Source organism: Pongo pygmaeus, chromosome 19 (assembly GCF_028885625.2).
Source record: "Pongo pygmaeus isolate AG05252 chromosome 19, NHGRI_mPonPyg2-v2.0_pri, whole genome shotgun sequence".
Taxonomy (NCBI): domain Eukaryota; kingdom Metazoa; phylum Chordata; class Mammalia; order Primates; family Hominidae; genus Pongo; species Pongo pygmaeus.
The window spans coordinates 2913952-3058130 of NC_072392.2; the positions used below are offsets into that span (position 1 = coordinate 2913952).

At 40.6% G+C, this 144179-nt stretch overlaps 7 protein-coding genes across 7 annotated transcripts in view; 4 read left to right on the plus strand and 3 right to left on the minus strand.

Annotated features, from left to right (window-relative positions):
* The first annotated feature begins 414 nt into the window (after window positions 1-414).
* On the plus strand, window positions 415-1445 carry LOC129018070 (olfactory receptor 1E3-like). Its single transcript, XM_054459257.1, is given in 2 exon segments — window positions 415-1039; window positions 1042-1445. Coding segments are annotated over 2 exon segments (1029 nt in total).
* Window positions 1446-10869: 9424 nt separating this feature from the next.
* Window positions 10870-11825, minus strand: LOC129018071 (olfactory receptor 1G1). The gene is given in 2 exon segments (XM_054459258.1): window positions 10870-11105; window positions 11108-11825. Coding segments are annotated over 2 exon segments (939 nt in total). The 5' UTR covers window positions 11811-11825.
* A 7043-nt stretch (window positions 11826-18868) lies between these two features.
* On the minus strand, window positions 18869-47085 carry LOC129018078 (uncharacterized). The gene is made up of 3 exons (XM_054459267.1): window positions 46885-47085; window positions 43428-43482; window positions 18869-19093 (listed from the first exon to the last, which is right to left on the minus strand). The coding sequence occupies exons 1-3, from the start codon at window positions 47026-47028 to the stop codon at window positions 18966-18968; spliced, it is 327 nt and encodes a 108-aa protein (XP_054315242.1). The 5' UTR covers window positions 47029-47085; the 3' UTR covers window positions 18869-18965.
* A 30415-nt stretch (window positions 47086-77500) lies between these two features.
* Window positions 77501-78429, plus strand: LOC129018074 (olfactory receptor 1A2-like). Its single transcript, XM_054459261.1, is given in 2 exon segments — window positions 77501-78098; window positions 78101-78429. Coding segments are annotated over 2 exon segments (927 nt in total).
* Window positions 78430-99959: 21530 nt separating this feature from the next.
* On the plus strand, window positions 99960-100889 carry LOC129018075 (olfactory receptor 1A1). The gene has a single exon (XM_054459262.2). It carries the CDS (start codon window positions 99960-99962, stop codon window positions 100887-100889), a length of 930 nt encoding a protein of 309 aa, XP_054315237.2.
* Window positions 100890-131281: 30392 nt separating this feature from the next.
* On the plus strand, window positions 131282-135644 carry LOC129018077 (olfactory receptor 1D2). Its single transcript, XM_054459266.2, has 2 exons — window positions 131282-131472; window positions 134654-135644. The coding sequence occupies exons 1-2, from the start codon at window positions 131282-131284 to the stop codon at window positions 135642-135644; spliced, it is 1182 nt and encodes a 393-aa protein (XP_054315241.2).
* An 8458-nt stretch (window positions 135645-144102) lies between these two features.
* LOC129018076 (olfactory receptor 3A2) overlaps window positions 144103-144179 on the minus strand; it is a 1502-nt gene continuing 1425 nt past the window's right edge. The window contains exon 2 of the mRNA XM_054459265.2: window positions 144103-144179. This exon is cut by the window's right edge and continues 189 nt beyond it. The gene's annotated coding sequence lies outside the window, so the exon portion shown is untranslated.

A 144179-nucleotide genomic window follows, 5' to 3' on the forward strand; every position in this document is an offset into this window, starting at 1 on the left:
TTGGGACTCACTGGCATATTTGGGAAATGTGTAAGGACAGTACTCTGAGAAGCACCAATATTCAAAGATAATGGAACAGGAGCAGTTGTCTGAGAAGAGTGTGAAGTATTGCAAGGTAGGGAGGGGAGAGTGTCACCTGGCCAAGTGAGGGGAGGGTATCATGGAGTAGGAAGTGATCATTAGTGTTAAATGTGAAAGGTTATTGGATTTAGAGATGGGGATTTAGAGTGATTGGTGGCTTCGACTGGGCAATTTCAGTAGATGATGGGGTTCAGAGGCCAGTCTGCCACCTGTGCCTAAATTCTCATTCATGGTCTCTTTGAAAATAGGCCACACATTATAGAGATATGTTTATTGGTTACCTGTAGGTGTTAAGGTGCATTGTGTTCTTCTTAAGGATAATAGAGTCACAGGATGATGAAGAAGAACCAAACCATGATCTCAGAGTTCCTTCTCCTGGGCCTTCCCATCCAACCAGAGCAGCAGAATCTGTTCTATGCCTTGTTCCCGGCCATGTGTCTTACCACCCTCCTGGGGAACCTCCTCATCATTGTCCTCATTCGACTGGACTCCTATCTCCACACGCCCATGTATTTGTTTCTCAGCAACTTGTCCTTCTCTGACCTCTGCTTTTCCTCAGTCACAATGCCCAAATTGCTGCAGAACATGCGGAGCCAAAACCCATCCATCTCCTATGCAGACTGCCTGGCTCAGATGTACTTGCATCTGTTTTTTGGAGTTCTGGAGAGCTTCCTCCCTGTGGTCACGGCTTACGACCGCTATGTGGCTATTTGCTTTCCTCTGCACTACACCACTATCATGAGCCCCAAGTGTTGCCTTGCTCTGCTGACACTCTCCTGGCTGCTGACCACCGCCCATGCCACGTTGCACACCTTGCTCATGGCCAGGCTGTCCTTTTGTGCTGACAGTGTGATTCCTCACTTCTTCTGTGATACATCTACCTTGTTGAAGCTGGCCTGCTCCGACACACAAGTCAATGGGTGGGTGATATTTTTCATGGGAGGGCTCATCCTTGTCATTCATTCCTACTCCTCATCATGTCCTATGCAAGAATCATCTCCACCATCCTCAGGGTCCCTTCCGCTGGGGGCATCCAGAAGGCTTTCTCCACCTGTGGTTCCCACCTCTCTGTGGTGTCTCTCTTCTTTGGGACAATTATTGGTCTCTACTTGTGCCCATTGACAAATCATAACACTCTGAAGGACACTGTCATGGCTGTGATGTACACTGTGGTGACCCCCATGCTGAACCCCTTCATCTACAGCTTGAGGAACAGAGACATGAGGGGGAACCCTGGGCAGAGTCTTCAGCACAAAGAAAATTTCTTTGTCTTTAAAATAGTAATAGTTGGCATTTTACCATTATTGAATTTAGTAGGTATAGTAAGGTTGATAATGAAATATCACTCTAAATCAGTGGCTTAAACATTTTTTTAAGACCACTAAACCTTTAGTTTAAACAAAACTGTATGCTAAAGGCTAATAGGAAAAATATGACAACAGAGCTGTGTTTGGAGTGGAGCTGGGGGCAGGAAGCCAGGTGCTAAGTATGCTTCTTCCTCCCTTCCCAGGTGGAATTGAAGCTTGAAAATAAATGTTAAATATCTTTGTGCCAACACCTATTATCCATATTAGTTGGGAATTAACTTTTTTTTTTTTCTTTTATTGAGACGGAGTCTCGCTCTGTCCCCCCAGGCTGGAGTACAGTGGCATGATCTCGGCTCACTGCAACCTCCATTTCAGGGTTCAAGCAATTTTCCCACCTCAGCCTCCTAAGGAGCTGGAGTACAGGTGCGTGCCATCACGCCCGGCTTATTTTTGTATTTTTGTAGAGACGGGGTTTCACATGTTGGCCAGGGTGGTCTCAAACCCCTGACCTCAAGGGATCCACCCGCCTTGGCCTCCCAAAGTGCTAGGATTACAGGTGCGAGACACCACTCCAGGCATTGGGAGTTAACTTCTTAAATAGCACTGTAATCTTTGTGTTTATCCTGCTCAAGAATTTTCAATGACATTCTCAAATGGAGAAAGGAAAAACCCCAATATTTTCTGTCTTATGGAGCACATGTACTCCTAGAGTTCTGTGCTTCCAATACCTTACTCTTTGCTGTTGAATAAAAGCATTTCTTATTTCCTTCTCTGCATACATATCCTCACATCATTCTATCCTTTAGTTTTTACGTAATTTTCCAGACCTCCCAGAACAACCTGTCTGTAAAAGAGATAATAAATAGTAAAACCTCATTGGGTGGTTTTCTCTGCCTAAGGCACTTTCACAACCTACTCACATACCAACACTATGAAGTTGGTCCCATGATTATCTCAATTTTATGAATAAAGAGACGGAGGCTGGGCATGGTGGCTTACGGCTGTAATCCCAGCACTTTGAGAGGCTGCAGTGGGTGGGTTACCTGAGGTCAGGAGTTCAAGACAAGCCTGGCCAACATAGCAAAATCCTATCTCTACTAAAAATACAAAAATTAGCTGGGCGTGGTGGCACGCACCTGTAATCCCAGCTACTTGGGAGGCTGAGGCAGGAGAATCGCTTGAACCTGGGAGACAGAGGTTACAGTGAGCCAAGATCGTGCCACTGCACTCCAACATGGGCAACAGAGTGAAACTTTGTCTCAAAAAAAAAATAATAATCATCATAATTTGCTGTCCAATATCACACAAAACATCAGTGATATAGTTAAGATTTGAACCCAGGGAGTTTGAGTTTAGAGATCATGACTACACTGTACTGTGTCTTGGGGCTGTAGAGTCTTTACTCCTCTCTGTTTCATTCGGTTCCAATCACTTCTCAGTTAATCATGACCATTTCCTTCATATCTTCCTCATAGTTCTCATTGTGAGCTTGAATTATGATTTTCTTCAGATACAACCAGAAAGTGGAGAGCAGAGTTTGTAAAACCATGTTTTCATGGCGCCAAGCAGGTCACACAGATCGTTGTAAAGCCGGCCAGATTTGAGAAAAATCAGTTGCAGAAACATGTCAAAAATTGTTATTTTACTAATATGTGGATTATGCCTCTATCATAACAGAAACATATATGCTATTGGAGATGATATTTTAAACTTGATATTGAACAAAGTCTAATTAAAACATAATCATTATATACTTGTAGTTTGTCATTCTTTCATTGGGAACAAAATGTTTTTCTTCTGCACTTTGATGCCAATATGAAGTCCTTTGTTTCTTCACAGATTGTTTGGTAGAGAACTGAGGCTTGTGTCCACTAAGTAGGAGGGATATTTAGATCTTTTTTGTTTAATAATAGATAAGAGTTGTTGAATGCACTGTGAACATGGATCAAATCTTTGCAATAACATTGTTATATATTTTTTTATTTATATATTTTATATATATATTTATTATACTTTAAGTTCTAGGGTACATGTGCACAATGTGCAGGTTTGTTACATATGTATACATGTGCCATGTTGGTGTGCTGCACCCATTAACTCATCATTTACATTAGGTATATCTCCTAATGTTATCCCTCCCCCCACCCCACAACAGGCCCTGGTGTGTGATGTTCCCCTTCCTGTGTCCAAGTGTTCTCATTGTTCAATTCCCACCTATGAGTGACAACATGTGGTGTTTGGTTTTTTGTCCTTGTGATAGTTTGCTGAGAATGATGATTATATTTAATTTAAATATTACAAGTTTAAAATTTTATATTATACATTTCTTTTTTTTTTTTTGAGAAGGAGTTTTGTTCTTTGCTGCCCAGGCTGGGGTGCAGTGGCGTGATCATGGCTCACTGCAACTTCTGCCTCCTGGGTTCAAGGGATTCTCTTGCCTCAGCCTCCCGAATAGCTGGGATTACAGGCGCCCGCCACCACGCCCATCTAATTTTTGTATTTTTAGTAGAGACAGGGTTTCACCATGTTGGCCAGGCTGGTCTCAAACTCCTGACCTCAGGTGATCCACCTGCCTCAGCCTCCCGAAGTGCTGGGATTACAGGTGTGAGCCACTGTGCCTGGCCTACTTACACATTTTCATACAGATAGGTTAATGTAACATGTTTGAAATGTTATTCTGATTCTTTATACTGGCAACTGAATGAACTTTGAATGCTACATATGAAAATATTTTTATTTTTGTAAAAATTTATAATAAAAAGAAATATTCCTTATTTAATTTCAGTAAAAATTTTATATTAATTTTATTCTGCTTTCAATACATAATTTTTGCCAATTTAGAAAAAGCATTTGAAAAATAACTTTAGGTTTGCAATTTTTTCCATTTACTTTTATGTTTTAAATGAAATTTCATACTTAAACATAATTATATTTTGCTTTTTAATGTTTAATCTTTAAAAAATTTCATTGTGTAACTTTTAAAAAAAATTTAAGTCCTGGGATACATGTGCAGAACCTGCAGATTTGTTACATAAGTATACATGTGCTATGGTGGTTTGCTGCACCTATCAACCCGTCATCTAGGTTTTAATTATTAGTATTATTTCCTGGAGAAGCTTCACAGTGTGATGCAATCCTGTTTGTCTATTTTTGCTTTTGTTGCCTGTGCCTTAGAAGACATATTAAAAAAATCATTGCCCAGACCAAAATAATGGAGATTTTCCCCTATGTTTTCTTCTAGTAGTTTTACAGTTTTAGGTCTTATATTGAAGTCTTTAATCAATTTTGTGTTGATTTTTGTTTATAGTTAAAATAAGGGTCGAATTTCATTCTTCTGTATGTAGATATCCAGTTTCCTCAGCACCATTTATTGAATAGAACATCTTTTCCCATAGTGTATTCTTGACACCATTGTAAAAAATCAGTTAGCCATAAATGTATGAGTTTATATCTGCACTTTCTATCCTGTTCCATTGGTTGATGTACCCATTTTTATGCCTGTACCATGCTGTTCTGATAATTGTTTTATTATATATTTTGAAATCGGAGAGTGTGATGCCTCCAGGTTTGTTCTTTTTGCTCAATATTGTTTTGGTTATTTGGGGTCTTTTGTGGTTCCATATGAATTTTAGAATTATTTTCTATTGTGAAAAATGACATTGTAATTTTGATAAGGATTGCATGAAATCTGTAGATCAATTTGGGCATTTCATAATAATTCTAATCCAAGAACACAGAATATCTTTCTATTTATTTGTGTTTTCTTCAATTTCATTCAACAGTATTTAGTAGTTTTCATCATACAGGTCTTTAGTTAAATTTATGCCTAAATATTTATTTATTTTTGTTGCTGTTGTAAATCAGATCACTTTCTTAATTTCATTGTCATACAGTTTATTATTCATGTATGGAAACATTACTGATTTTTGTATGTTAATTTTGAATCCTGCAAGTTTATTGAATTTCTTTATCAGTTATAATAGTTTTCTGGTGGAGTCTTTAGGGTCATCTATATATAAGATCATGTTGTCAGCAAACAGAAACAATTTTACTTCTTTTCATATTAGGATGCCTTTTCTTTCTTTCTCTTGCCTAACTGCTCTGGATAGAATTTCCAGTACTGTGTTGAAAAGAAGTGTTGAGGGTGGGCATCCTTGTTTTGTCCCTGATCTTAGAGGAAAAACTTTCAACTTTTCACTGTTGAATATGATGTTAGCTGTGGGTTTGTCACAGTCATCCCTCAGTTTACTTGGGGAGTTGATTCCACGACCCCCTGCACATCCCCAAATCTATGGATGCTCAAGTCCTGGAGTTTGTCTGTGGAACCTGTGGATACAAAAAGCCAGCCCTTTTTATATGTGGGTTCCATATCCCACAAATACTATATTTTTGACCCATGGTTGAATCCATGAATGTGGAATCTGCAAATATGGAGGGGTGATTATCGCTTCTATTGTGTTGAGGTACATTCCCTCTATACCTAAAGTTTTGAGAATTTTTTTTTTAACCACAAAAGGGTGTTGAGTTTTGTCAAATGACTTTTCTTAAGATTATATGGTTTTTGACCCTCATTCTGTTAATGCTTATCTCATTTATTGATTTGCATATGTTGAGCCATCCTTGCTACTCAGGGGTAAATCCTACTTGATCAAGGTGAATAATTTTTTAATGTGTTGGTTTACTAGTATTAGGTTGAAAATTTTTGCATCTACATTCATCAGAGATATTGGCTTGTAATTTTCTTTTCTTGTATTGTCCTTGTCTGGTTTTGGAGCAGGGTAATGCTGGCTTGGTAAAATAAGTTTGAAAGTATTGCCTCCACTTTGATTTTTTGGAAGAGTTTGAGAAGGATTGGTATTAGTTCTTTAAATGTTTGGTAGAATTCAGCAGTGTTGCCATGGAGTCCTGGGCTTCTTTTTGATGGGAGACTTTTTATTACTGAATCAATCTCCTTACTTGTTATTGGTCTTGTTCAGAATTTCTGTTTCTTCATGATACATTATTCAGTCTTGGTAGGTTGTGTGTGTCTAGAAATTTGTCCACTTCTAGATTATCCATTTCATTTGTGTATAATTTTTTGTACTAGTTTCTTATGATCCTTTGTATTTCTGTGGTATCATTTGTAATGTCTCCACTTTCATTTCTCATTTTACTTATTTGAGTCTTCTTTCTTTATTCCTAGTCTAGGAAAGGCTTTGGTGGCTTTGTTTATTCAATAAAACAACTTTTAGTTTCATTGGTTTTCATTGTTTCTCGTCTCTATTTTATTTCTGCTCTGATCTTTATTTCCTCTCTTTGACTAACTTGAGCTTAGTCTGCTAGATTATTTGAGTTTTGTTAATTGATATAAACATTTGTTACTATACAATTCCTCCTTATACGATGCAGAAAAGTACTGATAAGTTTTTGTATGTTGTAGTTCCATTTTCATTTGTCTCTATTTCCTTTTTGACTTCTTCAGTGACCCATTGGTTGTTTAGGAGTATGTTATTCAATTTCTACATATTCGTGAAATTTTTAGGATTTCTCCCGTTACCGATTTCTGGTTTCATACTATTGTGATCAGAAAAGATACCTGATTGACTTCAGTAGTCTTAATTTTGTTAAGACTTTTTTGTAGTCTAACATACAAGATAATCTATCCTGGAGAATGGTCTGTGTGCACTTGAGAAGTACATGGATTCCATTGATGTCAGATTAAATGTTCTGTACATGTTTGTTAGGTGCATTTGGTTTAAAGTGTAATTTAAGTCCAGTGTTTGCTTATTGATTTTCTTTCTAGATGATCTTTTACATTTTCATAGCAATTTGGCAAATTAAGGAAATTAAAGAAAATTAGCTTTAAAACTACCTGTAATTATTGCTGGATATATTTTTTAAGAATGTAGGCTAGGAGAGTAAATCACACAAAAATATGCCTATAAAAATCATATTTATATATTCAAAAATTTGATTTAATCCATAAACTTGACAGTAGAGTAATCTTTGATCAAACTATGGTGTAAGAGTGTATAGGTGCGGTGGCTCACGCCTATAATCCCAGCACTTTGGGAGGCCAAGGCAGGTGTATAACCTGAGATCAGGAGTACCAAGACCAGCCTGTCCAACATGGTGAAACCCCATCTCTACTAAAAATACAACAACAACAAAAATTTAGCCGGGCGTTGTGGTGTGCACTTATAGTCTCAGCTATTCGGGAGGCTGAGACAGGAGAATTGCTTGAACCCGGGAGGTGGAGGTTGCAGTGAGCCAGCATCACGCCACTGCACTCCAGCCCAGGTGACAGAGTGAGACTGTCTCAAAAAAAAAAAAAAAAAGTGTATAGGCACACCTCAAATACTATATGATGACAAACATGTAAACTGTGTTTTTACATGGACATTCTTGTACAAAAAATACATATAAAAGAGTAACAAATAATTAAAAAGGTAGAACTAAAAGTATGGATGCATGTTAATTTAAACAGTGAAAGCAGCATGTCTGTCAATGAATTAGGAGAGAATATGGGATGATGTAAAAACCTTTGTATTTTAAATTAAGTAGGCAGATTTTTACTGTTAAGTACCTAGTATGTATTATTTGAAAGGTAGGTTGCAATCTTTCTTGCAAATGAATCTCTGTAGGTAGGTAATTCCTCATTAAATGCCACAATGTCCCCAAAAGTGTAATTTCAGCACAGCGTCCCTTCCCGGTTCACAGTGCAGGCAATAAGTCATTCCTTATTCGCAGTTCCGAGGATTGAATTCACTTTATCTGCCGCTGCTCAGCTTTCATTATTTTATTTATTTTATTATTATTATTATTATTATTATACTTTAGGTTTTATGGTACATGTGCGCAGTGTGCAGGTAAGTTACATATGTATACATGTGCCATGCTGGTGCGCTGCACCCACTAACTTGTCATCTAGCATTAGGTATATCTCCCAATGCTATCCCTCCCCCCTCCCCCCTCCCCCCACCCCACAACACTTCAGCTTTCATTTTAACAAGGGCTAATGCAGGACAGTTCTCTGGGTGGCCTTGAATGAACCAGTTTTCCCCCTTTTCTTGCTTATAGTTTTCCAGAATAACTGTAGAATATGCTGGGAATGCGACATCCTGAGATAGGGAAGAGCTGGATGCAACATCCCAGGTTCTGATCCACTTGCCCTAGAAATAGGATGTTCTAGAAAACCAAACACCGCATGTTCTCACTCATAAGTGGAAGCTGAACAATGACAACACATTGGCACAGGGAGGGGAACATCACACACCGGGACTTGTCATGGGGGGTAGGGCACAAGGGGAGGGAGAGCATTAGGACAAACACCTAATGCATGCTGGGCTTAAAACCTAGATGACAGGTTGATAGGTGCGGCAAACCACCATGGCACATGTGTACCTATGTAACAAACCTGCACGTTCTGCACATGTATCCCAGAACCTAAAGCAAAAGCAAAAAAAAAGAAAAAAGAAATAAATAGGATAGGATGTTCTTCAGCTATTTAGCCAAGTGGATCCTGTGACCCCCAGGGTGTAAGGCCCAAGGTGGGCTGCATCCATAGGGTCTCTCAGCTGTAGTGTAAGTGGAGTACCTGCAGGTGAGACTCATTCTCCCTGTGCAGTTTTTCTGAGCCTTGGGGGACCAGCTCGAAGTGAATCCTAGGTGTCTGTTGTTCCTTGCTGCCTATCTTTGAATAATAAACCTGCTTGATGTCACTTGTTGTCTGTGTGGGTGTTCCATTTCACTCGACTCGGATAAGTTGGTAACCGGTGCACAGTGAACCTGCTTCACAGCTTCCACCGCAATGGCTGACACTGATTGAAAATACCCTATGTACTAGGAGTTAACCCTGTATGTGTATTTATGCACAATTCATTTAATTATCATAGAGAATGCTTTACATATATTATCATATGTAAACTTACAACACAATGAGGTAGGTTTTTTTTTTCCCAAACATTAAATCATTTCCTAGGATCACACAGCTTAAAAGTGGCAAAGCCGAGGTTTGAACTTGATTCCACAGAGTCCATGCTGCTTACCACTTTGCTCTACTACCTTTTATTATCAGACGATCGTGTCTGGGCTTCAGATAAGGTAAATAGGGAGCTGGTGAGCTAGAATTGCTATTATCTACAGCAATTACCACCTATGGCACAGCAGACTGCAGTCAGATACCTAAAGGTAAACAGACAACAAGAATGAAAAATAGCACCCAGTGATGACATTTTATTTTCCTATAGAAACATATTGGTTGTTGCTGTAACGTACTGTACAGAGTTTTGCCACAACGTCTACTGACAAAGCTTTCCAAGTCGTTTTTGGCAACCATGCACAATAATCAATTTATTCTGAAACCGCTGGCCTGAGTTGACCTTGGGAGAAATACAGAAGAGTGTGGTTAACTGTGGACAACATTAGTTATGAACTGGTGGCGCTGGGCTTGCATGCTACGGTAAATAGCTGGAACTTTATTCTGCAGGCCGTTTCTAGGGTAAATAGCTGTAACTTTATTCTGCAGGCAGTTTCTAGTGTAAATAGCTGGAACTTTATTCTGCAGGCAGTTTCAAGCCACTGGACATTTCTCATAGTGATATAATGGTACCCTATGAAGATTAATCTGATTATGGTGTACAGAGTTGATGGAATGTGGGTAGACTGAGAACTGAAGACCAACGAGGAGGAGGCTTTAATCATTCAGGTAGGAGAGCATAAAGTGTCCATAAAAATCATTCTTCTCCCCTAACTTTAAATTGTAACCATTTCATTGGGTTTCAGCACCTATGAATGGTACCAGGCATTATGCCACGTGGTAAGCATTGGGGCTGCAGAGATAAAATGAGTGTGGAAAAAATTGCCCTGAAGAGGAACTTGAGGTTTTCACATGAAGTCTAAGGTGGCAGGAGGATTACGGGTCTTGGAGGCCTGGTAAGACATTGCAGTGAGTCTGTCTGAAGATGCCATCTCCATCAAGCCCTTCCTAGACCCAGTTCCTCATCACTGAGCATGGGAGCGTCACAGATATGGGCAGTGCCTGTGGCAGAAACACTGTGGGTAGGGATCCGAGTGATCAGGATCACAGTGATGCTGGGGGGAAGGTCGTCCTTCCCTGAATTTTATTCTTGGCCCTATACAACAGCCCAGCCAGATATTCCCTTATTTCAGTCATGAGCTGTCCCATGTTGTTTAAAAAGCATTAACTAATAATATTATTAAATGATCAATATTATTAAATATAGTAAATATAAGGCATGGCATTATATTATACATCTGGATGGCTGTGGTTTTAGAACATAATTGTAAGAACTTCACCTGTGACATTGTCCTGATGATGGGTTATGATACAGTCCTGTAGCTTAGACATGAATATTTCAGGTTCAGATCATAGGTACTGGAACAGAGGTCTCTAGATTCTCTCCATCTTTCATTCTTCACTGCTTAGTGTGGTGAACGCAGGTGCGTGGAGACCCCCATATTGGATGTCAAGTCACCACCACTAAGGGGAATGAATTTTCCGAACCCAGATTAACTTTCTCAGGGAAGACTTTATTTCTTGGTTCCTCAAACTATAGATAAAGGGATTCAATGTTGGAGTTACCACTGTGTACATCACTGATGCAACTGTGTCCTTCTGGGCCGAGAGGGTTGAGGGAGGACTGACATAAACACAAAAAGAAGTCCCAAAGAAGAGAGAGACCACGGAGAGATGAGAGCTGCAGGTGGAAAAGGCGAACGCTTCCCCTGAGCTGATGGGATCTTCAGGATGGTCGAGAAAACGTTCATGTAAGAGATAATCAGGCAAAGCACACATACCAGTCCTGCGACACCCCCAGTGATGAAGATCACCAGCTCATTGGTGAAGGGATCTGTGCAGGAAAGACTCAGGAGGGGATTGATGTCACAGAAGAAGTGTGGGATCTCACGGTTTGTGCAGAAGGACAGGCTGTTCATCAGAAGTGTGTGTAGAAGGGAGTGGAGGGCATTCATGATCCAGGATGCAGACACGAGGAAGACACAGAGCCCAGGGCTCATGATCAGAATGTAATGAAGTGGGTGGCATATGGCCACGTAGCGGTCATAGGCCATGACCGCCAAGAGGAATGCCTCCAGCATCACAAACAACATGAAAAAATACAACTGTAGTAGACACCCTGAGTAGGAGATGGCCTGACTCTGGATCCGTATGTTTGCCAGCATCTTAGGGACTGTGGTGGACACAAAGCAGGCATCTGCAAGGGAGAGGTTGGCTAGAAAGAAGTACATGGGGGTATGGAGTTGAGTGTCAGTAATGATGACTAGAATGATGAGGAGGTTGCCGGCCACCGTGACCAAGTACATGAACAGGAAGGACCCAAAGAGGGCCTTCTGCTCCTCCAGCTGCTCAGAGAACCCCAGGAGGAAAAATTCTGAGATGCTGGTCAGATTTTTCCCCTCCATTTGTCTGTAGGAAGAAAGTTGGGTTAATTGGGTGACGTTGGTAAGCCCTGGATTGTGAACTCTGAAAATCATGCAATATTGCAGTGTTGATCTTCTAGTGTGAGGTTGGATCATAGGAAATCTCCACTATTTGACTCTTTGGGACCTGCAAAAATGGCCATTTCGTAGGGTTTGACTAAATATTTGCAAATTCCTGTGCTTGGTGCTATGAGAAACCACAGATTTGTTTGTAATGCAATAAGAGGCTTTTACATTTATTCCATAAGCATTAATCCAATATGTGTATTCTGGGGCTGGGCTGGAGGGGCTTGCTGGCTTTGCTCTTGTAGTGTTCATGTAGAAACTATGACATTTATACAACCCAAGATTTTACAGGTCAAATGAGCCCATTGTACCAATAATTAAAAAGACAACTCCTGGAAAGGGGTTTTGGAATTGGGAAAAGCACGGCTAACATGGAAATCATTATCACTGTTATCTACACAGCAGGTCTGGCCAGAAACCTGAGCGTCATTATTGACCCACGTTTCTTCCCCGCCTGCTTACATCCAAACACCACCAAAGCCTGGCAATTTTACCTTCTCAATATGGCTACAATTTACTGACATCTCTCTGTTTACTGGTCACCATCAGTCCCAGCTGCAGCTCATGTCGCTCAGGGCACTGTGATTTCTCACTTGGATTTGGGCAGTTGATCTCCATGCGCCCAGGTATGCCCACCTGCCACCTGCTCTTGTAAGTACACAGAGAATGGGCTTGCTAAAAATCAAATTCAACTTTTGTCTTTCCACCTGAAAAATCCTTCACACACTCTTCATTACTCCCAGGATAAACTCTCAACTTCTTAACATGGCTGAATGTCCTTGATCTTACTGTCATTTATTACAGATGTCTCCAATTCCTCATGAAACTCCCTCCTTCACTCCACACTTTATGCACCAATCATAGTTTCAATTATTTTAAAGGCCCAGATACTCCCTCACCTTTGGGCTTTCTCAGGCTGAAACAGTTTTTCCTATCCCATTTATCAGACGAGCTAAGCTTCAGGTCTCACCTTAGATGTCACCTCTTCTGGGAAGTCTCTCCCAACTCATCCTCTCACCAGAAACTCAGGTTCATGACCTTCCTAATGTAGTGCCTTCCCTATCACAGCACGTGTCACCCTGGATTGTGAGTGTCTGTTTATATGAGTGCCCCTCATTCTGCTGTGAGCGTCACTGGGAGTAGGCAGAGATGGTGCCTAATTGCTCAGCTTTGAAATCTAGCATGAGCCTTGAGCCTGGTACAACACAGGTGCTCAGTATGAATCTATCATGTAAACACATAAACCCCAGAGAATGGAAAGAGTGGAAAGAATGGAAAGGGAGAGGGTTTGAGCAGAGGTAATATCAGGCATAAGAATTAGCCTGAAACTTTATTATTATTTTTTTTGAGGTGGAGTCTCACTCTGTCACCCAGGCTGGAGTGCAGTAGCATATCTCAGCTCACTGCAGCCTCTGCCTCCTGGGCTCAAGTGATTCCCCTGTCTTAGCCTCCTGAGTAGCTGGGATTACAGGCCCCTGCTACCACACCTGGCTTTTTTTTTTTTTTTTTGTATTTTTAGTAGAGATGGGGTTTCACCACATTGGCCAGGCTGGACTTGAACTCCTGACCTCAGGTGATCCACCTGCCTCGGCCTCCCAAAGTGCTGAGATTACAGGTGTGAGCCACCACACCCAGCCAACCTTTTGTTAGTAGGTTCAGTGGTAGCTTTGAGTTAATGGAGTCCTGGCCACGGGAATATGTAGGAAACACTACAGTTATAGAGACACAAATGTTCCAAACAAATGCATTTTTTCTAGGTGAAATTCTTGGGATGGAGCAGTGTTTCAGCTGAGTGATTAACCCATGGAATCAGTTCTCCTGTGCCACTTTTTTTTACCTTCAGAGTTTAATATAACCTATGAATTTGTGAGCCTTAGTTACATACACTAAAATTACTACTTACTAGGCAATAGTGGCATCGTATGTCTTACTCTCTGACCATGGATATTTCTTATTTATTTTTGAGACAGAGTCTCGCTCTGTCGCCCAGGCTGGAGTGCCGTGGCAGAATCTTGGCTCACTGCAACTTCCACCTCCTGGGTTCAAGCAATTCTCCTGCTTCAGCCTCCCAAGTAGCTGGGACTACAGGCACGTACCATCACACCTGGCTATTTTTTTTTTTTTAATATTTTTAGTAAAGATGGGGTTTCTCCTTGTTGGCCAGGCTAGTTTCAAACTCCTGACCTCAGGTGATCTGCCCACCTCAGCCTCCCAAAGTGCTGGGATTACAGGCGTGAGCCACCGTGCCTGGCCTGAACATGGCTATGTCTTACCGAACTACCTTCCACTAGTATGTGGATGCCCCAGGGACTGTGGTATATGCTGCTTCTCTCCTCAATACAATTCATCAAAGGAGAAAACAGAAAACCCAGAAGCAGAGCACAGTATTCCTCAGACTTTGCTTTACTAACGGTGGCACTGCCAGTCAAAAGGAAGAAGAGATTGAACAAACAATGCTGGGACAAGCTGGTTAAGTCTCGGGAAAATTAATTTAAATTCCAACCTAATAGCACTTACCTGAATAAGTTTCAGATGGTTAAAGCATTATCCCTGCAGATATAACTCTAAAGCAACCAGGAAAAAATGTAGCACAATAAAGATTTACTCTCAGGACAAGGGTGGACTTTCTAAGTAAAAAACAGTGAAGAAAACAAGGAAAGGAAAGGAATAATTGGTTTGATCAAATTAAATTAAAAATTTCTTTTAAAGAAAAAGATCACATGCAAAGTAAAAAAACAAAGTAGGAAGGTATTTTCTGCATTTATTAAGGAAAGAATTAATATTCTTAAAAGTGTCATGTTCCATTAATGAGAAAAGGATATCTTTCCCTCATTCATAGAAAAATGAAGAATCCCTTGACCCTTAAGTCACATCCAGCAAGTGGCAGAGCCTGGATGCAGCCTCCACTGTTTAATCCCAAGCTTCTTGTTCTTCTCACCTGCCCACGTGGTCTTCTTTAATCATTTTATCTGCTAGCCGCTGAAATCTCCAAGGTCTCCCCCTTGCGTGTTCTTGGCCAAACTGTGGTCATAGTAGGTGATGTTTCCCTTACTCCCTACCAAGAGTCCCCATTACCACTCAAGGCATGTGTTCATTAGCCTCTGCCTTCCTCATCCTCCCAAGACAGAGCTCTAGGTGAAGTGGGTGGATTTGTGGGGCTCAGTGTTTTTTTTTTTTTTTTAAAGACAGAGTCTCACTCTGTTATCCAGGCTGGCATGCAGTGGCACAATCTTGCCTTTTTAATCTGCCTAAGTCAATGAAAGGCTCTGCCTCCTGGGTTCAAGCGATTCTCCTGCCCTAGCCTCCTAAGTAGCTGGGATTATAGGCACATGCCATCACACCTGGCTAATTTTTTTTATTTTTAGTAGAGATGGGGTTTTGCCATGCTGGCCAGGCTGGTCTCAAACTCCTGGACTCAAATGATCCACCTGCCTCGGCCTCCCAAATTGCTGGGATTACAAGTGTGAGGCACCGCGCCCGGCCTCAGTGCATATTTACAGGTGCATCTACAAGGCTCTCCCGACACCCTGGTGAGTATGATCACCCCTGCAGCCCTGACTTTAACAGCTGTTGCTTTTTGTAGTGCCTGGAACTGATTCCCACCTCTCCTTCATGTAGGACAAGCCTTTCATTGACTTAGGCAGATTAAAAAGGCCTTAGAATCCTCACCCTCCTTCATCGTGGGGCTCTTGGCTGTTTCTAGTTTAGCAGAGATGGAAACCTCAGCCTGTTTCCCCTCCATTTTTTTCTCTTAGTCCCCATGTCACTGACCAGAGACCTTATTTCCTTCTTTCTCCTTTTGCTACAGCTTAGTCTCAACTTTTAGACCCCCGCGTGCCCAGTGAACGGCCAGCCCTTTGTCCACATACAAAACCCTTTCAATGCATCATCCTTCTTTCTTTTCACGTGGAGTCAGTAGGCATTTTCTTAGGCTTGTTAGGAACTCTAACTCCAACAACTCAAAATAAAATCATTCTTACATTTTATATTAGCTATGTGCTGTTTTAGAAGACATTTTTTCTGTGGTTGATGGATTACAATTCTTGTTGAACTTAGTTTAGATGCCTTTGGACCCAGGTTCAAGTTTGAAGGTGGAAATAAAGTGTAGAGAACTTATGCTCCCCACTGATGAAGAAAGAAACATTCAAGGAGGAAAGAAGTGAAAGTTATAAGGTTAAAAAACAAACCAGAGGGAATAAGGATGTGGTGGGGGACCGGAGTGATCAGGACACAACTCAAGTCCCTATTCTTATTTTGGTCACAAATAACACTTTAACTCCACCTTCCAAAACAACATGCAATATATTGTCTAGTATGTTCATTAAAACTTTCTGGAAGAATTAAACAGGAAACCAATAACAGTGATTACTTGTTAGAGGCACGGAACTGGGTAGATGAAAGGCAAGAGGGGAGAAAGATGTTCATATCTACCTTTCAGCACTTTTTGTAGTCTGACTATGAGAATGTACTACTTATTGAAAAATAAATTACTTCAGAAAATCTTACCCCAAAGGCACGCCTCAAGCTCATAAAATGTATAAAATGGAAGAAAATGCAGTCTAATGCATCTTCTCTTTGATGAAGATTCCACAAATAGCAGAGGAACTGTATGGTTGAAGGCTCATCCTTCTAATGCGTCAGTGTTCTGTGTGGGCAAGAGTGTGCATGTGGTGTGTACATGGGGGTGTGACTGCATCCGTGTCTCCTGCAGAGAAAGGGCTCATCAGGGGATTGTTTGGACAGAGGACTCTGTTGCCTCCTGCTCTCCGATTTCACAATCACTCTGATTGTCTGTAAGGTCCTGAGGATCTGGGTCTTTGGCCTTTTTGGCTATGAAAGCAGCATCATGTCATTATTATGGTTACAGGGCTGATTCTGAGAGACGGGCTCTCAATGCACCAAAGGCTGGAATGGGCCGAGGAGAAGGGGCAAGAAAAAAAGAAGCCAGGCCGGGCGCGGTGGCTCACTCTTGTAATCCCAGCACTTTGGGAGGCCGAAGCAGGTGGATCACGAGGTCAGGAGATCGAGACCATCCTGGCCAACATGGTGAAACCCCATCTCTACTAAAAATACAAAAATTAGCTGGGCGTGGTGGCGTGTGCCTGTAATTCCAGCTACTTGGGAGGCTAAGGTAGGAGAATCGCTTGAACCTGGGAGGCGGAGGTTGTAGTGAGCCGAGATCGTGCCATTGCACTCCAGCCTGGGCGACAGAGTGAGACTCTGTCTCAAAAAAAAAAAAGAAGCTCCTCTCGTCCTCACCTGATGGTTCTCGCCAGTTCCCAGGCTGTTACTGTCAGAATTCTCTCTGCTTCACCTACATCTCTCCCCCTGAAGACGGGGACAGGAACGTGACAAAAACTCCTTTTAAAGGCACCAAAAGGAAAACCGCTTCAGACTCTGGGTGAGTTGAATGATGACTCTTGACATCACTACCTCTGCTTCAATTCCTCCTTTTGTCTCACAGGATTAGAGAACCTCTTATTGTTGTCCATTCTGAGAGTAAGGGACAAAAGCTCCAGGTCAAGATATCAGGATTATGCCAGCACATGCTATCTTGGGAAGCTGCATTCACAGAACCCCACACAGAGCCTGATAATCACATCCTTTCCCTTTTCTACTTATTTCAAAATTTGCTCTAATGTCTGTTCACTTTCCTTATTCACGGAGACCATGAGAAACGAGTCCTTATAATTTCATCAGCACCTGGAATTAGGGTTCTGCTATATTTAGTGACAGGTTGGGTCAATTTCAAAACATGTTAAATTGGAGGTAATTAATTCTGGGAGATGCCCCAAACCCAAGAGGATTAGGAATCCAGCGCTGTATCCCTGTGGTGATCAGGTCTAAGAGAGGATAAGGCACTGGGAACCGGCCCACGACACCTCTGGAGTCTCAGAAGAATTTTGCTATTCCAAGTTCACCAGCAAAGAGTGGATTTTTGTTTTCTGGAGCTTTTCAGGGTAGTTCAGATAGAGGCCTGCAGGACCATGAAAAAGGCCAGATGGTGTAAACTATTGTTGGCTCCAAAGTCATATGAATGATTTTAGCTATTATGTTTATTTAAAAATTCTGGAAGAATAAACAGGAAAACAATAACAGTGATTACTTGTTAGAGGTATGGAATTTGATGAGAGACAGGAGAGAAAAACGATTGCCATGTGTACCTTTTAGCACATTTTGGAGTTTGAATATGTGAACGTACTACTTATTGAAAAATAAATTAATTAGGAAGTCTTACCCCAAAAGCAAACCATGGGCTCATAAAATGTATAAACCAGAAGAAAATGCAGTATAATTCATGCTCTCTTTGATGAAGATTCCATAAATAGCAGAGACACTTGTATGTTTGGAGCCACATCCTTCTAATGTCTTAATGCTGTGTGTGAGCAAGAGTGTGTACGCGCCTGTGTTAGTGCAGGAAAATACGCTTATGCCATCTTTTCTTCTTCCAGACATGAGAACCCGAGAAGCAAGGCTTAGACTATGTTGGTGCAGGCTCACTTGCCCTATTTTTATCTTCTCTGGACTGGAGAGAGCAGAGATAAGAAGCTGAACATTCCTAAGCATGGCAGGTGCCAGAAACCTGAACACCATTCTTGCGGATGTGGCAGCAACAGCTCCATGGGGCAGGTGGAAAGTGAAATGACACCCAGAAAATGGAGTCTCTGTTTTCTCCTGTAGAAATGGCCCCGTGAGTCTTCCTAACCCAGTTGATCTATCCAGGGAACCTAGAGAATAAAGAAGCATAGAATTTGGATAACTTGGGCATATGGGTTATTGTTGATATCTCTTTGGGACAGTGGCCAATGTCTTGTATGTTCTAGAGGTATAATTATGATATACCTTTAAATCAGCAATATAATAGTTAAAATATATTATTCCATTGGATTGAACAAAAGAACAACTACCTAACTTTATGCTAAAAAAATCTAGTTTTTTTTTTCTACCTTTGGCAAAACGAAAGGAATAAGCTGCTTGTTTAAGAAGAAAGTAGAAATACATGAAATCCATATTCTGTCTTCCAGACACATGACATGGCTTAGCATGTGTGGTATTTGATGTTCAATCCATTCACCAAAGTGGAATGGCTACTGGTGCAGCTGAATGAACAAAAGTTGGGAAGAGAGCAATGCCGGTCTTGGAGTTGGAAAAGTCATCTGTGTTAGTCCTTCTTCCTATCTCACTTCTTTTCTTAAAACCTGGAGAGGTGGAACATAAAGGGAGCCCAAATCCAACTCATGTGTTCTTAGTTTGACCAGATGAGCATTTGCAAGGACCCCCTTTTATCTTTTAGAGAACGAATAAGATCTAGTATTTGATAGCACAATACCATCACTATAGTCAATAATAATTCAATCGTACATTAAAAATAACTAAGTATAATTGGATTGTTTGTAACACAGAGGATAAATACTTGAGGTGATGGATACACCACTTACCCTGATGTGATTATTACACACTGTATGCCTGTATCAAAATATCTCATGTACCGCATAAATATACACACCTGCTACGTACCCACATTTTGAAAAATGTAAAAAATAATGAAAAATTATGACATTGATTTGGTTGCTTTGTAATGTAGGTAGATGTTATATATATAGCATCTAGCAAAAGGCAGTTGGAACAGTAAATGAGATTATGCAAATACAGAGCTTCTACATTTTACATGAGGTGGTGTGATATTAACTGTAAATGGACTGTGAGAAGCTAAGCATGTATATTGAAATCCTACAACCACGAATGAAAACATAAGATAAAGGGGAATAACTTAAAAAGCAATAAATAAATAGGAATTATAAAAAGGACCATTACCATGGCTGGAGCATCCCCTCTGCTTGTTAAAGTTCTAGCCTTGTTTCCTGCTGGTGCACACATCCTGACTTTGTTAGGTATCTCTCCTCATTATTCTATATTCCCTCTAAAGGCCAGCTGTGGAGTCAGAGGAAGAGCATTCAGCATGAGGAAAACTGGGCTCAAATACAAGATCTGATTTTTTCTAATTGAAAGACATGGGCTAAATCACTTCATCTTTGAGAGATGTGACTTCATCTGGAAGGAGGGCTATTGCCATCTGTGCCACAGGACTATTTTGAAAATTAAAAGAGACAATAATATATGTGATAGACGAAATGCACACATCCACATACATACGTACATTTCATATGTAATGAAATGGCTACTTTCTCTGAACCTATGTGGCACATTAACTTCTTTTGTAGCACTTACCACTTCTCCTTGTTTCATTTTTTTCAAAAGCAAGTATTTGAGTGCTCAATAGTGCAGGACAATACACTGTGCTATATCCCTTGACTGATATAAAAGGGAGAGAGACACATAGTTTGACTTGGAGGGACATCAAGTCTTGACTGTACAAGTGTCTTCCTTCCCCAACTGGAATCCTCATTCTCCATACTGGCTCCCTTTCTTGAAGTTTAGTCATTCTGCAAGCCTCTTTGTTGAAAACTTGACTTATCAGCTCCCCTCTGATCCATGTTCTGTTAATTTTGCTCCAAAGCTTTATATCTTCATTCTACTATTTAATTCAATACATCCACAAGAGTCACAGGAACACTAAAAACATACCCAAAATGGAACTATTTTTTCTTAAATTGCTCTTTTGTTCACTACATTAACGGCATCTTTTTCCTTTTAGTGACTCAAACTCAAAATCTTGTAGACATTTTATTGCGATCATAATAATTCATTCTATGTTTTCTATTTCCACATTACCTTTGCATCTAGATCGTAGATGCAAAGAAGGATACCTTCTTATATAGTATCTATCCTCTTTGGTACTTATTATTTCACTATGGGCAATAAACACCTAATTTCATTTGATGTTACTGAGTTTATCCATAACAGCAAAATTAGTCTTGTATTCATTTTGTATCTTCACTCTCTCTTCCCTAGATTGCTTTAAGAGCTGTCTAATTAAACTCCTGGTCTCATCACTCTCCCCTTCTCCCTTACTGCTCTCTTATCTATCCATTCTTGATTAAAGAGAAGCTCTCTTCATTGTTTCATTCAGAGCTTTTATCTATGTATCTGTGTAACTATCAATCATAATTTCATAAACACCCCTGGACTCACCACTTAATCTGAATATTAGGACTGTAGTAATAACCTACATCTAACTGTGTGATAACCCTTGTTCTATTCCTCCATCTCCCCTCTTGAATTTTGTCTCATCCTCAACCCTATGGTCTTTCTTTCCTTTGCTTTTGATTTTATTTTTATTATTCATTAATGACAATCTTAGCAAGATTTTACGATTTGTATTATCTTTAGATATAGTCTAGTTTAAACTATGAAGAAAGCACAAAAATATTTCCCCAGGTCAGTTTCTTTATTATAAGTTCTGGGGTACATGTGCAGAACATGCAGGTTTGTTACGTAGGTATACACGTGCCATGGTAGTTTGCTGAACCCATCATCTACATTAGGTATTTCTCCTAATGCTATCCCTCCAATAGCCCCCCACCCCCTGACAGGCCCCAGTGTGTGATGTTCCCTTCCCTATGTCCATGGGTTCTCATTGTTCAACTCCCACTTATGAGTCAGAACATACAGTGTTTGGTTTTCTGTTCCTGTGTTAGTTTGCTGAGAATAATCGTTTCCAGCTTCATCCATGTCCCTGCAAAGGAAAGGAACTCATCCTTTTTTTATGGCTGCATAGTATTCCATGGTGTATATGTGCCACATTTTCTTTATCCAGTCTATCATTGATGGGCATTTGGGTTGGTTTCAAGTCTTTGCTATTGTGAACAGTGCCGCAGTAAACATACGTGTGCATGTGTCTTTATAGTAGAATGATTTATAATCCTTTGGGTATATACCCAGTAATGGGATTGCTGGGTCAAATGGTATTTCTGGTTCTAGATCCTTGAGGAGTCACCACACTGTCTTCCACAATGGTTGAACTAATTTACACTCCCAACAGTGTAAAAGCATTCCTATTTCTACACATCCTCTCCAGCATCTGTTGTTTCCTGACTTTTTAGTGATCACCATTCTAACTGGTGTGAGACAGTATCTCATTGTAGTTTTGATTTGCATTTCTCTAATGACCAGTGATGATGAGGTTTTTTTCATATGTTTGTTGGCTGCATAAATGTCTTCTTTTGAGAAGTGTCTATTCATATCCTTTGCCCACTTTTTGATGGGGTTTTTTTTTCCTGTAAATTTAAATTCTTTGTAGATTCTGGATATTAGCCCTTTGTCAAATGGATAGATTGCAAAAATTTTCTCCCATTCTGTAGGTTGCCTGTTTACTCTGATGATAGTTTCTTTTGCTGGGCAGAAGCTCTTTAGTTTAATTAGATTCCACTTGTCAATTTTGGCTTTTGTTGCCATTGCTTTTGGTGTTTTAGTCATGAAGTCTTTGCCCATACCTATGTCCTGGATGATATTGCCTAGGTTTCCTTCTAGGGTTTTTATGGGTTTAGGTCTTATGTTTAAGTCTAATCCATCTTGAGTTAATTTTTGTATAAGGTGTAAGGAAGGGGTCCAGTTTCATTTTTCTGCATACGGCTAGCCAGTTTTCCCAACACCATTTATTAAATAGGGAATCCTTTCCCCATTGCTTGTTTTTGTCAGGTTTGTCAAAGATCAGATGGTTGTAGATGTGTAGTGTTATTTCTGAGGTCTCTGTTCTGTTCCATTGGGCTATGTGTCTGTTTTGGTACCAGTACCATGCTGTTTTGGTTATTGTAGCCTTGTAGTATAGTTTGAAGTCAAGTAGCATGATGCCTCCAGCTTTTTTTTTTTTTTTTTTTTTTTGCTTAGGATTGTCTTGGCTATACGGGCTCTTTTTTTGGTTCCATATGAAATTTAAAGAAGCGTTTTCTAATTCTGTGAAGAATGTCAATAGCAGTTTGATGGGAATAGCATTGAATCTATAAATTACTTTGGTCAGTATGTCCATTTTCATGTTATTGATTCTTCCTATAAATGAGGATGGAATGTTTTTCCATTTTTTGTGTCTTCTCTTATTTTCTTGAACAGTGGTTTTTAGTTTCCCTTGAAGAGGTCCTTCACGTCCCTTGTAAGCTGTATTCCTAGGTATTTTATTCTCTTTGTAGCAATTGTGAATGGGAACTCATTCATGATTTGGCTCTTGGCTTGTCTATTGTTGGTGTATAGGAATGCCTGTGATTTTTGCACATTGATTTTGTATCCTGAGATTTTGCTGAAGCTGTTTATCAGCTTAAGGAGTTTTTGGGCTGAGACTATGGGGTTTTCTAAATATAGAATCATGTCGTCTGCAAACAGATTCTCTTCCTATTTGAATACCCTTTACTTCTTTCTTTTGCCTGATTGCCCTGGCCAGAACTTCCAATACTGTGTTGAATAGGAGTGGCAAGAGAGGGCATTCTTGTCTTGTGCCAGTTTTCAAAGGGACTGCTTCCAGCTTTTGCCCATTCAGTATGATATTGGCTATGGGTTTGTCATACATGGCTCTTATTATTTTGAGATATATTCCATTAATATCTAGTTTATTGAGAATTTTTAACGTGACGTGATGTTGAATTTTATTGAAGCCCTTTTCTGCATCTGTTAAGATAAGCACGTGGTTTTTGTCATTGGTTCTGTTTATCTGATGGATTACATTTATTGATTTGCATATGTTGAAACAGCCTTGCATCCCAGGGATGAAGCCGACTTGATTGTGGTGGATAAGCTTTTTGATGAGCAGCTGGATTCAGTTTGCCAGAATTTTATTGAGGATTTTTGCATCAATGTTCATCAGGGATGTTGGTCTGAAGTTTTCTTTTTTTGTTGTGTCTCTGCCAGGTTTTAGTATCGGGATGATGCTGGCCTCATAAAATGAGTTAGGGAGGAGTCCCTCCTTTTCAATTGTTTGGAATAGTTTCAGAAGGAATGGTAGCAACTCCTCTTTTTCCTCTGGTAGAATTCGGCTGTGAATCTATCTGGTCCTGGGCAGTTTTGGGTTGGTAGGCTATTCGTTACTGCCTCAATTTCAGTAGTTGTTATTTGTCTATTCAGGGATTCCACTTCTTCCTGGTTTAGTCTTGGGAGGGTGTATGCATTCACAAATTTATCCATTTCTTCTAGATTTTCTAGTTTATTTGTGTAGACGTGTTTATAGCATTCTTTGATGGTAGTTTGTATTTCTGGGAGGGGGAGTCAGTGGTGATATCCCTTATATCATTTTTATTTTGTCTGTTTGATTCTTCTCTCTCTTTTTCTTTATTAGTCTAGCTAGTGGTCTATGTATTTTGTTAACTTTTTTTTTTTTTAAAAACCAGCTCCTGGATTCACTGATGTTTTGAAAGTTTTCTCATGTCTCTACCTCCTTCAGTTCCACTCTGATCTTAGTCATTTCTTGTCCTCTGCTAGCTTTTGGATTCATTTGCTCTTTCTTCTCTAATTCTTTTAATTGTGATGTTAGGGTGTTGAACTGAGATCTTTCCAGCCTTCTGATGTGGGCATTTAGTGCTATAAATTTCCCTTTTAACACTGCTTTAGCTGTGTCCCAGAGATTCTGGTACATTGTCTCTTTGTTTTCATTGGTTTCAAAAAACTTCTTAATTTCTGCCTTAGTTTTGTTATTTACCCAGGAGTCATTCAGGAGCAGGTTGTTCAATTTCTATGTAGTTGTGTGGTTTTGAGTGAGTTTCTTAATCCTTAGTTCTAATTTGATTGCACTATGGTCTGACAGACTGTTATGATTTCATTTCTTTTTCATTTCTGAGGAGTGTTTTACTTCCAATTATGTGGTCGATTTTAGAAAAAGTGCCCTGTGGCACTGAGAAGAAAGTATATTCTGTTGATTTGGGGTGGAGAGTTCCATAGATGTCTATTCAGTCCACTTGATCCAGGGCTGAATTCAAGTCCTGAATATCCTCGTTAATTTTCTGTCTTGATTATCTAATATTGACAGTGGGGTGTTAGACTCTCACACAATAATAGTGGGAGACTTCAAGTGTCTTTGTAGGTCTCTAAGAACCTGTTTTATGAATCTCAGTGCTCCCATATTGGGTGCATATATATTTAGGATCGTTAGCTCTTCTTGTTGCATTCATTCCTTTACCATTTTGTAATACCCTTGTCTTTTTTGATGTTTGTTGGTTTAAAGTCCATTTTGTTAGAGACTAGGATTGCAACTCCTGCTTTTTTTGCTTTCCATTTGCTTGGTAAATTTTCCTCTCTCCCTTTTTCTTTGAGCTTATATGTGTCGTTGCACGTTAGATGGGTCTCCTGAATACAGCACACCGATGGGTTTTGACTCTTTACGCAATTTGCTACTCTGTGTCTTTTAATTGGGGCATTTAGCTCATTTACATTTAAAGTTAATATTGTTATGTGTGAATGTGATCCTGTCATCATGATGCTAGCTGGTTATTTTGCACACTGGTTGATGCAGTTTCTTCATAGTGTCATTGGTCCTTATATTTTGGTGTGTTTTTGCAGTGGCTGGTACCGGTTTTTCCTTTCCATATTTAGTGCTTCCTTCAGGAGCTCTTGTAACACAGGCCTGGTGGTGACAAAATCTCTCAGCATTTGCTTGTCTGTAAAGGATTTTATTTCTCCTTTGCTTATGAAGCTTAGTTTGGCTGGATATGAAATTCTGGGTTGAAAACTTATTTTAAGAATGTTGAATATTGGTCCCCACTCTATTCTGGCTTAAGGTTTCTGCTGAGAGATCCACTGTTAGTCTGATGGGCTTCCCTTTGTAGGCGACCTGACTTTTCTTTCTGGCTGCCATTAACATTTTTTCCCTCATTTTGACCTTGGAGAATCTGATGATAGGGTGTCCTGGGGTTAATCTTCTTGTGAAATATCCTATGATGTTCTCTGTATTTCCTGAATTTGAATGTTGGCCTGTCTTGCTAGCATGGGGAAGTTTTCCTGGATAATAACCTGAAGTGTGTTTTCCAACTTGTTTCCATTCTCCCCATCTCTTTCAGATAACTCGTATCAATCGTAGGTTCAATCTTTTTACATAGTCCCACATTTCTTGGAGGTTTTGTTTGTTCCTTTTCATTCTTTTTCCTCCAATCTTGTCTGCTTGTCTTATTTCAAGATAGTCTTCAAGCTCAAATTCTTTTCTCTGCCTGGTCTGTTTGGTTATTGGTACTTGTGGTTGCACTGTGAAGTCCTTGTGTTGTTGATACTGTGGTTGCATTGTGAAGTCCTCCCTTGCCTGGAGTTGCTGAAATTCCTGCAGGGAGCCAAGCCACGAGGAGGAATGGGTCAGGGTCCAGCCTAAACAGGCAGAGTCTGGCCATGATCCGCCACAGCTGCCGTGCTGCACTGTAGGAAATTTATCCTGGATCTAAACTGTCCAGTTTCCCTGGCACTGGCAGGGGAAAAACAGCCGACTGGAGCTGCAGTGATGGCTGCCACCCCTCTCCTGGGAGCTCAGTCTTGTTTTTTTGTTTTTTTTTTTGAGACAGAGTCTCGTGGTGTTGCCCGGGCTGGAGTGCAGTGGCATGATCTCGGCTCACTGCAACTTCTGCCTCCCAGATTCAGATGATTCTCCTGCCTCAGCCTCCTGAGTAGCTGGGATTACAGGCACCCGCCATCCGGTCCAGCTAATTTTTTTTTTTTGTATTTTGGTAGAGACAGAATTTCACCATGTTGGCCAGGCTGGTCTTGAACTCCTGACCTCTGGTGATCTGCCTGCCTCGGCCTCCCAAAGTGCTGGGATTATAGGCGTGAGCCACCGTGCCTGGCAGGGAGCTCAGTCTTCTTAGGCAGCCACCAGCTGCAGTGATGACGGCAGCCCCTCCTCCCCCCAGAACTCAGTAGGCTTAAGCAATCTCCAGCTGAGTGGCCGCTGAGAGTCTGCACAGCTCTGTGCTTGGGACCCAAGGACCTGGTGGCATGGGCTCCTGAAGGGGATCGCCTGATCTGTGGGTTGCACGGATCCGGGGAAAAAGTGTGGCTCCCCGGGCAGGGTAGCATTTCACTGACCACCTCCCTTGGCTGGGGGTGGGAGCTCCCTTGTCCTGTGTGGCTCCCAGGTGGGCCATCACACCACCCTGCTTTTCCTCACTATTCATGGGTCACGCCAACCACCTAATCAGTCCCAGCGAGAGAACCTGGATACCTCAGCTGCCATTTTCATTCTTCTCAGAGGACGCCTCTGACTGCAGCTGTTTCTAGTCAGCCATCTTCGCCCTCTCCTCTGTATTTTCTTATACATTTTAGAATAATCTTTTTATATATAAAACAAAAAAAATCCTGCTGGAATTTTGATAGGAATTTAAACCTAAATCTCAATTTAAGGAGAACTGGCAACTTTACTATGTTAAATTTCACAATTTGTGAACATGTTCCGTCTCTCCATTTATCTAGGTCTTCTTGATTTCTTTCAGCAGTGTTTTGTAGTTTTCAACATAAAAATCCTGTACATGTCAAAAATTAGCTGGGTTTGGTGGTGCGCACCTGTAGTTCCAGCTACTTGGGAGGCTGAGGCAGGAGAATCGCTTGAACCCAGGGGGCAGAGGTTGCAGTGAGCCAAGATCCCGCCATTGCACTCCAGCCTGGTGACAGAGTGAGACTCCATCTCAAAAAAACAAAAACAAAAAACCAGTCCTGTACATGTGTTTTTGTTTTAAGATTTACATCTGTTTTATTTTCCTGAGTGATTGTAAATGCTTTTGTATTTTTAAGTTTGGCGTCTGCATGCTTATTGCTACTATACAGATATACAGCTGATTTTTGTATGTTTATTGCGCATTTTGTGACCTTTCTGAATTCACATAAGCATTTTTTAGATTTTGTTTTGTTTTAGCTTTTTAAAGGCATTTCTTGGAATTTTCTATGTCCTCTGAATGTCATCTGAAAATGGTGACAATTTCATTTCTTTATTTCTGTTTGTATGCCTTTTATTTCCTTATCTTATTGCACTGGACATAACTTCCAGTTCTTTATTGAATAAGAGTAATGACAGTGAACATTTTTGATTTGTCCCCCGTCTTTCCTCATAACCTAAATATTAGCCATAGGATTTTGTAGATGCTTTTTATCAAGTTGAGGAAATTCCTCTTCATTCCTCTCCTTCTGAGGTTTTGTTTATTTTTAAAAATTTATGAAAGGATGTTAAATATTGTCAAATGTGTTTACTGTATCAATTAGTGGGATCATGTAATTCTTTAGGCTGTTAGCATGCTAGATTGGATTGAATGCCTTTCAACTATTGAACCAACCATGCATACCTGGGATAAACCCCATTTGATCATGGTGTATAATTTCTTTTATATATTGCTGCATTTTATCTGATATTATGAATTTTTGCATTTATATTCATAAGGATATTGGTCTGCAGTTCTCTATGTCTGTACTCTTTATCTGGTTTTGGCATCAGGGTAATCTCTTCTCTCCTTTTCTATTTTTGGAAGAGATTGTGTAGAATTTGTGTTAATTTCTCTTTAAACATTTGATGGAGTTTTCCAGTGAAACCATCTGGACCTATATATTTCTTTTGAGGTGTTATAAAATTATTATTTCAATTACCGTAATAGCTGTAAGTCTACTCAAATGATCTATTTCACATTGGATGAGTTGTGGTAGTTTGTTGAGGAATTCGTTCATTTTATCTTCATTGTCAAAATTATGTGTGTAGAATTCCTAATAGTATCCTCTTATCTCTTGTATATCTGCAGGGTCTGTAGTGATATACCTTATTTCAGTTCTTATATTTGTCTTCTCTGTTTTTTCTTTGTCAATCTTGCTAGAGATTTGTTATTGATCTTTACCAAGAACCGGGTCTTCGCTTCACTGATTTTTCTCTGTTGTTTTTATATGTTCAATTTCATTGATTTTTGATCCTATCATTATTATTTCTTTCCTTGTGTTTGGTTTGAATTTATTTTGCTCTTTTCTAGGCTTCTTAAATGGGAACTTAGATTATTGATGAGACTTTCCTCCTTTCTAATGTATGTATTCAGTGCTATACATTTTCTTCTTATCATTGTTCTAGCTTTGTTCCACAAATTCTGATATATTTTCATTTTAATTCAGCTCAAGGTTGTTTTTTAAAATTACACTTGCAACTTCCCCATGGATTATTAATAAATGTGTTGTTTAGTTTTTGAGTGTCTGGAGATTTTCCTCATCTTTGTTATTGATTTCTAGGCTGATTTGTTAAGTTTATCTTATACCCCAGTATATGATCTATCGTGGTATATATTCGGGAGCACTTGAAAATAATGTTAGTTCCGCTGTTATTGAAGGGGGTGGTCTATAAATGTCAAATAGATACTGTTGGTTACTGCTGTTGTAGAGTTATCCCATATCCTTACTGATCTTCTGTCTAGTTATTCTATCATTGTTGAGAGAGGGGTTTTGAAATCTTCAACTATAATTGTGAACGTTTGTCTATGTCTCCTTCAGTTTTCAGTTTTTTTCTCACATATTTTGCATTTCAATTGTATGATGAATACGTTTTCAGGATTGCTATGTCTTCCTGGTGGATTGAACCTTTTATTATAATATCCCTCTCTGTCACTGGTAATTTCCTTTACTCTGAAATCCACTTATATGAAATATATATAGCCACATCTCTTTCTTTTCATTAATGTTTATATGTCTTTCTCCATTCTTTTCCTTTCAACCTAAGCTGTAATATTTGAGGTGAGTTTCTTGTGGACAATATAGAGTTGGGTAATGTTTATTTTGAATCTACCCTGCCAACTTCTGTCTTTTAATTGGTGCATTTAGACCATTTACATGTAATATAATTAATGATTTCTTTTTCCTGCCTTCTTGTGAGTTGCTTTAACATTTGATTTATCTATTGTGTTTTTGAGTATATCCCTTTGTATAGTTTTTTAGTGGCTGCTGTAGGCATTACACTAAACACACATACATAATTTATCACATTTTACTGTTTTCATCATTTTACCAGTTCAAGTGAAGTGTGGAAACCTTACCTCCCTTTAATGAATCCACTAAAATAAAACCAACTGCCCCCGACCATTTCGTGCTCCTCATGCAGTAGACCAACAGAAAAAGATATGAGCCATTTTTTTTAACTGATAATTGATATTGATTACCATGAAGATTTATGGCTGCTACTACACAATTAAAAATAATACATCTTAAACTTAGGGGGTTTACTTGGATATGCCATGAACTTTCATATTAATTCCATAAATAGTAATAAATGCTAATAAGCATTTTAGTCATCATAACACAAAAAAAGCAGAATAACTAAAACCTCTGATTGTTGAAGGTCTAATTCATTCTATCAGGCATCAACACAGACCTGCCAAGTGATGGCCTAGATGAGGGAAATCTAAAATAGGTAGCAGAGAGTTGAGCTAATTATCTGCAGTTACAGCTTTGGGACAACCAACAGTAGTATGAACTGTATCTTGTTTTGATTACACTTTTATGAAATCTTTCCAACTCCTAACTGGCCACCACCTTAAAGGGAATTCTGAGTTATGGGGCATATACCCACCCTATTTGGGAAGGAATCAGGCTGAATTCATTTTAACAACACAGAGGCTCCGTATCATAGGATGAGAGCTGGATACAATGGGGAACTGCAAATGGATGTGAGTAGCACAGGCATGGATTGCATTGAACACAAACCTCATGCACCTCCCCAGTTTCACTTGATGATCTCCTTCTTTCTGAAGGCATCCCCTGCCTCCTGGACCAAGTCACTACCACTGACAGCCTTACCCCTCTTGTGGGAGATGGAGTGTGCTACTCAGCACAAGGAAGCAAAGATATGTGTGGTCCACCACTCTTTGTCAAATTCCTCAAGATGGCTGGAATTCCAGTTTTTGACCCAGACCTGCATGGGCTATAGGCAGATACACACACACAACACTCACAGTCAGCCACAACTTAAGGAAGAAAGCTAGAAATAAATACACATGGCTGGGCATGGCAGCTCACGCCTATAATCCCAGCACTTTGCGAGGCCGAGGTGTGTGGATCACTGGAGGTCAGGAGTTCGAGACCAGTCTGGCCAACATGGTGAAACCCCGTCTCTACTAAAAATATAAAAATTAGCCGGGCTTGGTGGCAGGCACCTATAATCTCAGCTACTTGGGAGGCTGAGGCAGGAGAATCGCTTGAACCTGGAAGGCAGAGGTTGCACTCCAGCCTGGGCAATAAGAGTGAGACTCCATCTCAAAAAGAAAAATAACTACACACTAGTTACCATAATATATAACTTACATTTATTTATTATATCTTCTCATTACAAATTGTTTGTAAATCTTTTTACTAAGAGAACATAGATCACTCCTATATTGCTGAGAGCTTTGTTTTAATAGCTGCAACTATTTTTGATTCATAACCTTGAGACAATAAGTATTTGTATAATTTCCTATTTTTGTAGGAAAACATATACTTGTTCACTTAAAGTTGTAAAGTCTTTGCCATCTAATATTGACTTCATTGCTAATATTGTTATTAGCCCACTTTCCATGACCTCATTAAGTTTCAATAAACTAGCATATAAAAGGCTACACAGGCTTTTAGAATTAAAAGCATTGCAAATGTCATGCCTCCTTGTGAAAAATTATTAATAAGTTAAATGAGCAAATAAGGAGCTCTTAACAGATTAAGCACGAAGCAAAATCTTGATTTTCCTTTATAACACCAAACTTGCAGTGGGCATTCAGGGAGAGGAGTGCTGATAAGGGATATGGGGGATTCAGAAATTAGACAGTTGAGGTAGAAATTTCTGTCAAGCCCCTCACTGGAGGGGATGGAGAACACCTTGAGTTTCTCAGCAGAAGTCACTGGCCCTGTGAGAAGGAGACCCTGCCCTTGAGAAGTCTAACCACCGCAGCCTTCATGTCCGTGTTCCGCAGGCTGTAAATAAAGGGGTTCAGCAGGGGAGTCACCACTGTGTACATGACAGCAGCCGCTGTATCCTCCTCTACTGAGTTGGAGGAAGAGGATGAGCGGCACAGATAAACCCTGATCACTGTCCCGAAGAACAAAGCAACAACAACGAGGTGAGAGCCACAGGTAGAGAAGGCCTTGCGCCTTCCCTGGGCAGAGGGGGCCCTGAGGATGGCTGAAACAATGTGGATATAAGAGACCAGGATGAGCATAAAAGGGATTAAAATGACTGCTCCCCCTAGGAAGAGGAGCACAAGCTCATTGACCTGGGTGTCAGAGCAAGACACCTTCATCAGCGGTCCCAAATCACAGAAGAAGTCAGGAATGATCTTAGAGCAGAAGGAAAGCCGGAATATGAGGAAGGTGTGAGTCATGGCAACAAGACTCGTGAGGGTCCAGCAGGCAGTCACCAGGAGGGCACAGCGGTGGAGGCTCATGATCATCATATAGTGAAGCGGGTGGCAAATGGCCACGTAGCGGTCATAGGCCATTGTAGCCAGGAGAAAGATGTCCATGTCCCCAAAAGTCAAGAAGAAGTAGAGCTGTGTCAAGCACCCTGCGTAGGAAATGGACCTGCTCTGGGTCTGGATGTTCACCAGGGCCTTGGGCACAGTGGTGGAGGTGAAAAAGATGTCTGCACATGACAAGCTGGCAAGGAAGAAGTACATGGGGGTGTGGAGGTGTGTGTCGGTGCCAATGGCCAGGACAATGAGCAGGTTCCCAGCCACAGTGACCACATACATCCACAGAAACAGCAGGAAGAGGATGTGTTGCTGCTGTGGCTGGTCTGAGAGTCCCCAGAGGAGGAACTCAAAGGTGCTAGTCTGATTCCCTCCTTCCAGGAGCTCAGAGGTTGGAGAAAAAAAATCTTGAATGAGCCCCATTACAATTCTGTAAAAATGTTTTACTTTAGACTGGTAAGCGTGCTATTCTCTGAGCTTTAAGGAAGAAGAAGAAAGAAAGTATACTTTTATTGGCCATCTACTATGTGCACTGTAAATTTTTATTGAAATACACTATGCTAGAAAGTGTGGGAGATACAATGTAAGGTAATTAAAATACATTTCTCGTTTGTTTTTCTGCACTCTTTTCCATCCCAAATTTCTTTAGTTGTACTTTCCTTTAGCTGTACTCTCTGAGAAGTTAAGACGCTTTCATTCATTCATTTTACTGACTCTGGACCTGGCACAATGCTAGGTAAATGGGACAGTGATAACCCTTAACCTCAGGGAATTTTCGATCTAATGGGCTAGACATAACTGCCTCTATTAAAATCTTATACGAGTTGGATTCATAGTTTTCCAGCCATTCACCTGCTTTCAAACCACTCTCAGACCCCAAGACTGCACCTGTTCTGATTAATCAAGCCCAAAACTCAATATTCTCTGAAGATGCAATTTCATATTATCTATTCTTCTGGAAACCAATTCAACAATCAACTATTTAGTAAAGACCCACTATATACAGATTACTTTTTGAGGTGTCAGTGAAACTCCAAAGAAAAAATCATATTCTCGTCTCCAGAATCTCAAACAGAACAGGATTTGTCCTGAAAAAGAAGCTGAAGGCCAAAAGTCAACAATCAGGTAACTCACTCCAGGGTACGACTGGAGAAGCAGCCAGGGCTGTTCTGATGGAAGAGGGCTTCATATGGACAGAAACATCAGCAATAGACCAGGTGTGCTGGCTCAGGTCTGAAATATCAGCACTTTGGGAGGCCTGGGTGGGCAGATCACTTAAGGTCAGGAGTTCGAGAGCCTGGACAACATGGTGAAACCCCATCTCTACTAAAAATACAAAAAAAAAATTAGCCAGGTGTGGTGGCGGGTGCCTGTAGTCCCAGCTACTCGGAAGGCTGAGGAAGGAGAATCGCTTGAACCAGTGGGGGCAGAGGTTGGTAGTGAGCCGAGATCGCCCCACTCATGCCAGCCTGGGCCACAGAGTGAGAAAAACGAAGGAAAAGGAATGAAGGAAGAAAGAAATCAGCAACAGGGAGTAAAGGTCCCCTAATGAGTACGGCCACTGTTTGGGGGTGACTTTTCTCTCCATCTCTTGGCTGGTAAAATTCCACACATTTCCACACAAATGCCAGCTACTACTTAACATTTCACAGCCCTTCTAGAAGAAAAAGGTTGTTCCTGAACCAAGCTTCCACAATATTTTGACTACACATTTCTTTTTTTTTCGTCAGCACTTGAACATTTTTGTGCCCCTGTATTGATAAATTCTTTAACATGCTATGTCTTCCTCACAGTAGCTGTAATAGTGTCTTGAATATAGAAAAATTAAATGATTAGAGTTTCTACTTTTCTACTTTCTTAGGGCTTACCTTCCTTTCCTGAATTTATTCTTCTAAAGGCTGAGAATTTTATAACATGGAGTGAAACATGGGTTTCGGTCAATTTAATTCAGTTCAATTCTGCAAACATTTATCAGTCTTCTCACCCTCTGTACATGCACCTTGACTGTCTTTACCCAGAGAAGGAGTGCATTCTGTGTATTTTATCTGCATAAACACCCTTGGACTGAATGGAGTGAAGTGTTAACTGTTGACCGGCGGTGATGGCTTTGAGGATTCTGTGAAAGGGACAAGTTCTAAAACATAATTTGATCAAGTCACAGATAAAACTTTCAGAAGCTTTTGATATCCTTTTCAACAAGTACATATCTGAATAAAGAATAAAAAGGGTGCAAAGGAAACTACACTAAGAAAAGGGTGCATGGAACCATTTATATCTGAATTATGTATTTGGGACTAAACAGTGATTGTCTAGGTCCTAATTTTCTTATGTCTCCCCTAAGAACTATGCAAAGTGACAAGGAGGGGCAATATAAGCTCAGATACATATACTTTCATTGAAACTGAGAGTCAGAAACATCCCACATTAAAAAAAAAAAACCAAAAAAAAACCTTGGAAATGAATGGCAGAAAACACCATGAATCAGCCCCATCACTGTGGCAAGTAAAGGCCAAGTAGAAAAGTAGGTGAGTAGAGCAGGGAGTAATGGGGAGTATCAGAATCTACAAATCCTCAGCCGACACTCATGCCTAGAAAGAGAGGGCGTAACCCTGAGGGAAAGTTGTTATGTATAGATCTGAGGAAACAGGGCAAGAAGTCATGCTGAACAAAGGTGAGGCACTTGTACACAGAAGCCTCATGCGATAAAGCAACCTTCATCATTGTAGCAACAGAAGGAGTCCTCGAATGGATAATCTGGGCAAGTTACCCTAATCTTGCTAAATTTCTGGTACAGAAAATAGGCAAATTGTTCAAATGTGAATCATAACTAATGACAAAGTTGTTGGACCTATAGAGAAATATAAAAAAAGGAACCCCTGAAAAGTCAAGCTTTTTATCACAAGAGACCTCACTAGGAAATTGTCTCTATTGAGAAAAATTGCAATACAATATGTCTTCAAGAATTTTCTGTCATAAAACTAATTGTGAAAGAATACTACAAAGAGGAAATAAGCAAACTCAGAGAAAATATGCCTGACCACAAGGAGGTGTGAAATAGGAACTGAGAGAAGTCTGGAAAGAAATTAAAGCAAAAGCTACTTATTCAATGAAGAATAAGTTACGAAGAGTTTTTAAAAATGAACAATACAGAAATCATTATAAAGGACCTAAAAGCTAGAAATCAGAAAAGCAAAAGAAACAAAAAGAATGGGGTGAAAGAGTTAAATAGGTCTAGAAGACTGACCAAGAAGATTCAGTATATTATAAGCATAATCCCAAAGAAAAAAGTAAATTTCAGAATAGAAGTAGATTAAAAATTAATTTAGTCTACGTATCGAAAAGGCATATATCTTGGAAAATGGATATAAAATAGTAAATTCCAAAAAAACTTAGTAAAATTGTTAGACCTTTAAAATTAACAAAGAATCCTTCAGGTAACCAGTTCCTCCTCCCTGACCAAAAAAAATCAGATTGACATCAGTCTTGACAGCAACTTTCTATACCAGGAAATAATAAAAGAACACTTACAAGAAACTCAGAGATATAAAGATGAGCCAGGAGTTTTATAGCAACCAATCTGTACTTTAAGTATAAGGGCTATAAGCAAAGAGTTTGAACATAAAGAAACTCAGGGATCTTTCTGGGGTTTCTACCAGAAGATGCAGTTCAAATTATCAGGAAAATGTTGGAATAATCTTAGCAAAAATACAAGTGAAAAGTATTGAATATAGATTTACTGCAGAACTAAACTAGGATCAGAATGTGGAAGTAAAGGTGACAGGATAATACCTAAATGCAATACATGCTAATAATATGGAAATAACTAACCAATAAGTGGGAAAAGGAAGAAAGTAGGAAGTATAAGTTTCTGATTGTCTCTTAGGAACACTTAGGAGAAAAGGAATATCATATAAAGCAAATAAGTCAAATAGTAGAAGCTTAAGCTTGTCTAAGAGGATAAAGAAAGAATATTCTCGAAAAAATAGTAATATTGAATGGTGAAAAAGAGGTAGGAGATGGGAGAATAAAGTTTACAAGTTAATTTCATTGTATATAATAAGGAACAAAAGATACTGTCTAAAGAGAGAAGAGACTAAAGGTATTATATTAGCATTATGAAAACTTCCTATGATCAGAAAGAGAATGGCAGACTACATACTAAACATAAAGTCACATGGCACACCTAGGCCTAACACATCAGTTATGTTAATAAATGTAAATGAGCTTAATGAACCTTTTAAAAGAAAAATCCTTCAAACTGACTCTCAAAGCAAAACCCAACTCTATTCTGTATGTAAGAGAAATTGCTAAAATAAAGTAATTCAGAACGATTGAAAATGAAATGATAGGCAAAGATATAGGAGGCTAATGTGACCAAAACAGCGTGATCCTTATAGCGAAAAAACAGAATTCAGGAGGACAAAACTAAACCTACCATCAAAATAAAATGTTTTTAAAAATCTATAATATTTATGAAGCTTAGTTTGGCTTAGTTCAACCATTGTGGAAGACAGTGTGGTGATTCCTCAAGGATCTAGAACCAGAAAATACCATTTGACCCAGCAATCTCATTACTGGGTATATACCCAAAGGATTATAAATCATTCTACTATAAAGACACATGCACACGTATGTTTATTGCAGCACTATTCACAATAGCAGAGACTTGGAACCAACCCAAATGCCCATCAATGATAGACTGGATAAAGAAAATGTGGCACATATACACCATGGAATACTATGTAGCCATAAAAAAAGGATGAGTTCATGTCCTTTGCAGGGACATGGATGAAGCTGGAAACCATCATTCTCAGCAAACTAACACAGGAACAGAAAACCAAACACCACATGTTCTCACTCACAAGTGGGAGTTGAACAGTAAGAACACAGGGACACAGGGAGGGGAACATCACACACTGGGGCCTGTTGAGAGGTGGGGGGCCAGGAGAGGGATAGCATTAAGAGAAATACCCAATGCAGATGATGGGTTGATGGGTGCAGCAAACCACCATGGCATGTGTATACCTATATAACAAACCTGCACATTCTGCACATGTATCCCACAACTTAAAGTATAATAAATCTATAATATCTGGGTACTACATAAAACAAATTTTCTTAAAGTAGAAACTATAAAAGATACACGAAGAAACAGAAACACATTAATAAAAAGAGAAGGTTTTGTCAGTCCAAGGCAGATCAAGTGATTAAAAAGGAAGGACAGAAAATATCAAACAAGGCCAGGCACAGTGGCTCATGCTTGTAATCCCGGTACTTTGGGAGGCTAAGGTGAGCAGATCACGAGGTCAGGAGACTGAGACCATCCTGGCTAACACGGTGAAACCCCGCCTCTACTAAAAATACAAAAAATTAGCCAGGCGTGGTGGCTGGAGCCTGTAGTCCCAGCTACTCGGGAGGCTGAGGCAGGAGAATGGCATGAACCCGGGAGGCGGAGCTTGCAGTGAGCTGAGATCGCGCCACTGCACTCCAGCCTGGGCGACAGAGCAAGACTCTATCCCAAAAACAAGAAAATATCAAACAAAATAATATGTGCATGAGTACATGTGTGCATTTGTGTGTATCGGTATGTTTTAATAATGGTAATGAATACACTTTACTTTCAAGTTCCTATAGAACATGTTTTAAAGACAGTTTATAGAGCTACAACAAAACCTCAAATGAATTCCAAAAAGTAGCAATAATTCAACTAATGATCCTCTGACAAAAGTGCAATAAATAGAAATTCATTATAAAACCAAAAAATAAAAATGGTCTTTTAACCTGGAAAAAATGTTTAAATATCTTCATTAAATAACTCTAGGGTCCAAAGGAGATATAAAGATCTAAATTCCAGAATTGTTAGAAAACAATAGCAATAATAATACCACATATCAGAATCTATAGAATATTAACACCATAATAAAAAAATTCACTGCCTTAAATACTTATATGGATGACAATCAAGAATAAAACATATGAATTAAGCGTCTCACAAAAATAAATTGAAAGGAAGAAGAAAAAATATTTAAAGCAAAAATTGAGTTAGAAACCAGAACACAAAGTTAAAAAAACAACAGTTCTTTGGTCTTTTCAATAAATAGTTTTGGGACTATTGCAAAAGGATGAATTGGAACCCCTACCTCAGATAATATATAAAATTAACTCAAAATGGATTAAAGACCTATGTAAGAGCTAGAGTTATAAAAGTCATAAAAGGAAATACAGGTATAAATCATTGTGACCTTGGATAAGGCAATAGTTTGTTAAATATAACACCAAAAGCACACAACAAAATGAAAAGCAGACAAATTGCATATCATCAAAATTTAGCACATTTGTGCTTCAAAGGACACTTAAGAAAGTGAGAAGACAGCTTATGGAATAGCTCACTTCTCACATAACAGAAAATTTTATTTTTTCCTATTCCATAAGCAGATAAGGAATTTCTATCTAGAATATAGAAAAAAACAAATACAACTCAATAATGGAAAAGACAACTAACAATGGTATGATTTACAAATCAGTTCCGATGTGAGTTTTTTCCAAGTAACCTCACTGAAACCATATAATAGGATGCATTTTTCTTTGTGTCTACATGATCATTTTCTAGAAAGCAGAGGTATCTGTATTTCCCTTTCTATATGAAGAAAATAGTGTCCGAGTGTGGTTTTAAAGACAAATGTGAAATAAAATTGTTTCACCTGGAAAAAAAAAAACAAAAAACAAGATACCACTTCCCATCCTCTAGGATGGCTGGAGTCAGTAAATCAGGTAATAACATGCATTATCAAGGATGTAGAGAAACTGGAACCCTCATACACTGCTGGTGGGAATGTTAAAGGGTGCACCTCAGTGGAAAACAGTTTGGTAATTATTCACAAGGTTAAACAGAGATTACCGTATGACCCAACAATTCCACCCCTAGGTATACACAAGAGAAATGAAAACAAACATCCACACAGACATTTTACACATATGTTCACAGCAGCATTATTCATAGATTATCATAGCATTATTCATAGATTATTGATAGACAAAAACCAAAACAACCCAAACACCAACTGGCGAATGAAAAAATAAAATGTAAAAAGTGCGTAGCTGTAGAGTGGAATAGTAGGGCAACAAAGAATGACGTACTGACACATGCTTCCACGTGGATGACCCTGGAAAACACGACGCTCAGTGAAAAGCCAGGCACAGGGGAACACATATCGTATGAATCTATTTATATGAAAGATCCAGAACTGGCAAATCCATAGAGGCAGAAAGGAGATGAGTGTCTGCCAGGGGCTGGTTGAGATGGGCAAGTGTGGGTCATTAAGGAGTTGTGGGGGTTTCTTTCTGGAGTGATGAAAATGTTCTAAATTTGACTGAAATGATTGTTGCACAACTCTGAATACAGTAAAAGACAGTGAACTGTAAAAGCCACTGAACTGTACATTGTGAATGGGTGAATTATATGGTATGTGAGCTATATCTCAATAAAGCTGTTAATTTTTTGTTAAAAAAAAGTTCTTTGAAAAAGTCAATAAAAGAGATAAGCCACTTGCTAACCTAAACAAGGGGATGTGGGGGGAGAGAGAGAGAGAGAACACAAATAGACTAAGTAAGTAATGAAAAGGAACGTACACACTGAAAAAGAAACTTTTTAAAATCACAAGACTGTTTTTGCAAAAGTCCATAAGAATAAATGTGTAACCCTAGATGAACTGCAATGTACCAAAAATAACCCTGGAAGGGATAAAAAGTCTAAGCTGATCATATTCCACAAAGAAAAAAAATATGTATTAATCATTTTTCTCTTGTTAATACTGTGATAGAAACTACCCTCAAATCTCAGTGGCTTAAAAAAGCAAAGATTTATTTGCTCACTTATATGACCTGCAAGTTGTGTGTACTTTTGGTTAGCACTGCTTCATGTGTCTTCGTCTTGGGACATTCCTTTACTTCCTGTATTTAACCAGCCTTGCATTCCTGGGATATGCCGTTTTGGATGCTCTAAGAATGCCACTCTTAGAGAAAAGGAGAAAAAAGCAGAGAACTTACAGAAACCCACAATGGCTCTTAAAGCTTTTGCTTGGAACTGGCACACATCATGTCCAGGCAAAGAATGGGAGTGTATAATCCTTTTTCAGAGAAAGTGGAAAACAATTGACAGCAAAAACACAGTCTAGTCTGTCAAGGACCTACCCTCTAAAGAAGTGCCAGGATGACTTAGCATCACAGGAGATTTGCCTAGGCATTTAAACGGAAATCTCTTTTTCTATTCTGACTCTAGAAACAGAAGAAAAATCTTCCAAAATACTTTTATAAAGTAGGTATAACATTGATAAGTATTGCACAAAATTAAAACCACAGAAGAATCTCACTTGTGACTATTGATACAAAACTCAAAGCAGAAGCAGAAGCTAACAAAACACTAGAAGAACACTACATCTAGGCTGGGCATGGTGGCTCACACCTGGAATCCCAGCACTTTGGGAGGCTGAGGCAGGCAGATCACCTGAGGTCAGGCATTGAAGACCAGCCTGGCCAACATGGTGAAACCCCGTCTCTACTAAAAATATAAAAATTAGCCAGGTGTGGTGGCGGGCGCCTGTAATCCCAGCTACTTGGGAGGCTGAGGCAGGAGAATCGCTTGAACCTGGGAAGTGGAGGCTGCAGTGAGCCAAGATGGTGCCACTGCACTCCAGCCTGGGTGACAGAGCTAGACTGTGTCTCAAAAAACAAAACAAAACAAAAACAAAAAACAAAAAAAATTACATGTTCATCACGTGGGATTGATTCCAGGAACACAAGGCTGGTTAAATACAGGAGAAACATAATCACCCATGGAAATGCTGAAAAGACATTGTTATAGACTAAAAGTCTATAAGAGGAATCATAACTTGTTGGACAAGTTCCCTTCCCTCTAACATCCTCCTCCCAGCAAACCCATCCCAGCCTCAGCAGAGAGGCTTTGGCAGGAACATGCTGTGCTCAGTTTTACTGTACCGGGAATGCTCCTTTCCCTGGGGTGGATGAGGGTCTTGCTCTGAGCCTGCATTCTTGGGTCTGGTAGAGAGCCAGGCATCCATCCCAGCGCCTGAGTCTTTGCTCCAGTGGAGAGGACATGGCCTTCAGAGATCACTGGCAGCCTGGTGTTTCTGTCCAGCCCATGGGACCCAAGCCCTCCTCTCCCAGCTGTTCACACAATTCCTCATCCCTACTCACCTCTCTCTCCTTCTGTCTGTTGCTGGCTGCATGTAGAGCACAGCCGATTCCATACTCTTCTCCCCCCAGCACTGTATCTAGATGAACCTGACCTGTGACTCTGAGCTTCCCTTACTTCCCCACCAGTGATGAGAGTGTCTTTTTCTTGTGACAACTTACCTGTTACTCCTCAAGGTATTCTCTTACCTATAATCTCTCGTTTCTCCCTTTTGTTAAAAGAATTAGCATTGCAATTAGAGGTGCTGTTTCACAGCACCTACTTCATCTTTTCTGTCAATTCAAGAATCCTCTCGCAAGCATCCTGAAGAGGGGTTTTGCCTGCTTAGGGACCTACAGCCATGGGGAGCTCCCCCTCAGCAGAGCGACCTACTGCACTTTGAAGAAGGTTCCGTTTTACCCTGTGACACTGGAAGTCCAGGCACTTTTTAATACTAATGTGTTTAAATTAATATGTGTTTTTAAATTAGGATGTGTTTTTAAAACACTTTTCAGTTAATACTATATTTTACCTGTGTAAAATATAATATTATCTATACACATTTACAATTATAATGCATTTACCTGTGTTATTAAGTTACCAGTCTTTATTCATTTTTTTCTCATTATTTTTATCTCTTTTTGCTTTCACATGAAACTTTTGATGATATATTCAGTTTTTACTCTACAAAATAGATGATCACTTCTGGAGTATTGATATTTATATTATCTGTACCCTATGTAGGTTTTTAAAATTTACATTTTCATGCTGAAATATTTTAAATGCATTGACAATTATAATGCATTGACAAATATAGTGCATTTACCTGTGTTAAGTGTTTTTCAAAACATGATTCTAACAACGTGTGATTTCCTCTTTCTATCTATGCAAATGCTGCCTTACCCTCCCCTCCTTTATTCCAGCCACTCTGAGCCACTTAGTGCTCTGAGGGTGCATGCTTTGGCCTCAGCTCTGGTGTAACATCCTCTAGAAAGCCTGTTCTCACCAGCAAAACCAAATGAAATACCCCTCCAGTGTCTAGAATGCATTAGTGTCCTCTGCTCCTGTGACATGCTATGCATCTCTCTACTACAACACGCTACACTGTGTTTCTAGCCTGCCTCTACTACTGTTTGAGACAATGAAGAAACAGTGATGAACAAGCTGAAAAGGAACCTACTTCCATAGAGGAAAAGACAGTGAACAAGTAAACCTAACCAAGATAATTGCAACATGCCAAGTGCCACGAAGTTGACAAGCACAGGATATGCAGAGTGCCATTAAATTGACAAGCACAGGATATGACGGAGCATGACCTGTATGTGAGGGTGGCTTCTCTACACAAAGGAGTCAAGAAAGGACTCTGACTTAAAGGCTTGTGAGCTGAAACTTAACAATTAAGACTTGTTAGTAATTTAATTGGAATCATGTTGTATTTATGTTTTGTTTGGGGAGAGTTAGGATTTTTATGATACATTTTCCCAGCCTGGAACATTTTCCCATTTTTTACATCTTGCTGATTTTCTTCATAAAATGTTGTAATTTTCTTCCTATAGGTTTTATGTTTTACTTGTTGCATTTATTCTTAAGTGTTTCACAGATTTTGTTGTCATTGTTGCTGCTGTGATTTTTTTTTTTCAATTTCTATTTTTAGCCTGTGGTTACCAAAGCCGAGAAAAAATATATAGCCTGCACTCATATATATATATATGTGTGTGTGTGTGTGTATATATACGTATATATATGTGTGTATATACACGTATATGTGTATACGTATGTGTATATATACATACATACACACATATATACATATACACACACACATATATACATACACACACACACACACACACACATATATATATATATATCCCTTGTGTCTGTCTATCTATCCATCCATCCATCCATCCCTTGCATCCAGGCTTTTATGTGCAATCTCTACCCCCAGATACTTACAGGGTTCCTAGCATATAGTTTATACTCAGTTAATATTTGTTGAATGAGTGAATGTCATACTGTTAGTAAAGGAAACGTCACCTGTTCTTGCCTCTTGCCAGAGATCCACTTTGAGGGTAGAGAGCTTTGAGTACACCTAGAAAATGAGAAGGAATCAACTTGCTGTGGTCAAACACAAGAGCCCAAGAGTCCAAGTTTTCGAGTTTGAGAGAATTGGACTTGAGTCTTGATTCTACCATTTAAAAGTTATATGAACTTTAAATAATTGTTAAATGATTATTTATTACTTTTAGAGATAGGGTCTTGCCCTGTCACCCAGGCTGGAATGCAATGGTGCAACCATAGCTCACTTTAGCCTCAAACGTATGCGCTCAAGCGATTCTCCTGCCTCAACCTCTTGTATAGCTGGGACTATAGGAAAAGGCCACTGTGCCCAGCTTATGTGAACATTTTAAGTAATTTCTCTAAATGTCAACTTCCTCACCTGTAAATTGAGATAATAAATAGTTTCTTCCTTTTACTGTATTGTGAAGGTTAAATAAAACAGGTAAAGGACTTTGGAAAGTATCCTGGACAGTAAGGTCTCAATAAATGCTGATCCGTACTCAATAGAGGTTGGTGAATATTTATCTTTGAAATTTAAAAGTTCCAAGATATGTACATTTATAAGTCATTGTTCTTCAATAATTATTTGCAGAATTCTGAGAGCCATTTAGATTTCCAATTGCAAGTCTCCTTCTATTTTAGTACAAAGGGCTCTAATATTTTCCTTTGGAGTTTCTCAAATTTTTGCAGTGGACTTTAGTTCTCTATTCCCTGTAACTATCAGGCAGAAGGTGGGGTGATGCAGCTGGGAGCTAAGGATCCCCTGTGGCCACCTGAAGCTTGGAGAGACAGGGAAGGATCCTCCCCTGGAGCCCTGGAGGCAGTGTGGCCCTACTGACAGCTTGATTTAGGACTTCGCACCTCCAGAACTGTGAGAGAGTGCATTTCTGTTGTTTAAGGCCACCAAGTTTGTGACAATTTGTTGCAGCAGCAATAGCAGTACACATACCAGGTAAAGTAACACAGGTTCCAGGGATTTGGATGTGGACATATTTCAGAAGCCATTATTTAGCCTACCAGTCTTTATTCTTTTTTGTTTGTTTGTTTGAGACGGAGTCTCGCTCTCTCTCCCAGGCTGGAGTGCAGTGGCGTGGTCTCGACTCACTGCAAGCTCTGCCTCCCGGGTTCATGCCATTCTCCTGCCTCAGCCTCCGGAGTAGCTGGGACTACAGGCGCCCGCACCACACCCAGCTAATTTTTTGCATTTTTTTTTTTTTTTTTTTTTTTTCAGTGGAGACGGGGTTTCACTGTGTTAGCCAGGATGGTCTCGACCTCCTGACCTCGTGATCTGCCCGCCTTGGCCTCCCAAAGTGCTGGGATTACAGGCATGAGCCACCGCGCCCCACCTTTTCTCATTATTTTTATCTCTTGTTGCTTTCCTATGAAACTTTTGAGGAATTCTTAAGTTTTTACTCTACAAAATAGATGATCACTTCTGGAGGGTTCATATTAATATTATCTGCACCCTACATAGTCTTTTTAAATTTACATTTTTATGTTGCAATATTTTAAAGTAAATTGTAATTATTGTGGCATTACACCCCTAAATATTCAGCCTACATCTCTTAAAAAAAAAAACCTTCTTCCACTTGCCCCAAATAGCACTTTCACACCAACTCAATTAATGATGATTTCTTATTATTATTCATTACTGGGCCATATTTAAATTTTTCTGGTTTCCCTGAAACTATCCTTTTTGTCTGGTTTGTTAAAATAGGAATCTAGTCCAGAACCTTGCATTGTATCTAGGAGCCGTGACCCAAGAATGTCCTAAATTTCTCTAGAGTCACTGGAGACAGACCTTGCTATCATCCTGTGTGAAAGGAGCACATTGAGGCTTAAGAGGCTGAGTGAGTTACCCCAAAGTCACACTCTGATAAGTAGCAGAATCTGGATCTGATCATTACTCTTTTGATTCCAAATGTTATGCCCTGGTGTGGTGTGCTTTGGAAAGAAGAGTGGCCATGCACAGCTTATATTTGGACCCAAATAGCTTTTCCTTCTGGCCAGCTGTTGTCTAGCAGGCCCATTAATCAGATGCTGTATCCGCTCTCTTAGTCCTTCCTCCCAAAAAGTGCAAGTGTCAAGATTTTTTTTTTTTTTTTTTTTTTTGAGACAGAGTCTCACTCTGCTGCCCAGGCTGGAGTGCAGTGGCATGATCTCGGCTCACTACAACCTCCGCCTCCTGGGTTCAAGCAATTCCCTGCCTCAGCCTCCCTAGTAGCTGGGATTGCAGAGGTGCCCGCCACCACACCTGGCTAATTTTTGTATTTTTTGTAGAGACGGGGTTTCCTCATCTTGGGCAGGCTGGTCTCAAACTCCTGACCTGATGATCCACCTCGGCCTCCCAAAGTGCTGCAAGTGTCAAGATTTCATTTGGTGACTCCATAAACTGCCTCAGGAATCTCTTGTCTTTGGGTTGAAAAGACTTTTAGACTTACATAGTCCTTTCTCCCCAAAAGTGCAAGTGTCAAGATTTCATTATAGTTTTGTTATCAAATCATTAGGTCTTCATTCCCTACTTGCCTTTGACTCTTGGAGATGGAGAACATATCTTCGGTACTTTCATATTCTCTCAGCACAGTTTCTGTGTTGAACAGAGGCTCTCCTGGGACTTGTGTCCCAGCCCAGCTGGGAGGCTTACCTTCCGGCCCGTGTCCACGTCAGCCAACATCACAATGACCTGTTGCCTCTTCTGTCCTCTACATCATCGCAAATAAACATTAAAAAGCTTCCTGAGAACTCGGAGGCTGTCCCTCTGTGGTGTGATGAACACGGCCAGGTTCCCCTTCCTCTGCGGCAGCAGAACTTGGCTGCACCCCAACTGCAGCAGGATGGGAGATGGGAGATTTCTGTTCATTAACCCCACGACCTCTGGAATAATCCTAGGTTCTCCAGCCCTGGGCTACAGGGGACTTGGCCTATTTATTTATTTCCCAGGTAGGCTCTGTGGGCGTTCCCTGGGGTGTCCCTTGGGAAACGGGAGCTTTGTCATTTCCCATGCTCTCTGTATCCCCTCAGGAGCAGTTTCTTGGAACGGGGAAGGATGTGGTCCAGCAGTACTGGGATTTCTTCCATGAGAAGTTATTATCTGCTGGTTTCTTGGGTGGAACTAGAGAGCTAACCAATCTATCAAAAAAAAAATCTCCTTTGATATTTGCAATGATACTCTTAAGTCGCAAAAGGCCTCTGCTAAAATTAAAATGTCTTGCCTGGAGGGAATCATCTCTCGAGACCATAAAGTATGAAGCCACGGCCATTCTCATTTCAGCGTGGGTTTTTTCTTGGAGTCTTTCTAAGAAGCTCATTCTAAACTTGGTCAGCAAATGGGGAGATACCAAGAGAAAGACACAGTGCTTTGTGAGCCTCCAGCAGGTAGAAGTTTGGGAACAAGGGGCAGCAGATGTTAGAAAACTGTGGGCTCTGGACATACCTCCGGCTCTACCTGCAGATCCCCAGTGAACATGAGCTCCAGGGTGCACAGCCATTGCCTTCCCCAGAGTGGGGATCCAGCACTGGTCCTCTGGGTACAGCTGCTGCAATTGTGATTAGAGCTCAGATCCAGAACCGCATCCATCCCACCAGCACCTCTGTGGCCACGAACTTTATTGCTCTTCCTCCAGAAAAACACTGGAAAAGAAAAGCTCAGTTTTAGAATATACTTACAGTTGTCTAAGAATCACTAACCCGACCGGGCACGGTGGCTCATGCCTGTAATCCCAGCACTCTGGGAGGCTGAGGCAGGCAGATCACAAGGTCAGGAGTTCAAGACCAGCCTGGCCAACATGGTGAAACCTCATCTCTTCTAAAAATACAAAAATTAGCCAGGCATGGTGGCGGGCGCCTGTAATCCCAGCTACTCAGGAGGCTGAGGCAGGAGAACTGCTTGAACCCGGAAGGTAGAAGAGGTTGCAGTGAGCTGAGATCACGCCATTGTACTCCAGCCTGGGTAACAGAGCAAGACTCCGTTTCCAAAAAAAAAAAAAGACCTAGGTTAATTCTCCCTGCCGCCTTTCAGTGTGGTCGTTACTCATTTGAAAGACAGTGGGAGTGGGAGGGGAATGTGTTAGAAAATCATAAAACATACCATATAGGCAGATAGATTGAGCTATAGGTATAGATGTTGATACAGCTATACAAACAGATGTGTATATAAAATCAAGTATAGAAGAAAACCAAAAAATAATACAACTAGAAACAAATAAGTCTAGCTGTATTTCAAATTAATAACAAACCACACTGAAGAAAAGGAAGGAGATCTAATCCAAGTAACTCTTGAACATAGTAATTTGACTATATATGTTCAGGATAAAGAAAACTTTAACTGTAAAAAATATATTCTGTTATTTTTTTTACAGTAGTATGGAAATACTTTATGTATATTCTAAGATTTAGCAAATAAATAAATATAATATGGACAACATAATAAGAGCCAGGTTGCTTAATGTTGCAGAAGGGAGTTACAAATATGGAAAGGGTTGGCCAGGCATGGTGGCTCACGCCTGTCATCCCAGCACTTTGGGAGGCTGAGGCGGTAGACCGTTTGAGGTCAGGAGTTCGAAACCAGCCTGACCAATATGGTGAAACCCCGTCTCTACTAAAAATACAAAAATTAGCCAGGCGTGGTGGCAGGCATCTGTAATCCCAGCTACTTGGGAGGCTGAGGCAGGAGAATCACTTGAACCCGGGAGATGGGGGCTGCAGTGAGCCAAGATCGTGCCACTGTACTCCAGCCTGGGTGACAGAGTGAGACTCCATCTCAAAACAAACAAACAAATACAGAAAGGGGAAGGGCTAGAATGAACCCTGGGATGTTGCACTGGAATTGAAAGTATGGTTATAAGTGCATGGTTCGAGACAGAGAGAGAGAGAGAGAGAGAAGGAGGTGTGTGTATTTGTGTATATGCATATGTCTTGGCTCTGTCCATTGAGAGGACCTCGAAGCAATGACAACTCAATAGCAATGAGCACATCTACTAATTACCCAGACCTCAGCTTTGAAATAGCATTTTCTTCCAAGAGAAATAAAGACTTTTTGGAGAAACGTATAATTCTACTTCTGGACAGAGCAAATAAAAGATGAGTCTGGAACATTTGTTCTGCCAGAAAGGAGGAAAGTGTTCCAAAACTGATGAAAGCATGCCAAAAGACAGAGAAGCCAACTCGAAGGGTCCCCAATGACAAAGTGGAAAAATCAAGCAACAATATAAAGATAGGAATGAATTATAACTCATAGATAAAATCAAAATAAGTTTATCATACTGCTGCAAATGGATTAATAAATGAACAAACAGATGAATAAACAAATAATAAAAAAACTTCCTTGGATATGATTTCAACTAATGTATAAGGCATGATTGAATCAGAAAAAAAAATCATATTTGGCAGACACAATAACAATTGTCCCAGGATATTTATTCATTACAAAGAAAAAATTGTATCTCTTCAGTAGACAGACTAGTATATATCACCTTTCCCAAGTGGTCAACAACAGCATCACCAATATTGGGATAAATTACGTGCCTTCTCACAGCCCGCACGGAGAAGAACATGGCATTTCTGTCACGCTCCTGCCCACAGCTTCACAGCCTGAATCTACGTATGAGAAAATATCAGACAAAACTCAAACTAGGCATTGATGCAGTGATGTCAGCAAAATGGCAACCAGGAAGTCCCAACATGTAACAACTTCTCAGGGACAAAAGTATCTCTGGGAGGGCACCAGAGTACATTTAAGAAGCTTCAGCGCACAGTGGAACACAGAAACAGAATAACTGCAGCACAGAAAAATACAGGCAGACCTGGCGAGGACGGTGAAACCTTGTCTCTACTAAAAATACAAAAATTAGCCGGGAGCGGTGGCAGGCGCCTGTAATCCCAGCTATTAGGGATGCTGAGGCAGGAGAATAGTTTGAACCCTGGAGGCAGAGGTTGCAGTGAGCCGAGATCACACCACTGCTCTCCAGCCTGGGTGATAGAGCAAGACTCCATCTCAAACAAAACAAAAACCAAAAAACAAAAACAGAATGGTGAATCGTTTCCAGAAGGTTTTCAGTTTACTTTGCCCAGGTACATCAGTGGAATCACTATCTATGGCAGCCATAGCCTTACAAAACGTGTTTCTTATACAATAGACTTGAAAATAGACATGACTTGGCCAGGTGCGGCGGTTTGCGCCTGTAATCCCAGCTCTTTGGGAGGCCGAGGCGGGCAGATCACCTGAGGTCGGGAGTTCGAGACCAGCCTGACCAGTGTGGAGAGACACCATCTCTACTGAAAATGCAAAGTTAGCCGGGTGTGGTGGTGTATGCCTGTGGTCCCAGCTACTAGGGAGTCTGAGGCAGAAGAATCACTTGACCCCAGGAGGCGGAGGTTGTGGTGAGCTGAGGTCGCACCATTGCACTCCAGCTTGGGCAACAAGAGTGAAACTCTTGCTTCAAAGAGGGTACAATTGCTTGGGCTCTGCCCTGCTCTGCCAGGTGGAGTCAGCATTGGCAAAGACTGTGGAGGTCCTCAGTGGGGAAAGGTGTCCAAAGTGGAGAGAGCTCCTGAGACTTAAAAAAAAAAAAAAAAAAAAAAAAAAAGTAGACACGACTCCCCGATCTACGAGCTGCAGAATGGATGTTGTGTTTGAAAACAACATTAATCTCCTTGTGTGTCTCCCTCAGAGCCCTTGGGTGAACAGGTACATTGTCAATGAGCAGTCATATTTTGAAAGGAATCTTTTTTTTTCTGAGCAGCAGGTCTCAACAGTGGCTTACAATGTTCAGTAAACCATGCTGTAAATAGATGTGCGGTCATCCAGAATTTGTTATTCCACTGATAGAGCACAGGCAGAATATCTTTAGTATAATCCTTAAGGGCTGTAGGATTTTTGAAACGGTAAATGAGCATTAGCTTTACCTTCAAGTAATCAGCTGCATTCGCCCCTAACAAGAGTCAGTCTGTTCTTTGAAGCTGTGAAGCCAGGCATTGATTTCTCCTCTCTTGCTCAAAAAGTTCTAGATGGCATCTTCTCACACTTTTGTGTTATGGAGATGGTCCCTTCCTTTTCCCTCCTTTCTCTCTCTCTCTTTCTTTCCCTTCCTTCCTTCCTCCCTCTCCCTTCCTTCCACTCCCTTCCTTCCTCTCTCTCTCTCTTTCTCTTTCTGATGGCATCTTGCTCTGTCGTCCAGGCTGGAGTGCAGTGGCGCAATCTTGGCTCACTGCAGCCTCTGCCTCCCAGGTTCAAGCGATTCTCATGTCTCAGCCTCCCGAGTAGCTGGGACTACAGGCGCCCGCCCCCATGCCCAGCTAATTTTTGTATTTTTAGTAGAGATGGGGTTTCAGCATATCGGAGATGGCTTATTTTCTTAAACCTCATGAATCGACCTCTGCTAGCTTCCAACTTTTCTGTGTAGCTTCCTCCCCTCTCTCAGTTTTCATAGAATTGAAGAGAGTTAGGGTATTGCTCTGGATTAGGCTTTGGCTAAAGGGAATGTTTTGGCTGGTTTGATCTTATCTAGACCACTCAACCCCTCTCCACGTCAGTAATAAGACGGTTTCATTTCCTTATCTTTCATACGTTCACTGGAGTAGTACTTTCACTTTCTTCAAGAACCTTTTCTTTGCATTCACAACTTGGCTGTTTGACACAAGGCTTAGCTTCCAGTCTATCCCTGCTTTAGACACACCTTCCTCACTAAGCTTAATCATCTCTGGATTTTGGTTTAAAGTGAGAAAGTTGGGTACAGTGGTGCACACCTGTAATCCCAGCTATTTGTGAGGCTGAGGCAAGAGTTTGAGACCAGCCTGGGCAATATAGTGAGACCCTGTCTCAAAAATAATAATAAAATAAAGTGAAAGGCATGCAACTCTTCCTTCACTTCAACACTTAGAGGCCATTGTAGGGTTATTGATTGACCTAATTTCAATATTGTTGTGTCTCAGGGAATAGAGAGACCCAAGGAGAGGGACAGAGGCAATGGAATTGCTGGTTGGTGAGGCAGTCAGAACACATACAACATTTATCAATTAAGTTCACCATCTTACATGGGTGCAGTTCGTGGAGCCAAAAACCAATTACAAGGGTAACATCTAAGGTAAGTGATCATAAATCACCATAACAGATATAATAACAAAAAAGTTTTAAATATTGAGAGAATTAATTTGACACAGAGACCTGAAGTGAGCACGTTGTTGGAAAAATGGCACCAATAGACTTGCTCAAGGCAGGGTTGCCATAAACCTTCAATTTGTAAAAGGTGAAATATCTTCGTACAACAAAATGAGGCATACCTGTATATGAAACATTTTTCTGGCATTATTCCATCCCCCAGGCTGGAAAAGCAGGTGCCAAGAGGGATCCTACCAGCAGCAACTTCCCTTCATGGGCGGAAAAGAAGAGTAGGAGATCCTTCAGGACCTCTCTCCACTTTGGACACCTTCCCCCACTGAGGACCTCCACAGTCTTTGCCAATGCTGACTCCACCTGACAGAGCCAGGCAGAGCCTAAGCAATTGCACCCCCATCTCTGGAGACAAAGCAGGAACCGCTGCTACATGCCAATATCCCTGATGAACATAGATACAAAAATCCCTGACAAAATACTAGCAAACCCAATTTAACGGCACATACACCACGATCCAGTGAGATGTATCCCTGGGGTACAAGAATGATCAACAGATGCAAATCAATCAATGTGATACACCACATTAAGAGAACAAAATAAAAATGTGTTAACAGAATGAATTTTAAAATGAAAGAAATGATCACAGAGACACAAGTGTCTCAACAGAAGTAGAAAAAAACATTTAACAAAATTCAACATTCTTTCTTGATAAAAACTCTCAACAAAATAGGTATAGAGGATGCAGAGGAAGATGGCTCAATAGAAACCTACACTGATCATCCTCCTTGTAAGAACACCAAATTTACAACTATCTACACACAAAAAGCACGTTCATAAGATCCAAAATCAGGCAAGCAATCACAGCACCTGGTTTGAACTTCGTATTGCTGAAAGAGGCACTGAAAAGGGTAGGAAAGACAGTCTGGAATTACAGATGTCACCCTTCTCCCATCCCCCAGCAGTGGCTACATGGTGCAGAGAGAGACTGAGTGCTTGGGGGAGAGAGAATGCAGTGAGTGTGGGACTTTGTATTGAAACTCAGTGCTGCCAACACTGGGTAAAACTCAGCTAATGTCCATGAAGGGTGCATTTAGACAAACCCTAGCCAGAGGAAAATTGCCCATCCCTGCAGCTGGGTCAGAACCCAAGTTTCAGCAAGCCTCACCACCATGGGCTGAAGTACTCTGGGGTCCTGCAAAAACTTGAAAGGCAGTCTAGGCCACAAGGACTGAAACTGCTAGGTGAGTCCTGGTGCTGTGCTGCGCTCAGAGATAGTGGACTTGGAGGGGTGGGCACTTGACCGAGTGAGACACCAGATGGGGCAGCTAAAGGAGTGCTTGTGCCACCCCTCACCAACCCCAGGCAGCATAGCTTACAGCTTTGAAAGAGGCCCTTTCCTTCTGCTTGAGTAGAGGAGAGTGAAGAGTAAAGAGGACTTTGTCTTGCAACTTGGATACCAGCTCAGCCACAGTGCCCAGGGCACTGAGCAGTTGCAAGGTCCCCATTTCAGGCCCAAATTCCCAGACATTTCTGGACACACCCTGGGCCAGAAGGGAACCTGCTGCCTTGAAGGGAAGAACTCAGTCCTGGCAAGATTTATCACCTGCTAACTAAAGAGCCCTTGGGCCCCAAATAATCAGCAGCAGTAACCAAGTAGTACACACCATCAGCCTTGGGTGAGACTCAGATATTCTGGCTTCAGGTTAGACCCAGTACACTCACAGCTGTACTGTCTGTGAAAAGAGATGCTTTCTGGTTAAGAAAAGCAGAGGGAAGAGTAAAGGGGACTTTGTCTTGCAGCTTAGGTACCAGCTCAGCCACAGTGGGGCAGAGCACCAAGCAGGCTCTTGGAATCCTTGATTCCAGTTCTTGGCTCTTGGATGGCATTTCTGGGCATACCCTGGACACAAGGGGAGCCTTTTGCCCTGAAGGGTGAGTCCCAGGCCTGGCAGCATTCACCATGAGGCTGACTGAAGAGCCCTTGGGCCTTAAGCGAACACTGGCAGTAGCCTGCTGACATAGTTTGGATATTTATCCCTGCCCAAATGTCATGTTGAATTGTAATCTCCAATGTTGGAGATACGGCCTGGTGGGAGGTGCTTGGGTCATGCAGGCAGATTCCTCACGGTTTGGTGTAGCCCTTGTGATCATGAGCGAGTTCTTGAGAGATCTAGTTGTTTAAGTGCGTAGCACCTCCCACAACAACTCTCTCTCTCTCCCACTTTTGCCATGTGAAGTGTCTGCACCCTTCTGCCATGAGGAAAAGCTCCCTGAGGCCTTCCCAGAAGCAGATGCTGATGTACAGCCTGCAGAACTGTAAGCCAATTAAACCTCTTTTCTTATAAATTACCCAGTCTTGGATATTTCTTTATAGCAACGCAAGAGCAGCCTAACATGGAAAATTGGTATTGAGAAGAGGGGAATTTCTATAAAGATACCTGAAAATTGCTACATGTGGAAATGTGGAAGTAACTTTAGAACTGGGTAATGGGCAGAGGATGGAAGAGTTTGAAGGGCTCAGAAGAAGATAGAAAAATGTGGAAAAGTTTCGAACTTCTTAAAGACTGGCTAAAAAGTTGTAACCAAAATGCTGATGGTAATATGGACAGTGAAGTCCAGGCTGATGAGGATTCAGATGTAAATGATGAACTTACTAGAAACTGGAGCAAAGGTCACCCAGTTTATGCCTTAGTAAAGAGCTGGGGTGCATTGTGTTCATGCTCTAGGGATCTGTGGAAGGTCAAACTTGAGAATGATGACTTAAGATATTTGGCAGAAGAAATTTCTAAGCAGCAAAACATTCAAGAAGTTGCCTGGCAGCTTCTAACAGCCTACACTCAGATGCAGGAGCAAAGAAATAACTTAAAGTTGGAATTTATATTTAAACAGGAAGCAGAATGTAAAAGTTTGAAAAATGTGGAGGCTGGCTATGTGCCAAAGAAAGAAAGAGCTTTTTATGGAGAGGAATTCAATCAGGCTGTAGAGCAACCACTTGCTAGAGATACTTGCATAACTAAAGGGGAGGCAAGTGCTACTATCCAAGACAATGTGAAAAAGTCCTTGAAAGCATTTCAGAGACCTTCATGGCAGCCCCTCCCATCATGGATCCAGAGGCCTAGGAGGGAAGAATGGTTTCTTGGGCCAGGCCCAGGGTTCTGCTGCCCTGTGTAGCCTTGGGACACTGTTCCCATATCCCAGCCACTCCAACTCCAGCTGTGATTCAAAGGAGCCCAGGTACAGCTCAGGCTGCCACTTTGGAGAATGTAAGCCGTAAGTCTTGGTGGCTTCCATGTGGTGTTAAGCTTGCAGGGGCACAGCAAGAGTGAAGGAGGCTTGGCAGCCTTCACCTAGATGCCAGAGGATGTATGGGAAAGCCTGGACATCCAGGCAGAAGTCTGCTGCAGAGGCAGAGCCCTCACAGGGCAGTAAGGAGAGGAAATGGGGGATTGGAGGACCCATACAAAGTGTGCCCACTGGGGCACAGCTTAATGGAGCTGTGGAAAAAGGGCCACCACCCTGCAGACCCTCGAATGGTAGATCCACTGGCAGCTTGCACTCTATACCTGGAAAAGCCACAGTACTCAACTCCAGGCCATGAGAGAAGCCACAGGGGCTGAACCCTGGAAAGCCACAGTGGTAGAGCTGCCCATAGCCTCGGGAGGCCATTCCTCGTATCAGTGTGCCCAGGATGTAGGACACGGAGTCAAAGATTATTTTGGAGCTTTGAGATCTAATGACTGCCCTGCTGGGTTTCAAGCTTGAGTGGGACCTACAGCTCCTTTCTTTTGGCCAATTTCTCCCTTTTGCAATGAGAATGTTTAACCAATGCCTATACCTCCATTGTATCTTGGAAGTAAATAACTTGTTTTTGATTTTATAAACTCATAGGTGGAAGGGATTTGCCTTGTCTTGGGTGAGATATTGAACTTTTGGAACAAGTTAAGACTTTGGGGGACTGTTGAGAAAGCATGATTGTGCTTTGCAATGTGAGAAGTACATGAGATTTGTGGGGGGCCAGAAATGGTATTATATAGTTTGGATATTTGTCCTTGCCCAAATCACATGTTGAATTATAATTTCCAGTGTTGCAGATGGGGTCTGATGGGAGGTGTTTGGGTCATGGGGGCAGATTCTCCATAGCTTGGTGCTTTCTTGTGATAGTAAATGAGTTCTTGCAAAATATGCTTAACTGTGAGGCACCCTCCTTCCCCACCTCTCTCTCTATTGCTCCCATTCTCACCATGTAAAGTGCCTGCAAACTTCCACCATGAGTAAAAGCTACCTGAGGCCTCCTCAGATGCAGATGCCAGTGTTATGCTTCCTGTATAGGCTGCAGAACCATGAGCCAATTAAACCTCTTTTCTTTTAAATTATCCAGTTTCAGGTATTTGTTTATAGCAATGCAAGAACAGCCTAATACACCTGTCAGTATTTCTTGTGGGCCCGTGGTGGTAGTGGAAATGGGGAGAGACTCCTCTGCCTGAGGAAAGGTGGGGGAAGAGTGGGAAGGCCTTTGTCTTGTGTTTTGGGTGTCATCTTCAGATGCAGTAAATTGAGCACCAGGTAGATTTCTAAGGCTTTCAACTACAGGCCCTGGCTCCCAGATGGTATCTCTGGACTCACCCAGGGCCTGGGTGACTTGGTAGTCCAAAGTGAAGAAGACAAGCCTGGTTGTCTTTACCACCTGTTGATTGTAGAGCCTTAGGGCCTTGAGCAAACATAGGTGGTAGCCAGGGAGTGGTAACAGTGGGTCTTGGACGACACCCAGTGCTGTGCGGTCTTCAGGTCTGACCCAGCACAGCATTAGTGGTGGCAGCCACAGGAGTACTTGTGTTACCCCTCCCCCAGGAAGCTCAGGAAGCTTCCAGGAAGCTCAACACAGAGAGGGAGAGACAGATTCCATTTGTTTTGGAAAAAGTAAGGGAAGAGATCAAGCGTTTCTGCCTGGTACTCCAGATAATCCTTCTGGACCTTATCCAAGACCACCAAGGAGGTAGGTACCTCTACAAGTTGGCAAAAACCACAGCATTGCTGAGCTTGAGGTGCACCCTATTGCAGATATGGCTGCAGTGACAAAAAAAAATGTAGATCACAACACCCAAGTCCCTTCAAATACCTGGAAAGCATTTGCAAGAAGGACAGGTACAAACAAGTCCAGACTGGCAATACTACAATAAATATCTAACTCTTCAATCCTCAGCCACTGAAAAACATCCACAAGCATCAAGACAATCCAGGAAAACATGGCCTCACCAAATGAACTAAATAAGGTACCAGGAACCACTCCTGGAGAAACAGAGATATGTGAACTTTCAGAGAGAGAATTCAAAATAGTTGTTTTAGGGAAACTCAAAAAAATTCAAGATAATACTGAGAAGTAACTCCGAATACTATCAGATAAATTTAACAAAGAAATTCACCGGACTTCAAACTATACTACAAGGCTACAGTAACCAAAACAGCATGGTACTGGTATCAAAACAGAGATATAGATCAATGGAACAGAACAGAGCCGTCAGAAATAATGCCACATATCTACAACTATCTGATCTTTGACAAACCTGACAAAAACAAGAAATGGGGAAAGGATTCCCTATTTAATAAATGGTGCTGGGAAAACTGGCTAGCCATATGTAGAAAGCTGAAACTGGATCCCTTCCTTACACCTTATACAAAAATCAATTCAAGATGGATTAAAGACTTAAATGTTAGATCTAAAACCATAAAAACCCTAGAAGAAAACCTAGGCATTACCATTCAGGACATAGGCATGGGCAAGGACTTCATGTCTAAAACACCAAAAGCAATGGCAACAAAAGCCAAAATTGACAAATGGGATCTAATTAAACTAAAGAGCTTCTGCACAGCAAAGGAAACTACCATCAGAGTGAACAGGCAACCTACAAAATGGGAGAAAATTTTCGCAACCTACTCATCTGACAAAGGGCTAATATCCAGAATCTACAATGAACTCCAACAAATTTACAAGAAAAAAACAAACAACCCCATCAAAAAGTGGGCGAAGGACATGAACAGACACTTCTCCAAAGAAGACATTTATGCAGCCAAAAAACACATGAAAAAATGCTCACCATCACTGGCCATCAGAGAAATGCAAATCAAAACCACAATGAGATACCATCTCACACCAGTTAGAATGGCAATCATTAAAAAGTCAGGAAACAACAGGCGCTGGAGAGGATGTGGAGAAATAGGAACACTTTTACACTGTTGGTGGGACTGTAAACTAGTTCAACCCTTGTGGAAGTCAGTGTGGCGATTCCTCAGGGATCTAGAACTAGAAATTCCATTCGACCCAGCCATCTCATTACTGGGTATATACCCAAAGGACTATAAATCATGCTGCTATAAAGACACATGCACACGTATGTTTATTGCAGCATTATTCACAATAGCAAAGACTTGGACCCAACCCAAATGTCCAACAATGATAGACTGGATTAAGAAAATGTGGCACATATACACCATGGAATACTGTGCAGCCATAAAAAATGATGAGTTCACGTCCTTTGTAGGGACATGGATGAAATTGGAAATCATCATTCTCAGTAAACTATCGCAAGAACAAAAAACCAAACACCGCATATTCTCACTCATAGGTGGGAATTGAACAATGAGAACACATGGACACAGGAAGGGGAACATCACACTCTGGGGACTGTTGTGGGGTGGGGGGAGGGGGGAGGGATAGCATTGGGAGATATACCTAATGCTAGATGACGAGTTGGTGGGTGCAGCGCACCAGCATGGCACATGTATACATATGTAACTTACCTGCACGTTGCGCACATGTACCATAGAGCCTAAAGTATAATAATAATAATAATAATAATAATAATAAAAAGAAAAAAAAAAGAAATTCAAATAGATAAAAAAAACAAGTAGCAATTCTGAAGCTGAAAAGTGCAACTGACATGTGAAAGAATAGAGCAGAGTCTCTTAATAAAAAAAATGATCAAGCAGGAGAAAGAAATAATAAGCTGGAAGACAGGGTATTTGAAAATACCAAAGGAGGCAAAAAAAAAAAAAAAAAAGAATGAAAAAGAATGAAGCATACCTACAGGATCTAGAAAATAGTCTCAAAAAGGCAAATCTAAGAGTGATTGGCCTTAAAGAGGAGGTAAAGAGATAAAGATAGAAAGTTTATTCAAAGGGATAATAGCAGAGAATATCTTAAACCTAGAGAAAGATATCAATGTCCAAGTACAAGAAGGTTATAGAACAGCAAGCAGATTTAACCCAAAAAAGACTATCTCAAGTCATTTAATAATCAAACTCCCAAAGATCAAAGATAAAGAAAGGATCCCAAAAGGAGCAAGAGAAAAGAAAAAAATAACATACAATGAAGCTCCAATATATCTGGCTGCAGACTTTTCAGTGGAGAAAAGGGTGGGAGAAAGTAGCATGACATATTTAAAGTGCTGAAGGAAAAAACAAAGTTTACCCTAGAAGAGTGTATCTGGTGAAAATATCCTTCAAATACTAAGGAGAAGTAAAAACCTTCCCAGAGAAACAGCTGGCTGAGGGATTTCATTAACACTAGACCTGTTCTACAAGAAATCCTAAAGGGTGGTCTCCGACCTGAAAGACAAACATGTTAATGAGCAATAAGAAATCAGCTGAAGGCACAAAACTCAGTGCTAATGGTAAGTCATAGAATATTAATTGTGGTGTGTAAATTATTCTAATCTTAATTAGAAAGACTTAAAGAAGAACCAATCAAAAATAATTACTACAACAACTTTTTAAGACACAGATAGTACAATAAGATATAAATAGAAACATCAAAAAATTAGAAAGCGAGGTGGAGGGATGAAGTTAAAGTGTAAAGTTTTTATTCATTTTCATTTTGCTTGTTTGTTTACACAATCATGTTAAGTTGTCATCAGTTTAAAATAATAGGTTATAACACATTATTTGCAAGCCTCATGATAACCTCAAATCCAAAAACATACAATGGATACACAAAAAAATAAAAAGCAGAAATTAAAACATACTATCAGAGGAAATCACCTTCACCAGAATAAAAAAAAGGAAGGAGGGCCAGGCGCAGTGGCTCATGCCTGTAATCCCAGCCCTCTGGGAGGCCGAGGTGGGCGGATCATGAGGTCAGGAGATCGAGACCATCCTGGCCAACATGGTGAAACTCCGTCTCTACTAAAAATACAAAAATTAGCCAGGCATGGTGGTGGGCACCTGTAATCCCAGCTACTTGGGAGGCTGAGGCAGGAGAATCACTTGAACCTGGGAAACAGAGATTGCAGTGAGCTGAGATCGTACCACTGCACTCACTGCACTCCAGCCTGGCGACAGATCGTACCACTGCACTCACTGCACTCCAGCCTGGCAACAGAGTGAGACTCTATCTCAAAAAAAAAAAAAAAAAAAAAAAGGAAAGGAAGGAAAGTAGGAAGAAAAGACCACACAACAACTATAAAACAAATAATAAAATGGCAGCAGAAAGTCCTTACTCATCAATAATAACATTGAATGTAAATAGACTAAACTATCCAATCAAAAACATAGAGTGGCTGAATGAATTAAAAAAGCAGGACCCAGGGATCTGTTGCCTACAAGAAACATGCTTCATCTATAAAGGTACACAGAAACTGAAAATAAAGGGGTGGAAAAAGAGCAAGAGTGGGTATATTAAACAAAATAAATTTCAAGCAAAAACTATAAAAAGAGACAAAGAAGGTCATTATATAATGATAAAGGGATCAATTCAGCAAAAGGATATAACAATTATAAATATGTATGCACCCAACATTGGAGCACCTAGATATATAAGGCAACATTTTTAGAGCTAAAGAGAGAGATAAACCCCAATGCAATAATACTGGAGACTTCAACAGCCCACTAGCATTGGATAGATCTTCCAGACAGAAAGTCAAGAAAGAAACATTGGACTTAATCTGCACTATAGACCTACATGGATCTAATCGATATTTATAGGACATTTGCTCCAATGGCTGCTGAATTCACTTTCCTCTCCTTAGCACGTGAATCATTCTCGAGGATAAACCATATGTTAGGCCACAAAACAAGTCTTAACACATTCAAAAAAACTGAAATAATATCAGGTATCTTCTCTGACCACAATGGAACAAAACTAGAAATCAATAATGCGAGAAATTTTTGGAAAATATACAAATATATGGAAATTAAATAATATGCTCATGAATGTCCAGTGAGCCCCAACTGGTTAGTACTAAGAAGTGCCCCCAGGCTACTGCCTCACAAGGTAAAATGGGAACCCAATCCAAAGTGGGGTGGGCTGCTCTACTGTCGGGGGCTCCCCATCACTGTAAACCCTAAACAGGCAAAACAGCCTCTTCCAGCACTTTGGGAGGCTGAGGTGGACAGACCACCTGAGGTCAGGAGTTGGAGACCAGCCTGGCCAACATAGTGAAACCCCATCTCTACCAAAAAATGCAAAAATTAGCCACGTGTGGTGGCAGGCGCCTGTAATCCCAGCTATGCGGGAGGCTGAGGCAGGAGAATCCCTTGAACCTGGGAGGCAGAGGTTGCAGTGAGCCAAGATTGCACCACTGCACTCCAGCCTGGGCAACAAGAGTTAGACTCCATCTCAAAACAAAACAAAACAAAAAAAAAAAACAAGAAAAATGAACTGGATTGCCTTCCACAGCACCCCTAATTCCAATGCGCATTGTTTTAGCAAAGGGGAGAAGAGGAGTTAGAAGTAAGGGAAAACTTTGAGGAGTTACAAGTAAGTTGTCCTGAAAGTGACAGACTCCTGCCACTGGTGGGGACTCCATGGAAGCTCAGGGTCTGGGGTGAGTCCATCCAGAGGTGGTACAGGGGTTGAGGAGCTACGAGAATGGGCTGTGCTCTATGTGCAGCCAGCACAAGACAGAAGAAGACAGAGGTGGCGGGGGGGCGGGGGACGGGGGATGAACAACAGTATAAACAGCCAGGATAGGAGGGCTTGGGTCTCAGGGGGTGGACAGGAACACCAGGATGCCAGTGACCTCTAAGGGCCATGTTCCCTCCACAGGACTAAGGACTCAGGCACTGGACAGGATGACTGGCTCTGTCAGACCTCAGAGTACAGACTGAGCAAGAACCTTACCCACCTCAAGTATGGGAGCATTCCCTGTAAAGTAAAACTGAGCACAGCATGTTCCTGCCAAAGCCTCCCTGCTGAGGCTGCTGAGAACTTCCTAAATCCCTTCAAGAGTCACTGAAGGTAGATGTTGCTATCAACCCGTGCTATATAAGGAAACTGAGGCTCAAAGAGGCTAAGAGACAATAAACTAAAAATAAATCTACTCTATGATCCAGCAATCTCACTGCTGAATATATGTCCAAAAGAAAGGAATATATGGAAGTATATAGAAGATCTATCTGCTCTGCTATACTTGTTGTAGCATTATTCACAATAGCCAAGATAAGGAATCACCCAAAGTGTCCATCAATGGATAACTGGATAAAGAAAATGTGGTATACACAATGGAATATTATTCAGCCATAAAAAAGAATGAAATTTGGTCATTGGCAGCAACATGGATGAACCTGAGAGACATCATATTAAGTGAAATAAGCCAAGCTCAGAAAGACAAATATTGCATGTTCTTACTCATGCATGGGAGCTAAAAAAATTGATCTCATGAAGGTAAAGAGTAGAATGATGATTAACAGAGGCTACAAAAGGTAGGGAGAAGGAGGGAATGAAGACGGTTTGCTTAATGGGTACAAAAATACTGTTAGAATAAGTTGTGGTGTTTGATAGCTCAGCAGGGTGGCTATAGTTAACAATAACATTTTCTATATCTCAAAATACCTAGAAGACCTAGAATGCTCTCAACATAAAAATATGATAAATATTTGAGATGATGGATATCCCAAATACCTTGATTATATATAGTATGCATGTATCAAAATATCATATGCTTCCCATAAATATATGCAATTATAATGTATGAAAAATAAATAGATAAATGAAACTGAGTGAGTTGCCCCAAAGTCATACCCTGATAAGTAGCAGAATCTGGATCTGATCGTGATTCTTTTGACTCCAAATGCTGTGCTTTGGTATGGTGTGCTTAGGAAAGAAGAATGACAATCAAGAGCTTACATTTGCACCCGAATAGTTCCTCCTAGCCAGCTATTGTTCATTCTGATTGGGGTCTCTCCCACTGATGGTCCCAGAGATCTTCTCGTGTGTCTCCTGAGTTCCTTCCATCAGTGCCTTGAAAACACAGGCTCCCCTCAACCCCACCCCTAGACTTCGTCTCATACTCTTTCTTCTGCCTGAAACATTCTCTTCTCTACCACCATCCACCCCCTATCTCTTCATTTAACTTCTATTCATCCCTTAGGTCACAACATTAACACCCCAAAGAGGACTTTTTGCACCTTCCTGGTTATTCTGTTATTTCTAATATCCCCCCATTTTAACACCACTAGAATTTCCAGTATTTATTTGATTACGTCTATCACCAGATAAAAGCTTCAATAAGTCAGGACCCCTGTATGTTTTGTTCTGCGTGTGATTCCTCAGTACCTAAAATAACTCATGGCACAAAAGAGATATTCAAGGACTATTGGATGCTGGAGTCAATGAAGACATGAACACTGGAAGATGTATAATTCAAACTTTTCATTCTACAATTAGAAAACCGAGGCACAGGGAAGTAAACAAAAAGCTAGTTTCCCTGGATTCGTTAGCGTGTGTGGCAGGGTGAGTGCTAGCCACTGACCATATATTCCAAGAAGTCTAGGACCCTGTACTGTCTGCAACACCGTGGAATGGGTCAACAGTAGGCTTGCCTTGATGCAAAGCAAGAGATCATTCCCACCCAAACCTGTAACCCTTGAATGTCAAGGAGCAGTCTGCTAGAAGAGTATTTCTCAGTCAAAGCAAAACCCCCCCGGCTTTTTTTTTTTTAAAGAGTGCCCAACTTTCTGAGACTCCCAGCTGCGATGAAAGTATGAAATACTCAGCCATCCTAAAAGGCTCATCCTGAGATTGTCTCTGTGTGAAGGGAAACCCGTCTTTCACTGGTTGGTCCTCTAGCCCAGTGGGGCTGGCTCTGAATCACTCCAGGACTCCTTGTTTGTGAAGCTGGCCGTGGCCACACCAGCCTGCAGGGATCCTTCTGTGGCTTCACTCCCATATCACCTATTTTCTGTACCCTTCGTCTGGTGACACCCACAGACTGTCTTTGGAATATCTTGACTTCGGCTTGGAGAGACGTTTACACTTATGTCATCTTTCTTTCCAAACACTACAAGGATCAAGATTTCATCATATTCTCTTACCAGAGGCTTGGGTCTTTCTTACCTGACCCAGACTCTTCAGAGATGAACAGCTTGTTACTTCCTTACAATAAATGAATAAACAGATATATAATTGGTTCTTTTTCTCTATATACTATGTTTTACATAAGTATATATAATTTTATATATTATGTAAATCAAATTGGTTCTATTTCAGATTTGTGTATGTGTGTGTATATATATTACCATTTCTCTGGAGAGCCAATGTGCTTTCCCTGTGAACAAAAATGACCATGGAAAATAAAAATAAGGATAGCTAATTCTTTGTAGCTGCAGAGGGCTGACAACACCCCGAACTGAAAATCTAGTTCAGAGATACTACTCTGACAAGATCTTAAACTGAAAATAAGGCACAAAATTATCTCACTCTCTTTTTCTAGTATAAAGGCTCATATAAAATTTTTCAACTGGAAGCATCCTATTCGGTTTTTAGTTCAAAATAAATATATCCTCGGATAGAAGTTTTTTTCAAGACACTTGAATTTTCAAATATTATTTTTATATCTTATGGAATGTGATCTTTAATGTCGTGTCTTTCAGGCATGTTAACCTGATGGCCTCAATTAATTAGTTAATTGACTAAATAATGATTTCAAATTTGCACCTCTGATTTCTGGAACTATTCATAGTACCCGCTTTTTTTGTTTGTTTTTTGTTTTTTTAATTGCTAGAGCCTTGGAATTTCACCAATTTTCTATTTCTGCTTAAAGATAAAAGCAATGTCTGACTCCGGTGGACTTCTTTAAACTAAAATATGAGTTTACTGCTCACTCTATGACATCATATTTTCAATGACTTTACTTTCATTAAGTTTTTTTCTATACTGTCTCTCAGTTTTAATGTCTTAAGAACATGAAAAATATTTTTTTTTGAGACAGAGTTTTATTCTTGTCACCCAGGCTGGAGGGCAATGGCATGATCTTGGCTCACTGCAACATCCGCCTCCAGTGTTCAAGCGATTCTCCTGCCTCAGCCTCCCGTGGAGCTGGAATTACAGGTGCACGCCACCACACCTGGCTAATTTTTTATATTTTTAGTAGAGACGGGGTTTCACTACGTTGGCCAGGCTGGTCTCAAACTCCTGACCTCATGATCCGCCCGCCTCAGCCTCCCAAAGTGCTGGGATTACAGGCGTAAGCCAACGTGCCTGGCCGAAAAATAAATTAAAAAAAAATTTTTTTGCTAATTCTTAAATTGTGTTCAAGTAAAAAACGGTGTTCCAGGTACCTATTCCTGTGATGATATAGGCCACAGTTGATCTGATACAATGACTTTTTTATTCTACTAGTGGATATCTAGTTAACTAGAAGTATTAACATATTTAAACTTCTTTTTCTCTACTTATAAACTCAAGAACCAAACAATAACCTGAGTCACAAGAATTAGAATATATTTCGCTCCTATTAGGACAAATACCTAATGCATGTGGGGTTTAAAAAACCTAGATGACGGGTTGATGGGTGCAGCAAACCACCGTGGCACATGTATACCTATGTAACAAACCTGCACATTCTGCACATGTATCCCAGAACTTAAAAAATAAAAATTAAAAAAAGAATATATTTTGCTCCTTGCATTTCTACCTAGTCTTCAGTTTCATGGTCTTTGTTAAATTATTCAAAGATTTAAAATACAAGTTATTCCAAAAAAAATTTAATTTGTGCAAATAAAATTTTATTTTAATAGGATATTTTCACTGCATATTGTAAATATATCTACAACAGAAATAACCTAGCTGGGTATACTTTCAGTTGTGAAATTTTCCTCTTAAAACTCTAATAATTCTTCAGTGTTTTCTTGCATTGATGTTTTGTAGGGAGAAGTCTAAAGCCAATTTGACCTTTTATTTCTCTTTATGTAATCTGTTATTCTCTGGCATTAAATTTTCAATTCTTAAAAAATTTTTTTTCCTGTCACTGAAATACCAAAATATTACTAGGATACGTCTATGGATAATTTCATTAATAGTCTCAAAACTACAGTGAGGCTTTCCATTTATGATTTGAGGTTTTTTATTTTCTAAAACATTTCCTTTTTCGTAACTTTTTTTTTTTTTTTGAGACAGAGTCTGGCTCTGTAGCCCAGGCTGGAGTGCAGTGGTGTGATCTCGGCTCACTGCAACCTCCGCCTTCTGGGTTCAAGTGATTCTCCTGCCTCAGCTTCTGGAGTAGCTGGGACTACAGGTGTGTGCCACCACGCCAGGCTAATTTTAGTATTTTTAGTAGAGATGAGGTTTTGCCATGTTGGCCAGGTTGGTCTTGAACTCCTGACCTCAGGTGATCCACCTGCCTAAGCCTCCCAAAGTGCTAGGATTACAGGCGTGAGCCACCATGCCCAGCCTGTAACTTTAATTGTTGCTTTTGTTCTATTTGTTCTGCTTTCTTTCTATGAAACTATTACTCCGAAGTGAGAGATCCACATTTTCTCCAGTGTTTTTCATTTTCTTTCCTTATTGTTTTAAACTCTTTATCTTTTTAATCTTCTTTAAGGAAAGACTTCTGAAGTCAGTTCTACATGTTATTAATTTATTTTCTGAAATGACAATTTGGCTAAAGTGCCAATTAAAATCTTTTTCTGTCGCTTTTTTATTTGTTTGCTGTTTTCTGGTCAACTTTATTTTCATTGAGTTTGTTTCTTTTTTTTACACAGTCTCTCAGTTTTAATGTCTTAAGAAGAAGAAAAATAATGTTAAAAATTTTGGTTCATTCTTAAATTGTGTTCAAGTATAAAACTTTGTCCCAAGTATCTAAAATGTTGATTGCTGTTTTTTATGCTGCAAATATATTTCACTGATCATTCCTTTTATATAAAATGTCTGTAAAAAAGAAGGGATTAAAACAAATGTATTCTCTCTCCCTTACCTGCAGGTTTTTCTCTTTGGGGGATAAATGGAATATAGTGATTTCCTTCATAAGTTAATGAAATCTGCAGTCACAGCCCACAGAAAATATGTGCAAATGTTTGAAAGTTAAAGCATTATTTTCTTTATAGTTTTTTTTTTTTTTTTTTTTTTGAGACGGAGTCTCACTCTGTCGCCCAGGCTGGAGTGCAGTGGCACGATCTTGGCTCACTGCAACCTCCGCCTCCTGGGTTCACGCCATTCTTCTGCCTCAGCCTCCTGAGTAGCTGGGACTACAGGTGCCTGCCACCACGCCCAGCTAATTTTTTGTATTTTTAGTAGAGATGGGGTTTCACCATGTTAGCCAGGCCGGTCTCAATCTCCTGACCTCATGATCCGCCCACCTTGGCCTCCCAAAGTGCTGGGATTACAGTTGTGAGCCACCGTGCCCGGCCTCTTTATAGTTCTTTTCTATGCCTGTGTGTGCAATTCCTTGTGCCTAATGAGTACCCAGTCAACAAAACCTGGAAGTAGTAAGACATTCTGAGAAGGACCTCAATAGTGAAATGTTGTTACTAGGAAGAAAACATTTATTGTGGGATGTCATCATATCTGTGTTTTGGGAACCTGTGTCCTAGAAACTGCAGCATCTAGAAGAAAACGCAATTCAACAAAAGTTGTTGCAACATCCAGCATTTGCAGAATCTCCTAGAAGATTTTAGACAGTTGTCCAACAATTATATAACTAGTTTAGGTGTTAGTAAATAATAGCTAATGTTTACTAAGTGCTAACTGTGGGCCAGGCTTGTTTTAAAAACTTTTCAGGTATCAATTAATTTGGTGCTCATAATAACTTTATGAGGATGTTATCATTATTATTATTATTTCTATTTTACAGATGAGTATTTAATAACTGTCCAAGGTCAGTTTCAGCTGATATGTGCAGAGCCAGGAATGAAAACTAGCCAGGGCTTATAGTGTTCATCATTGCCCTAAACAAAAACATAGTGACTTCTCTGCCAGTGGAGGTGTTAAGTCATAGTATCATGACCATTAATCAAAGCTATTATAAAAGTGGCAGGCACATGAAATGGACTTAGACATATAGGCCCTTTTCATCTCTGAAACTCTAAAAAATTAAAATACCTACATGTAGTATGCTAGATTTTAAAAGTATGACTCTTACTCTAACCCTTCTCAAGCAAATCCTAGAGAAAAGAGAAAATATAATTCTTCTTCACATACTAAACACCAGAAAGGATTGAGCATGAGCTAGAAGAAAGACCAACCACTCAATTGTACCCTAGTCCTTGTAGCTCCCAAGGCATGGTTCCAAGTTTGTGCTGGACAGCAGAGAAAAGGGGTCCGCAGTCCAATAAGTAGGATGGACTAGCTCGGCCCACAGTTTGGACCCTGGAGACACACTCTCCAGGAAATCCTCTTGCCCATCCTTTCCTCTGGAAAAGAACTCTAGGAACTATCACTCTTAAGAGCCACTGCGTCCCCTCAAGGAAAAGTTGTAGGAGTGGGTAATGAGTCTCAACAATTATTCTGGCTTTGGCCTCAATGAAGACCTGAGGGAGTTATGTTTCAGGAGACTAAATAACCTAGTAGATAATTTCCAATTTTCTCTATGTTACGACCTGCCCTGATTCCTTGAGAGAGAAACTAGATTCCTCATCATCAACCTTCCAGGATGCCAACCTTCCACTCCTTCTTTTCCACCGTTGGGAAACTTGGGGTTGCTCTTTCCAAACCATCCTGGTCCTGTCTCCTCTGCTTCAGAAACAGAAGACCACACACCTGCTCTCCATCATGCCTGCCCCCAAAAAGGAGTGCCAGACCAGTTGGCTGTAAACTCCCCATGCATGGAAGCAGAAGGCCAGGCCTAGGACACTTCTGAACAGGTAGGGGCTGTGGATGTTGGAGAGTCTTCATGACAGCAACATTAAGAGATAAAGTATCAACAACTACCCTGTATGCATCATCTCCGTCAACCCTCACAAAACCCCACTAGGTAAGTAGAATTATTACATCATTTTACCAGATGAAAAAATGGTGAACTGAATTGCCTAAAGTCACACAGAGAGGTAGTGGCAAAACTAAGACTCAAACATTGGCCCAAGGCCAATACCCAAGTTTTCAAGATCAAATGGGAAAAAGGCAGAGAGAGAGAGATAGAGAGAGAGGGACAGGAAAAGCCAGAGGACCCTTTCCTTTTGATAATGCTTTTCCTTGGGCTCTTGTCCATGAAAACAGGATAGGGAAGGAGTGTTTCTGATTTAGTTATCTCTGTCCTGAACTCTCTTCACCTCCTGAAGTTTTATTGTGTATTTGTAGACCTATGTGCATGTCAGTGTACACATGCAATGGTACAAGTATATCATCCTAGAGAGGAGCTGTCAAGACACCTTCCACTCCCACCTTCAAAGCAGCACGCAAACTACAGAAAATCACATTACTTTATTATCAAAGCACTGACAAGCTGAACTGTGAGTGAGTCTCAAAGCACTCACAGGCCAACTCTTTGGCCTTGTCTGCTATCCCTGATGACAAAGGGAAGCACTAGGCCTCTTCTGTCCAAAAGAAACTGTCCTCAGCACTGTCACACACTCGTGATGGATATCTCAGAGCACAAACACTCTCCAGGAAGGAGGAGTTTAGTGGCCCAGCACTGCTTGGGATTCTGACTTCATTCCGGGGATCTCAAGGCTCTCGTTCTGCCTATAGCATTCATGTTGAAGCACCTCCTGGCTTCTCCCCCAGGTCTTCAAGAGTCTTTTATCTCTTTCTCCAGGGTTGCAGGAAAAATCATCTTTCTATTATGATGATGACACTCTAACTGTAAGAATTAAAGAAAGAGGAAAGAAACACAAAAAGCGGCTCTACAGTCAGACAGGTTTATTTTGGAAAATAAACCAGAGAGGGGCTTCTGGCTGAGTTAGGTTAGAGGCACTCTCTCTTACAGACTAAGAAATTTTAAGGATTCAGGGCAGGAGAGTTTATCAGAGGCTTGGACTGCTTCTGTGTCTCTTTGTTGTGCTTACCTGGGAGGGAGAGTTGTGTGCCTGTTCCCATACATCTTCCTGCAGCTGCAGGGATACCTGCCGAGTCTGCTTTTAGCTTCCCTGTCTTAGTGCACCTGAAGGGAAAGGAATGGGCTTATTAAGGCCCATTGTTTTACTGGGGCCCATTGTATGAGGGTGAAGTTTGGCAGTTACCCAAGAGACTTTTCCCCCACCTCCCTCTGTGCCCAAGCTGTCTTATCTGTGTTTCACTGTCTGCTCTTTCTGGCTGCTTGTTGTTAGAAGAGAAGTGATTTCTTTGAAATGCATGAGGCTAGAAAGAGAGCTGAAACTTAAAGTGGTGGAGTTTGACCGAGATGAGGGTGCTCCTGCTCTGTCATTAACATCCAGCCCTGCAGATGTCTGTCATCAAGCCCATGCACTCAGTAAACTTTCCTCTGGTGTTGGGTTGCTTTAGATCCCACAGTGATTAATTAAATCAACCTCTTCTCCTTTTCTAGTGCTATTTCTCTTACATTCTTTAATTTTTATTTTATTGGCTTCTGCTTGTCCTTGCACCAGATTGTCCTCCAAAATGTTGCCCTATTGATCAGGCATCTAATGTATGGGCCCAATACCTATGTTTACATTAAACCAAAGAGACCTAATGAAGAAAGTACAGATTCCTTGTGTTAGTCAAAACCCTTCATAATTTAACCCCAAATTTCTTTTCCTGACTGAATTCTTCCTAATCCCTTCCCTGTACCCTCGGCTCCTGATAAAGATACATAACACATTTCTGGCCAGACATGGTGGCTCATGCCTGTAATCCCAGCACTTTGGGAGGCCGAGGCGGGTGGATCATGAGGTCAAGAGATCAAGACCATACTGGCTAACACAGTGAAACCCCGTCTCTACTAAAAATACAAAAAATTAGCCGGGCGTGGTGGCGGGCGCCTGTAGTCTCAGCTACTTGGGAGGCTGAGGCAGGAGAATCGCTTGAACCCAGGAGGCGGAGGTTGCAGTGAGCTGAGATCACACCACTGCACTCCAGTCTGGGTGACAGAGTGAGACTCCGTCTCAAAAAAAAAAAAAAAAAAAAAAAAAAAAAGATATATAACATGTTTCTATCTAAAATTACCCTCATTACTGAACAATTTGTCCTTGAGTTTTTCTTAATGATAATGCAGGGAAGCAGGAGCCTGGGAGAGACAGAGTAACGCCATTTTAAGTACAGCTCCATCTTGAAACTAACAAGGCATATTCCTTGCCAGTCACAACCCATGGTCCTAAGACGTTTATAGGTGAGAAAACAGCCTAAAGATACCTGTAAGGACACACTCCTACAACAGCAAAAAGTTCAGCTGTCCCAATACCTATAACAAGACATGCTTTCAAGAAAATTGTAAGCCAAACCATATTACTCTATATATGTCTCAGAACGGTTTTTAGTGTTCTGTACAATATATATTTAAGACTTTTTGGGTTGTAGGGCATGTACATTTTTGAAAATGGATGCTAAAAAGAATGTCCTCTGAATCTCTAATTATACCCTCATCACAATGTATGAGAATACACCCACACTTTTGCTCAATATATGAGGAAGTTTTAATTTTAATAAATGTGAGTGGTGAAAAAAAAGAAAATTATGCTTCGATGTACTCACACAGCAGAATATCAAGAATAGTTTTCTTTAAATCAATACAATAATAAATTTTGTCACACCATCAGCCAATCTGCACATTGTTACAGCTTAGTTTAGTCTTGACATAAACAAGACCCCTATATAAAAACAAATTGTCATAAAGTCAGTGCATTCCTCTGCTTAGTTTCTGAGGGCGCCCTACCCTCTAAGAGAGTAGCTTTCTAGGGAGACTACCACTTCTGACTGCACTCTGCGATTCATCTTGAATTCCGTCCTGTGTGAGATCCAAGAATCCACTCCTGGGGTCTGAATCAAGACCCCTCTTCCAGGACTGTAAGGCACAATAAGGCACTGAGACCTCATCTGTTAGGTGATGAGGAAACAAGGAATTGTTTTAAAGAGCCAGACACCATCGTTTGCATTTTCTAAACATAATTTTGGGGCCAGTAAGCAAATTTCTCTACAAATAAGCCTGGCTGAGCATGTAAATATATTTTTTTCTCCCCATTTATTCTCAACCTTTTCCCAGTGCCATGGACACACTTTGGATCCAATTATTATCAAATATGTGAAATCTTTACCTTAAATTATTAAATGTGTTTATTATAATACTATGATTAAAACATCGGAAAAACAGAGAATAATATAACAAAAATTTATTATATAGATTTAACAAATATAAGAATGTGGTCTTAATTACTGCAAGCTTTTTAGATAAATAAATACTACAAATACTTTTGAGACTCCCTTTTTTTCCATCCAAAATCTAATTTTTTCCCCTTTACCTCCAGACATAACTGCAATTCTAGAGTTGGTAGTACGCTCCCAGTCAGGATTTATACTTTGACTACATACACATGTATTATTTTATCCATTAAGATTTACACATATTATGTGATATAGTATATATCTTTCAGTAACTTCTTTCTTCAGTCACATTGTTTTTTATAAAATGAGGTCAGGCATGGTGGCTCATACCTGTAGTCCTAGCTCTTTGAGAGGCTGGGATGGGAGGGTCACTTGAGGCCAGGAGTTCAAGATCAGCTTGGGGAACATAGCGAGACCCTGTCTCTACAAAAATTTACAAAATTATTCTTATTAGTGTATAGGACTCCTACATATTCTGAATATGATTTCCTTATTGATTATGTGTTCAGCAAATACCTCTTTCAGTTCATGGCTCATCTTTCCCCTTCCTTATGGTAATTTTTACCAAATGTTTTCAATTTTTAATGTAGTCAGATTTAACAATATTCTCTTTCATGTTTTATGTGGTTTAAGAAATAAATTATATGACAAATATATTTTCTCTATTTTCTTCTAAAATTTGGAAGCTTTGCTCTTACAATTAATCCCTTGGGAATTATTTTTCTGCATTTTTTAAATAAATGGGTATCCCATTGTTCCAGCACTCTTAGCTAAAGTCAGTCCATCCTTTCTCTGCCTACAGTATTATAAACCAACTCATGTCATATACCAATGTCTAATAAATTGCTTGGTGCAACGCTTGGTCTGTTCTGAGCTCTCCAGTCTGTTACATAGATTTAATTTTTCAGTCCCTGCACCAGAACTACTCAAATGCTTCAACTACCACAGTAATTCATTTTTTAAGGAATATGTACACTTTTTTTTTGCATTTTTAACTCGTTCCCATTTTTTAATTGATATATAACAGTCGTATATATTTGGGGGGTACATGTGATATTTTGATACCTGTGTACCATGTGTAATGCTCTAATTGGGGTAACTGAGATATCCATCGTCTCAAACATTTGGCATTTCTTTGTGTTGGGAACATCGTATTCTTCTCGTCTAGCTATTTTGAAATAATACATTATTGTTAACTCTAATTTCCCTACTGTACTATCAAATACTAGAACTTATTTCTGAGAACATAGTAATTCATTTTAATACCTGAAAAAGTAATTTTTTTCTCCTGCTTTTCCTCAAATGGACATAGACTTCTTGGCTCTTTATTTGTCTACGTCAATTTTAGGATAGTTTGGTAAGTTCCATGTTTAAAATAAACCTGTGGTATGTTGATTAGATTGCACCAAATTTATAGATTAACTGGGGAAGAATTGACATTTTTACCACACTGAGTTTTTCTATCACCAGTGGCTTTCATCTCCACGTTTTTAGATATTCTTTTTTTCTCCTTAAGTAAAGGTTTGTAATATTTGATAACAGTCTTGGCTTTTTTGGTTAGAATCATCCTAGATTCCCTAAAATTTCTGTTGCTTTCTCAATGGGGATCTTTTTCAAATTATATTTTCTAAGTTATTTTTACCTAAATACAAAAACAGCATTGATTATTTTAAATGATTTATATCTAACAAGCTTTCTGAAATCTCTTAGTGTATCTATTGATTCTCTTTGATTTTATTTGTAGACAACCACATTTTCTATGAATTTTCTCTATTTCCTTTCCAATTCTCATGGGGCAAAATTTTCTTACAATGATCCTTTCAAATATAGGACAGTATTTTAAGTATTTTAAGCAGACGACTCAAGTTAAGCTTCCTGCTTCTGCAGACCTGTGACTGCATCTCCTGTACGAAAAGGGAAATAATAGCACAGACTCCATCCCTGAGAGCCAGATTCCTGGTTCAAAACCCCAAAGGACAACCACAGCATCAGTTATAGCCTAAAACCCCTGCCCTGAATTTTCTCTTGGGCTTAGCTACATTTAACAAAAAATTATAATTTATCTAGAATGTTTATGTTTTAATAGAAACAGGACCTGTCAACATGAGTTTGCTATGCCATGTTGCCCAGAGTTCTCCTCTGTCTGAAATCTTACACTTCCGTATCATAGGAGCTAATAATGTCTCTGAGCCCTCCAAAATTACTGAATCCTTTGAAACCTGAGGTATTATGATTCTGTGTGAAGATGAGAAAGGGCATTTCAAGACAGAAAGCCAAGTGACTTTAGGTGCAAAGATGAAAGAACACATCATGTTTGGGGATAAGATAATTAGACCTGCATACCCAGGGCTTAGCATGTACTTCACATGTATACTATATGAGACACCAGGAATTGATGATTGAATTAATTATAGATTGGATTAACTATTGAGCAAAATGTTTTAAGAAAAAAATTAAGTTACTTAGGATATATTGGGCTACAGTAACAAATACATCAGAAAATGTTTAGGCTGGGCATAGTGGCTCATACCTGTAATCTCAGCACTTTGGGAGGCCGAGGCAGGTGGATCACAAACTCAGGAGTTTGAGACCAGCCTGGCCAATATGATGAAACCCTGTCTCCACTAAAAATACAAAAATTAGACGGGTGTGGTGGCAGAGGTCTGTAGTCTCAGCTACTCGGGAGGCTGAGGCAAGAGAACCACTTGAACCTGGGAGGTGGAGGTTGCAGTGAGCCAAGATCGCACCACTGCACTCCAGCCTGGTGACAGAGCAAGACTCCATCTCAAAAAAAAAAAAAAAAAAAAAGTGTTTTAAAAAAATAAAAGTACTTGTTTAAACAAATAAGAATTTATTTTTCTCTAATGGTCATAGTGGGCCCTCTTGGTCATGAGTGGCTCTGCTGCATATGGAGAGCTAGGGACATAGGCTCATTTCACCATGCAACTCCGTCGTCACATTCAGCCTCTTCACCATTTGCATCCAGTTGGGACAAGGAGAAAAAGGGTATGGAGGAGCTCAATGAGTAGAACTCAGTTGGTAAAATGAAGTTACCTTACCACACCTCATTGAAAGGGAGGCTGGGAAAGTAGTCTAAGAGTGTCCAAGAGGAAGACAGCAACGCAGATTTAGGTGAGCAGCTTGTAGTCTCTACAACAATTAGTATGATCTCAAAATGCAAGATGGATCAAAGAAGAGGGAACTGTAGTGAATCAGTTAAGGGACTACTACAATATTTAAGTTGAAAATGATGATGGTCTAAGCTAAATTAGTAAAGGGTAATTTAGCTTAGGTAAGTAAAGAGAAAAGTTGAGTTACATAACAATTTTTTCTTTTTGTTAAATTCATTAGGTAAAGGTTTTTTTTTAAATTTTATTATTATTATACTTTAAGTTTTAGGGTGCATGTGCACAACGTGCAGGTTTATTACATATGTATACATGTGCCATGTTGGTATGCTGCACCCATTAACTCGTCATTTAGCATTAGGTATATTTTCAAATGAAGATTCAACAAGGTCAGATGTACAGGTAGAAGATAAACTGGATGAGTGTTTCTGTGAGAATCCCACATGTGGGGAACCATGAAATAAACCTGGGTTCAACTCAATAATTGAGTGCAAATTAATTGGTGCACAAAATGAATGATATTTTACAAAAATCAATTTGGAAGACATAAACATAAAGAAGTTATGATTTTCCTCTTCAAAAACATCTTGCACCTGTAATCCCAGCACTTTGGGAGGCCAAGGCGGGCAGATCACAAGGTGAGGAGATCAAGACCATCCTGGCTAACACGTGAAACCCTGTCTCTACTAAAAATACAAAAAATTAGCCGGGCATGGTGGCGGGTGCCTATAGTCCCAGCTACTCGGGAGGCTGAGGCAGGAGAATGGCGTGAACCTGGGAGGCAGAGCTTGCAGTGAGCTGAGATCTCGCCACTGCATTCCAGCCTGGGCAACAGAGTGAGACTCTGTTTTGGAAAAAAAAAAAAACATCTTGCAAACTACTTAGGTTTTAAGTGCAGAGTGTGGGGTTTGGTCAGACATATTAGCAGGATGACTGAATATGGAAATATGGGAAAAAGAAATTGAGACCACAGATACAGACATGACAGTTTACTAAAGAATAGTTGAATCCACTGTGGACTTGGATGACTACAAAAAGAAATAAGGAAGACGAGGAAGGGAAGACTGCTATGGATTGAGTTTGTCCTCACCAAAACTCATGTTGAAATGTGATCCCCAGTGTAGGAGGTGTTGGGAGGTAAAGCCTAGTGGGAAGCGTTTGAGTCATGGGGGTGGATCCCTCATGAGCGGTCTGGTGCTGTTCTCAAGGTAGTAAGTGTGTTCTCATTCTCTCAAGACTGGATTAGTCTTAAGGGAATGTTCCTACAAGAGTGGGTTGTGATAAAACCAGTATACTTCTCGGGTTTTCTCTCTTCCCCTGTGTCCACTTCCCTGTTGACCTTCTCTGACAGGTTATGATGCAGCATGAAAGCCCTTGCCAGAAGCCAGGGCCACGCTCTTGAATGTCCCAGCCTACAGATCCATGAGACAATTCAACCTCTTTTCTTATAAATTACCCAGTCTCAAGTATTCTGTTATAGCAACACAAAATGAACCAAGACAAAGGCCAATGGAAAAAGCACTGTGATTATGTATAGTTATGGGCTTTGAAAAGAGAGAAAAGCTGTCAAAAAGATAGGGAATATCTGCTTTGAAAAATCGAACACCTGTGGAGTAAGTTCACTGAGCTTGTTTTCCTAGCACCTAATGCCAGTTGTCTTTCTGTTTTAGAATCTGATGGCAGTGTAGACACCTCTGACTTCCTGGGCTCTCGGCTCACCCCAAGACTGGTTGGAGGAACAACTTTAAATTGTTCGCTGCACTCCTACTATGACACGTCCTTTGCACTGGAGTATTTTTTGTTTGTTTTCTCACCAAGACTCCAAGAGGCTATCCTTACGATGTGTAATAAAATTATTGTGTGAGTCTGGCTTTCCTATTAAATTATACGGTCCTTGAGAACATATGGTATGTCTTTTATGTCAAATAAGTGGATGAATAACTGTATTTTCACGTATTGTTTCTCTACACAGTAAAAAAAAATCTAAGACATGAAACATGAAATTATGTTTTTGTTATGTGATTATAGATATTAAGGTGGTGGTGCTAAATTTGGAAGGATAACCATCTTTACTTCACAGATCACTAACTTCTTAGACATGAGTGTCCAGGAGGTGAATGAGAGTTCGTCCCATTGACCAACAGAGATTTTACTCAAAAGTGCTGGCTATATTTATGAATGTAAAAACCAGGTATAGCCATAGCTAGTCAAAAGTGGTGGATAAGTTTGACAGCGGGTGAATTTGTAAAATAATTAAAAATGTTTAAATGTTTAAGATGAGGAAGACTATAACACACACTAACTGCGCTAATAATTCTGGGTTCCTCTCCCCTTTCATGCTGAACAAACCATGAAGAAAGAAAATCAATCCTCTAACCTGGATTTTATTCTCCTGGGAGTTACGAGTCAGCAAGAACAGAATAATGTCTTCTTTGTGATTTTTCTGTGCATTTACCCCATCACACTGACTGGAAATCTGCTCATCATCTTGGCCATCCATGCTGACATTCGTCTTCACAACCCCATGTATTTTTTCCTTGCTAACCTCTCCTTGGTTGACATCATCTTCTCATCTGTAACTATCCCTAAGATGCTGGCCAACCATCTCTTGGGCAGCAAGTCCATCTCCTTTGGGGGATGCCTAACGCAGATGTATTTCGTGATAGCCTTGGCCAATGCAGACAGCTATACCTTGGCTGCAACGGTATATGATAGAGCTGTGGTCATCAGCCGCCCACTTCATTACACAACAATTATGAGTCCACGGTCTTGTGTCCTGCTTATTGCTGGGTTTTGGGTGATTGGAAACGCCAGTGCCCTCCCCCACACTCTGCTCACAGCTAGTTTGTCCTTCTGTGGCAACCAGGAAGTGGCCAACTTCTACTGTGACATTATGCCTTTGCTGAAGTTGTCCTGTTCTGACAACCACTTTAATGTGAAGATGATGTACCTGGGGTCGGCGTTTTCTCTTTGCCATTACTATGCATCATTGTCTCCTATGTTCAGGTCTTTTCCACAGTCTTCCAAGTTCCATCTACCAAGAGCCTATTCAAAGCCTTCTGCACCTGTGGCCCCCACCTCACAGTTGTTTTTTTATATTATGGTACAACGATGGGCATGTATCTCCGCCCGCTGACCCGTTACAGCCCAAAAGATACAGTGATAACTGTGATGTATGTGGCAGTGACCCCAGCATTAAATCCTTTCATCTATAGTCTGAGAAATCGGGATATGAAGGCGGCCCTGCAGAAACTCTTCAGCAAGAGAATCTCCTCATAGCCGCTGTGAGATTACACACTGGATACTGTAATGACCAAGTGGGATACACTTGGAAATCCAGCTCCAATGTCATTGCCCTTCAAGAAGCTCCTTTTGTTCTTTTGAGCCAGAAATTCCTCTACCAGAAATCTTGTAACAGATGTGATATTTTATTGAAATTATCACTTTGGACAAATTCCTGCTCTTTTTTGGGAGAGTGGCAGTCCAGGAATATCAGGTTCATGTCCCAGCTAGCAGAAATTTACTAGCAGAGTAAAGCTGAAAAAGTCTGAGTCTCAGCTTGCACATCTACACATTAGGAAAAATAATATCTGCCGGACTCTCTGACACAGCTTGGGTATATCAAAATGGGCTCATGCTTTGAAGGCTACAAATTACTATTCTAATGTAATCTTTACTGGACTTTTATGTCTAGCCACACCTACTATACTTGTACTCTGGTGGCAAAAGCTGTGTTAACATATCACTTAATTTTTTAGTATTTTGATCATATAAAATATTGGTGGAAAGCAGGAAAATGTATAAAAATATTAGTTTCTGAAATACAATCTGATAATGAATAAACATAATCAAACTACATAGTATTCACTCATGTATTTTATAGAGCTGGTATGTCTGTTAAGGTCAGTTAAGATCCATGCAGGAAACAAATCACACTTGGTATATTTATACAAAGAAGATTTGATACAGAGAATTGGCTACATAGGTGTATCCTGAAAGAGACTAAATAGTGAAAAGGCAGATGCTGATGCCACCCACAGATTACCAACTGCATGAAGAGGACACCTGAGGCAGAACTAGGAAAATAAAAGGGTAAATGTGGTGTTACTGAAACCCAGGCGCTCCAAGGAGGGATGACCACAAATTTGATGCTCAGGTCTCTGAACACAGGTCCCAAAGAGCTGGCATTTGGCCCTTATCTGGTCAGCTAAGCCAAATTTTCATTTCTGGGGATCTGAGGCCTCAGCAGTAGTAGCGACTGTTTAAATGCTTTTGGTTGGTGCAGTTTATGTTCACCTTTGCTACTGGGTATCGAAATACTAAGAAGCACCCCAGACATAATTGTAATCATAAGCTTCTGCCTCTCATTGTGTAGCAGCAACACAATGTCTTTGGTAACTGGGGTCTCTCACTCCAGCCAATAGAGAAATCCCTTTTTCTGAATGATCCAGAGAGCCATGCTACAATCTGGTTAAATCTTAGCAACACAATATCAAGTTTGAAAAATGTAAATCCCAAAAGATTATTATGAATGCTTTTTATATGGTTATGAACAACTGAAACAACTAAAAATGTGCTTTCCTGGAATACACATAAATGCCATTAAAGTGCACTAAAAACGAAAGAAAATGATGAGCATAGGATCAGGATGAGAGAAAATTCAAGGGGAGAGACTAAGGGGATGGAAATGGGGATAGCATATGGTTAGATTTCGGTTGCTACTGAACTCACAATTTTCAGGTTGGGTGATGGGTCATTGGGTAGTCATTACAGTATGATAGACAGATAGATGTATAGATAGGTAGATTGATTAAATAAAAGCTCTTCATGATGCAATAACGAGAGGATGAGAGTTTGTCTTGAATCAGTGATTAGTAAGAGGGCAATAAAGGAGGAGCAGGTAGTGGTTAGACCAGGAGTGAAATTAGACAGCCCCTAAAACAATCTTAGGATGAGACAGCGAAGACATAGACAAAGGGTGAGATAGAGTGGTAATATGGAAATAGAAAAAATAGGGTATAGTATTTTTATGATAATAGTAAGTAAAGGTATGTCTTTAAGATTTTGAGGTTGAGCAACTAAAAGGAAAAAAAAATGCCTTTAGTGGAAATAGTGAACAAGAGTACTATGAGAAAAATTTAAGAAAAACTAAAATTGAGAACAAGGTGGCAGAGTAAGAAGTTGCAGACCTTCCCCTCACCCACAAATACATCCATTTAGAAATAATTCATGGATAAATTTCCCTTGTTAGAAATCCCAAAACTAACTGAAAGGCTCCCACGTCTCAGGCAAATGTTAAACTAGACTTACCAAAAAGCCACCTAAGAGACTCAGAACATCCAGCCAACAAATGCCCTAACCAAGCACAGTATCATATAATTAGGAAGAGAACCTGTAGCTCCCAGGTTCTGCCACTAAAGGGAGGAAGTTGGTTTGTGTATCCAGTGCCCCAATGTGTCTGGAAGAATCTTTAGAGAGCTGGTGTCTCTCTGACCTGACTTGGAGCTCTGATGGGACAATCTAGCTGCCAGAAAAAGAATGAGAGGGCGGTGTGGGCTGGTAGATGCCATTGATTCCCCACCCCATGGTTTACCACAAAGCGTATGAAAAGCAGCCCACGAAGACTGTGAGAGGTTCCTGCTTTGTCTAATGCACAGACACCAACACAGTCGGAAAAAAAAAAAAAAATGAGGAAACTGGCTAAATTGTACCAAAGTGGCTGGGTGTGGCGGCTCACACCTGTAATCCCAGCACTTTGGGAGGCCGAGGCGGGAGGATCACCAGGTCAGGAGATCAAGACCATCCTGACTAACACGGTAAAACCCCGTCTCTACTAAAAATACAAAAAATTAGCTGGGTGTGGTGGCGGGTGCCTGTAGTCCCAGCTACTTGGGAGGCTGAGGCAGGAGAATGGCGTGAACCTGGGAGGCAGAGCTTGCAGTGAGCCTAGATTGCGCCACTGTACTCCAGCCTGGGCAACAGAGCGAGATTCCGTCTCAAAAAACAAAAACAAAAACAAAAACAAAAAACAAAGAAAGGAGCAAGATAAATATCCAGAAACCAATTGTAATGAAACAGAGTAATGTGATTTACCTGATAGGGAACCAAAATAACTATCATAAAGATATCCACTGAGGAGAAGAGAACAATGCATGAACAAAGTGATAATTTTAACAAACAGATAAAAAATATTTTTAAAGTGCCAAACAAGAATCATGTTGCTGAAAACCATAATACTTGAAAGGAAAAATTTACTAGAAGGGTTCAACAGCGGACTAGATCAACTGAAGGGTCAGTGAATACAAAGACAGGTCATTGGAAATAATTTAGTAAAGGGAGAAAAAAAGAATAGAAATGAGTGAAGAAAGCTCTATGGGATACCATCAAGCAGACATATATTTGTGTTATGGAGTCCCTGAAGGAGAAGAGAAAAGACGAGACCAGAAAGCTTATTCAAAGAAATAATGGCTGAACGCTTCCCGAATCTGTAGAAGGAAATGGATATTCACACCCAAGAAACCAAAGGACGCCAGAGAAGATGAACCAAAAATTAAAAATCTACACTGAGGCCGGGCACAGTGGCTCACGCCTGTAATCCCAGCACTTTGGGAGCTGAGGTGGGCAGATCACAAGGTCAGGAGATCGAGACCAGCCTGGCTAACACAGTGAAACCCCATCACTACTAAAAATACAACAAATTAGCCAGGTGTGGTGGTGGGCACCTGTAGTCCCAGCTACTTGGGAAGCTGAGGCAGGAGAATGGCGTGAACCCGGGAGGTGGAGCTTGCAGTGAGTCAAGATCACACCACTGCACTCCAGCCTGGGTGACAGAGCGAGACTCCATCTCAAAAAACAACAACAACAACAACAACAAAATCCACACTGAGAGACAATGTAATCAAACTGTCAAAATTCAAAGAGGCAATTTTGAAAGCAGTAAGAAAAAAGCAACTTGTCGTACACAAGGAAAGTTTCATAAGACTATCAGTGAGTTTTTAGCAAAAATGAAGAGGAGATAAAGACTTTCCCAGACAAACAAAAAATGGAAGACTTCATCACTGCTGCACCTGCATTACCAGAAACACTGAAGGGAGTTCTGCAAGTTGGAACCAAATGTCAGTAAACCTCACCATAGCATAAGAAAGTCCACTGGGTGTGGTGGCTTATAGCTACAATCCCAGTGCTTTGGGAGGCCGAGGTGTGAGAACTGCCTGAGGCCAGGAATTTGAGATCACCCTGGTCAACACAGCGAGACCCCCATCTCTACCAAAAATTTGTAAAAAAAAAAAAAAAAAAAAACCCAGGCATGGTGTCACATACCTGTAGTCCTAGTTACTTAGGAGGCTGAGGCAAGAGGATTACTTGAGCCCTGGAGTTCGAGGCTACAGTGAGCTATGCTCATGCCACTGTACTACAGCCTGGGTGACAGAGTGAGATCCTGTCTCTAAAAAATATTTTTAATTTACAAAACAAAAAAATTCTTAAAAGAAAGCAAGAAACTTATTGGTAAAGATAAGTATGAAGACAAATATACATTACTGCATAACTGTAATTGTGGTGGATAAATCACTTTTAAAACTAATATAAAAGTTAAAAGAGAAAAATATTAGAATACAAATAAAATATATTAAAAGATACACAATATGAATATATGCGAAGTATGAAAACAAAATGTGAGAGAGGAAAAAAAGTGCAAGGTTTCATATGTGATCATCAGTTTAAAATTGATGGTCATAACCAGAAGATACATATAAACTCCAAGAAAATCACAAAGAAAAACCTACAGAAGTTTTACAAAAGAAAAAAAGAAAGGAATCAAAGCACAACACTAAACAAATCATCAAAACAAAAAGAAGGTGTCAGAGAGATGTTGGTCAAAGGATGCAAAATTTTAGTTAAGTAAAAGAAATAAGTTCAAGAGATCTATTGTACAACATGACAACTACAGTTAACAATATACTGTATTCTTGAAAAATGCCAACAAAGTAGATTTTAAGTGTTCTCACCACAAAATAATAACTTTGTGATGTTATGCATATTTTCATTAGCTAGATTTAGTCATTCCAAGATGTGTGTATATATTTCAAAATATTATCTTATACATAATAAATACATACAGTTTTATCTGTCAATTTTTAAACTTTTTTTTTTAAAAAAAGGAAGCCAGTAAGAAAGGAAAAGACAGTCAGAACTACAACTAATAGAAAAAAAAACTAACAATAGTAAGTTCTTACTTACCAAAAGTTACTTTAAATGTAAATGCATTAAACTCCCTGGTCAAAAGACATATAGTGTCTGAAAGGATTAAGAAAAATAAAACAAGACCCAAGTGTATTCTGCCTAGAAGAAACTCACTTTAGATTTAACGACATATATAAGCTAAAGTAAAGAGATGGAAAAATACAGTCTTTTATTGGACGAAACAGACTTTACATCGAAACTATCACAGAAACAAGGAAATTATATAATGATGAAATAATCAATCCACCAGGAAAACATAATAATTTTAAATATACATGCACCCAGCATTGGAGTACCCTAATATATAAAACGAACAATGACAGAACTGAAAGGAAAAATAGGCAACAATACAATAACAGTAAGATATGGTAATATCCCACTTTGATAATGAATAGGGAAATGAGATGGAAAATCAATAGGAAACAGTGGACTTGAATAACACTATAGACCAAATGAACCATGAGACATATACAGAACTTTCCACTCAACCGCAGCAAAATACACACTCCTCTCAAGCACACATCAATGTTCACCAGGATAAATCACATGTTTGGTCACAAAAGAAGTCTTAATACCTTTAGGGAGATTAAAATCATACCAAGTATCTTTACCAACCACAATGGAAACAAACTACAAAGTAATCACAGAAAGGGTGGAGCCAAGATCACTGAATAGGAACAGCTCCAGTCTACAGCTCCCAGCGTGAGTGACGCAGAAGACGAATGATTTCTGCATTTCCAACTGAGGTACCGGGTTCATCTCACTGGGGATTGTTGGACAGTGGGTGCAGCGCACCGAGCGTGAGCTGAAGCAGGGCGAGGCATCACCTCACCTGGGAAGCACAAGGGGTCAGGGAATTCCCTTTCCTAGCCAAGGAAAGGGGTGACAGACAGCACCTGGAAAATTGGGTCACTTCCACCCTAATACTGCGCTTTTCCAACAGTGTTACCAAACGGCACACCAGAAGATTGTATCCCGCGCCTGGCTCGGAGGGTCCTATGCCCACAGAGCCTCGCTCATGGCGAGCACAGCAGTCTGAGATCAAACTGCAAGGTGGTAGCGAGGCTGGGGGAGGGGCGCCTGCCATTGCCGAGGCTTTCGTAGGTAAACAAAGCAGCTGGGAAGCTCGAACTGGGTGGAGCCCACCACAGCTCAAGGAGGCCTCTGTAGACTCCACCTCTGGGGGCAGGGCATAGCCAAACAAAAGGCAGCAGAAACCTCTGCAGACTTAAATGTCCCTGTCTGACAGCTTTGAAGAGAGTAGTGGTTCTCCCAGCATGCAGCTTGAGATCTGAGAACGGACAGACTGCCTCCTCAAGTGGGTCCCTGACCCCCGAGTAGCCTAACTGGGAGGCATCCCCCAGCAGGGGCAGACTGACACGTCACATGGCCGGGTACTCCTCTGAGACAAAACTTCCAGAGGCATGATCAGGCAGCAGCATTTGCTGTTCACCAATATCCGCTGTTCTGCAGCCTCCGCTGCTGATACCCAGGCAAACAGGGTCTGCAGTGGACCTCCAGCAAACTCCAACAGATCTGCAGCTGAGGGTCCTGACTGTTAGAAGGAAAACTAACAAACAGAAAGGACATCCACACCAAGACCCCATCTGTCTGTCACCATCATCAAAGACCAAAGGTACATAAAACCACAAAGATGGGGAAAAAACAGAGCAGAAAAACTGAAAATTCTAAAAATCAGAGCACCTCTCCTCCTCCAAAGGAATGCAGCTCCTCACCAGCAACGGAAAAAGCTGGACGCAGAATGACTTTGACGAGTTGAGAGAAGAAGGCTTCAGACGATCAAACTACTCCGAGCTAAAGGAGGAAGTTCAAACCCATGGCAAAGAAGTTAAAAACCTTGAAGAAAGATTAGATGAAGGGCTAACTAGAATAACCAATGCAGAGAAGTCCTTAAAGGACCTGATGGAGCTGAAAACCAAGGCACGAGAACTACGTGATGAATGCACAAGCCCCAGTAGCCGATGTGATCAACTGGAAGAAAGGGTAACAGTGATGGAAGATCAAATGAATGAAATGAAGCAAGAATAGAAGTTTAGAGAAAAAAGAATAAAAAGAAATGAACAAAGCCTCCAAGAAATATGGGACTATGTGAAAAGACCAAATCTACGTCTGATTGGTGTACCTGAAAGTGACGGGGAGAATGGAACCAAGTTGGAAAACACTCTGCAGGATATTATCCAGGAGAACGCCCCCAATCTAGCAAGGCAGGCCAACATTCAGATTCAGGAAATACAGAGAACGCCACAAAGATACTCCTCGAGAAGAGCAACTCCAAGACACATAATTGTCAGATTCACCAAAGTTGAAATGAAGGAAAAAATGTTAAGGGCAGCCAGAGAGAACGGTCGGGTTACCCACAAAGGGAAGCCCATCAGACTAACAGCTGATCTCTCAGCAGAAACTCTACAAGCCAGAAGAGAGTGGGGGCCAATATTCAACATTCTTAAAGAAAAGAATTTTCAACCCAAAATTTCCTATCCAGCCAAACTGAGCTTCATTAAGTGAAGGAGAAATAAAATACTTTACAGAAAAGCAAATGCTGAGAGATTTTGTCACCACCAGGCCTGCCCTAAAAGAGCTCCTGAAGGAAGGACTAAACATGGAAAGGAACAACGGGTACCAGCCACTGCAAAAACATGCCAAATTGTAAAGACCATCAAGGCTAGGAAGAAACTGCATCAACTAACGAGCAAAATAACCAGCTAACATCATAATGACAGGATCAAATTCACACATAACAATATTAACCTTAAATGTAAATGGGCTAAATGCTCCAATTAAAAGACACAGACTGGCAAACTGGATAAAGAGTCAAGACCCATCAGTGTGCTGTATTCAGGAAATCCATCTCATGTACAGAGACACATATAAGCTCAAAATAAAGGGATGGAGGAAGATCTTCCAAGCAAATGGAAAACAAAAAAAGGCAGGGGTTGCAATCCTAGTCTCTGATAAAACAGACTTTAAACCAACAAAGATCAAAAGAGACAAAGAAGGCCATTACACAATGGTAAAGGGATCAATTCAACAAGAAGAGCTAACTATCCTAAATATATATGCACCCAATACAGGAGCACCCAGATTCACAAAGCAAGTCCTTAGAGACCTACAAAGAGACTTAGACTCCCACACAATAATAATGGGAGACTTTAACACCCCACTGTCAACATTAGACAGATCAACAAGACAGAAAGTTAACAAGGATATCCAGGAATTGAACTCAGCTCTGCACCAAGCACACCTAATAGACATCTACAGAACTCTCTACCCCAAATCAACAGAATATACATTCTTTTCAGCACCACACCACACCTATTCCAAAATTGACCACATACTTGGAAGTAAAGCTCTCCTCAGCAAATGTAAAAGAACAGAAATTATAACAAACTGTCTCTCAGACCACAGTGCAATCAAACTAGAACTCAGGATTAAGAAACTCACTCAAAACCGCTCAACTACATGGAAACTGAACAACTTGCTCCTGAATGATTACTGGGTACATAACGAAATGAAGGCAGAAATAAAGATGTTCTTTGAAACCAACGAGAACAAAGACAACATACCAGAATCTCTGGGACATATTCAAAGCAGTGTGTAGAGGGAAATTTATAGCACTAAATGCCCACAAGAGAAAGCAGGAAAGATCTAAAATTGACACCCTAACATCACAATTAAAAGAAGTAGAGAAGTGAGAGCAAACACATTCAAAAGCTAGCAGACGGCAAGAAATAACTAAGATCAGAGCAGAACTGAAGGAGATAGAGATATAAAAAACCCTTCAAAAAATCAATGAATCCAGGAGCTGGTTTTTTGAAAAGATCAACAAAATTGATACACCGCTAGCAAGACTAATAAAGAAGAAAAGAGAAAAGAATCAAATAGACGCAATAAAAAATGATAAAGGGGATATCACCACCGATCCCACAGAAATACAAACTACCATCAGAGAATACTATAAAAACCTCTATGGAAATAAACTAGAAAATCTAGAAGAAATGGATAAATTCCTTGACACATACACCCTCCCAAGACTAAACCAGGAAGATGTTGAATCTCTGAATAGACCAATAACAGGATCTGAAATTGAGGCAATAAAATTAATAGCTTACTAACCAAAAAAAGTCCAGGACCAGATGGATTCACAGCCGAATTCTACCAGAGGTACAAGGAGGAGCTGGTACCATTCCTTCTGAAACTATTCCCATCAATAGAAAAAGAGGGAATCCTCTCTAACTCATTTTATGAGGCCAGCATCATCCTGATACCAAAGCCTGGCAGAGACACAACAAAAAAAGAGAATTTTAGACCAAAATCCCTGATGAACATCAATGCAAAAATCCTCAGTAAAATACTGGCAAACCGAATCCAGCAGCACATCAAAAAGCTTATCCACCATGATCAAGTGGGCTTCATCCCTGGGATGCAAGGCTGGTTCAACATACGCAAATCAATAAACGTAATCCAGCATATAAACAGAACCAAAAAACCACGATTATCTCGATGGATGCAGAAAAGGCCTTTGACAAAATTCCAGAACCTTCATGCTAAAAACTCTCAGTAAATTAGGTATTGATGGGACTTATCTCAAAATAATAAGAGCTATCTATGACAAACCCACAGCCAATATCATACTGAATGGGCAAAAACTGGAAGCATTCCCTTTGAAAACTGGCACAAGCAGGGATGCCCTCTCTCACCACTCCTATTCAACATAGTGTTGGAAGTGCTGGCCAGGGCAATCAGGCAGGAGAAGGAAATAAAGGGTATTCAATTAGGAAAAGAGGAAGCCAAATTGTCCCTGTCTGCAGATGACATGATTGTATATTTAGAAAACCCCATCATCTCAGCCCAAAATCTCCTTAAGCTGATAGGCAACTTCAGCAAAGTCTCAGGATACAAAATCAATGTGCAAAAATCACAAGCATTTTTATACACCAATAACAGACAAACAGAGAGCCAAATCATGAGTGAACTCCCATTCACAATTGCTTCAAAGAGAATAAAATACTTAGGAATCCAACTTACAAGGGATGTGAAGGACCTCTTCAAGGAGAACTACAAGCCACTGCTCAATGAAATAAAAGAGGATACAAAAAAATGGAAGAACATTCCATGCTCATGGGTAGGAAGAATCAATATCATGAAAATGGCCATACTGTTCAAGGTAATTTATAGATTCAATGCCATCCCCATCAAGCTACCAATGACTTTCCTCACAGAATTGGAAAAAACTACTTTAAAGTTCATATGGAACCAAAGAAGAGCCCGCATTGCCAAGTCAATCCTAAGCCAAAAGAACAAAGCTGGAGGCATCACGCTACCTGATTTCAAACTATACTACAAGGCTACAGTAACCAAAACAGCATGGTACTGGTACCAAAACAGATATAGACCGATGGAACAGAACAGAGCCCTCACAAATAATGCTGCATATCTACAACCATCTGATCTTTGACAAACCTGAGAAAAACAAGCAATGGGGAAAGGATTCCCTATTTAATAAATGGTGCTGGGAAAACTGGCTAGCCATATGTAGAAAGCTGAAACTGGATCCCTTCCTTACACCTTATACAAAAATTAATTCAAGATGGATTAAAGACTTAAATGTTAGACCTAAAACCATAAAAACCCTAGAAGAAAACCTAGGCAATACCATTCAGGACATCGGCATGGGCAAGGACTTCATGTCTAAAACACCAAAAGCAATGGCAACAAAAGTCATAATTGACAAATGGGACCTAATTAAACTAAAGAGCTTCTGCACAGCAAAAGAAACTATCATCAGAGTGAACAGGCAACCCACAGAATGGGAGAAAATTTTTTCACCTACTCATCTGACAAAGGGCTAATATCCAGAATCTACAATGAACTCAAACAAATTTACAAGAAAAAAACAACCCCATCAACAAGTGGGTGAAGAACATGAACAGACACTTCTCAAAAGAAGACATTTATGCAGCCAACAGACACATGAAAAAATGCTCATCATCACTGGCCATCAGAGAAATGCAAATCAAAACCACAATGAGATACCATCTCACACCAGTTAGAATGGCGATCATTAAAAAGTCAGGAAACAACAGGTGCTGGAGAGGACGTAGAGAAATAGGAACACTTTTACACTGTTGGTGGGACTGTAAACTAGTTCAACCCTTGTGGAAGTCAGTGTGGCGATTCCTCAGGGATCTAGAACTAGAAATACCATTTGACCCAGCCATCCCATTACTGGGTATATACCCAAAGGATTATAAATCACGCTGCTATAAAGACACATGCACACGTATGTTTATTGCGGCACTATTCACAATAGCAAAGACTTGGAACCAACCCAAATGTCCAACAATGATAGACTGGATTAAGAAAATGTGGCACATATACACCATGGAATACTATGCAGCCATAAAAAATGATGAGTTCATGTCCTTTGTAGGGACATGGATGAAGCTGGAAACCATCATTCTCAGCAAACTATCGCACGGACAAAAAACCAAACACTGCATATTCTCACTCATAGGTGGGAATTGAACAATGAGAACACGTGGACACAGGAAGGGGAACATCACACACCAGGACCTGTTGTGGGGTGGGGAGAGGTGGCAGGGATAGCATTAGGAGATATACCTAATGCTAAATCACGAGTTAATGGGTTCAGCACACCAACATGGCACATGTATACATATGTAACAAACCTGCACATTGTGCACATGTACCCTAAAACTTAAAGTACAAAAAAAAAAAAATCCTAGCATCAACCTAAAAAAAAAAATTCCTGGGTGATGAAATAATCGGTAGAACAAACCCCCATGATACACATTTACCTACGTAACAAACCTGCACATCCTGCACATGTGCCCCTGAACTTAAAAGTTCTTAAAAAGGCAAACCACCATGACACACATATACCTATGAAAGAAACCTGCACGTTCTGCACATGTATCCCATTTTTTAGAAGAAATGAAGGGGGAAAAAACATCATTTCCTTCATAATTCTATGCCATTGTGAAATTTTGGCCCCTAATAGTACCCGGTAAACGAAACATGGAATCAGTAAGAAGTTCTGAGAAGGACACAAGGAGCAAAATGTGATTACTAAGAAGAAAGTATCTATCTGGAATGTCATCTTATCTGTGCCTGAGAGTCCATGTCCAGGAATCCGAAACGTGGTCTCAATATAGGGCAGGTAAAGACAGAGGAAACAGGAAGGCACAGGCAGAAACATGTTTGCAGAAAAATGCAATTCTGCCAGTGGTTCAACCTCTACCATCTGTAGAATCTGATAGATTTCGTAGAATTGTATAATACAACAATCCCATGACTAGTAGTAAAGCAGGCAGTATTACAGGGCGTCGTATAGAAGTAGCAAAGCATAGAGGAAGGAATAACAGTTAACATTTCCTAAGTGCTAACTATGTGCCAGGCTGTGTTTTAAGAGCTTTCAGGGGCCGGGCCCGGTGGCTCACGCCTGTAATCCCAGCACTTTGGGAGGTTGAGGCGGGCGGATCACGAGATCAGGAGATGGAGACCATCCTGGCTAACACGGTGAAACCCCGTCTCTACTAAAAATACAAAAAATTAGCCGGGCGTGGTGGTGGGCACCTGTAGTCCCAGCTACTCGGGAGGCTGAGGCAGGAGAATCGCTTGAACCCCGGAGACGGAGGTTGCAGTGAGCCGAGATCGCACCACTGCACTCCAGCCTGGCAACAGAGTGAGACTCCATCCCAAAAAAAACCAAAAAACAAAAAACAGCCTTCAGGTATTCATTCATTTGATACTTATAGCAACTTAATGAAGATATTGTTGTTGCTATTGTTGTTATTCCATTTTAGATATGAGTAAATGCATTAAATACATAAATGTCTGAGGTCAGTTACAACTTGCTAGTGGCAGAGCCAGAACCCATCATCTTCTCAGGGTCCTCTACAAAAAGACAGTAAACTCTCTGCCACCGGAGATGCTGAGCCATAGGACAATGACCATTAGTCAGGGCTACTATAAGAGTGACACATATGTGAAGTGGGCTAGATAACACTAGGCCCTTTCCACTCTTAAAAAAAAAAAAAAAAAAAAAAAAAAGGAGGCCTACTATCTGCATGCTAGATTAAAAACAAGTAGACAAGTCTAACTTCCACCCTAAACTTCCTTGAGAATAAATTCTAGAGGAAAGATGAAATATAACTCTTCTTTGCACTCTAAACCGCAGACAGGCTTTGGTGTAGACTGGAAGAAAGACTAGGAGCTTAATTGCACCATAATCCTTGTAGCTCTCAAGGGGCACTTCTGCGTTTGTGCAAAGGAGAGGGGGTCACATTCCAACAGCGAGGTTGGAATAGCTCACCCCAGGGCTTGGACCTTGGAGACACACTCTCTGGAAAGCCTCCAGTCCATCCTTCCTCCTGGAAATGATTACTATTGTGAGCCACTGTGTCCCCTCGGGACACAGTTAAAGGAGTATGTAAATAAGCTTCAACAATTACTCTAACTTTGGCTTGGATGAAGTCCTGGAGGAATCACCTTTCCAGAGACTTGATAACCTCGTGACTAATACCCAGTTTTCTCTATGCCGTGATCTGCCCTGCTTCCTTGAGGAGGAAACTTGACTCCTTGTCCTCAAGCCCTTTCGGGTTAGCTCCTCTTGTCCTTTCTGCTCCCCTATTGGGAAACTAGGGGCTCCTCCTTCTAAACCATCCCATTCCTGTGTCCTCCACCTCAGGAACAGAGGATTGTTCCCCATCCTGCCACTGTTTCTCCAGCATGGCTGCCCTCAAACGGGATGTTAGCAGGTGCTAGACGAGCTAACTGCAAACTTCCTTTCTGTGGAAGAGAAGTGAAGACCACAGGGCCAGGACCCTTTTTAAAAGCATCTGAACTGACTCCACAGGTGGAGACTTAGACATTGGAAGAGACTGTATCACAGCAACATCAAAGGGTAGACAGCCAGCAACTGAGGGCTACTTGCCCAAGAGGTAAGGTGAATTATGATGTCATTTTATCAAACATAAAAAGACGGTAAATTGAACTGCCCAAAGACACACACAGAGATAGTGGCAAAATTAGAACTCAAATCTTGGCCTGGCTCAGTATCCAAGTTCTGAGGATCAGATGGACAAAAGATATACATATATATATATATATATATATATATAGAGAGAGAGAGAGAGAGAGAGAGAGGAGGAGGAGGAGAAGGAGGAGGAGGAGGACCCTCCCCTTCTGACAATGTTTCTCCTTGGGCTGTTGTCCATGAAAACAGCGTCAGAAAAAGATAATTCTGATTTGGTTTTCTGTCTTTAGCTCTTTCTGCCTCCTATAGTAATATAGTGTGTGTGTGCATGTGTGTGTGTGTAAGAGAGAGCAAGAGCACCTGCCAAAAGTGCATTGTCTTAGAGACCTACAAAATCGCCTTGGTCATGCTAACGGGCCCGTTAGAAAACATGGTATTTCATTACCAAAGCACTGATGAGCTGAACTATCATGGACGTCTCAAAGTACCGAGAGATGCATCTTGGTGGTTCACACTGCTACCAGATGACAAGGGGAAACACTTGCCTCCTCTGTCCCTGCATAATTGTTCTCAGTACCATCCCATTCACATGGCTGATATCTCAGAGGATGACGCTTTCCAGGAAAGTGGGTATTAAAGGCGCCGCAATGTTCGAGACTCTGACGTCATCCCAGTGAACTCCAGGCCCGCTACGTCTCCAGCATGCATGTTGAGGCACCTCCTGGCTTCTCTTCTTGGTGGTAGAGGGTCTTTTTACCTCTTTCCCCTAGTCTGATATATGGCCCCTGGGTCCCTCTTCCAGTATAAATAAACCTCCATTTATTCTCAACCTCTTTACAAGGAACATTCTATCTCCTACCTTAAATGAAACATGAACTTGAGCCGCCCAGCTCCATCGCTATCCTCTGGACCAAATCATCGCAGAACATGTGAAATAACAACAGAAGCTCATCATCTAGATTTTACAAATGGAACATTAGGTATTTGCTCCAACTGTTTCTTTTTAATTTTTTAAATTATTTTATTTTATTTTTCCTTAAGTTACTGGGGTACAGGTGGTATTTGGTTACATGAGTAACCACTAAAGAGTGGTGATTTGTGAGATCTGGTGCACCCATCACCTAAGCAGTATACACTGCACCATATGTTGTCTTTTATCCCTTGCCCCCCTCGCACTCTTCCCCGAGTCCCCAAAGTCCACTGTATCATTCTTATGCCTTTGCATCCTCATAGCTTAGCTCCCACATATCAGTGAGAACATACGACATTTGGTTTTCCATTCCTGAGTTACTTCACTTAGAATAATATAAAATAAATATTACAGGCCAGGTGTGGTGGCTCATGCTGGGAATTTCAATACTTTGGGAGGCTGAAGTGGGAGGATCACTTCAGGACAGGAGTTTTAGACCAACCTGGGCAACATAGCAAATAAATTTTAAAAAAATTTTTGTGGGTACATAGTACAATTCAATTTACCATATCTTTATGGGGTAACATGAGATGTTTTGATACAGGCATGCCATGTGAAATAAACACATCACGGAGATCTACAAAACCAATTTTTAAAAAGTTAGCTGGGAGTGGTGGCACACACCTGTAGTCCCACTTGAAGCGGCAGATTCAGGGTGATTGCTTGAGACCAGGAGTTCAAGGCTGCAGTGAGCCATGATCATACCACTGCCCTCCAGCCTGGGCAACAGAGTGAGACCTTGTCTCTAAATAAATCAATATTACAGATACACTTGAAATTTTCTTTGTTCCCATCCAAAATCTTATCTTCTGCCTTTCACTTCAGAGATAACCACTATTCTATTGCTGATAGTATATTCCTATTCAGAATTTACACTTTTACCACATACAAACGTATTATTCTATGTGTTAAAATTTACATATATAGTGGCATGCCATATATCTTCCAGCAACTTGCTTTTTATCATCACATTGCTTTTCTTCCCTAATTTACCCCATGAATTTATTCATTTTAACTATTGCATAGGATTAATTACTAAGAAAATCGCACAATTTACTTATCCATGCCTCCGTGGGTAGACCATTTCTAAGTTTCCCATATGACAATGCACATGTGCCCGTCTTTTTTCTTTTCCTCTTTTTTCTTTTTTTGAGATGGGGTCTCACACTGTTGCCCAGGCTGGTCTTGAATTCCTGGGCTCAAGCAATTCTCCCATATCAGCCTCCTGAGTGGCTGAAATTATCTTGCATGTGTCTTCTTCCACCCACGTGCTACAGTTTCTCTAGAGGCTAAGCAGAAAGCAGAATGGCTGGGTCAGAGATGTGTGAATTTCAACTTTCCTGGATATGGGCTCACTGTTTTCTGAATGTAATGTAATACTACTGTATTCATTTTTCCCAACACTTGGAATTGTCAGAGTTTTACACTTTACACACTCCAAGATGAAAGATGTTAAATTTAATTGTATTTTTAGTTTAGTTAAAGGTCTTTGCTTATTGGGCCATGCCAGTTTCCTATGACTCGCCTATGCAAGTCTTTGGACCATTATCTTCTGCTGTATTGTTGGTCCTTTTTTTTTTTTTTGAGATGGAGTCTTGCTTTGTTGCTTAGGCTGGAGTACAGTGGCGCAATCTCGACTCACTGCAACCTCCGCTTCCCGGGTTCAAGTGATTCTTGTGCCTCAGCCTCCCAAGTAGCTGGATCACAGGCACCCACCACCACACCTGGCTAATTTTTGTGTTTTTAGTAGAGATGGGGTTTCACCATGTTATCCAGGCTGGTCTCCAACTCCTGGCCTCAGGTGATCTGCCCGCCTCAGACTCCCAAAGTGCTGGGATTACAGGTGTGAGCCACCGCACCTGGCCTGTTGGTCCTTTTCTTAAGAGTTTGTAGGAAATCAATTCCTATCTTGATAGCATACACAAATTTTCCGTTTATTTTCCACTAAATGTTTTGACGTTTTGCTTTTCACAATTAATCCTTTAGGAATTATTTTTCTGTATCAGTTCTCATATATAGATAACCAACTGTCCAACGACTCTGGGCTAAATAGTTCGTCTCTTTGCCTGTTTCTAAACCACCTCATGTCATACACCACTTTCTAAGAAATGCTTAACCTGCGTCTGGCCTCCCTGGTCTATTAGACCAAATATTGATTTCTTTGTCGGTCTCTAAGTCACTATTACTCCGATGTTTGAATTATCACAGTAAACCTTTTTTGTACCTAATGAGACAATTTCTTCTTCCTCACTTTCTTTCCTCAAATTGTCTTATCTCTCCTCTTTATTCTCCTAAATGAATTTTTTTTTTTTTTGAGTCAGAGTTTTGCTCTTTCCCCAGGCTGGAGTGCGGGGGCATGATCTCGGCTCATTGCAACCTCCGCCCCTGCAGTTTCAAGCAATTATCTTGCCTCAGCCTCCCAAGTAGCTGGGATTACAGGCGTGTACCACCACGCCCGGCTAATTTTTGTATTTTTAGTAGAGATGGGGTTTTTCCACGTTGGCCAGGCTGGTCTCAAATGTCTGACCTCAGGTAATCCGCCTGCCTCGGCCTCCGAAAGTGCTGGGATTACAGATGTGAGCCACCGTGCCTAGTCTCCTACATGAATTTTTGGATCAGTTTGTCAAACTCATGTTTAAAAGAAACTTGTATTTGGTTTGAGGTTGCATTAAATTTAGAGATTAATTGGAAGAGGACTGACATTTTCACAACATTGAGGCTTCCATTAACAATTTACCTCACCACCTTTTAAATATTTTTGTGCCTCACTAAAGTTTATTTTTTAAATCAATTTTGGATCTCTTATTAGAATTATTTCTAGATTCCTTAAAATTTTCTATGGCTATTTTTAAAAATAAATCTTTATTAAAATTATATTTTCTTGCACTGGAAAAAGGGTCTCTGGGAAAAAATAAAAATGAATTGCATTTTCTAATTTAGTGTTTAAGTACAAGAATAGAATTGATTTTTGAAATATTTGTTTATAACAAACAAACTTGCTGAAACATCGATTCCCTTGGGTTTTCTTTATAGACAATATTTTCTGTGAACGCTTATCTTTTTGTTCTTTTCTTTCCAGTTCTTTTATGGCAAAATTCTTTCTAGTGTTCTTTTCACAAATAGGACAACACTTTAAGTGTTTTTTAACAGAGTCTCAAATTAGTCTCCCTGCTTCGTGTGGATCTGTGGTCACATCTGTATCAAGGGGCATAAAGACCTTATACCCAGCCGTTAAGAACTAGCTAATGTCTGAATGGAGACCCCAAGGGGCCACCACAACATCCTCTATGGCTTGTGTTTCTTGTTCTGAGTTTCAGTCTTGTTTCTCATACTAAGGTATTCCTATTTCTTTCTTTTAGGTATGGTCATGTGTTTTGGGTTTTTTTTTCTTTTACTTTGATATTTTTCCATAACTTCAATGTATTTTAACAGGAATGGGAACTGCCAACATCAACTTAGTCTGCCACGATGTCAAGAGCTCCACCTCTGAACTCACATATCTGTACCATATGGGCTAACTATGCTCTCTGCCTTTCCAGATTTGCGGATCGATTTGACACCTGAGGTATTATGATTCTGTCTGAAGAAGGGGGAGGGCATCTCAAGAGAGAAAATCAAACTTCTTTAGGTGCAGAGATGAGAAAGTACATCATAATTATGAAATAGCCTCCTTGTCTGGGGTAATACCTGAGGTTCCTTGCCTCACAGCCAAGGAAATCAAGGACGTGGATACACACAGAGTGAGGATAAGAGCAGAAGTTTAATAGGTGAAAGAAAGAGGATAGCTCTCTGCTGGGGAGAGGAGTCCTGGAGAAATGGGCTGCCGGATCTGCAGTGAAATGCAGGCAGGGGGTTAGATGCCTGGTGAGGAGGCAGAGTCTGATTTACATGGAGCAGGAAAGACTGGCTGGACCAGGTGTGTCATTAGCATAGGGTGTGAAAAACTCGTTAGGATTAGATGTGCCATTTGCATAGGGCACGAATTTCTGGAAGCCCCCACCCTAATCTTTAATTATGCAGGTAGGTTCTCCGTCTGGCCTGCACCATGTTGCCCATTCCCTTATTGTACACGTGATAACAAAAAAAGGAAGATGGAGCCTCCATGTTAGATATGTCTGGCCCCCAGGTAGCCCTTTCCTATTGGCACAGCTGCCAGCCTCCCCCTGTGCAGGCTTCCAACTTGCTTATCTACGTCTGCAGCTCAATTTCTCAGGCTGCTCTTTGTTAGAAAAAAAATAACTTATTGGGCTGCTTTTTGTTAAAAGGGAAGCTCTGCCAGAGACTCTTTTACTTTCATTATCTGCCTAAACAATTTCTTTCTACCTTCTGTATCAATTAGAAATGATAAAGATGATTAGACCTACATCCCTCATACCTAGCATATTATTCAAACATGTACTACAAGAGAGGCTGAGAAGTGAGGATTGAATTATAGATTTAATACACTTTTGAGTCAAGATCTCTTCAGAAAAATTAGTAAATGCCATATGATATTCTGGACAACTGTCACAAGTTGATCACAAAATGTAAAATGGCTTAAACAAAGTAAAGGTTTATTTCTCTCCTACACAACAGTTACAATAAATGTTTTTGTTTGGGGGAGGTTCTCCTCAGTGTGGAGTCCTAGGGATACAGGTTCATTCCACTATGTGTCTCCATCATCCCGTTCAGCCTCCTCTCCATTTGCATCCAATTGGCACAAAGGTAAGAGGGTGTGGAGGAGCCCAGAACTGGGACATGTGTAGAATGGCTAGTCACATGAGCGCACCTCACTGCAAGGGAGTCTGGGAAATGTAGTCTAATTGAATGTCCAAGAAGAAGAGAACAACATGGATTTGACTAAGCAGCTGATCATTGCCACTGTAATTTAAGTCTTAGAGTACAAGATGGATCAAAGAGGAGGAAACCTGGAGTCAAGCAGTTGAGTTAGCATTACAATACTTCAGGTAGAAAACAATGATGGAACTGAAGCACTGGGACATTTAGTAGAAAGGCTGAATTATGTAATAATTATTTTAAATGAAGAATCAACAAGATTAGATGTAGAGGTGAGAGACAAACTGAGTCATGAAGCTTGTGAGCATCCCATATATGGGGAGTGCAAGAAATACACCTGAATTTGACTCAAAAAATATTAAGAGAAAACATTGATACATACAATAGAAAATATTCGGCTGGGCACGGTGGTTAACGCCTGTAATCCCAGCACTTTGGGAGGCCGAGGCGGGCGGATCACATGAGGTCGGGAATTTGAGACCAGCCTGGCCAACGTGATGAAACCTCCATCTCTACTAAAAATACAAAAAAAAACACAAAAAACAAAAAACTAGCCGGGCGTAGTGGAACATGCCTGTAATCCCAGCTAGTTAGGAGGCTGAGGCAGGAGAATCACTTGAACCTGGGAGGCAGAGGTTGCAGCAAGCCGAGATCACACCACTGCACTCTAGCCTGGGCAACAGAGTGAGACTCTATCTCAAAAAAAAAGAAAAGAAAAGAAGAAAATATTCCATAATAATCTATCTGAAGGAGGTAAAAATAAACAAGATATGGTTTTCCTTCCCCTAAAATCTTGCCCTCTTCTTAGGTTGGATGTGCTGTGTGTGCAGTTTGGTCACGTTGGCAGGATGAGTGAACTGGAAGTAGGGAGGGAAAAGTTCACACCTACAGATGTAGACCTCACAGTTTACTAAGCAGTGGTTGAAGCCACTAAGGAGTTGCTTGAGTCACCCAAAGAAATAATTAAGAACAGGAAGAGAAGGCTGAGAAGAAAGGCATTGTGATTGTATATATTTGAGGGCTTGCCAAAGAGAAAAAAAAAACACAACAACTCTTTTTTTCTTTCTTTTAAAGGAAATGGTGAAAATTTACTTTGAAAATGAGACACCCAGGGAGAAAATTCTCCAGACTGTTTTAGTAGGTTCTAAATGCAGTGGTCCCTGTGATTTACAATCTTCTGATGCAGTGTAGATACCTGTTACCTCCTGGGCTCTGGGATCCCTCTGAGTTTTTTCAATGGAAAAATTCCTAATTTCTGGGCTGGCCCTTCCACCAGCAGACCTTTAGCACTGGAATATTTTGTCAAACACTTCAAAATGCCATCCTCTCCTTATCATGTGTAATAAAATTAGTGTGTGATTTTGGCTTCTCCATTAAGTTGTAAGGTCCTTGAGAACAGAGACCATGTCTTGAATAAATAGATGAATAAACTTGTGTTTGTCACATATTTATAACTTCTCCATGAGGTCTAACAAAGTGACTAGACCATGGGACATGACAATTATTTGTTATATGATTAATTTCTAGGCGTTTAGTGGTGGTGCTTGGAACAGGAAGGACGGGCACTTCTGATTCAGATATTGCTCAGTTTTTAGACATGACCATCAAGGGGTGAATGACAATTAGTCCTATTGACCTACAGGGATGTTTCCCCAAAATACTGGATATCTCTATAATTTAATAAACTCAGGTGTATAGACAGCTGCATCACTTAAGTCAGAAGTGATGGAGAAGGATTATCACTACACACAGTAACTATGCTAATATAATGATATTCCTCTCCCCTTTCATGTTAAAGAAGCCATGAGGGAAAATAACCAGTCCTCTACACTTGAATTCATCCTCCTGGGAGTTACTGGTCAGCAGGAACAGGAAGATTTCTTCTACATCCTCTTCCTGTTCATTTACCCCATCACATTGATTGGAAACCTGCTCATCATCCTAGCCATTTGCTCTGATGTTCGGCTTCACAACCCCATGTATTTTCTCCTCGCCAACCTCTCCTTGGTTGACATCTTCTTCTCATCTGTAACCATCCCTAAGATGCTGGCCAACCATCTCTTGGGCAGCAAATCCATCTCTTTTGGGGGATGCCTAACGCAGATGTATTTCATGATAGCCTTGGGTAACACAGACAGCTATAATTTGGCTGCAATGGCATATGATCGAGCTGTGGCCATCAGCCACCCACTTCACTACACAACAATTATGAGTCCACGGTCTTGTATCCTGCTTATTGCTGGGTCTTGGGTGATTGGAAATGCCAATGCCTTCCCCCACACTCTGCTCACAGCTAGTCTGTCCTTCTGTGGCAACCAGGAAGTGGCCAACTTCTACTGTGACATTACCCCCTTGCTGAAGTTATCCTGTTCTGACATCCACTTTCATGTGAAGATGATGTATCTAGGGGTTGGCATTTTCTCTGTGCCATTACTATGCATCATTGTCTCCTATATTCGAGTCTTCTCCACGGTCTTCCAGGTTCCTTCCACCAAGGGCGTGCTCAAGGCCTTCTCCACCTGTGGTTCCCACCTCACGGTTGTCTCTTTGTATTATGGTACAGTCATGGGCATGTATTTCCGCCCTTTGACCAATTATAGCCTAAAAGACGCAGTGATCACTGTAATGTACACGGCAGTGACCCCAATGTTAAATCCTTTCATCTACAGTCTGAGAAATCGGGACATGAAGGCTGCCCTGCGGAAACTCTTCAACAAGAGAATCTCCTCGTAAGCAATGTGAGGGCCTACATTGGATACTGTAGTCACCAATTATGGTACATTGGAAACCCAGTTCTGATGTCATCCTCCTACAAGAGGCAGTCTCTGATCTTTCCAGCCTGAAATTCCTATTCTCTGAACTCTTATAACATTTTAATGAGTTAATAATAAGTGATTATTGAAATTACCACTTTCAACTCATTGCTGCTCTTTTTGGCAGAGCAGCAGCACAGGGATATTGGGCCTATGTCCTGATGAGCAGAGTCAAGTTGGGAAGATCTGAGCCTCAGCTTTCACATCTACATATTAGGAATAATAAGTGCCCTACATGGGTCACATGGTGTGTTGATTACAATAGCTCACGCTTCCAAGATTATAAATCACTATTCATGTGTCCATTTTTATTTGATATTAAGTTTAATCACCCTTATTAGGCTTGCAAACCTCTGAGGGCAGGAGTCGTTTTTACACATCACTGTACCTTCACAATCTTGGTCAGATAAAGTACATCCAATAAATATTGGTGGAAGTGGAATGAATAAGATATTAATATCTGAAATGTAATATTATAATTAGAGATAATCAAACCAGACATTATTTTCTCATCCTTAAAACCTTTCAAGAAACTCCCATTCACAATTGCTACAAAGGGAATAAAATACCTAGGAATACAGCTTACAAGGGACATGAAGGAACTCTTCAAGGAAAACTAAAACCCACTGCTCAAGGAAATAAGAGAGGACAAAAACAAATGGAAAAACATTCCATCCTCTTTTATACAAAGAATCAATATCATGAAAATGGCCATACTGCCCAAAGTAATTTATAGATTCAATGCTATTCCCATCAAACTACCATTGACATTCTTCACAGAATTAGAAAACACTTCTTTAAATTTCGTATGGAACTAAAAAAGAGCCTGTATATCCAAGACAATCCTAAGCAAAAAGAACAAAGCTAGAGGCATCATGCTACTTGACTTCAAACTATACTACAAGGCTACAGTAACCAAAACAGCATGGTACTGGTACCAAAACAGACATGTAGCTCAATGGAACAGAACAGAGACCTCACAAATAACACCACGCATCTACAACCATCTGATCTTTGACAAACCTGACAAAAACAAGAAATGGGGAAAGGATTCTCTATTTAATAAATGGTGCTGGGAAAACTGGCTAGCCATATGCAGAAAAATGAAACTGGACCCCTTTCTTACATCTTATACAAAAATCAACTCAAGATGGATTAAAGGCTTAAACGTTAGACCTAAAACCATAAAAACCCTAGAAGAAAACATAGGCAATACCATTCAGGACATAGGCATGGGCAAACTTCATGTTTAAAACACCAAAAGCAATGGCAACAAAAGCCAAAATTGACAAATGGGATCTAATTAAACTACAGAGCTTCTGCACAGCAAAAGAAACTATCATCAGAGTGAACAGCCAACCTACAGAATGGGAGAAAATTTTTGCAATCTATCCATCTGACAAAGGGCTAATATCCAGAATCTACAAAGAACTTAAATTTACAGGAAAAAAACCACTCCATCAAAAAGTGGGCAAAGGATATGAACAGACACTTCTCAAAAGAAGACATTTATGCAGCCAACAAACATATGAAAAAAAGCTCAACATCACTGGTCATTAGAGAAATGCAAATCAAAACCACAATGAAATACCATCTCACACCAGTTAGAATGGCGATCATTAAAAAGTCAGGAAACAACAGATGCTGGAGAGGATGTGGAGAAATAGGAAGGTTTTTACACTGTGTGGTGGGAGTGTAAATTAGTTCAAGTAGCAGTAAGCCAGGATCATGAGCCACTGCAATCCAGCCTGGTCAACAGAGTGAAACCCTGCGTCTTAAAATAAATAAATAAAAGTAACTTTTAAAAACAAAGAGAAAAGGATCAAAGTATATCATTATTTTAAAAAATCATCAAATCACAAAGAATACAACAAGAGATGGACATCCAGCTTTCCCAGCATTCCAAGACACCTATCAGGATGCCCACTCCAGTCTCACCTCACAGAGATCATAGCAGGGTAATGGCAAGGTTAACTCCCTGTGGTCAGATACAAACAAAGAAGGGAGGTGTTTCTCTGAGAAAGAGAGAAACAAAAGACTGACAAAAAAGACAGAACACAATCACAAATTGACCATAGTGTTTGCCTATCAATAATTACTTCAAGTATAAGCAAATTACACTCATTATTCAAAATATATACAGCAGCTACATGAATTAAAATACATGATCCAACTATGTGCTTTCTACAAGACACAAACTTTAAATTTAAGGACACACAGAAACTGAAAGTAAAGGGAAAAAAAATACGTTCTATGCAGATAGTAACCAAGTGATGTGGTTTGGCTCTGTGTCTCCACCCAAATCTCATTTCAAATTGTAACCTTCATGCGTCAGGGGAGGAACCTGGTGGGAGGTGACTGGATCATGGCAGCAGATTTTTCTCATGTTGTCCTCATGATAGTGAGTGAGTTCTCATGAGATCTGATTGTTTAGAAGTGTGGCACGTCCCACTGCCCCTCTCTGTCTCCTGCTGTGAAGTAAGATGTACTTTGCTTCCCCTTCACTTTCTGCCATGATTGTAAGTTTCCTGAATGCTTCCCCAGCTATGCAGAAATGGAGTCAATTAAACCTCTTTTTTTATATACATTACCCAGTGTCAGGTAGTTTTTATGCAGTGTGAGAATGGACTAACACAGAAAATCGGTATCAGTGGAGTAGGGTACCTCTATAAAGATACTTGAAAATGTAGAAGCAACTTTAGAACTGGGTAACAGGCAGAGGTTGGAACAGTTTGGAGGACTCAGAAGAAGACAGGAAGATGTAGGAAAGTTTAGAACTTCCTAGAGACTTGTTGAATAGTTTTGAACAAAATGCTGAAAGTAATATGGACAATGAAGTCCAGGCTGAGGTGGTCTCAGATGGAGATGAGGAACTTATTGTGAACTAGAGTAAAGGTCATTCTTGCTATGCTTTAGCAAAAACACTGGAGGCATTTTGCACCACCCTAAAGATCCGTGGAACTCTGAACTTGAGAGAGATTATTTAGGTTATCTGGTGGAAGACATTTCTAAGCAGCAAAGTGTTCAAGATGTGACCTGGCTGTTTCTAAAAGCATATGGTCATAGGCATTCACAAAGAGATTATCTGAAATTGGAACTTATGTTTAAAAGAGAAGCAGAATATAAAAGTGTGGAAAATTTGCAGCCTGGCCATGCAGTAGGAAAGAAAAACCCATTTTCTGGGGAGAAATTCAAACTGGCTGCAGAAATTTGCCTAAGTAACAAGGAGCCGAATGTTAATAGTCAAGACAATGGGGAAAATGTCTCCAGGGCATTTCAGAGACCTTCACAGCAGCCCCTTCAATCACAGGCATGGAAGACTAGAAGGCTCAGTGCAGCCATGGGATGCACCCTGCATCCCAGCCACTCCAGCTCCAGCCATGGCTGAAAGGGGCCAAGGTAAAGCTCAGGCCATTGCTTCAGAGGGTACAAGTCCTAAACATTGGTGGTTTCCACATGGTGTTGGGCCTGCAGGTATGCAGAAGACAAGAGTTGAGGTTTGGGAACCTCAGCCTAGGTTCCAGAGGATGTATGGAAATGCCTGGATTTCCAGGCAGAAGTCTGTGGCAAGAGCAGAGCCCTCATGGAGAACCTCTACTAGGGCAATGCAGTGGGGCTGGAGCCCCCGTAGGAGAACTGCCTAGTGGAGCTGTGAGAAGAGGGCCACCATCCTCCAGCCCCCAAAATGGTAGATCCACCAACAGCTTGCACTAGGTGCCTGGAAAAGCCACAGGCACTCAATGCCAGCCCATGAAAGCAGTTGCAGGGACTGTACCCTGCAGATCCACAGGAGTGGAGCTGCCCAAGGCCTTGGGAGACCACCTCTTGCATCAGTGTGCCCTGGATGTGAGACATGGAGTCAAAGGAGATTATTTTGGAGATTTAAGATTTAATGGCTGCCCTGCTGGGTTTTGGACTTGCACGAGGGCTGTAGCCCCTTGGTTTTGGTCAATTTCTCCTTCTTGGAATGGGAGCATTTACCCAATTCCTATATCCTCATTGTATCTTCGAAGTATCAAAGTAACTAACCTGTTTTTTATTTTACAGGGTAGTAGGCAGAAGGGACTCGCCTTGTCCCAGATGAGACTTTGGACTGGAACTTTTGAATGCCTGAATGAGTTAAGACTGGGAGACTATTGTGAAGGCATGATTGGTTTTGAAATGTGAGAAGAACATGAATTTTGGGAGGGGCCAGGGTTGGAATAATACGATATGGCTCTGTGTCCCACCCAAATCTTATCTGGAATTGTAATCCCCACATGTCAGGGGAGGGAACTGGTATGAGGTGATTGGATCATGGAGGCAGATTTTCCCCATGCTGTTCTCATGATAATGAGTGAGTTCTCATGAGATATGATGGTTTAACAGCGTGGCACTTCACCCTCCCCTTCTCTCTCTCCTGCTGCCATGTAAGATGTGCCTTGCTTCCCCTTTGCCTTCCGCCATGATTGTAAGTTTCCTGAGGCCTCCCCAGCCATGCAGTCAATCAAAGCTCTTTTCCTTACCTAGTCTTTACCCAGTCTCAGGTAGTTCTTTACAACAGTGTCAAAACAGACAAATACACCAAGTGTGCAGGGTGGCTATACTTACATCAGATAAAATGGACTTTAATTCAAAAGCTGTTACAAGAGACAAAGAAGGTCATTACATAATGACAAAATGGTTGATTCCACAGGAATATATGACAATTATAAATATACATGTACCAAACATCAGAGCACCTAACTATATAAAGCAAACATGGACAGATTTTAAGGGATACATAAAAGCAGTACAATAATAGGAGACTTTCCATAAAGGATTTATAATCTGAACAGAAGATCAATAAGGAAACACCAGATCTGAACAATGCCATAAACTAACGTATGAGTCAGACATATACAAAACATTCCACCCAAAAGCAGCAGAAAACACATTCTTCTAAAACAGACATGGAACATTTTCCAAGAAAAATCACATGCTAGGTTACAAAATAATTGTTAACAAACTTAAGAAGATTGAAATCATTCTGTGTGCCATTTCTGGCTATTAAAAAATGAAAAATGAATTCAATAACAATAGGAAAATTCTAGATTATGTGAAAATTAAACACTCCTGAACAACTATTGACTCAAAGAAGAAATTAAAAAGAAAATTAAAAAATATTTCAGGGAAAACAATGAAAATAAACACAACATACAAAAACTTACAAGTTGCAGCAAATGCAGTACTAAGAGGGAAATTGACAGTGAGAAACTTACATTATGAAAGAAGGAAGAACTCAAATAAACAACCTAACTTTACACTTAAGTAAAAAATAAGACATTAAACCCAAAGTTAGAAGAAGGAAGAAAATAATAAATAGAGCAGAAATAAATGAAACAGAAAATAACTACAAAAATAGACAAAAGTAGACATTGCTTTTTGGGAAAAAATGTGAAAAAATTAACAAACTCTTAGCTAGAATCATTTTTAACATAAGAAATACTCAAACAAAATCAGAAGGGGTGAAATTTCTATTATCTATGACCATGGAAATAAAAAAAGGTCAGAAAGGATTATTATAAACAATTGCAAGCCAATTAATTGGACAGCCTATAAGAAACCAATAAATTTCTAGAAACACACAACCTTTCAACCTTAATAAGAAGTAGAAAGCCTGAACAGTCCAATAACAAGTAAGAAGACTGAATCAGTAATTTAAAAAACAAACTTTCAAACGATAAAAGAAACATGAACAATGGTTTCGCCGGTAATTTCTACCAAACATTTAAAGAAGAATTAATACCCAAACTTCTTAAATTCTTCCAAAAATAATAGTAGGAAACACTTTCAAACTCATTTAATGACATCAGCATCACCCTGATACCCAAGCCAGACAAAGACACCACAAGAAAGGAAAACACAGACCAATATCTCTTATGAACATAGATTCAAAATACTCAGTAAAATATAAACAAATTCAACAGCACAATAAAGGATTATACACCACAGCCAAGTAGGATTTATTCCCGGATGCAAGGTTGATTCGATACACACAAATCAGTCAATATAACATACCACACTAACAGAATGAAGGATAAAAACTACATGATTATATCCATAAATGCAGAGAAGGTATTTGACAAAATTCAAAACCATTTCATGATGAAAACTCAACTAATTAGGTACAGAAGTCACTTACCTCAACACAATAAAGGCCATATGTGAAAAGCCCACAGTGAGCATCATTTTCAATGAAGGATAACTGAAAGCTTTTCTTCTAAGATTTGGAAGAAAGCAAGGATGCTATGTTGGCACTTCCATTCAACATAATACTGGAAGTCCTAGCCAGATCAATTAGGAAACAAACAAACAAAAAGACATCAACTAACACAAGAACAGAAAGCCAAACACCGCATGTTCTCACTCATAAGTGGGAGCTGAACAATGAGAACACATGGACACAGGAAGGGGAACATCACACACTGGGGCCTGTCAGGGGGTTGGGGGCTAGGAAAGGGATAGCATTAGGAGAAATACCTAATGTAGATGACGGGTTGATGGATGCAGCAAACCACCATGGCACGTGTATACCTATGTAACAAATGTGCCCGTTCTGCACTTGTATCCCAGGACTTAAAGGATAATAATAAAAAAAGAAGATAAAAAAAGACACCTAAATCAAAACAAAATAAAATTATTTATAATCTTATATGTAGAAACCCATAAAGACACCACAAAATAAACTGTTAGAATGAATTAACAAATTCAGTAAAGTTGCAGGATATAAAATCAATGTATAAAAATCAGACATATAGACCTTATACACACACACACACACACACACACACACACACACAAAATATATTACTCAGTCATAAAAAGAAGTAAATCCTGCTATTTGTGATATGGATGAACCTGGAGAACATCACACTAAGCAAAATAAACCACAGAAAGAAAGATAAAAACTGCAGGATCTCACGTATATGTGGAATCTGAAGAAGTATAGCTCAGAGATGGAGAGTAGAAGGATCCTAACCAGAGGCTGGGAAGGATAGTGGTGGGGGGAGATGGCTAATGGGTACAAAAAATCGTCAGAATGTATTACGCCCAGTATTTGATAGCACGACAGAGTGACTATAGTCAATAATAATTTAATTGTACACTGTAAAATAACTAAAAGGGTAAAATTGGATTGTTTGTAACACAAAGGATAAATATTTGAGGGAACGGATACCCCATCTTCCATGATGCAATTATGATACATTGCATGCTTGTATCAAAGCATCTCATGTACCCCATAAATATATACATGTACTATGAACTCACAAAAATTAAAAATTAAAGTTTTGGTTTTTTTTTTCTTTTTTTTGAGACGGAGTCTCGCTCTGTCTCCCAGGCTGGAGTGCAGTGGTGCGATCTCGGCTCACTGCAAGCTCCGCCTCCTGGGTTTTATGCCATTCTCCTGCCTCCACCTCCCGAGTAGCTGGGACTACAGCCGTGCACCACCTACGCCCGGCTAATTTTTTTTGTATTTTAGTAGAGACGGGGTTTCACCGTGTTAGCCAGGATGGTCTTGAACTCCTGACCTCATGATCCGCCCGCCTCGGCCTCCCAAAGTGCTGAGATTACAGGCGTGAGCCACTGTGCCCGGCCTAAAGATTTTTTTTAAAGTACAGCTCACAGAAGCAGACTAAAAGAGTGGTTACCAGAGGTCAGTCACAGATGAATTGGGGAAGCAATGGTGAAAGGGTAAAAACTTCCAGTTATGAGCAAGTTCTGGAGAGCTAATATATAGCACGGTAACTATAGTTTGTTGTTGTTGCTGGTGGTGGTGGTGTTTTAGAGGCAAGGTCTTGCTCTGTCACCCAAGCTGGAGTGCAGTGGCATGATCATAGTTCACTGTAGCCCCCAACTCCTGGGTTAAAGCAATTCACCCACCTCAGCCTCCCAAGTAGCTAAGACTACAGGCACACACCACCATGCCTAATTCTTCGTTAATTTCTCTAGAGATGGGGTCTCACTGTGTTGCCTAGGCCGGTCTCAAACTGCTGGTCTCAAGTAATCCTCCCACCCTAGCCTCCTAAAGTGCTAAGATTACAGGCCTGAGCTACCACACCCAGTCTATAGCCAATAATACTATGTTACATACTCAAAATTTGCAAAGAGAATAGATCTAGTGTATTCTCACACCAAAATAAGAGTAACTATGTGAAATGATGGATATGCTAATTAGCTTGATTGTGGTGATCATTTACAATAGATATATATTACATATATCAAAACAGCACTATATAAACCTTAAATAATTTTTATCTGTTAGTTATACCTCAATAAAGATGTGAAAAAACCATTTACACAATAATGCAGTACGGAAAGGATGGTCTTTTCAATAAATGGCACTGGATCAGTTGGAGATTCATATTTGTAGGATAAAAATATATCTTGACCTATACCTCATCTGATATAGAAACCAGTTTTAGATTGACAGTAAATCTAAATGTGAATGGTAAAGCAATACATCTTTTAGCAGAAAATATAAAAAAGAACACTGGCAAATACTACTTTTAAAGGATGCAAAAAGCAGTAATTTTGAAACAAAAATTGATAAATTGGACTACATTAAAATTAAAATCTTTTGTTTCTCAAAAACCACCATTAGTTGCATAAAAGCCAACCCACAAACTTGACACATTTAGTCTTTCTATTAGGTTGGGGCAAAAGTAATGACGGTTTTTGCCATTAAAAGCAGTGGCAAAAACTGCAATCACTTTTGCCCCAACCTAATACAAGCATTTGCGAAGACTCACAAAACATGTAAGGAACTACAAACCAACATAAAAAGATAACCTCATCGAAAAATAAGCAAAATACTTGAATGGGTACTTTACACAAGAAGATACATGGTAGAGTGGAGGAGCCAAGATGGCCGAACAGGAACAGCTCCGGTCTACAGCTCCCAGCGTGAGCGACGCAGAAGACGGGTGATTTCTGCATTTCCAACTGAGGTACTGGGTTCATCTCACTAGGGAGTGCCAGACAGTGGGCGCAGGACAGTGGGTGCAGCGCACCGTGCACCAGCCGAAGCAGGGCGAGGCATTGCCTCACTCGGGAAGCACAAGGGGTCAGGGAGTTCCCTTTCCTGCTCAAGGAAAGGGGTGACAGACAGCACCTGCAAAATCAGGCCACTCCCACCCAAATACTGTGGTTTTCCATGGGCTTAGGAAACGGCGCACCAGGAGATTATATATTTGACAATCTGATTATAAAATTTATGTGTAAAGACAAATACACCCAAAATCAATTTTGAAAGAGGAGAACAATGTAGAAGGACTAAAATTGTCTTGTTTCCAAATTAACTATTAAGTTACAATAATGAGGAAACTGTAGTATTAGACAAAGGATAGAAACAGTTAGAATGGCAATCATTAAAAAGTCAGGAAACAACAGGTGCTGGAGAGGATGTGGAGAAATAGGAACACTTTTACACTGTTGGTGGGACTGTAAATTAGTTCAACCCTTGTGGAAGTCAGTGTGGCGATTCCTCAGGGATCTAGAACTAGAAATTCCATTTGACCCAGCCATCCTTTTACTGGGTATATACCCAAAGGACTATAAATCATGCTGCTATAAAGACACATGCACACGTATGTTTATCGCGGCACTATTCACAATAGCAAAGACTTGGAACCAACCCAAATGTCCAACAATGATAGACTGGATTAAGAAAATGTGGCACATATACAACATGGAATACTATGTAGCCATAAAAAATGATGAGTTCATGTCCTTTGTAGGGACATGGATGAAACTGGAAATCATCATTGTCAGTAAACTATTGCAAGAACAAAAAACCAAACACCGCATGTTCTCACTCATAGGTGGGAATTGAACAATGAGAACACATGGACACAGGAAGGGGAACATCATACTCTGGGGACTGTTGTGGGGTAGGGGGAGGGAGGAGGGATAGCATTGGGAGATATACCTAATGCTAGATGAGGAGTTAGTGGGTGCAGCGCACCAGCATGGCACATGTATACATATGTAACTAACCTGCACATTGTGCACATGTACCTTAAAACCTAAGGTATAATAATAAGAAATTAATTAATAAAAAAAAAAAAAGAAAAACCACAAGGTAACTAGAAACCATTGGCTAAAATCATAGGTGACAAAAGGCATGGCTTGAGATTTACGCTGTGTCTAGAACATAAGGGCAGAAGAAAATGAAAAGCAGACAGATTAATTGTATATTTTGACTAAGGTACAAGGATCAAATACATAAATTTCAATTTCCAATTTCCACATTTCTAATCATTAGCTACCACACTCCTATGTATCTCATGAAAGAAAGCAAAAAATGAATTATCTCAGAACCAACCAACCAACCAACCAAACAAACAAACAAAAGAATGGCAATCATTAGAAAGTCAGGAAACAACAGGTGCTGGAGAGCATGTAGAGAAATAGGAATACTTTTACACTGTTGGTGGGACTGTAAACTAGTTCAATCATTGTGGAAGTCAGTGTGGCGATTCCTCAGGGATCTAGAGCTAGAAATATCATTTGACTCAGCCATCCCATTACTGGGTATATACCCAAAGGACTATAAATCATGCTGCTATAAAGACACATGCACACGTATGTTTATCGCGGCACTATTCACAATAGCAAAGACTTGGAACCAACCCAAATGTCCAACAATGATAGACTGGATTAAGAAAATGTGGCACATATACACCATGGAATATCATGCAGCCATAAAAAATGATGAGTTCATGTCCTTTGTAGGGACATGGATGAAATTGGAAATCATCATTCTCAGTAAACTATCGCAAGGACAAAAAACCAAACACCACATGTTCTCACTCATAGATGGGAACTGAACAATGAGAACACATGGACACAGGAAGGGGAACATCACACTCTGGGGACTGCTGTGGGGTGGGGGGAGTGGGGAGGGATAGCATTAGGAGATATACCTAATGCTAAATGATGAGTTAATGGGTGCGGCACACCAGCATGGCACATGTATACATATGTAACTAACCTGCACATTGTGCACATGTACCCTAAAACTTAAAGTATAATAATAAAAAAAAATTTGCAGAGAATAGAAAAAGAAATAAAACTTCCCAAATAGTTTTATGTCATAATTATCACCTAATATCAAAGCAGAAAAAGAGGACAAGAAAAAGTTCAGGAGCTAATTTCACTTAAAAATATAAATACAGGTATCCCAAAGAAAATACTAGTAAATTGAATCCAACAGAGAATTTAAAAATAATAATACTGCATAAGGACCCATTAGGATATATCAAAGGTATATAAAGATAATTTGATACTTTTTAATCCACAAGTGTTTATTGACAAATTAAAAGAAAAAATCAACATGTCAATAGATGCAGAGAAAGATAAAATTCTAAACAAATGTTGTCCTTGATGAAGCACTAAATTTTATTAAATCACATCTTTTTATGTATGTCTTTTTAATATTTTGTATAATATAATGGCTAGCACCATACAGCACTTCTGCATCTCAAAGTACAATGGTTGTCTTGTGAGGAAGTACTTGAATGATTGAATTTGGGCTCAACTAGCCATTTCATGGAACATTATTTTATTTGTTAGAATTACTGATAAACTATAGTTATTCAGAATTGGTATTTGGCAGATGTTGCCACAAAATAAATGAAGTGAGCCTGTCACTGTAAGAAAAACTGACAGTATTTGTTGCCAGTAATAAATATTTGGTCTATCAAGCAATATCACCCCTTTGGAAAATTCATCCATCATGGTGATGGATGTATATTTCATATACACATTAAATGTGTCAACATTTGGAAGATCTGCATAACTCAGTGCGCCAGTATTTTTCAAATGACCAATGCATTATGTGAAAAAGTTACACATAAATAAAAGATCAACTTAAAAGGCAAAAGAAGCCAATGGATTTTAATGACATAAGGGATAAAATGTCTATCCATGTGTTATCAGATTTCGCATTGCTACTAACCTTTAAGAAACTACCACCTATCACGTTTTGATGTAGTATCAAATAATATTAATTGAAAAGGTTATTAACATAATCTTCCCTTTTACAATTACATACCTGTATAAGGCTGGATTTTCTTCATACATGTCAACCAAAATAACATATCACTACAAATAAATGCAGAAGCTGATACAGGAATCTAGCTCTCTTCTGTTAAGCCAGACATTAAAAAGATTGGAAAAAAAGTAAAACCATGCTATTCTTCAATAAATTTTTTCTAAAAAATATAGTGATTTCTATTTAAAATCCTACTGTAAAAACATGTCATGGTAGTACTATTGTTTTATGAGTGAATTAGTAAATAAATATTTTAAATGTCTAATATGAGAATATCAGTAGATACAACCCATATAAATACAGCTCACGGCTCTTTTGGTCCCAAAAATTTTAAGCAGGTAAATGCATCCTGAAACCAAAAGTTTGAGAACTGTTCTCCTAAAGTACAAACATACTTGAAAATTGTTCTCAAATTCAGGAAATCAATTCCTTTGAAAACAAGAACAAATTGAGGGAAAGGAATGGGGATAATGCTTTAGTGTTATCTATAATATTTTAAATCTTTTTTACAGAAAGAAGTGACATGATCAGGTAACAAATTAATATTTTTAATTTTGTCAATGGTATATATGTGTCTAAAATTATTTTATTTTATTATATGCTTGAAATATGCCACTAAAGAAAACATAACACTTATTTTTAACCCTAAAATATTTATTAAGTAGTATTAAATTCCTTTGTTATTTTCAAACTCATATTTTTAATGGCTCTTTAACAAATTAGCTATTTAAAACACATAGCCTTATATGTGCTGGCAATTCCAACAGATAACACATAAATTCCAGCAGATAAGGTTACAAATATAACACAAACACTTTCAAATTACCTTCCTCTTTTCATGATCAAAGACTATAAAATGTCATATACTTACTGACCATTCCTTCTCAATATTGATGATATAATCAGAAATAGTTTCTTGTTTTATTTTCATAAATACTTAGGGAAGACATTGAGGCTTTAACATTTTTAATTTGGATGATATTTACATCGTACAAGTATATGACATAAAATCGTTTTCAGGTAGAGTTTAAGTAACTTGAAATCAAAGCTGAGCTGAAAGGGAAGTGACTCTGTTTCGCCCGCACTATCTAAAGGCTGATATTGTTCCCTTTTCCTAGCTGAACTGTTTGCTCTTTCATAGAAAATGGAACTATGCAGAGATTGCATTTAAAAATGTATATTGCAAATTTATAAAGGGAGGACAGGACAGAAAACCACTATGGGAAGAAAAAACCATAACAGAGAATCAGAATGCAAAAATCCAGAAAAAAATCTCAGTATTTAAACATTATAACACATCTTTTATCACAGTAATTTTATAAACTAAAATTAGAATCTAACTTTTGCCTAATTATACTTTATAATATAAGACACAATTATAATTGAATTTATGCCATGGTTAAGTGCTATTCTACCTTACACTACATCATCTATACTATTGCAAAGCACTTATTCCCAATGTTAACTGTATGTGAAAGGAATAAAAGTCTTCAGCAATCTAGGCATGCAATCTTTCTCAACTGAATGAGTTAAATGGTACCTGGAAAAGGGTTTGATATGGTATCAAAATGTGAAATATAAAAAGATGGCTTATATCTGTGATATTATGCCATTGAATTAATAAAGACTTTAAAGAATGAATCAGACTTTAAACCTCATCTATTCATGGATCTGTAGAGACAAAAGTCATGGTTATTTCTAACCAAAATTAGCTAAAGCATTATTTCTACTACTTTTCCATTACGCTCACTTGTGTCAAGAAAGGAAGGAAACTCATATTTCTGACATCTGCCAGATTACAGGGACTTTCAAATGTTTCTCATTGAGTTCTTTAAACAATCTTATGAACAAGGTTTTGTTATTTTTATTTTACAAATGAGGAAACAGATACATAAGCAATTTTCCTAAGTAAATCATAGGGCAGTTATTCAAATTCATTTAATTTAAGAAAATGTTATGGCAAAAATGCTGAGAAAGTGTGATGGAAAGAAAATTATCAAATTATAAGATTTTTATGTAATTTTTTCAAAATCTGTGAGTCATTTTCAGAATATAAACCACACTGCCTAAATAAGGGTCAATAGTTGATTTACTCTTCATAATCTATACATCTGACAAAGGACTAATATCCAGAATTTACAACAAACTCAAACAAATCAGTAAGAATAAAACAAACAATCCCATCAAAAAGTGGGCTAAGGACATGAATAGACAATACTCAAAACATGATAAACTAATTGTCAACAAACATTTGAAAAAATGCTCAACTTCACTAATGATCATGGAGATGCAAATCAAAACCACAATGTGATACCACTGTACTCCTGCAAAAAACAGCCATAATCAAAAAATTATCGTACTCCTGGAAGAATGTCCATAATCAAAAAATAGAAAAACAGGAGATGTTGGCATGGATGCAGTGATCAGGGAACACTTCTACACTGCTGGTGGGATTGTAAGCTAGTACAGCCACCATGGAAAACAGTGTGGAGATTCCTTAAAGAACTAAAAATAGAACTACCATTTGATCCAGCAATCCCACTACTGGGTATCTATCCAGAGGAAAAGAAGTCATTATTTGAAAAATATACTTGCACACTCATGTTTATAGCAACACAATTCACAAATGCAAAATCATGGAACCAACCCAAATGTCCATTGATCAACGAATGGGTAAAGAAACTATGGCATATATATAATGGAATACTACTCAGCCATAAAAAGGAATGAATTAATAGCATTTGCAATGACCTGGATGAGACTGGAGATTATTATTCTAAGTGAAGTAACTCAAGAATGGAAAACCAAAGATCATATGTTCTCAATGATATGTGGGAGCTAAGCTATGAGGACACAAAGCAACAAAAATGATATAATGGACTTTGGAGACTTGGGGGGAAGAGTGGGAGGGGGGCGAGGGATAAAAGACAACAAATACGATGCAGTGTATACTGCTTGGATGATGGGTGCACAAGGGTCTCATAAATCTCCACTAAAGAACTTACTCATGTAACCAAATACACCCATACCCCAATGACTTATGGAAAATAAAATAATAAAATAAAAATAGTTGATTTACCAAGCAAAAAAAAAAAAAAAAAGAAAAAGAAAAAAGAAATTATTCATAATTACTTTTTTAGTTTTTAAAGGATCTGAAGGTTTGGTTTGCTAATGGGTTTGACTTATAAATTGGATGAATGATTAGATGTGGAAAACACATTTGTCTTAGTCAATTAGGGATGTTATAACAAATACCATACACTGGGTGGCTTAAACAACAGATTTATTTTCTCACACTTGTGGAAGCTAGGAGTCACTATCAGGATGCCAGCATAGTTGGGTCCTGGTAAGACTTCTTCCTAGCTTGTACGCAGCCACCATCTTGCTGTGTGCTCACATGACCTCCTCTTTGTGTATGCAAGTAGAGAAAGGAAAAGCACTGGTCTCCTCCTCTTCTTATAAGAGCACTAATCCCATTATGGGGCTCACCATCATGAGCTCCTCTAAACCCAATTACCTCCCAAAGGTACTATCACATGGGGAATTAGAGCTTCAACATATGGATTTGGCAGGGACACAAACATTCAGTCCATAACAATACTTCTTTCCCCTCTAAACACATAGAAAATCTGAATCATATATTTTTAAATTAAAAATTGGTCAAGAAGAGAATGACATAAGCAAGATGGCAGAATAGGAGTTCTACCAGTTTCACTCCCCCACACAGAAATCCAACTAGAAGCACCCACAATCAAGAATACCATCCTAACACAAGGACATGGGGAGGGGAACAACACACACTGGGGCCTGTTGGCGGAGTGGGGGCAGTGGGGGGAGCGAATCAGGATAAAGAGCTAATGCATGCAGGGCTTAGTACCTTGGTGATGGGTTGACAGGTGCAGCAAAACACCATGGCACACGTTTACCTACGTAACAAATCTGCACATCCTGCACATGTATCCCGGAACTTAAAATTTTTAGAAAAACGTCTTGAATATTCCAGGAATTGGGACTGAGGCTGAGACACCACCCTGGGCCACACAACTGAGAAGAGCCATGACCAAAGAGTAACAGAAATTGTTCTCTGACCATTTCACCCTCCCCAAAGTCAGCACCACACCACACACAGAGAATGTTCCTAGACCCACAGTTTCTACAATAAGAAAAGTGAATTGGAGGCCGATACTCAGTTTCCCCACTATTCTGGGATCCTTTGCAGGAAGAGGCAAGCTCATGCTTGTCTCATCCCAGGGGACACAGAGAGAGCGTACCAGCAGAGTTAGACCACCTGGGGTCAGTTAGAAACAAAGAATGAAGGTAGGACTTAAAGTAGCCAGCACACAGATCTTGGGAATTGCTCTGTATTCTGGCCAAAAGAGGTGCCACACCAGAAGAGACTAGTCAACAACATCGTGCTGTAGGAAACATTGTCCATAGGCCTTTCAGGCTCAAATCCTGAGTCACCTTCCCCACACAACCCAGTTGCTTTCATTAGTCTTCCCCAGGTTGAGAGGCAACTGCATGTCAGCAATTACCAGTACAATGACCATCTGGACTTGCCCAACCTTACTTCCTGGGATGCAAGGCTGGTTCAACATACACAAATCAATCAATGTGATTTATCACATAAACAGAATTAAAAGCAAAAACCATATGATCATCTCAATAGAAACAGAAAAAGGTTTTGGTAAAATCCAGCATCCCTTCATGATAAAACTCCTCAACAGAGTAGGCATCCAAGGAACATACCTCAAAATAATAAGAGCCATCTATGACAAACCCACAGCCAACATCATACTGAATGGGCAAAAGCTGGAGCCGTTCCCCTTGAGACCTGGAACAAAACAGGGATGCCCACTCTCACCACTCCTATTCAACATAGTACTGGAAGGCCTAGCCAGAGCGATCAGGCAAGAGAAATAAAAGGCCTCCAAATAGGAAAAGAATAAGTCAAACTATTGAAAAGTGGGACCTAATTACCTAAAGAGCATCTGCACAGCAAATGAAACTATCAAAAGAGTAAACAGACAACCTGCAGAACGGGAGAAAATGTTCGCAAACTATGCATCTAGACAAAGATCTAATATCCAGTATTTGTAAGGAACTTAAATAAACAACCAAAAAATAATCCCATTAAAAAATTGGGAAAGGAAAAGACACTTCTCAAGGGAAGGGACACGATTGGACAACAAACATATGAAAAAAAAATGCTCAACATCACTAATCATCAGAGAAATGCAAATCAAAACCACAATGAGACACCATCTCACACCAGTCAAAATGGCTATTAATAAAAAGTTCAAAAAAAGCAGATGCTGGCAAGGCTGTGGAGAAAAGGGAGAGAATGCTTATATGCTGATGGTGGGAATGTAAATTAGTTCAGCAACTGTGAAGAGCAGTTTGGAGATTTCTCAAAGAACTTAAAACAGAACTACCATTTGACCCAGCATTTCCATTACGGGGTATATAAATCATTCTACCATAATGACATATGTATGCATATGTCCATCACAACACGATTCACAATAGCAAAGACATGGATTCAACTTCGGTGCCCATCAGTGGTTGACTGGATAAAGAAAATGCTTATATACACCATGGAATAGTATGCAGTCATAAAAAAGAATGGAGTCATGTCCTTTCCAACAACATGGGTGGAGCTGGAGCCCATAATCCTAAGCAAACTAACTCAGGAACAGAAAACCAAATACATGTTTTCACTTATAAGTGGGAGCTAAACATTGAACACATGTGGACATAAATACGAGAACAATAGAAACTGCAGACTAATGGAGGGGGAGGAGGGGAGGGAGGCATGGGTTGAAAAACTACCTGTTTGGTACTATGCTCTCTGGCTGGGTGCAATATACACATGCAACAAACCTGCACATGTACCTCCGATATTGAAAATTTTTTAAAATAAAATTTTTAATAAACCATTTTGTATAAAACCAAAAAAGACCCCAATAGCCAAAAATAAACTTCAGCAAAAAGAACACAGCTGAAGGCATCACACTCTCTGATTTCAAAACATATTAACATATTAAAACAATTTTAATCAAAATACTGTGGTATTGGCATAAAAGCAGAAGCATCTATACACGAGTAGTGAACTATCTGAAAAAAGATGGAGAAACCATACCATTTACAATAGCTACCAAAACCAAAGATCCCTTGGAGTACATTTAACTAAAGAGATGAAAGATCTCTAAAATAAAAACATAAAACATTGAAGAAAAAATTGAAAAGAGAATAGTAAATGGGAAAATATTCCCTGTTCACGGACTGAAAGAATTACCATTACTAAAATGTCCATGTTACTCAAAGCAATCTACAAATGCAAAAAAAATCCATATCAAAATACCAATGATGTTCTTTATAAATATATGAACAGATGTCTCTTCAGATGACATACAAATGGCCAATAGGTAAGTGAAAATATGCTCAGCGTCACTAATCATTAGAAAAATGTACATCAAAATCACCATGAGACATCATCTCATGCTTGTTAGAATAGCGTTCAACATAAAGATGAATGATGAGTATTGGAGGATGTGGAGAAAAGGTAACTTTTAAGCATTGTTAGTGGGAATGTAAATTAGTATAGCAATTATAGAAAATGGTATGGAGGTTCTTTAAAAACTAAAAATAGAACCACCGCTGGGCACAGTCACTCGTGCCTGTAATCCCAACACTTTAGGAGGATGAGGCAGGAGGATCACTTACAGCCAGGAGTTTGACACCAGCCTGGGCAACATGGCAATACCCCGTCTCTACAAACACAAAATTTAAAAAGCTAGCTGGGCATAGTGGCACACACCTGTAGTCCTAGCTCCTGAGGAGGTTAAAGCAAGAGGATCTTTTGAGCCCAGGAGGGCAAGGCTGCAGTGAGCTACGACTGTGCCACTGCACTCCAGCCTGGGCAAAAGAGTGAGACCTTGCCTCTACTTTTCTTTTTAATGGAACTACCATATGTTTCAGTAATCCCAATTCTAGGTATGTACCCAAAGGAAATGAAGTCAGTATGCTGAAGGCATATCTGCTCTCCCGTGTTCATCACAGCTCCTGCTCCAGAATCACAATTAACCACCATGTCAGGTAGTCCTGGGTCCCTTTCTGCGCCAGAATCCATCACTTCTGGGTACCAAATACACTTCTGTATACAATACTGTACCCACCAACTACAGCAGTACCCTGTAAGCAAAGGGAGGAGGGAGAGAACAAAGAAGCAAGCCAAGCCCAGCTACAAGGAGCCAGGTAGGAGATATTCCCTGAGCTGGGTTTGAAGGGACAGGAAAAATAGAAGTTTTGTTGACCAGAAAAAAAAAATTGAGAAGAAAAGTTGAAGCAAAGGGAATAGCACACATGAAAGCAAGGGGATTTGAAATAGGGTGTGTGCGGGGAGTGACAGGGAGTCTGGTATAAATAGAGCGGCGGCAATGACACTATCCAGGCAGTGTCACAGGCCAGGGGCTCCAGAAGCAAGTATGAGAAAGAGTTTGGAGTAAAACATGTTTACTAGGGAACAGCACCTGTGAAGGAACAAGGGAAGGAGCTTGACTGGGCAGAGGAGGAAGTCAAATTGCAGGCTGGCCTGCCAGAAAGCCGATGTCTCAGCACATTTTCTGCTTCTATAACAAAATACCTGAAACTGGTATTTTATAAAAAAAACAGAAAATTATTTCTCACAGTTCTGGAGGCTGGGAAATCCAAACCAAGCTGCCAGCTAGTGAGGACCTGGTCTCTGCTTCCCAGACGGCATCTTGCGTCTGCATCCTCTCGGGGGGCAAGAACACCGCACCCTCATATGGGGGAAGGTGAAAGAGCAAGAAAGCCACACACTGCCTGAAGCCTCTTTTATAAATGGTCTAATCCCATTCACGTGGGAGGAGCCTCGTGGCCTAATCACCTCTTAAAGGCCCCACCTCATAATACTATCGCACTGGCTATGAAGTTTCAACGCATGACTTTTGGAAAGGACACTTTCACACCATAGCACCAACCCAGCAGGGAGATTTGGAATGAATGTTGACCATCGGAGCTGTCCCATATCAGGTTAAAATGGACAGTCTTTATACCCCTGCCTCAATCACCAGGTGTGGGCTATCCAGGAAAAGGGATTGCCTTGGGGAAGGAGGCTCTCTGTAGCTACAGTAACCCTAAAGGAGCTGACAGCTGAAGGCTGTCTGCCGACCACGCTCCTCACAGCTGGGCAGCAAGTCTGTCCTTGAAGATCATCTCCATGTGTCCACAGACATGTGTGAGCAATGTCATTGAGGGTCCCCTATGGCTAGTTAAGGAGCTTGGATTTTGTGCAATAGACAATAGAGAGCTCATGAAAAGTCTCAGGCATGGAAATGACACACCCAGCTTTGTGTTAAGTGGCATTGTCAACAATGGATGTGAAACAGGGCTGAAGGGTGAAGTCAGGGAGATCAGTTAGGAGACTGTCAGATTGGCCGAAGTGAAGGGAAGGACCTGAAGAGGCAGTAACAGAAGCATGAAGGAGAGGAGGGATCAGAGAGGAATTTAGGAGGTAAAACCTGCAGGGAGGCAAGCCGAGACTGTATTTTTGGAAGGTAAATCACAGTATCAAACATCCAAAAGCAGAACCTCTCAGCATCTACCCTCGCCCTTCCCAGCCAGCATGCACCTGATTAGACATTCTGTTTTCATTCACCAGTTTTCCCAGTATCTGGGTCAATGTTTCATACATAGTAAATGCTTGATAAATACTTGTTGAATGAACAGATGGATGAGTAAGAGGACTGAGTCCACAGTCAACCGACACAAGATGTGGCTGCTACTTCCTGACTGTAAGCCTTCAGAAGCCATATCAAATTGTAGTCTCTACACTCACACAAACACACAAGGTGAAATGCAATACAAGGAAAGGGCTGCCACGGAAGCGCAGCCTAGCTTTGCTTTAACAGCAGCTGTAGAATGAAGGCACACGCACCCTCTGGTGCAGCAGAGCCCATGGAGTGAAACAACTTGTCATTTTCAGTGGAGCCCAGGCCTTTCTTGTTCATTCCAAGGCCATAGGACACACTGCCTGGCCTGCAATTCCTCCACCACCAGGCAAGCAACCCACTTAGCTATGGGTCAAAAACATCTTCTTAGCCTAAGAATCTCTCTCTCTCTCTCTCTCTCTCTCTCTCTCTCACACACACACACACAGAATCCAGATCTCAGCTCTTAAGAGAATGACTAGAAGTGCATATTTTGAGGACCCGCAGCAGTGGTACCTAAGATGCCATTTGACTGAAAAAAAAAAAAATTCAGAACCTCATCCTACTTAACCCATATTATTATTAAGTACTCATTGATATGTTTTTTTAATTGGCTTTCTAATCGGCTTGCCTGCAAAAACAATGCAAATATGCAGAGAGTTAAAAGTAAGAAGTGTATCCATAAGTGCCTATTTGTATAGACTATGTTGTGAAGGATGCTCAAGACACTTAGAAGCTCCCCCTGGAAATGGGAACAGGGACTGGAAGGCACAAGAAGGATGGCATAAAGACCAGACTGCAAAAACTACAAGAAATGCCTAATTCTTCAATGCCCAGACACCAATGATCACCTAAAAACACTGAGACCATCCAGGAAAACATGAGCTCACCAAATGAACTGAAGGCACCAGGGACCAATCCTGAAGAAACAGAGATATTTGATCTTTCTTACAGATAATTCAAAATAGCTGGGTTAAGGAAATGAAAAGAAATTCAAGATAACACAGTGAAGAAATTCAGAATTCTATCAGGTAAATTTCACAAAGAGATTGAAATTATTAAAAAGAATCGAGCAGAAATTCTAGAGTTGAAAAACTACTACAGGGAAACATTGGAGAAACTCTCAAGGACATTGGTCTGGGCAACAATTTCTTGAGTAATATCCCACAAGCAGAGGCAACCAAAGCAAACATGGACAAATGGGATCACATCAAGTTAAAAAGCTTCTGTGCAAAGGAATAATCAACAAAGTGAAGAGAAAACCCACAGAATGGGAGGAAATATTCGCAAACTACTCATCTGACCAGGGATTAATAATCAGAATATATAAGGAGCTCAAACAACCCTACAGGAAAAAATCTAATAATCCAACTTAAAAATTGGTAAAATATTTGAATGGACATTTCTCAAAAGAAGATACACAAATGGCAAACAGACATATGAAAAGGTGCTCAATATCATTGATTGTCAGAGAAATGCAAATCAAAACTACAATGAGATACCATCTCATCCCAGTTAAAATGGCTCTTATCCAAGAGACAGGCAGTAACAAATGTTGGTGAGCATGAGAAGAAAAGGGGACCCTCATCCACTGTTGATGCGCGTGTACATTAATACAAGCACTACGGAGAACAGTTTGGAAGTTCTTCCAAAAAAAAAAAAAAAAAAACTAAAATTAGAGCTACCATATGATCCAGAAATCCTGTTGTGAGGTATATACTCAAAAGAAAGGAAATAAGTATATTGAAGAGATATCTGTAAGCCCCTGTTTGTTGCAGCACTGTTCACAATTGTCAAGATTTGAAAACAACCACAGTGTCCATCAACAGATGATTGGATAAAGAAAATGTGATATATATACACAATGAAGCACTATGCAACCATAAAAAAAGAATGAAATCCTAAATGTGGAGAAACAGCAACGCTTTTACGCTGCTGGTGGGAATGTAAATTAGTTCAACCATTGTGGAAGACAGTGTGGCGACTCCTCTAGGATCTAGAACCAGAAATACCATTTGACCCAGCAATCTCATTACTGGGTATATACCCAAAGGATTATAAATCATTCTACTATAAAGACACATGCACATGTATGTTTATTGTGGCACTATTCACAATAGCAAAGACTTGGAACCAACCCAAATGCCCATCAATGACAGACTGGATAAAGAAAATGTGGCACATATACACCATGGAATACTATGCAGCCATAAAAAAGGATGAGTTCACGTCCTTTGCAGGGACATGGATGAAGCTGGAAACCATCATTCTCAGCAAACTATTGCAAGAACAGAAAACCAAACACCACATGTTCTCACTCATAAGTGGGAGTTGTACAATGAGAACACATGGACACTGGGAGGGGAACATCACACACCAGGGCCTGCTGCAGGGTGAGGTGGGGGACTAGGGGAGGGATAGCATTAGGAGAAATAGCTAATGTAGATGACGGGTTGATGGGTGCAGCAAACCACCATGGCACGTGTATACCTATGTAACAAACCTGCACGTTCTGCACATGTATCCCAGAACTTAAAGGATAATTAAAATAAAAATAAAAAAGAAGAATCATAATCAAATAAAAGTAATTCTACCACTAAAAAAGAATGCGATTTGAAACAACATGGATGGAACTGCAGGACATTATGTTAAGTGAGATAAGTCAGGCACAGAAAGACAAACTTCATATTTTCTCACTTATTTCTGGGAGCTAAAAATAAAAACAAACCCATGGAGATAGAAAGTAGAACGATGATTACCTGAGGCTGGGAAGGGACTGGGAGGATGGGGGAGAAGTGGGAATGATTAATGTGTACAAAAAAATAGAATGAATAATATCTAATATTTGATAGCTCAACAGGGTGACTATAGTCCATGATAATTTAATTGTACATTTAAAAATAACTAAAAGAGTATAATTGGATTGTTTGTAACACGAAGTATAAATGCTTGAGGGGATGAATACCTCATTTTCCATGACGCGGTTATTCCACATTGCATGCTTGTATCAGGTTATCTTGTGTGCCTCATTAATATATACACCTATTACATACCCACAAAAATTAAAAATAAAAAAGTAAAAAATAAAAATAATGAGCATTACGAACCACTATATGCCTAATATATATAACTGACAATTTCCTGGAAAAACATAACATGCCAAAATTGGCCCAAGAAACAGAGAATTGAACAGATGCTAAATATTGAAGAAAGTAAAATGGTAGTTATTGGCTTCCTAACGTCCCTTCAAAAAAACCTCCAGGAGGCCCGGCACGGTGGCTTACGCCTGTAGTCCCAGCACTTTGGGAGGCCAAGGCGGGCGGATCAAGAGGTCAGATCGAGACCATCCTGGCTAAGTGGTGAAACCCTGTCTCTATTAAAAAATACAAAAAATTAGCCGGGCGTGGTGGCAGACGCCTGTAGTCCCAGCTACTCAGGAGGCTGAGGCAGGAGAATGGTGTGCACCTGGGAGGTGGAGCTTGCAGTGAGCCAAGATCGGGCCACTGCACTCCAGCCTGGGTGACAGAGTGAGACTCTGTCTAAAAAAAAAAAAAAAAAAAAAAAAAAGTTGGAAAAGAATTCAAAGAAATGAAGACCTCTTCTTTAGACCTCCCCTTTCCCTCTTCTGTTCTGTAGATGATCTCATCTGACTCGACGGCTCAAGAAAATTTTGTATGTCTCCAAATTTGTATCCCCATACAAAACCTCTCACGTATCTCAGTACCCGCCTGCCATCTCCCTGCTCACCTCTCAGGAGCTTAAACCCTTTCTCGTGTTAATTCATTAAGTACCTCCCCAAATTCCTTAAGAAGAAAATGGAGGCCATCCTTGATCTTACCTTTTGTTTTATGTCCAAGACCCAGTCCACCACTGAATCTTCCTGATTTCACCCCCAGATGTAGGTAGCTAATGTATGTTCCTATCTTCCCTGGTCCTATCCTAGTTCAAGCAGCCCTCCCCTCCTGCCTGAGCCACTGGTCTTCCAAACTTGCTTCTGTCTGTCTGTCTCCAAGCCTTGTCTGCATATAGCAACCCGAATGACCCTCATTCAACCTATTTGAATCAATCCACTCATTCAATCTATTTGATCCTCATTCAACCTATTTGAATCAATCCACTCCCCTGCTCAAAATACTTCAATAACCTTTCATTGTAACTAGGATAAAACACAGAAAAACTCACCAGCTCCATCTGCCCCTCCTTCCCTCCTGACGTTAATTTGTGTCATCTTGCTCACAAAACACTAGCACTGACTTTCTCTCAGTCCTGTAACACAAAAAGCTAATTCCCCACTTTTATGTCCTTGCAGGTGCTGTTTCCTCTCTCTGCAAAGGTCTTTTCTCAGTCCTTTGAGTAGGTGACACCCTCTCAGTTTTCTGGTCTTAGCTTAAATGTCTCTTTCTCAGATATCTTTTCTTTTGTTTTTTTCTATGTTTAGATGTTTATTTTTTTATTTTTCCATAAGTTATTGGGGTACAGGTGGTGTTTGGTTACATGAGTAAATTCTTTAGTGGTATTTGTGAGATTCTGGTGCACTCATCACCCGAGCAGTATACACTGCACCTTATTTGTAGTCTTTTATCCCTCACCCCCTACTCTTCCCCCTGAGTCCCCAAAGTCCACGGTATCATTCTTATGCCTTTGCATCCTCATAGCTTAGCTCCTACATATCAGTGAGAACATACGATGTTTGGTTTTTCATTCCTGAGTTACTTCACTTAGAATAATAGTCTACAATCTCATCCAGGTCACTGCAAATGCTGTTAATTCCCTTTTATGGCTGCATAGCATTCCATCATATATATACCACAGTTCCTTTATCCACTCGTTGATTGATGGTTATTAGGGTTGGTTCCACGATTTTGCAATTGCGAATTGTGCTGCTATAAACATGTGTGTGCAAGTATCTTTTTCGAATAATGACTTCTTTTCCTCTGGGTAGATGCCCAGTAGTGGGATTGCTGGATCAAACGGTAGTTCTACTTTTAATTCTTTAAGGAATCTCTCCACACTGTTTTCCATAGTGACTGTGCTAGTTTACATTCCCACCAGCGGTGTACAAGTGTTCCCTGTTCACCGCATCCACGCCGACATCAGATACCTTTTCTGACCAAGCGATCTAAGAAGTTGATCACTTCTCTTCCCCTCTTATCTGTTGCTCAGATTCCTGTTTCCTGGCGGCATTCATCAGTTTGTGATGATTTTATTTCCCGGTCTGTTTACTTTAGAAGACTTCTCCCATACTGGTCTGCAAACTCCAGGAGGGGAGGCAGTTATGTTCATCTTGTTCATGGTGGTATCTGCAGCACCAAGCCCAATGCCTGCCGTCAATAACGCATGAATAGCACAAGAAAAGGATGAATGGCAAGATAAACTCTGGGTATGAGTAGAACTGAGGTTGGTTTTGATGAGAGGTGTCGGGAGTCTGGGCTGCTCCCAGAAGGCGGATGAGGAATGAATACAGGGACTTCAGTAGCAGAAGGGGGGATGCAGGGGGTGAGGACTGAATGCAGGAACTTCAGTAGCAGGAGAGAGGGTACGTTCTCATAATGACTCTGTGTAATGGCTGGGTGGTCAGGCAGCCCTGACCACCTCATAATCTCACCATGGAGGGTTTATTATTGTTAGATTTGAAAAGAAGGGGAAACTGCCGGGGAGGGTGGCTCATGCCTGTAATCTCAGCACTTTAAGAGGCTGAGACAGACGGATCATGAGGTCAGGAGATTGAGACCATCCTGGCTAACACGGTGAAACCCCGTCTCTACTAAGAACACAAAAAATTAGCCGGGCTTGGTGGTGGGCGCCTGTAGTCCCAGCTACTCGGGAGGCTGAGGCAGGAGAATCGCTTGAACTCGGGAGGTGGAGGTTGCGGTGAGCTGAGATCGTGCCACTGCACTCCAGCCTGGGTAATAGAGTGAGACTCGGTCTTGAAAAAAAAAAAAAAAAGAAAAAGAAACAAAGAAAAGTAGGGGAAACTAAGGCCTAGAACGATAATCATGGCCCATTAGTAGTGGAACTAGGAACAGGGCTGAAATCATTCATATTCTCCTCCAGCACGGTGCCTATGGTGTCACTGTGGCCTGAAGGAGGACTCCAAACTGAGATGTTTTACACCTGCCAAATATGAGACTGGAGGCACTTTGCTTGAAACCTTTTGGAAGGCAGTAAACTTCCCATCGAAGAGGAGATACAGGGCTAGGTTCAGTCCTATAATCCCAGCACTTTGGGAGGCCAAGGTGGAAGAATTGCTTGAGCCCAGGAGTTTGAGACCAGCTTGGGCAACATGGTGAGACCTCGTCTCTACAAAAAAATTAAAAAAAAATTAGCCAGATGTGGTGGCAGACGCCTGTGGTCCCAGCTACTCGGGAGGCTACTCAGGATCACTTAAGCCTGGGAGGTTGAGGCTGCAGTGAGCAGTGATGGTGCCACTGCACCCCAGCCTGGGCAATAGAGCAAGACCCTGTCTCAAAAAATAAAATAAAATAAAATAAAAATAAAGAGGAGATACAAAGACAAGATGAGTTGCTAGCCAGATGAGGTGTTGTTTGGCCAGGGTGCTAAAAATCCAGTTACTTTATGGGGAGGATATGTCTGCATAGCCTGGTTTGAATCTGAAGTCCTTTCAGCTCTGAGACAGTGGAGCTAGGAGTTTGGTCAGAGAGAGGGAGGGCTGAGGCAGAGAGAGGGAGGGCTGAGGCAGAGAGAGGGAGGGCTGAGGCAGAGAGAGGGAGGGCTGAGGCAGAGAGAGGGAGGGCTGAGGCAGAGAGAGGGTGGGCTGAGGCAGAGAGAGGGAGGGCTGAGGCAGAGAGAGGGAGGGCTGAGGCAGAGAGAGGGAGGGCTGAGGCAGAGAGAGGGTGGGCTGAGGCAGAGAGAGGGAGGGCTGAGGCAGAGAGAGGGAGGGCTGAGGCAGAGAGAGGGAGGGCTGAGGTAGAGAGAGGGAGGGCTGAGGTAGAGAGAGGGAGGGCTGAGGTAGAGAGAGGGAGGGCTGAGGTAGAGAGAGGGAGGGCTGAGGCAGAGAGAGGGAGGGCTGAGGCAGACAGAGGGTGGGCTGAGGTAGAGAGAGGGTAGGCTGAGGGGCCATGGTTTGGTCAAAGAGAGGGAGGGCTTTGGGAGCCACAGTTTGGGAGAGCCAAGCGCATCCTATCCACCAGAAAGAGGAAAGGGAGATGAAGGAGGAAGGTGTCCACGTGAGGGAGGAGGGAGACTCTGGCCTACTCCTTGTAAACAAGACTCATTTCCCAAGGCCTTTGCTCATAGATACTGAGATCGAGGCAATTACCCATGTTTATCTGAAGAAACCATCTTGGGATTGCCTCCCTGAGGCCTCCCCCAAACTGACAAATAATCCTGACACAGTTCTGACTCGGCCCCTTCCTTTCTGACCTGAGGCTCAGGCATCAGCTCTCAGGTCCCGCAGCCCCACTGGGGCACCCGGTCTTACATTGTGTCTCCTCTCTTCTGGGAACCAAAGGTCCAGGCGCCAGTTCCCCTGCTTTTCACCTGTACCCTGCTTCAGCCTTGAGTCCCACCACCAGACTTAGGGCCCTGTATGTCCTGACTCTGAACGTTCACTGGATGGAGGAGAAAAGTGGAGGCAGCAGAACCTGTGAATTCTGAGAGCAGCACGGACACTGGGTAAGGTCTGGACGGCTCAGCCTCAGGCTTGATTTCTCTTCTTTTCTTTTTTCTTCCTTTCCTTTTCCTTCCTTCCTCCCTCTCTCCTTCTCTTTTTCTTTTCTTTCTTTCTTTTCTTTCTCCTTCCTTCCTTCCTTCTCTCTTCCTCCCTCCCTTCCTCTTTCTCCTTCCTTCCTTCCTCCCTCCCTTCCTTCCTCCCTCCCTCCTTTCCTTCCTTTCTTCCTTCTCCTTTTTCTCTCTTCTCCATTTCCCTCTCACAAACATCCTTGCATGCTTTAAAAACTTTGTTTGATCTAACCTCTTAGTGTTGAAAGGGAATCGAAGAATCCCTGCAATTATTTTACTGCTCATTTGCAAAGTGCTGTCACACGCCCTGTTGCATGTGATTCTCACAACCTGCAAGAAGTCTTTGTGGGTGCGACGAGGAGGCTCAAGGATGTTGCACGCCCTGCTCGAGGTCACGCAGCCAGGAAACGACAGAGGAGGTACCAAGTGCAGTGTCCTGACCCCAAGCGTGGAGCCCTTTTCCATACGGCCCCTGTGTTCTCTCCCCTCTCCCCCCAGCCATGCTGCAAGGGGGTTTGTCTCTCTAAGGCCATCTGACCACACAAGTGTTCAGAACCACTGACTCTTACAGACTCAGAGCAGTGTTTCCCAAAGCGTAGGATCCAAATCACCAGGTGCTTCCTAAAAAGGCTTGGTTCTCAGAGCAGAATTCAAAACAGGGGGCCAGAAAACCGACTTTTTGTTTTGAGGCATCACAGGTGATTCTGATGCACAGGGTCAGGAGACCTTTGCCTTGAGGGCTAGAAAGCAGTGGTATTGATTCCTCTGGGGGTCTCTGGCTTTCCCTGTCATCTGTCAGGGAAGAGTCCCAGAGGGCCCTGAACTCCAGGCACCAGGCTGGTTAGGCAGTGGACTTGAGCAACAGAATAGGGGAATCAAATCTGGGCTCCATCACTTACTAGTCAAGCAATTTCAGGAAATTTACTCATCTTCTAAGCCTCACTTCCTCATCTATAAAATGGGACAATAGGACCAAGTAGGGTTGTTGTGTGAACTAAAGATCTTTATGTAAAGTATTTAACACATTGTCTGACCAAATGCTGAGTAAAAGGTGGTGGTTTGCTCAAAAAACCGTTTTTTATGTGTTAAACTTGGGTTCGAACCCAAACTTCTGACTCGAAATTTTCTGACATACCAGTGGCACTGAATATCTGAGAACTGGATTTGGGGAAGTGGAGTAATGAATCCACTCATTTCCTAAATGCAGGGCCTGCCTCATCCTCTGCCCTTCACCTGGAGCTCCAAATTACTTCTGGGTTACTCACAGTTCCCACATCTGCACTTATTTATTCTTCATTACTTCAAATTAATAATGTTTCCGACTGAATTTGCAGAACAGGCTCTACACTTTGCTGGCACACTGGCTGGATTTTCGCACAACTGCATTTTTCTCTGTACTGTCTCTTATTTTCTTAGGCTCTTGGGCTCATCACGATTCCTTACTTATTGTTCTCAATTGCACGGAGTGTCGAATATTCTATGCAGTTCAGTTCGGTCCTCGTGTGTGGACGCCTACACTATGACTGGTACTGGCTGAGGTCCTGAGGATGCAGTCATGAAAATGATGTTTTCCCTGCTGTGGAGGCGCTCACAGTGTCGTGGGAAAACAGACATTTAGGAAAAACATGAGATGGACCATCCTAAAGGAATGTGAAGACCAAGATATAACGCAGAACCTGTCATTGTGACCTCTGGGGTGGGAGGAGGTGCTTGACTGGGAGCAATAATGGGTCCTTCCAGGCTGACAATGGAAGATGAGAGTGGAGAAAGCACATTTGGTGAAAAGGAAGAGCGAGGCTAAGGATGGAAGGAAACGTGTTTCTAGAAGTGCAGAGCGAGGGAGCAGGAGAGGCCACTGGGGATAAAGCAGCCTGGAGCACTGACCAACCGGCCACAAACTTGGCCTGCTCTGGAGGACGTGGGAAAGCTCAGCTACCACAGGGAAGATACGTGCTCTGCTTTGTAATTTCGAAAGCAGACCCGATGCAGCACGGGTGCTGAGCCCTTTATATTCTCGCCTTCATCCTCACAGTGACACTGAAGAGTCGGTAGCACTGGCATCGAGTGTGGGTGAACTGCATGTTTTTTATATTATTATAGAAGAATAATAAACTGGATGCTTAATTTAACAATTACTATAAACATCTTTCCAGACATAAATTTAAAAATATTAGCATCATTGTTTATGATCATTTCAGTGTTCCATTAATTTGATGGATTATGTAATTTTAAAACAGACTTACTGAGATATAAGTAATGCCGTAAAATTCAGCCATTCAAAGTGTACAACGGAATTATTTTTGTTTGTTTTTTGTTGTTGTTGTTTGAGACAAAGTTTCACTCTTGTTGCCCAGGCTGGAGTGCAGTGGCACAATCTCCAGGCTGGAGTGCAGTGGTGCGATCTTGGCTCACTGCAACCTCTGCCTTCCGGGTTCAAGCGATTCTCCTGCCTCAGCCTCCCGAGGAGCTGGCACTACAGGCGCCCCCCACCACGCCAGGCTAATGTTCTGTATTTTTAGTAGAGACGTGGTTTCACCATGTTAGCCAGGCTGGTCTCCAACTCCTGACCTCAGGTGATCCATCTGCCTTCACTTCCCAAAGTGCTGGGATTACAGGCGTGAGCCACTGCACCTGGCAAGAATGGTTTTAATACACTCATGCGCTTTTGCAACTATCACCTCAGTGTAATTCTGGAGTGTTTTCATCACTCTCAAAAGAATCCTGTACCCTTTCACAGTCGCTCCTCGTGTCTCCCTCTCCCCAGCTCCTGGTAACCACTAGTCTACCTTGTGTCTCTATGGATTTGCTTATTCTGTAATCTTTCAAAGAAAATCTCGAATGTTGAATGTGTATGTTATTTCTACAGTTTTTGCGATTATTAACAGGTTCTGAGAAACATCTCAGAAAATACCTACACTTTTACATTCTGTCTGATTATATTAAAATAAATTTCTAGAATTAGAATATGCTGAAATAAAAGCATGTCCTTTTTTGTTAGTTTCCCAAGTCACAAAATGACACTGTTGAGTGTACGGTTTTCTCCTTTTTTGTGGAAAAATACTTAGTAATTGATGCTGAAAAAATAGTTTTCAAGGATAATAGTGTGTGTGTGTGTGAAAATGAGTTTTTGAACATAGGTGTTATGATCTTCAAGAAATATAAAATTAAATTTATGAAAGACTAGAAGACCAGACACAAGGAGTCTGCTATTTGCTACAGCGTCCAGCGTTGTCATAATGATTCCCGGCATAAAAGCAAAAAGTGTACGATCTCAAGTATCTTTAATAACTGTCAGTGTAACTTATAACATTGTGATTTAGCTCCAAAAAGTCTATTTCCTTGCAGTATTTTTTGCCATAGTTATTGCATTTTCTTTTGCAAAATAAATGCAGGTGTGATAATGCAAAGTGAGTAAGATTGGCCCCCCACACACAGGCTGTGGACCAATCTTATTTATAAATATAACTACAAAAGCCACATAAAACATCAGGGAGTCAATTTTAATAGTTTATACCAGGAACACAAGTATGGCTCCATATTGGGAACGCTGTTAACTGTGATAAAAACTTAAAAAGCATCTGCTTAAAGATGCAGCAGCCCTACTTGATTATTAAAATACTCCTGGTAAAATGCAAGCAGAAGGAGAGTTGCTAAATAAACACACCCTCTTCTGCTTAAAGTCCTTTAAGGCTCTTTATTGCATTTGAAATAAAATTTTAGCCCGGGCGCGGTGGCTCACGCCTGTCATCCCAGCACTTTGGGAGGCCGAGGCAGGCAGATCACAAGGTCAGGAGTTTGAGACCAGCCTGACCAACATGGTGAAACCCCGTTTCTACTAAAAATACAAAAATTAGCCAGGCGTGGTGGCGGGTGCCTGTAATCCCAGCTACTTGGGAGGCTGAGGCAGGAGAATTGCTTGAATCCGGGAGGTGGAGGTTGCAGTGAGCTGAGATCGAGCCAGTGCACTCCAACCTGATGATAAGAGTGAAACTTGGTCTTAAAAAATAAAATTAACATAAAATAAAATAAAATAAAATAAAATAAAAAAATAAAATAAATAAAATAAAATAAGTACTACCATAACAATTCACTAAATCCACATGTACAGGCTGTTTCTGAAGTTCCATCCAGTTCTACTCATTTGCTCACTCTAGCATCTGTACCAGGCTTTAGAGTCTGGATATTTGGCAGAGCGGGTTCCCTTCGTTACTCTGTTTCAATCTTTTCCTAGCTTATTTTCATGCGTACTTTTAGGTAAAATTTAGGTTAGCTTTTGTTTCCCCCAAATCCCATGATCTTGACTTTGAGAGGTTAAGCTTCAGGTTAATGCAAGTGACTATGCATTACTTTTGGTAATTTTATCTATTTATTAAATGTATATCTTATGTCTCTTGGGAGAATCTGCAGGTCCTGCGCAATTCTTGTTAACATCGTAATACTTAGATAATGGAAATGGGATTGCTTTGTATTGTATTTTAACCGAATTCATAGATATAATATATGGAATAATGGGCAATATTTGAATACTTTATTACCTAATTTTATCCTTGCCACCCCCATGTTGCACATGGAGGATACCAGTTCTGGAAGAGCTCAAGTAACCTGCCTGGGATGTCACAGCTAGTCGGTGGTAGTACTCGGATTTGCATTCTGAGGGCACAGGCTTTATGGCTACACTATATGGCTTACTGGGAGCACCATTAGTTTGGGGTCTATTCATTTTGTGTTTGGTAACTTTACTGACATCCCTTTTTATTTCCAGTGACATTTCATCAATTGAGGGTTCCCAGATAGACTATCATATAAGCAAATAATAATTTTTCCCTCTCCTTTCCAATATGATCCCCTTTGTCTAGTTGTACAATATCTATTTCTTATAATGTATACATGTTTTAAAAATCTATACGTCATAACATACTCATCTTTAAACATTTCAAGAGTACAGTAAGATGACAGGATTTAAAATAAGTCATAGATATTATTCCTATAATATTGAGTACGCCAGATTAGAAGTTGCTGGAATAATTAAGTTGCACAGAGATTTTCCACGTTCTGTTTTTGTGCCTGTTATGACTTTGTTGCCTATCTAAACAGATTATAAAATTTAGTCTAAAGTATTTTTAATGCTAAGAAAATAGCTGATTTTGCTTATCTTCTTGTCATCTTACAATTGAGGGCACCTTGTAAACATCTGTTGGTGTTAATGTTGCAGAGAGTTGGGGAAATAGATGGAGGCAACCAGAGTGAAGGTTCAGAGTTCCTTCTCCTGGGGATGTCAGAGAGTCCTGAGCAGCAGCGGATCCTGTTTTGGATGTTCCTGTCCATGTACCTAGTCACGGTGCTGGGAAATGTGCTCATCATCCTGGCCATCAGCTCTGATTCCCACCTGCACACCCCCATGTACTTCTTCCTGGCCAACCTCTCCTTCACTGACCTCTTCTTTGTCACCAACACAATCCCCAAGATGCTGGTGAACCTCCAGTCCCAGGACAAAGCCATCTCCTATGCAGGCTGTCTGACGCAGCTCTACTTCCTGCTCTCCTTGGTGACCCTGGACAACCTCATCCTGGCCGTGATGGCGTATGATCGCTATGTGGCCATCTGCTGCCCCCTCCACTATGTCACAGCCATGAGCCCTCGGCTCTGTATCTTGCTCCTCTCCTTGTGTTGGGTGTTCTCTGTCCTCTATGGCCTCATCCGTACCCTCCTCATGACCAGGGTGACCTTCTGTGGGTCCCGAAAGATCCACTACCTCTTCTGCGAGATGTACATTCTGCTGAGGCTGGCATGTTCCAACATCCATGTCAACCACACAGTACTGGTTGCCACTGGCTGCTTCATCTTCCTCATCCCCTTAGGTTTCATGATCACGTCCTACGCCCGCATTGTCAGAGCCATCCTCCGAATACCCTCAGCCACTGGGAAGTACAAAGCCTTCTCCACCTGTGCTTCCCATTTGGCTGTGGTCTCCCTCTTCTATGGGACTCTGGGTATGGTGTACCTGCAGCCCCTCCAAACCTACTCCACGAAGGACTCAGTAGCCACAGTGATGTATGCGGTGGTGACACCCATGATGAACCCTTTCATCTACAGCCTGAGGAACAAGGACATTCATGGGGCTCTGGGAAGACTCCTCCAAGGAAAAGCCTTCCAGAAGTTGACATGAGGGGTAATTTTGGGCATTGAAGTGGAGACAGAAAACTTCCTCCACCGTGAGCAAGGCCTGTGGGGGATATCGGATAAGAACATAGGTCCAGCTCAGAATGAGTTTATGGATTTGTGGTGAAGCAAAGACACCTCTGTCTAACCCAACTGCAGCTGCACCAGACTCATCTGTTTCAACTTTTATGTAACAAGGTTGCGAGTTGTTTTTCAGTGGCCATAGGTCCTTAGGTCATGTGACCTGAGTATGCTCAGATGAACCAAGCATGAAACCACAGGAGAAACTAAGTGCTGGGACAGAAGCTTTTTTTCTCTTTTTTTTTTGAGACAGAGTCTGGCTCTGTCACCCAGGCTGGAGTGCAGTGGCGTGATCTCAGCTCACTGCAACCTCCACCTCCCAGGTTCAAGCAATTCTCCTGCCTCAGCCTCCCAAGTAGCTAGGACTACAGGTGCCCACCACCACGCCTGGCTATTTTTTTTGTATTTTAGTGGAGATGGGGTTTCTCCATGTTGGCCAGGAGAGTCTAGATCTCCTGACCTCGTGATCTGCCCGCCTTGGCCTCCCAAAGTGCTACAATTACAGGAGTGAGCCACTGGGCCCGGCCATAATTTTTGTACTTTTAGCAGAGACAGGGTTTCCCCATGTTGACCAGGCTGGTCTCGAACTCCTGACCTCAAGTGATCCACCTGCCTCGACCTCCCAAAGTGTGGTGAGAGGTGAAGCCCCTGGACTTCCTGGGTAGAGTGGGGACTACTTTTCTGTCTAGCAAGAGGATTGTAAAACGCACCAATCAGCACTCTGTAGCTAGGATTGTAATATGCACCAATCAGTGCTCTGTAGCTAGCAAGGGGACTGTAAAATGCACTAATCAGCACTCTGTAAAATGCACCAATCAGCAGGATCCTAAAAGTAGCCAATCACAGGGAGGACTGAAAAAAAGGGCATTCTGATAGGACAGAAACGGAACACGGGCAGGGACAAATAACAGAATAAAAGCTGGCCACCCCTCAGCCAGCAGCGGCAACCCACTCTGGTCTCCTTGCATGCTGTGGAAGCTTTGTTCTTTTGCTCTTCACGATATTTCTTGCTGCTACTCACTCTTTGGGTCCGTGCCATCTTTAAGAGCTGTAACATACCATGAAGGTCCACTGCTCCATTCTTGAAGTTAGCAAGACCATGAACCCACTGGAAGGAACCAACTCTGGACACACTGGGATTATAGATGTGAGCATTTAATAATTTAATACCTGCCTCTGGTTTTGCTTCCCAGATTCTCAGCTTCAGGAGAAGCAGCTCCACTCTTACTGCTTTCGCTAACTTCATTTCCCTAACACTATATCGCCATTGTTTTAATACATTCTTCTTTATCCTATGGGAATAGTTGTCTTTCATTATTATTTTCATTTGAATAGCTCTGATGCAATAAGGTTTATCTTTTTCCTGGTATTTGTTAACAATTTGCATTTTTTGTTAATCACTCTTGTGCATTTTATTTTTGGTTGTGTATTGTTCAATTTCCAGTACCATGGAATCTCTATGTATGTCTCTCCTTCAGAAGTAACCATGACCCTGAATTTTGTGTTTGTCATTTTCTTCCTTCACTCCAACCCATGGGAAGTACAATTCAGCATGAGATTTGGGTAGGGACACAGAGCCAAACCCTATCAGTGTCCATTCACCTACAGATGGACATTTGGGTTGTGGGGCAGGCAGCCTCTAAAATGTCTCCCAATGATTGCTGCCTCATGGTATTCATGGCTGTATATAGTGCCCTCTCTTGGGTGTGGGTGAAATCTAGGGACTTGCCTCTAACAAAGAGAACACAGTAAAACTAATGACTTCTGAGATTAAGTTATAAAAGACTATGATTTCCATCTCCTCTCTTTCTGGCTCTCTTCTCGATTGCTCTGTGGAAGGAAGCAGACGTGTTTTGAGAGGCCTTAGTAGCAAGGAACTGAAGGTGGCCTCCAGCCAACAGACAGCGAGGCACTGAAGCCCCCAGTCCAACAACTAGCAAAATGTGGAAACTTACCAGGGATCACGTGAATGACCATGGAAGCTTATCCTTCCCTGGTCAAGCCTTGAGACAGCTGCACCACTGGCTGATATCGCTAAGGCAGCCTCATGAGAGAACCCAGACCCAGTATTTTTGATGCATATTTGGCATCCTAATTGAGATGTGCTATAAGTTTAAAAAACACATACCAGGCCAGGCGTGGTGGCTCACTCCTGTAATCCCAGCACTTTGGGAGGCCGAGGCGGGCGGATCACGAGATAAAGAGATCGAGACCATCCTGGCCAACATGGTGAAACCCCGTACCTACTAAAAATACAAAAATTAGCCGGGCATGCTGGCGCGCACCTGTAGTCTCAGCTACTCGGGAGGCTGAGGCAGGAGAATCACTTGAACCTGGGAGGTGGAGGTTGTGGTGAACCGAGATCGTGCCACTGAACTCCAGCCTGGCAACAGAGCAAGACTCCGTCTAAAAAAACAAAACAAAACAAACAAAACACATACCAGATTTCAAAGACTATGAAATATAAAAATGTAAAATCTGTCACTTATAATTTTTTATTTTTTAAATATTTTTTTCACTACAACCATGACAGATGAAAAATTTTAAATATTAACATGTTGAAGTGGTAATATTTTAGATTATTGAATTAAATAAAATACATCATTAATTTCACCTATTTCTTTTTACTTTTATTAAAGTGGCTCTTGAAAAATTTAAATTATGTATGTGGTTCACATGAAATTTCTATTGGATAGCACTGCTCTGGATGATAGCTTCTTCTTCCAGAAATGACTTATTTTTGAGTCTGGCAGGCAGAAAGGACAGGAGTAGATCCCTTTCATCCAACCCATGATCGAGTTAGTTGCTTAAAGCTGAGTTTCATTCTTTGCGAGGCTTGGCCTATTTCCAATCATGCCTTACTCCTAGAATGTATAGCACGCTAACAGTCCCATTTCAAAGCTGAGAGTGTTTATTGTACTTTTCCCTTTGGCAGGACCTTACCTGCAAGTTTTATCTCTCCAGCCACATAACCCGCTAAAACTCTGCTCACTTCTTAGCCTCTCAGCTACACTCTCTGCTATCTCAGTCCCTGTGTTGGAGTCAGCAAATGCGTTTTGAGGGGAAGCAGTTCAATCATTAGCAGTCTCTTTTTGGGATTCCTTTCTCTTCTGGGTTTTGGCCCAAGTCAGACTTGGTAGCTCGTTTTTGGCTCTCAGACTTCTGGTGGCAAGGTCATTTCTTTGCTTGATGAGGAGCGAGAGTCTAGAGTTGTCCTTTTCTACCAGAGTTCCCTGAGGGAATTAACTGAACGTCCCAAAACATACACTCTGTCATGTACTAACTTCCGTCCTATGCATCTAGAATGTTGCCAGCTATGAAATTTAGAAAATAGTCGAGTCATTTTGTGTAGGGCTTAATTCTCTCATGGAAACTGAGTTGAGCAATGCTAGTGTAAAGAATCTTGTTAAGGTAACTTAGGTCACACACCCATATAGAACCATCACACCGTGGCCAGGCCATTAGATATTCTGACACCCCCACTCTGGAGCCTTGGCTGGAACCACACTCCCTGGAGCCACCTGGATGCCAAACGGAAATTGGCAGCTGTCAGAAAGGGAGAAACAGAAGTCGGAAAGACCATAAATGTTCACCACCAGCAGTTATCAATAAAATAAAATGTAGAGTCCTGGTTGACACTCCAACATGTAAAGAGCTTAGAAATCATCAGTCCTATTCCCACAAGAAAAAGCGCAATAAATTCAAAAGCAACAACTCTTCTTAGATTCCTCAAAGAACTCAAGTCACAGGGCAAGCTGCTGCTCTGAAAACGGGAGAGAGGTAAATACAAAGAATCACAGCTTAACTGGAATAGAAGCCCAGCCCAGAAGCAGAAGCCCACTGCTGGGGCCAGCACAGGTACACACACCGAGACCACGACTGACAGGCGGGAGAATCGGTGTGAACTAGCTTGGGAATTAGAAACTCTGGGCTGGGGTGTGGGGAGTCTTAAGAGGACCCTCACAGTTTCCTGAGTTTTACCTCCAGGAACACCACCAGATTCTTACTGTGAAGATTTTAGAAGGATCCTTTTATGCTTCTGACAGGGGGAGGAGAAAAGCAACCCCTGTCAGACCCCTAAAACAGCAATTTTGAAATATGCTCAGAGTATATATTTCCTTAATAATGGCTGGCTCTCAAGGGAAATGATTTTACCAGAGCCTAACCCATTGTAGGTTTTTGTTTTTGGAGACAGAGTTTTGCTTTTGTCACCCAGGATGGAGTGCAATGGGGCAATCTCGGCTCATTGCAACCTCCGCCTCCTGGGTTCAAGTGATTCTCCTGCCTCAGCCTCTGGAGTAGCTGGGATTACGGGCATGTGCCACCATGCCCGGCTAACTGTTTGTATTATTAATAGAGATGGGGTTTCACCATGTTGGCCAGGCTGGTCTTGAACTCCTGACCCCAGGTGATCCACCTGCCTTGGCCTCCCAAAGTGCTGGGATTACAGGTGTAAGCCACCATGCCTGCCCCAACTATAGGTTTTACCAGAGCCTAATTGACAATGTGGGGGAAGAAAAATATCCAGCTCCCTCTAACCTTCAACATGGAGGAAGGGAAACACCCAACTCTAAACTTCCTGTCTCACTTAAGGGAGAGGAGGAAGCTGAGTAGTGCTTGTGAAATAACAGTGCAGGGGCACAAACTCATCGTGAGACCTAAGTGTGACCAAGACCTAATCACAGGATTATGGAATGCTTTCCTTGCCCCCGCATCTCACCACCACATCAGTAGGGCTCCTATATGCTAACGGGATTACAATGGAAAGAACTGCAAGGCTCCAACCCTATTTAAGAAGGAATATCCACAGAAACCCAAAGACAATGGGGAGATAAAAACAAGGACACCAGAGAAAATTTTACCCACTGATATCTATGGCTACAGCAAATAGTAAACACAGCCTAACTTCTGGCCATATAAACACAACACTTCCCACTAAAGGCCTATTTACCATAGTTCCCTTTACCCATACATGATGTCCAGCATTCAATAAAAGTTACAAGACATGGTAAAAGGCAAAACACACGGTCTGAAGAGACAAAGCAAGTATTAGAACCAGAATCAGATATGACAGAGATTTTGGAATTATCAGATTGGGAATTTAAAATAACTGTGATTAATATGCAAAGGGATCTAATGGAAGAAAAGTGTACAATATGTAAGATGGTTAATGTAAGCAGAGAGATGGAAACTTTAAGAATCAAAAGGAAATGCTAGAAATCCAAAACACCATAACAAAAATGAAGAATGCCTTTGACGGGTGCATAGAGTGAATGTTTGTCAAAATTTACGTGTTGAAATCTAATCTCTAATGTGATGGTATTTGGGGATGGGGCTTTGGGGAAATGATTAGGTCATGAGAGCAGAGCCCTCATGGAAGGGATTAGTGCTTTACAAAATGAGCCCCAGAGAGTTCCTTTGTCCTTTGCACTATGTACAGATGCAATGAGAAAACAGCCACTTATGACTCAGGAAGTGGGCTCTCATTAGATACCAGGTCTATTGGCAGCACCTTGATATTGGACTTCCCAGCCTCCAGAACTGTGAGAAATAAATTTCTCTTGTTCATAAGCCACTTACTCTAAGTATTCTGTTATAGCAGCCCAAATGGACTAAGACAATGGCCTCATCAATAGATTAGAGATGCCTGAGGAAAAAAAAAAATCTGTGAACTTGAAGATATGTCAATAGAGCTTGAAGATATGTCAATAGGAACTTCTCAAACTGAAAAGCAAATAGAAAAAAATGAAAAAACTAAAAGAGAATATCTAAAAACTGTGGGACAATTATGAAAGATGTAACTTATATATAATGGTAAGACCAGAAGGAGAAGAGAGGGAAAGAGGGACAGAATAAATATTTGAAGTAATAGTGTCTGAGAATTTTCCAACATTAATAACAGACACCAAATCATAGATCTAGGACACTAAGAGAACAACAAAATAGGATAAATACCAAATAATCTACATGTAGAAATACCATATTTAAACTTTATAAAATGAAAGAAAAGATAAAAACTTGAAAGAAGGCAAGGGATGAAAAACCAACTTTACCTATAGAGGAAAATAAATAAGGATAATCTTGGATGCTGGTCAAAGGGCACAAAGTTTCAATTAGGCAGAAGGAATAAGTTCTGGAGTTCTATTGTATAGCATGACAACTATAGTTAATAATAATGTATTATGTCTTTGAAATCTGCTAAGAATAGATTTTAAATGTTCTCATCACATACATGCACAAAACCATAACTATATGAGGTGATGAACATGTAAATTAGCTCGATTGTGGTAACCATTTCACAATATATACATTTATCAAACCATGCTTTATAGCATAGGCACAATTTTTTATTTCTTAATCATACTTCAATAAAACTAGAAAAAATTCCATTAAAATACTATAATTTTTCAACTTTCAGATTGTAAAAATTGAAGATACTATTTATAATAGCCCTTGATGGTAGGGATGTGGGTAAACAGACACTATCATAATTCAGTGAATTTATAAGCTGGTGCAAAAGTTTCAAAAATTAAGAGAGATATGTGTATGCATATCTCAAAATGTGTATTTGCACATCCTTTAATCTGATAAAGTTATTCATAATAATTAATCGCAGGGAAATAATTCTAGAGATTTGGAAAGACAGCACTGTAAGAATATTCATCACAACATTGTTGTTGCAAAACAATTGAAAATAACCCAAATTATATAAATAGAAGTTTAATGAAAGAAATTGTGGCTTATATGTTTAATGATATACTGTGCCACCATTAAAACAGATAAAGCAGGATGTTAGACTTCATTATGTAAAAGATTGTATTGCATAACGTGCAGGAAAAACAAGAAGCAGATCACAGAACGGTATGGTTCTACTGATGTGAAATGGGCATATCATATACACAGGAAATCGCTAGAGGAAAAAACACAACAATTTTCAGAGGCATTAACTCTGAACAGTGTGATTTCTGGTGCAGTGAAGGAACATTTGGATTTTTATTTCCTACTTGACAAAATAATATCGTCTGAATGTTTCCACTATTAGGTATAACATTCTGAATAATTTTAAAAATAAATATATTTACACTGGGAAGGAAGGAAGACAGGCATGCATGCATCCCCCCTTTCCAGGAACTACATTTATGGGTATATATTTTCTAAGCAAGGAGCTTTGAGAGAGCTAAGTAAGACTTTGGAGGAGAAGGTTATATTGGATATATAGAAAATTCTAAGGACCTGATTGCAATATAAACATTTACTCTTTCAAAAACTTTATCATATGTGTGAGGAAGGTGACATTAAATGAGAGAAACAGGCACGACAGGGAATGGAGATGAAACATTCCTTTTATGACCTTAAGATATATCATATATGTATGAATGTAGTTTTAATTTAGTGGGCTCTTTTCCTCTCTAGACCTTTCCTGTTCCCTAAACATCCAGCAGGATTCTTTTTTTTTTTTTTTTTTGAGACGGAGTCTCGCTCTGTCGCCCAGGCTGGAGTGCAGGGGCTGGATCTTGGCTCACTGCAAGCTCCGCCTCCCGGGCTCATGCCATTCTCCTGCCTCAGCCTCCAGAGTAGCTGGGACTACAGGCGCCTGCCACTACGCCCGGCTGATTTTGTTTTTGTATTTATAGTAGAGACGGGGTTTCACCATGTTAGCCAGGATGGTCTCGATCTCCTGACCTCGTGATCCGCCCGCCTCAGCCTCCCAAAGTGCTGGGATTACAGGCGTGAGCCACCGTGCCCGGCCAACATCCTGCAGGATTCTTAAGTGGTAGCGGAGAGAAGAAAATGAAGGTGAAAGGCAAACAAATGAATGAAAGAATCCATTGCACTAGGCCTATGGTTTTGGTTTTTTAAACTTTTTAACAAGATTTTAACAAAACAAAACAAAACAAACAAACAAAAAATTTCCCCTATTCTGATCTGCAGGGAATCTCACGTCCTAACCAGAAAGAAATATTGCAGAAATACCCTTGGTCACTTAGGCTGTGACTGACCGACTGGACATTCTTTGTAGGACGTTACTTTCCAGGCACACAGAACTACAAGGCTTTAACTCTACCCAGAAAGTAGGCACAGCCAAAAACAGGGTAAAACTTGCCCACAGGGCTTGCTTGGCAGAACCTGACTTCATATTAACATCTTTGTTCATCTCTATAGAAATTATCATCATGCGGTATATATGATGCTTGTCTACTTTTATAGCATGTGAGTTGCATGAGTGCAGAGACTTTTGTCCATTTTGTTCACCAATGCCTTGGAAGACTGTCCAGATCATAGAGGTAATCTAATAAGTATTTCTTGAATGAATAAATTATGTAGGGTTTCCTAGTAGGACAAATACGTAACACCGATCTTCAAGCATCAGGAGACAGGAAAAATAGTTGTGGCTGAATTTTTCCTGGTTGCTGTCTTCATGGGGAATTTTTCTCAGTCCAGAAAAGGCACAAAAGGAGGG

What these genes read in the sequence shown, in the direction of transcription:
- LOC129018078 (XM_054459267.1), bottom strand. Translation starts at nt 47,028, where the DNA reads ATGGATGCGGTTCTGGATCTGAGCTCTAATCACAATTGCAGCAGCTGT. An exon ending in ATCTGCAGGTAGAGCCGGAG is followed by an intron (nt 43,483 to 46,884) that starts GTATGTCCAGAG and finishes CTCATTTTCTAG; the next exon opens with GTGTACTCAAAGCTCTCTAC. An exon ending in CTGGCAAGAGGCAAGAACAG is followed by an intron (nt 19,094 to 43,427) that starts GTGACGTTTCCT and finishes CCACCTCTCCAG; the next exon opens with GTTTTAAGAAAAGAAGTGAG.
- LOC129018075 (XM_054459262.2), top strand. Translation starts at nt 99,960, where the DNA reads ATGAGGGAAAATAACCAGTCCTCTACACTTGAATTCATCCTCCTGGGA.
- LOC129018077 (XM_054459266.2), top strand. Translation starts at nt 131,282, where the DNA reads ATGGAAGGAAACGTGTTTCTAGAAGTGCAGAGCGAGGGAGCAGGAGAG. An exon ending in GCAGACCCGATGCAGCACGG is followed by an intron (nt 131,473 to 134,653) that starts GTGCTGAGCCCT and finishes CTTACAATTGAG; the next exon opens with GGCACCTTGTAAACATCTGT.